Raw genomic sequence first — 131444 nt, forward strand, 5'->3', positions numbered from 1 at the left:
TCATTATCTCACTTAGGAATGTAAAAAACATGAATCCCCACCTCAACCTGTACTGTACAGCCCCTTTAAAATGACAAGTTTGTCGCAAATGTGTTGAATGTTCACCTTCCTTGACCTAGGTTTAAGTGGATGAATAGGAGAGCATGTATTTGGGGATTTAAGGACTTTAACTTGACTTCGACCCATTCATAAGTTTATGCATTGAGTAATTTTCAAGGTATGGAGAAAAAGTGCAATTTCTGTATTGAAAAGTACATTGTTACCATTTTCATCTGGCCTTTGACCCTAAAATTCATAGGATAATCACTGTCAGGCAGAACATGCATAAACATGTAGAAAGTTTCAAGATAACATGAGCCACTTGCGAGATATCGAGGAAAAAGTTAGTTCAGCACTTTCACTTGATCTTTGACCTTTTGAGGCAAAAAAAACCCAACAAACTTTCCAGAGAATCTCTATTAGGTTATACTTGCATACACCAAGTGTAAAAAAAATAATCCTGATGGCATTGCATAAACATGACGGAACATGACAATTTTGAAGTGTTGCCCTTGAACTTTGACCCCTGACCTTTGACCCCATGAACCCTAATTTGTCTAGATAATTACTGCCAGTCAGTACATGTATATATACTATGTTCCATGAAGACACCTTGAACAATTTCCAAGGTACGGAGAAAAAAAGTGAAGTTTTAATATTTTTACTTGACCCTTTGACCTTTGACCTCATGACTCCAAACTTTCACCAGAGAATTTTAATTGGGTAATACATGTATACACTAAGTTTCAAGAAAATATCTTCAGGCATTGCATAGATATGGTGGAAATAGTGAAATTTTACGTATTTGACCTTGACTTTTGACCTTTGACCTTGAGCATGTGCACCCAAAAGTTGATAGGCACAACTTCACCCCCTAATACACATTCATGCCAAGTTTCATTAGGATACCTCGAGAGGTTTTTTAGTTACGCTGTCCACAAAATTCATTACGGACGGACGGACGGACGGACAACCTGAAAACATAATGCCTCCGGCACCACTTCGTGGCGGAGGCATAAAAAAATAAATGGTTGTTATTAATGTAGTATCATATAGTATCAAAGACTCACTGCTTGGACCTTCTCCAGATTTTTCTTCTCCCGCAGAGCTGCTTCAGCAAGAGGGATGAGGACATGTGGATATCGGATACCAACAACCCGCTCCCCATCGCTCAGCTGCACCCTGACAACTTTCATACTGCTCTCAGCCTTACTGGAATGGGGAGAACAAAACAGTTACAAGATAATAAAGCAAGCCTTATATGAACAGCTGATACAAACAGAGAAGCAAACCGGGTGCACGTCACGAGACCGACACCCACGAGTCATACAGCCCACAAGTTATACAGCTCACAAGTCATACACCCCACGAGTCATACAGCTCACAAGTCATACAGCCCACCAGTTATACAGCCCACGAGTTCGACATTGAGTAAATAAAGCCCACGAGTTCGACATCTAGTAAAATAAGCCCAGGAATTATACGGCTCACGAGACCGACACTACGCACAAAAGGCTCATGAGACCGACAGTAAGCAAACAAAGCCCACGAGACAGACACTACACTTAAAAGGTCCACGAGACCGACGCTACGCATACAAGGCTCACGAGACCGACATTACGCAAAAGAGGTTCACGAGACCGACACTAAGCAAAGAAGGCCCACGAGACCGACAGGATGAACAGCGCCACCTATCGACCAATAAATTGTAAAGGGTGTCCTGATACCTGTAATAGCATAGGAAGGTATGAGAGATGGAAAAGAAGAGTTGCCATCTCTGGCAGGGTGTTACCCCATCAATTGCTCCCCCCCCCCCCCCCCCCCCCCCCCGAAATGATCAGGATCTTTAATTGTGTTTGCATGGGTGTGTGTTTGTGCAAAAAAAAATGAACAAAGTACAGTAAAAGTATGTAACAGATCTTTCTACAATAAACCTGCGAGGGTGTTGATTTAGTATCAATTAAGAATTGAAAATAACGTAATCGTCTATTAAGGTAGCGTTAGGGATTCGGAAAAAACCAGATGCATCCATGAAAACAGCTATTATATTTCACGATAAAATGTACTGTTCGGAAGAGAATAACACAAGCCACAAAATTGAGGTAAATCCCTGCGACAGACATCATAGTTACAGAGAAAATTACAAATAGATCTTACTGCAAAACGTCAAAGCAGGAGAGTAGAATATCTAAAATTGAATAAGTAACTAGTGAATCGGGAAAGAGAAGAGGTAAAATTTATATCTTGTCCATTTTCTAGCTAAAAACTGGTAAAGCCTATTAAAAATAGCACGATGGCATTATCAATGCTCTAAATTAATCCATACATCGTTATTGTCCTCTTTTAAATTAATTTGTCTTATTTGTCTTTTGGGGGGATGAAGAATACTAATTCGTCTATTTTTTCTTTTCTTGGGTGGGGGGGGGGGGGGGGGGGAGGGGAGCGGGGGCATGAAGAATACAATCCAATTTGTCTACTTGATAACAATGTCGCTCCCTGACACTCTTGCCCCCCCCAAGAAGTATGTAGAAATACATATTTGATGACGTTCATAATTATTTAGATGGTCACCATCTTTCAATTGATAGCGTTACGAAATTACACCCGCCAGTATGTTATTTTTCCGTTCATGGAACACCCTGTACAGGTGATTGACATGTAGATGGCGCTGTTTATCCTGTCGGTCTCGTGGGCTTTCTTTGCCTACTGTCGGTCTTGTGGGCTTTCTTTGTTTAGTGTCGGTCTCGTGAGCCTTTTTAGCTTATTGTCGGTCTCGTGGGCCTTTTTTGCCTACTGTCGGTCTGGTGGGCTTTCTTTGCTTAGTGTCGGTCTCATGAGCCTTTATTGCTTAGTGTCGGTCTCGTGGGCTATGTTTGCTTAGTGTCGGTCTCATGAGCCTTTTGTGCGTAGTGTCGAACTCATGGGCTGTATGACTCCTGAGTCGTATAGCTCGTGGGCTGTATGACTCATGGACCTATTATTGATGTTGGTCTCGTGGACCGTATGACTCGTGGGTGTCGGTCTCGTGGGATGCCCCCAGCAAACCTGCATATTTGGTGAATTGGTGGAGGGTGAAGGAGAGAATAATATAATAGCCATAAATGCACACTTTTTAGTACACTAGTAGGACTTTGCAACTGATTGACAAATCGCCCTACATTTCACGTAAATAAATAATCACTGCATTGATCAGTATTTTAGTGGTAGCAATGATAAAAAAATCATAGGTGTACATACTCGAGCAGGATTCGAACCTACGACCTCCTGATCTCAGGACAGGCGTCATCTCCACTACACCTCCGAGCTTTTGCCCGACAGCAAGTGTTGGTTCTAATCCTTATAGCATGCAGCGGATACTGCGTAATTATTCAAATTCATGAAATTCTTCAGTCAAGATGTTTTCATTGCAACTGACTGACAAATTGCCCTACATTGCCGTAAATATCAATTCGAACTTAGGTTCGAGTCCTGCTTGAGTACAGTGTATGTACGCCCATGATTTTTAATCATGGCTACTACTTACACACTGATCAATTCAGTGCTTATTTATTTACGTCAATGTAGGGCAATTTGTCAATCAGTTGCAATGAAAACATCTTGACGTAAGAATTTCATTTTTTAGACTTCATGTTGGGGTGTATTTGGGAATAGAGTCATGCAAATATGTAAGGGAAAGAGAGTGAACTGAACTGATGTACTAATAACAGAATCTTAAAAATACTCCTTTTTTTTCCCTACTGGCTAAGGAACAAAGAATTTGTGGATGTACAGGTAGTGCATCAAGCTGCGATGTTGCCCAGAGTGAATCGCTATGAAGAGCACTATCCTGAGCGTCTCACATCCACACAATGCCAACTGTACCTAGAGGGGGTATCTCACCAGGCTTGAAACTAGTTTGTGTCCAGTTTGCGACTCAAGATTTTGCTAGTTGAACTGTTTTTTTCTCTGTATATGCAACCAATTAGAGAAGTATTTGGCTGGGTCATGGCTAATTTCTTTTGCAATGGGAGTAGTTCCCATCAGAGATATCCAAAACACCAATGCCAGCTATTTTATCCTGTACGGGGCCCCAGACAGTAGCCCCAAAGTGCCCCACCCCCCATAGGCCCTACGTACAAACACACACAAACGTTGATTTTATTCAGCTGAAAAGAGTCACGGCTTATTTCTTTTGCAATGGAAGGAGTACCAATCAGAGATATCCAAAACACCAAAGCCAGCTATTTTATCCTGCACGGGGCCCCAGACAGTAGCCCCAAAGTGCCCCACCCCCTATAGGCCCTACGTACAAACACACACACACACACACACATTGACTTTATTCAGCTGATAAGAGTAACAGCTAATTTCTTTTGCAATGGAAGTAGTACCCATCAGAGATATCCAAAACACTAAAGCCAGCTATTTCATCCCGTACGGGGCCCCAGACGGTAGCTCCAAAGTGCCCCCCTACACACACACACACACACACACACACACACACACACACACACACACAATAGTTTCATTCAGCTGAAAAGGGTCACGGCTAATTTCTTTTGCAATGGAAGTAGTACCCATCAGAGAAATCCAAAATACCAAAGCCAGTTATTTTATCCTGCAAGGGGCCCCAGACGGTAGCCCCAAATTGCCCCCTTACCCCCTCTCCCCTCCCCCCCCCCCCACACACACATTGATTTTATTCAGCTGAAAAGGGTGGCGGCTACTTTCTTTTGCAATCGGAAGTAGTACTCATCAGAGATATCCAAAGCACTAAAGCCAGTTATTTTATCCTGTACGGGGGCCCAGACAGTAGCCCCAAAGTGCCCCCTACACAAACACACACACACACACACACATATTGGTTTCATGCAGCCGAAAAGGGTCACCGCTAATTTCTTTTGCAATGGAAGTAGTACCCATCGGATATCCAAAATACCAAAGTCAGATATTTTATCCTGCACGGGGCCCCAGACAGTAGCTCCAAAGTGTTTTGCTTTCTTCTCTTCTTTGTCTTCATCTCTTCTTCTTCTTAAATATTCGATCCCTCGTCTTCATGTTCGCGACAACGACAACATCCTTATCATCATCATCAGTTTTGCTGTTCTGGCAAACATTTTCCAGCGTTTCGGCTACGTTCGATTTTAGAGCGGCGAGAGCAGAAGACATGCGTAATTAAGTCTGGGAAAGTGTAGGAACAGCGTAGCTAAAGCGGCCAACAGCGTTATCGAAGCAGGAATGAAGCGTCGCAGGAACAGGCCTTGATTTTATACGAGAGTTGAGAGTAGAGAACTTAGTGAGAGCGTCGTTAAAGCGGGAAGGATGTGCTTTGATAAAGAAAGCGGCGCAGCAGCGGGACCACATCGGTGTCTGGTTTAGACTACTTCCCGTTCTTGTGCTGCTGTTACAGCGGTCAGAAAAACCTGGAATTGTTTAGCTCATCTCGCGGTATTTACACTGTCACTGCTCTCTCCCCGTTTGAGCTACGATTCAAAATAGGTCAATCTTGATGGGGAGATGGGGAAGAAATTTTGAACCAGTTCAAAATTTCTTCCCGATCTGTAAAATTGCCAGATCCAACCCCATCACCCAAACGCTGCTGCTACGATGCTCCCAGTCCCCGTACACTTTTGCTGCTCTCTCCCGATCTGACAGATTGAATAGATTGGGATGCAGGTCTTGATAGTGGAATTACATGTGGGGACACTTTAGGAACACTCCGTGGGGCCCCGTACAGCTATAACTAGTTTTGGTGTTTTTGATACCTCGTTGAGTACTACTTCCATTGGAAAAGAAATTATAGCAGTGATTCTTTTCACTTAGAATGAAATAATACGGGAGCACTTTCCAGCTACTGGCTAGGGGCCCCTTAAAGAATAAAAATAACTGGATGGGTTTGTGTTTTAGGTATCTCAGCTGTTAATTCCACTGCCAAGGAAAATAGGCATACATGACTCTTTTCACCTAAAAACGCTTAATTCATATGGGGTGGGAATACCTTGGGGCTATACCTGTCAAGGGCCCTGCATCTGGGCCAATTTCGCACCTCTTTTAATCCAATTCTTTAATGCTGAATTAAATTTAGCAAAAACTTCGCCTCGATAACATGGTAGTTCAATGTCATGATCTCTTCATTCAAATTCATTTTGAAACATTCACATTACCTCTAACCTTATTCTAAATAACACTTTTTCAACTGAAATCCATATATAAGACAAGCACCATTCCACTATCCGTTCATTCATAAATTCATAATGATACAGTCACCTGATCACATGCTGCGCTCGTTCATTCAAATTGATTTCTGGGCATCTAATTTAACATGTTCTGCAGTCAATTAAACAGATATATTCAGCTTCACCTCTTTCCTTATTTTCTTTCATCGTAATTATTGTTTTGTAAGCATCATAACATTTAATGTTTTTGTATTCGTTTAAGAGACTTTGACAACAGTTTTCTTTAACGTGCTTATTGAATTCGAAGAAGTAAGAAGCCACAAATTATCTGGCCGTTACGAGCGCTTTATTACGAGCGGTCGGCCAGTTCCAGGAAGTCATGGTTATGATCCTCAAATAAAAAAAAAAAAAAAAAAGAATAATTCTTTCCATGTCTTCTAGAGATATACGTCTGTATCTATTGTGCTGTCATGACTATAAAAATGAAGACAATCTGCATTACTGGTACATGTATAGGCCTATAATGACATGTATATGAAAGAGAAGGAGCGTTACAGAACAACCAAATCCAATTATACTAGATAAAAATATGATACTTTTACTGATAACAGTAATTTATAGATGAAACAAAAACACATATAGAAAGACACGTTAAAATGATCTCACCATTAAAACAAAGAAATAGCATGATGTAAATTTGAATTTGACTGTCTTTCGCGAAATTTAATGACTGAAATACCCTTTTCGGCAAGTCAAGGCGAATTTGAATGAACTAGGGTACCAGCCAATTTGAATACCCATTTTACGAATTCGAACCTTCTATCATATGAACCGACAAAAGTGTGAAATTGGCTGGGAAAACCTAACTGGCTTTGATGTTTTGGGTATCTATGATGTAAACTAAGGCCTACTTCGATTATAAAAGAAAAACAACTATGACTCTTTTCAGCTAAATGATGTCATACTGTATACGCTATATATTTTGCGGGGGTTTTATTTTCGCGAATTTCGCGAGTCGGGAGCTATTCGCCAAATTAACAACACGCGAAAATATTACCTTCCAAAATGAATCCCTTGCCTTGATGATACGAACATTTCAGTACTAGTATACCATGTCATGGCTTACCGAACAGACCATGCTGGCTAAGCTTGTTTACGTACATATAGCACGTCCACGTCTACTTACGAATACTGTAGAGAGCCAATCCATTATCCCAAGGGGACCACTCGTCAGAAATCTAGCGCGATGGACTTAACCACTTCAAAAATGTTGAATTCTAAATTACTAGTTCGCAGAGTTTGGTAAAGTATTTTTCATGCAGTGTATAACTAGTATCATTCTTATTTGCTAGTAAGTTGAAAATTCACACTTTCTTTGCCACTTCATATTTTCTCTGGTTCCCCAATCACGAATCTAACCACTCGCGAAAATGTGTGACAGCAGCAATTCGCGAAAATTTATGTACGCGAAAATTATAGCGTATACAGTAATAATTATGTGGGGGAGGGGCACTTTATGGCTACTGTACTGGGCCCAGTACAGGATGAAATGACTGGTTTTCGTATGGTCATCTCGGTTGTGCACTATACAGAAGTATGCTTCCTTTACAAATTTCTCGGGTGTTTTGCTACTGTAACCTATAGGACCCCGTATACAGGATAAGATGACTTGCTTTGGTGTTTGTAATATCTCTGTTGAGTAGGCCCTGATATTTACGTTACAAAAGAATTTGTACGACCATTTTCAGCTGATTCACAGTACATGTATAATGGATGGGACACTGTGGAGCTACTGTCTGGGGCTCCATACAGGATAAAATAACTGGCCTTGGTGTGTTGAATATCTCTGATAGGTACTTCTTCCAGTGCAAAAGAAATTACCCGTGTTTGGGGCTATACTGTCTGGGGCCCTGTACAGGATAAAGATAACTGGCTTTGGTATTTTGGATATCTCTGATGGGTACTACTTCCATTGCAAAAGAAATTAGCCATGACCCATTTCAGCTGAATGAAACTAATGTGTGTGTGTGTGTATGTGTAGAGGGGGGGGGGGGGGAGGGGGCACTTTGGGGCTGCTGTCTGGGGCCCCGTACAGGATAAAATAACTGGCTTTGGTGCTTTGGATATCTCTGATGGGTACTATACTTCCATTGCAAAAAAAATTAGCCATGACCCTTTTCGGCTGAATGAAACTAATGTGTGTGTGTGTGTGTGTAGGGGGGCACTTTGGGGCTGCTGTCTGGGGCCCCGTACAGGATAAAATAGCTGGCTTTAGTGTTTTGGATATCTCTGATGAGTATGCCTACTACTTCCGATTGCAAAAGAAAGTAGCCATGACCCTTTTCAGCTGAATAAAATCAATGTGTGTGTGGGGGGGGGGGGGAGGGGGGAAGGGAGCAATTTGGGGCTACTGTCTGGGGCCCCGTGCAGGATAAGATAACTGGCTTTGGTATTTTGGATATATCTGATGGGTACTCCTTCCATTGCAAAAGAAATTAGCCGTGACTCTTTTCAGCTGAATAAAATCAATGTTTGTGTGTGTTTGTACGTAGGGCCTATGGGGGGTTGGGCACTTTGGGGCTACTGTCTGGGGCCCCGTACAGGATAAAATAGCTGGCATTGGTGTTTCGGATATCTCTGATGGGTACTACTTCCATTGCAAAAGAAATTAGCCGTGACCCTTTCCAGCTAAATAACACCATATTTGTGGGGCCCTTTGGGGCTACTGTCTGGGGCCCCGTACAGGATAAAATAGCTGGCATTGCTGTTTTCATGATAAGTACACCCAAAGGAACAATATCCACTAACTTTTGTCCGTGGCCCCCTCGGCTGAATAAATCCATTTTTCGGTGCCCCTTTTTGTGGCCCCTAGGCTTACGGTACAGGATGTGACTTGCCAGCAATTCATTTTATTGACCCTTGGCCACATCCTTATATAGTGTGACCCTTTTCAGCTGAATAAATCTTCTGGGACCCCGGTCTATTATTAATGCTTTGATTTCTTCTCGGTTGGATTTTTGAATTCATTGTTGTGTAATCTTCCAAAAAAAGATGTCACAAAACTTCAATGGTTGCAAAATTCTGCTGCCCCACTGTTAACTTTTACTAATAAGTTTGAGTCCATGTCACCAGTTCTCCGTTCCTTACATTGGTTACCTGTAGAAACAAGGCAATCGCCAAATTGTGTCTTGCCCATTCGCGCACAAGGAATTAATATTTGTTATAACTCCCAGAAGTTAATTGACCTGCTTATGACCTTTGACCTTGTGGTGACCTTCAACACCCTAAGGGACATTTACTATCCAAGTTTGGTCACAAACGGACGAAGGGATCAAAAGTTATGAGCCATAAATGAAATGTGCCCTAAAAACTTAACATTGGGCCCTAAAAGTTCGTTGACCCCTGTCTGTAACCTTTGACCTTGTGGTTACCTTCAATTTCCCAAGAGACATCTACCATCACCCAAGTTTGATTGCCATTGTAGCAACACGTGCTGAGTTACGTGTGATAAGAGAGTCTTGCAAGTAAACTTTAACGTATGACCTCAAATGACCTTTGACCTTATCATGTGACCTCTTACGCCACTATAACATGAAGGTACCCCCAGTGCATCCATCACCCAAGTTTGATTGCCATTGTAGCAACATGTGTCGAGTTACATGTGATAAGAGAGTCTTGCAAGTAAACTTTAACGTATGACCTCAAATGACCTTTGACCTTATCCTGTGACCTCCAACGGCACCATAACATGAAGGTACCCCCAGTGCTTCTATGACCCAAGTTAGGTTGTAATCCAAGCAACTTATGTGAAGTTATTTGTCAAAAGAGAGTCTTGCAGGTAAACTTTAACATAGAAAAGAGAGTCTTGCACATACTCTTTAATATATGACCTCAAATGACCTTTGACATCATCACATGACCTCTGACAACACTATAACATGAAGATACCCCTAGTGCTTCTATCACCCAAGTGTGGCTGCCATTACTGTAACAGTTGCCAAGTTATGCATCATAAGAGAGTCTTGCAGGTAAACTTTAACATTTGTGACGGACGACGGACGGAAGACGGACGGACGACGGACGGCGGACGGACGACGGACGACGGACGGACGACGGAATTTGGATCCCTTAGTCTCGCCTTCACCTCCGGTGGGCGAGACAAAAAGGATTATTTTCAAGATTCTGTTATTAGTACATCATTCAGTTCATTCGTTTTTCCCCATATACATAAGTAATTCTGTTAAAAAATACAATCTGACACGAAGGCTACGTTAATCATCAGATACATTCTCCCTCCAAACACCCAAAGTAAAACGTGGGTATGGTGATCGTGCTTTTTCCGTTATGGGACCAAAATTGTGGAATCAGTTACCTCTTCAGTTAAGGGAACTGTCATCTACAGAGTCATTCAAATCCAAACTTAAAACTTATCTGTTCCTTTCATACTGACGACTGTAATTGCTGTATGTCATTAATGTTTGATCAATATTGCATTTTTAATTGGTACATGTTGCATTCTTTATTTGGTATATATATATTTTTGTTTACCATTTTCTTCTTTGTTGAAATGTTTGAATATGTATATGCATATAAATATATGATATCTTTTCATTTTTGAATCGCCATGAGCACTAAAAAGTGGACCTATGCGCTATACAAGTAGCCACTATTATTATTATTATCATTATTATTATTAGTTGCAGAGATGTTTCCTGGAAATTACAGAGTTTCCGAGGAGTTGTAAGAAATGTACACATGTTCAATTTTTTTTGAGACTTTCTTCCAGTCTCTGCGACGTCTCCGAGACGTCTCCATCAGTTGCTGCGACATCGTGGAGACTAATTATATCCGCGACTGCTGAGATGCCTCCGCGATGTCTCCCTGATGTCTCCAAGACGTCTCAAAGACGTTGCTGAGACCTGCTGGAGACCAGAAAAATTGGTGAGAGGTCGCAGAGACGTCTCCACAACTCTATTTGACCTATATTTGACCTATTTACGAAACCACGTGACCCATCTGCGTGCTGACATCCTGCCTAGACACTCAAGTCAGTTGATCCTGCAACGGCTCCATCATATTTGAAACTTTTTGACACCTTTTTGACACCTGCCATTACTTCTACCAACATGCCACCCAAGGCCAGTGGGGGCCGCAAGAATCAAGAATCAAGTTGTTGTAGAAACTGTGGCTGCTGAGGACGCATGCCATGCCAACATGGCCAAAGAGGCCAAACAATATCTCTGGAAAGAGGAGCATCAGCAAATGTTGATGGACTTCTGGGAGGATACATTCATTTGCGTTACAATAAATAATTTGTGCGAAATATAGTATTCTTTAAAGAAAAGTATAGTTATATGCATTCAGATTGTGTGTTACTGTATATATTTCAATAAAATGTAAATTCAACAAAATCCATTTATATAATAAGGACAATAAATGTGAGCATGCATCTCAAAACCAACCAAAAAGCGCCAGGACATAATATTTTTAGTTAATATCAAATTATAAAAGGAGATTTTTAGCTTTAAAATGTTTAGGTTCAACGAAAACGGGAAGAGAACCCAAGCTTTCTATTCGTTTCAAAGAACCCTACTGCTTGAAGCATTGTGCTGGGAGCTGGTGTGCCAAAAATAGGACATAACCTCAGAGGTCTATAGAAACCATTGTGAAGGGTTTATCAGATTAACCTGAAATTTAGTTTTTATTTGCTATTTAAACACTCTCATAATGATTATCTAAACTTTTGGGGTCATGGCTTTCTCTTTTCAAAAGCTAGTACGGTTCATAACAGGACAGTTACTAGAATCAGTCTATGTTGGCATGTTTTCCCACTCATTTAGAAAACTTACCACAGACTGAAAAATATGACTCTCGAAAATCTGCTTAAAAACTTTACTTCCCATTTGTGTTATATCCCCAAATTTTGCAATGTACAAGAAGAAATGTAATTTCTTTCTGAAAATATCAAAAACTAAAAACCAGACACGTTGATCAAAACCGCTATTTCTAGTTGTACTGCAAAACGGATGTCTTCCCAGGCCCGCTGCCTCTAGAAACTGCTTTGCAAACAAATATGGCCCATGAAACGATACTGCTTGTGTTGAGAAACTGTCAACATGCTGCTCTAGACAGAGGGTGGAGAGTGCCACCCTGTATGGCTGGCCACAGGAGGTGAGAGTCTTGCTTGCCGGCACAGAGCGATGATTATAAAGGGCCAATGCATACACACACTGCTAACCTTAGAGCGTGCTGCGACACCTTTGAAGCAAGGCACCAGGTCTCTCACCAGTTTGACCAGTACCGAGACATAAGCCAGTTTGTAAGTCCACTTTGCGCATGAGCAGGAATGGTTCATTTGTTCAAACAGGCATGTTGGGTTTCAAACTTACTTTGATAAGCATCTGAGAATACCAAATATTCAAATAATTCTTACAATTAAAATTTACAAATAAAATTCAAATGGGTTCCAAACTTATTTCTATAAGCATCTGAGAATACCAAATATTCAAATAATCCCTACAAAAAGAACTTTCCAGAACATGCCTGTACACATGACAGCAAGCCTGGTATTGAGGAAAATCAATTGGAGGCTTGTTTAATGCCTTCAATGCAAAACAACAAAGGGATGCTTCAAGAGTCCGTTGATGGACCATTCCCTTACAGAATTCTAAGCTGTAATTCTGGTCATCTGGATGCTGGAAGTTCATTCACTGTTTGAACATGCATTCCATAAATTGTCCCACAGGACAAGATTTTGCATTAATACATATATACTTAACCCGTTGATGATGAATCCCGAGTATACTCGGGCAAGTGTTTATGGGAAATGTGTGTTGTAGCGAAATCAGCCGCCATCCTCAACAGGTTAAAGGACCAGTGAAGTGCTTAACCAACTGAAACGGAGAAAAGCAATTTGTACAAAAATGCACATGAGCTACCTCAAAACTGGTGTATATGCAAGGTACAAGTGCATTTGGTGTAAATCACAAATCTCCCAGGGTCACACATTTGGTGAGCGCTTCGCTAGTGCTTTGCTAGGGACCCCTGGACTAGGGCATGCACACAGTAGCTAGACCTCAACCTTACTTCACCTGTTAAGGTGAAGAAGGGATGACCATAGGGCTTTGATCCATATTTCATGAAGGCGAGTGAGAGGGAGTAAAAGCTGGGAGGGTGTGACCGGTGCTAGGACTGGGTATGACATAGGGAAGCAAGGCTACACAAGGGGCAGAGAAGGCTATGGTATAGAGAGCCAGAGGGGCCCCAATTGTTGCCAAAGCAGACGGAGCTCGTGAAGCCTCATACTATCTAAATACATAAGACAGTCCAGTCATGAATTCCTGGAAGTCAGGGCTGGAATCCTCACTCTGTCCCCCCGCTGCCGGCTGTGATAGGGAGGGGAACCAACACCCCCCCCCCCCTTACCAACCCTTGACTCATGGGAAGAAGAATTAACGCCTTCTGAGCCAAAGGAAGATGGTAGGAGGGGACACACAGTATGGGAGGTAGTGTCACTGAATACCTACCAGATCCAGCTTGGAATGGAGAAGTTTGGTCTGATGACTTGGGTTTGCTTGTTTGTTTGTTTGGGGGGTTTTTTTGGCCATAAAAAGAAACCAAAACAAGTTATCATTATATACCTAGAGGCTCCTGAAAGGTACAATAAAATGCCACTTTTGAACGGTGTTTGAAGGTCATGATACAGTTGTAGGTTGTGGCCACTCAAAGGCAGTAGAGATGCCAAGTTTATCAATTTAGCAAAGCAACTGAAGGGGGGGGGGGGGTGCAGGGTAGGTGGAGCGAATGTGCCAACCCCCTTATTGGGCTTTTTCATTTTGGAAGTAGAAATCATGCAATTTAGCACACATTTACAATACATTAATTGTGAAATAAGTTCATAAGGCTGGTTACTGAATCAGGATGGGGGACATATCTGTCAACTGTCTGACATTTAGGACAGTGATATCACTCTTGGTGACAAATTGGTGCCAAATCATCAGTTGCCAATTAGCCATCGTTTGAGAAAGATGACAGCTCATCGTCGAAACTGTCACAGGTAAATACAACCACTTACTATTGGATGTGTTTAAAGAACTCTTTATCTGAGGGCTTATATTTGGGGTTACTCAAGATAAGAAATCCAAAACACAAGACCAAAGGCCTAATAAAAAGTGTTGAAAAAAATTATGATGGCATCAGAAACTTGTGGCTACTCAGTGGCTGTAAGAAAAGTCCCCGAAAATTGCATACACAGAAATGCATACATGGGACTATGGAGTGGTCGTGGCCTAGAAAGGCTAAAATTGTAAATTGATCTGTTGATTACACTTATAATTTGGGAGACCCAGGGTACTCTAATCTAGTTCTGGGACTATCGCTAGACCCTAGAAGATTATAAAAAGGAACAATCTCTCCGAAAACAGTGAAAGGGCTAGGAAAAGGTGAAGGTACTAAAGAGCTCTACAGAACATGTATGGAGGGACAGTGGCAAAAGGAAAAAGAGGATGCAAGACCATTTGCAGGCAGCTTTTACAGGGCAGGGTGAGATCTGGGGTGATGTAGGATGTGTCAGCAGGGCTCCTTTGCTTTATGTCTTCATTTTGCAGGACAGAGGGTAGCATAAAAGGATATGATGCACTACAAAGGCACAGCAACATTATACCATAAGAATCTCTCATGAGGCAGATCATTTCTCTGTACTTAGTTGTAATTTTTGTGCATCTGTGCATCAGCATTTCAGCTAAAATATGCCATGATAAAGCGGATTGTGATTCTAATTAAGGGGTGAAAATAACATTCACAATTTGTCACGCTGAACTGTAGCACTTAAGCGGTGTTCCCATCACAGTCCTAAAGCATATATGTAAAGTTCCAACTTCCGTTTGAAATGTGAAAGAGTTTGAGGCATGAGGTCATGAGGTGTCGTCCCACACATGAGTGGCAAGAACTGGATGTAACAATTTTAACAGGTGCATTTAGTCTAGTGGGATTGGGCACATTATCCATGGAGGATTCAGAGGTAGTTTGAGTCTCACCTCAGCTGCATCCTTGCAGCATGATACTGAAGGGTTGTCTCTAGGGAAGTCATGAGTGTCAGGGTACCCCCACAGATTAGGTCCATCTGGTAGAGACGACTGCCAACTGAGGATTATAACATATACACACAGATCACATTTACAGGCATTAAGACCAGGATGGTTCTTAAAGGGATGGTACAGTACTGGTGGAGATGAGAATTGGGCATACAACTTTTTGCGAGATTCCAAGAAAACACTTATGAAATAGTACAGAGCATACCATTTTAAGAGGAATTCAAAGTTTATTTGATGAAAACCGGGTTTGGAATGACTGAAACATGCAAAAAGAAAGTAAAACAAAGCGATCGTAATATAAGCTGGGTCCCACACTTTATAAAAATCGCTCTATTTCGGATATCTCAGCCATTTCAAAGCCAATTCATTAAATAAACGTTGAATTCCTCAAAGAATTACATGCTCTTTCATATTTTTCATAAGAGGTTTCTCATTATCTCATCAAAAAATGTTAAAGACCTGAAATTAGGTCTCAACCAAAACTATACGATCCCTTTAAAGTGTATGCATAGCGTAAAATGAAAATGTTCATGCATTTCATGTGACCAGACATTAGCTGAAAATAAGAGCACATATTTTTGCTTGCTTTATGTACCTGGGGTCCAGTCAATGTCCTGCTTTCCATGGATCAACAAGAAAAAGTAGAAATTACGCGGTGCGTAATATATGTCCCCGCCGGAAGTAGCATTTAGTAGCAAAATGTACAATATAGGTAAAAAGATCAAGGTCAAAGGTCAAAGAAGTCAAAGGTCAAAATTCTGTGTAGAAGTTTTGAAGCCGTCACCTAGTGCCATCACATAAAGCAAACGGAATCGAAATCGGGTTAGAAATGGCGAAGGAGTAGCATTTTGTAGTCAATGTACAATATAGGTAAAAAATCAAGGTCAAAGGTCAAAGAAGTCAAAGATCAAAATTCTGTGTAGAAGTTTTGAAGCCCTCACCTAGTAACATCACATAAAGCAAACGGAATCGAAATCGGGTTAGAAATGGCGAAGGAGTAGCATTTGGTAGCAAAATGTACAATACAGGTCAAAAATCAAGGTCAAAGGTCAAAGAAGTCAAAGGTCAAAATTCTGTGTAGAAGTTTTGAAGCCCTCACCTAGTGCCATCACTTCAAGCAAACGGAATTGAAATCGGGTTACAAATGGCGAAGGAGTAGCATTTTGTAGCAAAATGTACAATATAGGTAAAAAAATCAAGGTCAAAAGTCAAAGAAGTCAAAGGTCAAAATTCTGTGTAGAAGTTTTGAAGCCCTCACCTAGTGTCGTTTGCATCTAGTGCAAACGGAATCAAAATCGGGTTAGAAATGGCGAAGGAGTAGCATTTTGTAGCCAATAATGTACAATATAGGTCAAAAATCAAGGTCAAAGGTCAAAGAAGTCAAAGGTCAAAATTCTGAGTAGAAGTTTTGAAGCCCTCACATAGTGCCATCACATAAAGCAAACGGAATCAAAATCGGGTTAGAAATGGCGAAGGAGTAGCATCTTGAAGCAAAATGTACAATATAGGTCAAAGGTCAAGGTCAAAGGTCACAACTTAAATTCTGTGTAGAAGTTTCAAAGTTCCCATGTAGTGCTATCATATAAAGCAAACAGAATCAAAATTGGCTCATAAATGACAGTGAAGTAGCAAATTGAACATTTTGATCACACACGGACGCACAGACGGACGGACGGACGACCTCACGGTGATATACTTGTGTGTCTACCCCTTTGTTCTCCCTTTTGTTAAAATAGACACACAAGCAAAAATTTTAGCCAACACAAGCCTGACGGAATAAAGGCCATCTATTGTGCACTATTGTTCTCCTAGCCACACAAGCATACTCTCGTTAGCACGGACGGACAGACGGACGGACACACAGACACACACACGTACGGAGCCCGTTTCATAGTCCCCTGCTCGAACTCGTTCGGCGGGGACAAAAAACATATAAAATTCATCTTGCCCAGCAGAGCGCAAATAAGAAATTACCAGGTACTCAAACAAAAATATCTACATGTACATTTACAGTACATGAAGATGGTATCATTCTTCCTGTTCTCAACACATGCATTAATCACCTTACATATTATCTCCAACTGCAGTTTCCTCTCTGAAGCAATTCAAGTAAAAACTAACCAGTTGGGCGATAGAAAAATGGAGTCCCTCAGAGTTTGTCATGGCAAAACACTATTCAACATTTACATCAGTTATGTCCATCTACAAGCCCTTGTACCTCCTCATCAAAGTGCGCATATGCAGACAGACAACCTTGCACTCCCGCATTCAAACAGAAGTTGGCTGATGGCAAAGGAAAGGTACTGTCAATCATCAGACATGAATGTTCTTGCTGCATACCAAAGGACATGTAAACTAAAGCTGAGTACGACAAAAATCACTACAATGCCTTTTACCCTGAACACAAAGGAGGCTAATTGGCAACTTAGGGTAGAGCTTGACGGCTTTAATAGTGCTGCCTTGTATCACTACCCCAACTTTATCTTGGGGTGAAACTGGAAAGACAACTTACTTTCAAACTACACATTGATAGCACTTTGTGGCAAAGAACATCAAGGAAAGATCTTCTGCTGTGCCATCTTGCTGGTTCTTCCTGGGGAGCTCATACCAGAACCCTCCGAACAGGCAACTGCGCACCTGCTCTTTAATAGTGCCACAGAATATGCTGATCCAGCATGGAGCAGGAGCAGCCATGTTAGAAAACTGGATGCTACCCTTAAAGGCGCATAGTCCTGGTAGTGTAGAGGGCGCTGTTGATGATACTGCCGATCACCGTTAGCATTGATACAAAGATTGCCGAAGTTGAGCTGTCATCAAAGAGTTAAGCACGTAGGTGTTGCTAAGTAACGTTGCCTTCGTTGTCTTTTCTGTGCATCATGCAGTGTGTAGTATTGCCAGGGTGCATCATATGTGCTTCTTATTATGACATCACAAAAGAAGTTTGCTAAAGCTGTCATCCCCCTCAGCCGAATCATGAGCTGAACTGTGATCAGACCACTGACTACAGTGAATCGGACTTCTTCGGACTTGGGGAAATGGGTCACAGCGTAAGCGCTAAAGAGGAGTCGATAGCATAGATCTCTATAGGAAACTTGCGCCATGCGCCCGCGTACGCATTTGACTAAATCACTGGGACCATGTGCCTTTAAGGCCCTGTCACAACTCTCTAAGCAAGCAGTGTGTGTGACTTGTGGGGAACATTTTTTGCTACCTGGAGGTCCCTGCAGATGGCCTGCACCTGACAGTACCTACGTAGCACCATTTCTTACTCGTAGTTGCCTGAAGGTGTGCACGCAAGTTCAATTTATCCGCAGCCAAGTTTTGAGCATGTTCAAAACTTGTTTCGGGTGAGTCACGGGGAATTGCCCGCAGAGGTCCACATAGAAGACCAGTAGAAGGCCCGTATACGTAGTGGCTGCAAGTCACAGGCAGTTAATCTGCTTGAAGTATGTAGGTTGCCTGAGGATCTGTGGCTATGCGCAAAAAAAAAAACCCTGTGTCATCTGCAGTCATTCTATGAGCATAATACAGGTGTCTTACTGGCAAGGAACTGTGTCAATACTGCCAACAAACCTGCATAAATAACACTATGAGAATGATCGATGAATGCCTTTGCCCAACCCATGTGAAGTATCCGCCTGTTCTGTCTGAAATCATTCAACTAACACTTTGTAGGGAACATCACATGTCTGAACTGGACAAGAAGTCACTACAGGACACATCTCATCTTCTGCATGCCTGCATTGCAACAGCTCAAAACTTTGGCCGCCAATGCCTACGCTCTTGTTGGCCTTCCAGTTACCAAGCAGCATTACTCCCAAACTCCAACTTCAATCTAATGGAGCAATGAAAACATGACTGGCAAGAGACGGTAAAGCCTGCACAGTTCCCAATCCAACCTGGTACAAACACACCACCAGGAGTTGATCTCTTCTCGCAGCGAATGGGTAACTCTAAACCGCCTGTGCATTGGAGGTTGACGTTTTGGCGCCAATATACCACCAATGGGGCCTTTGTCCATCAGCAACTTGCGCATTGGAGTTTGACATTTTGGCGCCATCATACACCAATGGGGCCTTTGTTGATCAGCAGCTTGCATGTGTGGTGCTCCAGAGCAGACTGTGGACCACATCCTGTCCAGTGCACCAGGCTTGGCCCTCTTGGGGGCCCTCCCATCCACTTGACCAACCCAAAAGTGATATCCTGGACTGGTTACGGAAGCTTTGTGACGCAGTGTACGTAGCAGCAGACCTTATCCCCATGAAGAAGACACCTTGCATAAATCAAATGGGAAATATTCCTTGTGTGGAATACCAGTAATTACTCTGCCAATTATGCATAATACATGTACATGCAATTTGTACTAATAATAATGGCATGCCTCTGCCACATCGCATTATTCTCACAACAGGTCTGTAGTATGTCTTGACATGATTGGTAAAAAACTGAAATCACATGTTTGAAAGTTCGATGGCACAACCCAATGCATTCATGTATGTGGAAAGTATCTATACATTCCTTGAACCAGGTTTTATATAGATGGCTTATTTGCTTCAGAGAGCAAGTATTTGGGAACTTGAGCATTTTCACTTGATCTTTGACCGATGCCTTAACCCATGGTCAACACCTCTCTTGAAATAAATGACTAATTGTCTAATTCACTAATAACAAAACAGTAACATTTCGAAATGATTACCTAACCTTTGACCCCATAGTCTAAAACTTTACCTATGTAATTTTTTCCTAGTACATGTAAAAACTAAGTTTCACACACACACAAAAAAAATATATATATCTTCAGGCATTGCAGGGATAAGGGGAAAATAATACAATTTTAAGAGTTTGACCTTGACCTTTGACCTTGAGCGTGTGTGCCCAAAAGTTGATGGGTATACATTGTAGCTTTGTCCACTAATACATGGCTATGCCAAAATTCATTTGGATACCTCATGCGGTTCTTAAGTTACGCTGTACGCAAAATGATTACGGATGGATGGATAACCCGAAAACAAATTGCCTCCTGCGACACTTCATGGCAGAGGCAAACAAAGGGATGATTGATATACTATAGCGTTATAAACTGTAATGAACTTGCCATGTATTTACATGGAGAATGAACACATACAACATTGCATTTTACCTTTACATTTGGGAGACTGCTTACACCTTGGGCCATGGACGCAGTAGTCTTTGGACTTATCGTAATATTCTTTCCAAGAAGCCGCTGGAAAACAAGATACATCATGTAAACGAAAGGAAAGTTAAACCTGCCTTAGTGGCCACTGCCCCCGAGAGAAAAGCCATGTTAAAGTCCCTGTCTATACTGGCCACCTGTCTATAATGGCCACTTTTTGTCTGCATTGAGTAGTCATTACAGACACGTTTGCCTGTACTGTCATTTCCTAAAATATTATACCGATTTGTTAAATAACATTGAATAGTAATTGGACAAAGTTGGTTACATCAGATTAAACAAATTTTTCCATGGGAAGAATATTCTGGGATATTGCAAAAAATTTCTTAATTAAGGGGTTTGACCCTCCCCCTTGGGGCACAGGCCCCTTGGAGCCATAAGGTGGAGGAATAGTGCCCATTTGTACAAACACATTTTCAATTACCCTAGCTATAATACTTACTAAGTTTGATGAAAATTTTACTATGCGCTTTCAAGAATAAATTGAAAATGTGAAAATTGGGTCAAAATTTGGTCCCCCGAAGGGCCCATCCCAAGATCTGCCCTAAACAAACTTGATCTTGCAGTAACAAATCTACTTACTCAGAGTACTAACTTAGTTTATCACGGGGGGGGGGGGGGGGGGGGGGGGGCAGTTCCCTCGACTGGCGCAGGTAGGACAGCATCATTTACTGAACTAATATATTGAAGATGGCATATATTCTTGGAATGAAGAAATGGGAAATTTTGACCTCAATATGACTTTAAGCTCACAGGGGCCCAGAGGGGCACCCCTGGATCTACCATGAACAAACTTGAAACTACAGTCACAAATGTACTTATTCACAGCACAAACTTAGCTAGCTCTATTGCTTCTGGTTCTACAAAAGATTTTTAATAATTCTTTAAATTGAGGGGCTTCAGGGACCTCCAGGAGGGCATGGTGCCTGTTTGTATATTCTATCATACTGGCTATAATACCTGCCGTATTTGTGAAAAATGTGACCATGCATTGAGGCGGAGGGGAGACATGGCACCCATTTGTTCAAATATTATGATATTTCATTCCCGCAACGATAATGCCTGCCAAGTTTGGTGGCATAATTGATTCCGCATTTTCAAGAAGAAAATGTAAAAATTTGTTTTAGTCCGCCCTCATAGCACTAACTTTGATAGCTCTACCACTTCTAGTTTTTCTGAAGGAGATTTTTAACCCTAACTAGGCCGGGGGGGCCTCCGAGGCCTCCCCTCGACGTTCCGCGCGATGTATCGCAATCGCAAAAAGCTATCGCTGCGACATTTCATGACTTTTTTTCTTTCGAGTCTCCCGCATCTATTGACACCAAATTTGCGACGCCCAGGCACGCGGTTCTGAAGTTACACATAAATATGTACATGCATGTCAGACCAAAAATTGCTCAAAAACGTGAATTCGTGTACAATTTCAATGCAAACTGTGCTTACAGGCAAATTTCATAAAAGCATGATTATTTGGGGGTTTTATTGATTAAAATCAATGAATAACATATTTTCTTGTTCGAAGCGATGTCACGGACAAATTTCATCGAGAAAACAATGAAAAACATAAAGTCGAAAAAACAGAGAAATACACAAGAAATTTAAAAAACAATAAAATACTGAAGAATTCTTTGTGATATCACAATTTTTGTTATTACATTTGCTAAGGACACCAAAATGAATATTTACACAAAAAATGTGCCTGTTTTTAGCTTTATTTTGTGATTTATACCAATTAGTCTGATTTCATGCATCATTATGCATAACTTAGCATAATTTAGCAAAAATGATAATTTTTTGAAAAATTAACTTCATGGTATTTTAGATTACATCATAGGCAATGTGTGTGCCAATTTTTGTCGCGATCGCGCGGTCGACGGCCGAGATCTGGAGGGGGGGCCTGGGAGGCCCCCGGCTCTATCAACTACCTAAATAGCCCGGCCTAGTTAGGGTTAAAGATTCCTAAATTTTGGCTCCCTACTCCAATCAACTAGGGCATGGTACCCATCTGAGCAAATTGAGATCTTATCACCCTAGGGATGCTACCTGCCAAGTTCAGTGTCTATGTACAGCCACTGTACATGAATGGCACATGATGAATCGCATTAGCTCACCTCAAATCAAAACTCCTCTATGAGAAATCACATCCCATTTTTTCCAGCTGGCAAAAAATTTTGCACTTGTAGAGAATATGAGGAACCAATCAAAAAAATTCTAACATCCAACATTAAAAAAATTAATCTGATTTGATGAAAACCACTTGCATTGACTGGTTATAGTGAGATACTCCTACAGTTTAAATTCTGCTTTTCTACTTACTGTAAAACATAATGTTTTCGCGGCATGAAATTTTCATGAATTGGAGCTGACGGCCTCTTTCGTGGTATGAAATTTTCGCGAATTGCCTCTGACATTCAAAGCACATAGTGTAGACAAGAACTTCACATGCATTTTAATTTCGCGAATCTTGGCTCTCAATAAATTTGTGAAATCAAAATGCACACAAACATTTTTTGTTTACAATATATTTTTTGAGTGTGGATATATATTAGAATAGAGACAGCTACCTCACCTGCCTCCTCAGGCTCAACAGGAGTGTACCGCATAAGAAGATCTGAGATGTCCTCATCAAATCCAGATATACCTGTATTAGGTCTGAAGTAATAAACACAAAATTATTGAATTCATATTACTAAACAATCAACTCACAGAAATGAAGTCTTTTTAATACATATGTAACTATTCAAACAATTTGCTAATTACTACATATTGAGCATAGACACTGTTATTGCATATAAGGATATAAATGTATCCAACAATTCATAAAGTTAAGAGTAAATACTGACAATGGAAATCATGACTAAAACAACTGCATCATCCAGAACTAAGATTTGAGGGTGAAATACTGTCCACAAACACTATGTATACCTTTGACAAGAAAATATCTTTTAATTTCTGTAAAGGCAAAAACTCCTCATCTTTGGGAAAGCTTCCTGCAAATGTTAAAGAAGATTCATAAACAAATCTTGCTTGCACAAGCTTCAGACCTTGCAATCTTGTAGAGAGAAGAGTTTTGTTTCTGCGTGGCCAGGATGTACATGTGTCTTCCAAATTGGGGCCGTTTGGAGCGATAGAAACCGACATGCTTTCCACGGAAGTTCTCTGCTCGCTGCAGTGCAGCTTTCCAGCTCATGCCTCTGTCTACTTCTAGGGAGATGTGCCTTGTTGATGTCAAAAGAACAACATTTTGGTAACCATTCACTGCTCATAGAAAAAACAAAAACAAAACAGGGACAAGCACAAGCTACAGGGTGGTGGTGTCAAAAGAACAACATTTTGGTAACATCTCTGCTAAAGGGGTATCTCACTGAGCGGTACACGTTTGCAAACGTAGCAAATTCGAGATTCGCCAACTTTTCTGACGAATGTCTGCGAAAAATCAGGGTTCGCTTCTGCCATTAGCGACAGTTAGCAACTTTTAGCAATGCTTAAAAACTGTTTGCGAACTTTTTTGCCACTGTTAACGAACTTGTTGTGGTTCACTCAGCAAACTTCCAGGCTTACACGTTGTTGTAATAAAGAGATGTAGGACGAGCGTTTACCATAAAAGACCTTTGTAGCTTCCTTTATTCTCTCTTGCATATGACGTACAATACTCGATGCAATGCAACGCAATGCAGTACAGTGAGGTATGATATCGTAAAACAGGAACGTGCGGTGGTATGCGGTACATGGTACGATATGCAGTAGCAGTAGTAGCTGTAGATACTGTAGCTAGTTGTAGTATATGCAGTAGTAAAATTCAACAACTGTGTCTGTTACACCTGAAATAATGACCAAACACACATAATATAAACACAGTTAACTCAACTTTCTGTTATGTGTACAAGTTATGCCAATCAATACAACTGTATGTGCATTCACCTTTCCCTGAATGCTATAACAAATACACTTGAAGTGTATGTTTCAACTTCTATTAAATTTTGGCACCAAAATTCCTTCACATGTGCATGTGCCACCAAAGGAAGGAAGATTCACACACTCATGTTCATGTACATGTCTAAACTGTCTTGCAAGTCATGACATAATCTACAGCAGCTGTTGCTGTTATATCTTTGTGTCATATTGTCCCAAGGTATCAATGAAATATCTTTTTTGCTCATACAGGGTTTTGTTCTTTGTTTTTACATAAACAGTCCTTGCTCATCATCAATACATCACTGGTTAGAAATCTGTTGCATCCAACATACATGTATTATCCAACCTTTACTAATAGGTAAACCAGTTGCAAGTTTAACAAGTGAATGATTCTTTGATTGCATCTCACAGGACTGCCTAACTACCATGAATCAGCCACTTGAGGAGTTTGTTCATGTGAAACAGGCTGAAATAATAAACTGTGCCACTACTTTGTTTAATTATTCCCAATATAAACGTCTGCAATGACATTATACAATAACGTAAAACGGGGTGAATAGGGACAAATTTAAAGTTCTTATGATTGTATTTTTTTTCATGCAGCCCAGAGACTCAATCTTATGTGGGGATTTTATGTCCACCTAAAATACCTTTAATTTGGTATTGTGAAAAAAAAAAATATTTGGGGGAAAAGTATGTTTTTTTATAAAATGACGCTGTCCCTATTGACCCCAAATTTGGGGTCAACAGGGACAACACTATTTTTTATCCAAAAAAAAAGCTGTTTGGAGGCATTTTTTTTTCTCAATCCATCCAATGAATTGGATTAAGGGAACAACTACAGAGTTTAAAAATGATATACAAACATTTAAGAGCAATCTATTCCATTGATAAATCAATCTTTAACAAAAATTGCAAAAGCCCAACAAAATGAGCTGATATAAAAAAATGTGACCCATCAGGTCAAAGGTTAAGATTGAAAAGTAAGTCAAAACTTTACTAATCCATTGAATTGCACTCAAATATTAACCCACTTCTTCTTCTAGTGGCAAATCATGATGTACAATCTTATTCATACACTCTAAATTCAGTGTAACTTGACTCTTATGATGTCGGGGATATTTTGGGAGTTCTTACAGCAATTATAAGCTGGCACCTATAGTATGGGTCTGACCCAAACAGATGTGTTATTGGCATTAAAACATGCAGAAGACAGAGAAAAGGGTCATGAAATACAAGTGGAAAAGTCCTAGCCTGTCTTAGGCAGTGAAAAAAATTCCCAAGAGGGTGGGTGGGGCCGGGGTTCCCAGACCCTTCCTCCCCAAGTTAGGGTTAAGACAGCAAAGTTCACTCTCATCTATGTACATACGAAAGTGAAGCCACATATCCAAAGATCTTATTGCTCTCTTGTCAAGAGATTTAGAATAAAAATTCACACTTTTGGAAATAACTGGACATAACAAACATTTCAGAGCAATTTATGACATTGTAATAGTTAATCACACAAAAGATTTAAAGGGCCAATCAAACGACACCATGGTGTCCCTATTCACCCCAGTCAAACTGATTTTTTGCCCAAGAGAAGAAAAAATGTGCTGTCACAAATTCCTGTAGGAATAATTATTTCATATTTAAAGGTGTGTTGTAGGACCTAATAGGCTAGATTCATGAACATTTTCAGCAAATTTCATTAATCAATGGCCACAGGAGCAGAAAAGTTTTGACCGCCCTGATTTTTTTGTGATTTTTTGAAAACTTTTTATTTGGACCTCCTGTACCCTTTAAAAAATTTTTCACATCAGGAGGACCACTTTCTGGACACTGTTGGATGGTCCTTCCATCCTGTGATAAAAGTAAGAAAAAAAGTTTAAGCAAATATGAAACATGCACATTCAAAAAACTTTTCTCGGTTTTGTCCCTATTCACTTCGCCGTCCCTATTCACCCCGTTTTACGGTACATATGATTATTACCAAAGGGCGCCTAATTTGAGACTATGCGAAAGGCGTATCACCTTATATCTACCCCAAAATATCACTCCGCCTCTTTTATTGGCGTGAACCGGTTACCAAGGAACACCAAGCCAGCTAATTACTAATAAAATAGTTCCTGAACAGACCGAATTCACATTATTTTTACTGCAACTGCGAATTCACCTCAAACACAATTATCAATCCTTACAACTGTTCTTCAAACAATCAATAACACTCCATATCGCTTTCTCAAACCCCAATCAGACACCAAATGTCTTTTAAACTTGCACTAGTTACAGCTCGCTCAAGGGCCGTGAATCAAACTTTCAATATGCAAATGCACACAATGTCAATGTCATGAACGATCGAAGCTAAGAATGCTAACTGATCGAGCAAACCACAAATCTAACAATCACCCTTTGCACTATCAAATTGATCCACAAGGGTCACAAAACTATAGATTTTTAAGGTCTAACAATCCCACCTTCTTAACTGGCATAAATCTTACAAAAGGACACTCGGTTCTGGAAGTTGCGAATGAGTGCTTCATCTTGAATACTCGCTGTGGTGATGCATCATATGAACACGCCAGATGCACGCTAGTTTCTTCACCAGCCGTGCTTAACTATCCAAACAAATTATATGATAGCACAGTTAACACTGTATCAAGAAGTGTACAAATGGCAAGATATGGGTATAAACTTATAAGGATTGCTTCCAGTCAGCAATATCTCAAACACACCTTGCCTTTGGAGAGGCAGCTAAAATAAGTGTACAAATGTATGCCACCTTCACTATTAACATGTCATATTATGACAGAACTCTTTGCAACCCTTTACGAACTCTGGCGAATCCCATATTCTCTATGTTCACAAACGTTCGCCGCTCAGTGAGATAGCCCAATAAAAAAGGGACAAACATGAGCTATGTCTGTCACCTAGCTACATGTACATAAAAAAGCATTTACCTTGCTCATTCAACTATATTGCAATTACCTCGGGTCATTTTTTACTAGCCACTTCAAAAAGACCTGATCCTTTTTAACCCATTCCAAGCTTAATTCTGTGGTCTGCATTTATAGATTCAAATGACCCAAATTCAGCAGAGATCCTCACAGACCTACATTGTACAACTACATCATGCAGCTGTAAATGACTGCATTCCAGGAGTATCCAAACAAAAGTTGAAATTTTCCCCTTGGATTGCTAAAGAGCTGAGAAAACTTGTTCATAAGGAGTATGTGTTATTTAAGACAGATCACAGGTCAGGCCTGAAAACTGATTGGGAAACATACTGTAAAGTATGAAATGATGTCAAAAAACAATGCAGAAGTAATGGTGCATACTGGTTCTACGTAGACCACATGGTTATGTCTAATGACAATACACATAGGTCCTGGTCAGATCATGATAAGCAGTCATCTGCTCCTCATATGTTTGTTCATGATGATACTACTCTCAATGATCCTGACAGTATATCGCAAGCTTTTAATAATTACTGCACAAGTTATCCTAGATGAACCTCTAGACAGCTCGAGCCTAGTCCCTAAACTGAGTCAATTGTCTGTTTCTGCAGGTGAGATTATTCCAATGTTGCTCTCTCTTCCAGCAAATAAGTTTCACAAAAATACCTTCAGGCATTGCATAGATTCGTTGTATGGGGGAAATAGTGACATTTTAAGCATTTGACCTTGAGCATGTGCACCCAAAAGTTGATAGGCACAACTTCGCCCACTCATACATATATATGCCAAGTTTCATTAGGATTCCTCCAATGGTTTTTTAGTAACGCTGTCCACAAACTGATTTATGAAATGTTGAAGAGCATACATTCTAAGAGGACTTCAAAGTTCATTTGATGAAAATTGGTTTTAAAATGGCTGAGATACTGTAAAACGAGAAATGTTCGTGTACATTTGAATTTCACGAATTTTGCAAGCGCCATGATTCACAAAATTAAAATGCACACAAAAGTTCTTGTCTACACTAGATGCATTGAATGAAAGTGGAAATTTGCAAAAATTTCATGCCGCAAAAAAGGCCGTTGGCTCCAATACGCAAAAAAATTCATGCTGCGAACATATGTTTTACAGTATTCAAATACAAAATGATTCTAGTAAAAGGTGGGTGCCACCTTTTATTAGGATCACTTATTTGGGATAACTCAGCCATTTTAAAACCAATTTTCAAACTTTAAATTCCTCTTAGAATTATACACTTATTATCAAGTAACCCGTCACACTAATTCGGAATCAGCACGAATCAAGCAGAACCAGCCGGAATTAAGGATTTTCAAAATTCGTGCCACATTCGGGAGAAAAATTCAAATTCTAACAGCTTGGTAGGGAATGCTGTTCGAATACTTGGAATGCACTTCGAACCCTTCTCGAATCATTCTTGCACATTCTGAATGAATTAGCTCTCGAATGCTACTCGAATGTACTTGGAACGCTGTAGGAATATTCAGAATGCTGTTAGAATGCAGTCAGAATTTTTGAAAGCACTTCGAATGCCGCATGAGCGCGGTTCGATTGCTGCGCGAAGTCTGTTGGTCGGAAAGTGCCTCGAATGCAGTACAAACTCATTTTGAATGCGGTCAGAACGTTCCCGGAATGGCTACCAAATATACTTTGAATGTTCACGAATTCAAACAGAATGCAGCCCGAAAAATTAGAATACACTTAGAATGTACTTAGAATGCAACACGAATGTCCCGTGTGTGTCAAGAATGCCACCGGAATGGTCTCCGATAGCGTATAAAATGGTGATTTTCACCAGTCTCAACCCGATCATCCTTGGACCATCCTGACCATGTTGCTTTGATACAGCAAGACCTCCTTGAAAGAGAGTGTCTACGCCAATTACCCCCTGGGCAATTACCCCAGGCCCTTCCCGTGACCCTAACCCTACTCCTAATCCTGACCCTAATCCTAACCCTAACCCAAACTCTAACTCCAAACCTAACCCTAACTCTAATCTTTACTCTAACATTTTCACTAACCAGTATTTAACTGGGGGTAATTGTATGAGCATTTGAGTATTTGAGATATTTTGGCAGAATTTGAGGTGCAACACAATTCCGATTCTCCCTCAAATGAGGTCAGATTGTTTCAAATGGTGTTAGAATGCCGTAGGAACATTTAGAATGCAATCAGAGTCCAATTAGAATACCCTTCGAATGAAGATCGATATTTCTCCACTTCGAATGCTCCTCAAATGTTTTAAGCATGGGTAAAACATTCGGGCTGGCCACAAGAATGGGCCCAAATATTTGGGACGCACTCAGAATATCGTCAGAATTTCTAGAATGCACTTCGAATATGCAGGAATGCAGGAAGAATTTTCATTCTAACGGCATTCCGGCTTGTTCCGCCTCTAGTGTGACGGGGGTATAAGCAAAAAAAAAAATCATTATCAAACAAGAGACCCTGGGATTTTGCACTCACCTGAGTATTGCAGGTTCACCTTCTACGCAGTCGCTATGATATAGTCTGGTAGCTAAAGTCAGATTTTGGGCCTAACCTTGTTTTACCATCTGCATGATGTTTTTTTATAGTTTTACCCTATTTTGAGGTGCTGAATCCGAATTTGGATGATGCAACTCTTTCATCTTTGCGGGTTTTGAGATATTCAAAATGGCCACCAAAATCTGAAATTGCCTGATATTTCCTTATAAAGGGTGAAAAATTGGATGCAAAAATGCAGTCTAACCGCATTTCCAGGGTGCTGAATCCAAATCTGGATAATGCAACTATTGCATTTTTTAGGATTTTACAATATTCAAGATGGCCGCCAAAAATGGAAAAAAAGGGGAAAAATCGATGTTCTTTACCCATTTTGAGGGTGCTGCATCTGAAACTGAACAAAAAAACTCTTGCATGCCACAAGTTTTTTTGAGATATCCAAAATAGCCGCCAAAACCTGAAATTCTTTTATTAAGTATTTCATTATAAATTGTGAAAAACTGAAAATAATTTGATGGTTTTACCCCATTTCAAGGGTGCTGAATCACAATCTGGTTGATGCAACTCCTGTATCAATGAGGAATTTTTCATATCCAAGATGGCCGCCAAAAATGTAAATTCCAATTCAAATATTTTCTTATAAATGGTGAATTAATCACTACAAAAAAAATAGTATTACCCTATTTTGAGGGTGCTGAATCCGAATCTGGTTGATGCAACTCTTGAATTCTAGAAATTTTTGAAATATCAAAAAATTGTTATATTCATTTTGGCCGCTATCTTGGATATTTCAAAAACTTCAATGATGCAAGACTTGCATCAACCAGATTCGGATTCAGCACCTTCGAAATAGGGTACAATCATCGAATTATTCTCAATTTTGTACAATTTATAATGAAATACTTAATAGTAGAATTTCAATTTTTGGCGGCCATTTTGGATATCTCAAAATCGTGTGGGATGCAAGAGTTCTTTTGTCCAGATTCAGATTCAGCATCCTTGAAATAGGGTGAGAACATGACTTTTTCCAAATTTTTCACTGTTTCAAAGGATATATATTTATGGGAATTTTCATTTTAGGCGGCCATCTTGAATATTTTATAACCCTCAAGAATGCAATTATTGCATCATCCAGATTCCGATTCAACACCCTGAAAATGCGGTAAAACTGCATTTTTGTGTTCAAATTTTCACCCTTTACAAGGAAATATATTGCAATTTCAGATTTTGGCGACCATTTTGGCTGCTATTTTGAATATCTCAAAAATCTCCAGAGTCAGATACAGTTCCATCGATATAGGGTATAACCATCAAAAAACATTGGGCGGATGGGAAAACAAGGTTCAACCTCTGGCACCCAGACTACAGCACTTACAATATGAGAAAAGAAGATATGAAAAAATTCCTTAATTTGGAGGTTTGGCTGTCTCCCTCATCCAACTACTGTAAACGTGGAAATTTTCGCGGTACATTAATTTTCGCGGATTTCGCGCTACGTTCGGCTAGCGCGAATTCAAAAACGCGCGAATATATCTTTGCAATTTTCTATGCACATTTTGAATGGGCTGAATTGTGTGCGCTTCGTCGATGATACTGCTACGTAGTGCGTAGTACAGACATGTTTACGCATATATAGCAGTATCATCGCACGCACCGAGCCCACGGCCGATTGGTGTGCTACATCCCCGCGACTACAATACTAGTACTACAGTACATGTATCGAGTAAAATACATGTACAGTACGAACTATGTAGTTGAGCGCTTGTACTCGCACTCGCGCCGCTCGCTACGTCGCTTATCGTATGCTGGTAGCAAGCTGATAGCAGAGGCTCTGGATGAAAACAGCGACTGTGTATTAACCTGCTGCGGAGCGCGAATTTAAGAACCCGCGAATATGTTTTCGAGCTGCGCAGCGCGAAAAATTAATCGCGCGAAAATATTGACATTTACAGTATGGGCATTGTGCTCCAGTCCCCCCCACCCCCCAATTTGTACAAATACATATGTATATTCTATCCCTCATACGATAATACAATGTACCTGCCAAGTTTGGTGAAAATTTGGCTTTTATCCTCAGAAGAAGATGAATATACCGTACACAATTAAGACCCCAATTTAGATCCCCCCCCCCCCCCCCCCCCCCCCCCCGGCTCCATGCGAGGCATCCTTGGATCTGCCATAAAGAAATTTGAAAAAAAAATTAACAAATTTGAAACTACAATCATCAATGTACTAACTCATAGTACATAACAACTGAAGCTCTATCACTGCTGGTTCTAGAGGAGAAGATTTTTGAATATTCTTTAATTTGGGGAAGTTTGGATCCTCAGGGGGCTCTCAAGGGGGAGCATAGTGCCCATTTGAACAAACTGAGATCCTATCCCTCTAGGCATGCTACCTGCCAAGTTTGGTGAAAATCCACAATGGGGCTTTCAAGAAGAAGATGAAAATGTACAATTTAGGCCCCATTTGGACCTTCCCTGGGCATCAAGGGTGACACCCCTGGCTCTGCCATGAACAAACTTTTGGACCTTCCCATTCCTTTTCCTGTGGGTGCTAAGGGGGGCACCCCTGGATCTGCCATGAACAAACTTGAAACTACATTCATCAATGTACTCACTCATAGAATTAACTTTATAGCTGTATCACTTCTGGTTCTGGAGAAGAAGATTTTGAAAGATTCCTTAATTTTTTTTTTTTTAATTTTTTTTTTTTTTGAGGGGGGGGATTGGGCTCCTCTAGGGGGCCCCAGGTGGGGCATGGTGCCCATTTGAACAAATACTATGGGATGTTACCTGCCAAGTTTGGTGAAAATCTATCATGGGGATTTAAAGAAGATGAAAATTTAAAGACGCATAACAAAAGCCAGACAAAGAGCGATTGCAATAGAGCTCACTTGAGCTGAGCCTGGGTTGACCACTGAGAATGTTCACCTGTGTTGCTAGGGGTAACAAGAACTTTAACAACCGTACAACATTCAATTTGGAGCACCTTTTTCAAACACTTTTAAGGCTCATGTGCCATACCTGATTGGTGTACTTGTGACGGCTTCCTTGAAGATCTGCTGTGGTGTTCCTAACAACTTAATGGAGGATGCCATGATATCCACAAGACCTTCACTATATCTGTATAATGAAATAAAGGCAAAAAATGAAGAAATTTTGTTTTGCAATAGCAGCAACCTCACCCCTGTACAAAAGCAATGCAAATGATCTTTGTTCTATGAATATGCCTTTAAAAGAGTGAACAATTGCAATCATTAAGGTTTAATATAGTACACCTAAAATCTGTACTGTTTCATTTGCAAAGTTAATCGAAGTACTAAAATTGAAAATGTCAAAGTAAAACACATTGTAATCAAGGGTTGCCAATGTCACAGTATACCGGTACATTATTTTGTAGTGATGAGTGACCTGCCATCACATCACCCTAAAAAGAATTGCAAACCTTGCAAATCTTAAAATGGTAACACACTAGTAAGCTCAAAATATGACAAGACACTTAATGGGTCTAGCCCTCATCTGATTACAATATGTTCACCTCTCACATATTCTTGCAGACCTAAGAGGAAGGTATTTCTCATGCGGAACATAAACTTGGGAGACTTTAGGGGAATACTGTCCACTTCTATATTCCATTACACTAGTGATAACATCTACATGAAACAAGCTTGTGGAAAATTGTTTTTCAAAAAGAAAATCAATATATCGAAAACTAACCCCCAATTTGTTCCTGGCCCAAGGGGGCCACTACTTGATCTGCCACAAGAAAACCTGAAAGTGATTCATAGCACTGACTCATCATTTCTGATTTTTACAAAGTGATAAAACAAACTCCTCTAGTTTGAGCTTTGAGGTGCCCTGACGATCCCCTGGGGCCATGGTGTCCATTTAGTCTATCACCCACAAAGTTTGGTGAAAATTTGACCATGCATATTTACAAAGATGAATGTGTAAAAATTGGGACTGGCCCCACCAAAGTGGTCAACAATGGATCTGTCATAAACAAACCTGAAAATACACTTACTGTATTTACTTCAAGGATTTGTGCTTTTATGGAATAAGAGTTTTTAAAAGATTCTCTAATTTGGGGGTTCTGTGCCCCTCGTGACCCCCCAAGGGTCATGGTGCCCATTTGTACACATATATATCGCAAGTAGAAATTTGACAGTGTGTCTTCACGAAGAACATGAACGTGTGGAAAAAATACTGGAAAGCTTAGAGTCTGAAAACCCCCTAGATCGAGGAAGCAGTGTTTGGCAATTTAACAGGCTGTTGATGTCACTTCCTATAGAATGCTTGTGTTAAGGGAAACATCTTCTCTGGGGATAACTCTCTGAAAATGGAAGACAAAATTTGATCTGCTCAAGAGCATGTGAAACAGTTATGACTTTTAACATTTCAGCATACAAAAGATTTATAGAAGAAGGTTATATGCAGTTGTACTGAGCAGTCCTACAGAGACAGGAAACTTGTGTGTATTGTGAACACCAACTGATATTTTAAATATGGACAATGTGATGTTTACCTTCCTTCCTTTTTTGCAGCGGCAACAACTGATTGAAGACACCCTAGGAAGTATGTGAAGATCTAGAATATGACATGATAACATGTTAGAAAGGGACACAAAGGGAAAGAGTACACAAAAAGAACTTTCTACAGCTTGCAGCACAAACTGTGCATCATAAATAGAGTACACTGATGAGTGACAGGAACATTTTCACACATCAACCAATAACAAGGTGACGCAATATACATAATGTATACTGCACATCATGAGCAGTTACCATTCTAATAGTGGTGACATACTGGTCACATTTGACTGGACACAATTCTGACTACCTGGGCTTTTAAAGCACTAGTTGACTAGAATTCATGGAGTGAAATCAGATGACTACAATGTAGAAGTTGCATAATATTATATATATATATATATATATATAGTGTGAAAAGAAGAGCCAGGTGGACGTAGCTAGGTCAACGTGTCTGTTTATTGCCGCCGAGCTTTCGGTCCCAAACGGACCTTCATCAGGGCTGTAACGATACAAAAATGACTCACTCGTATGGCTACACTAATAAATATATATTCATATATGTATACTAATATTTCAGTGAAAATGATCGACCCCAAGATGAATCGGCTCTTGACCCCACGGCCTCATTAGCAGCCACCACTGAAAATGTTGACAATTCCATTGTGTCAGAGACACAACGACGGTTCCGCCCCCAAAGCAAGTGGAACCCACCTGTTCACAATGCACATTTAGAGGTCTTTTTGGAAAACGTCAAGTGTGACATCGACAATATGGTGCAGAGGTACAATAACCGCACTGACAACCTCTCCCAACCAGAGAGACAGGCACTACAAAGCCTATGCAAAAATAGGGACATTGTAATCAAACCGGCGGACAAAGGCTCATCAACTGTCATAATGTCAACCACTGACTATATCGCTGAAGGCGAACGACAACTATCAGATAACAACACCTACACACTACTAGACAAAGACCCCACACAAACTTATCTAGAACAAGTAAAGGAAGCCATTGAACCACTAGAAATTGATCCCAAGGTCAAGAGGGTACTGACCCCACCACACCCAACCTGCCCTAACATTTATTTCCTACCCAAGATTCATGAAGAGAACAACCCTGGGAGACCGATCGTATCCGGATGCGCATGCCCAACTGTAGAAATTTCCAGACTCATCGATGTACACTTACGACCGCTTGTTCAAAAATTGCCCTCTTTCATTCAAGACACAACACACTTCTTACAACACATACAGGAAATAAACACCAAGCATGCCCCATTTTCACCACGTAGCATCCTAGTATCAGCCGACGTGTGTAGTTTGTACACAAACATACCTCACAATGAGGGTATCCTAGCAACAAAACGCGCACTGGACAACCGCATCAATCCACATCCCCCGACTGACCAACTCTTGCGCCTTTTAGAGCTTGTACTTAACCTCAACTACTTTCAGTTTCAAGGCAAAGTATACAAGCAAACTCATGGGACTGCCATGGGGACCCCCTGCGCTCCTTCATATGCAAATCTGTTCATGGGTGACTTAGAGCAGAAACTGATCTTCTCGAAAACCAACACCACAAGCATCTTGTCAGGCAGTTGGAAACGCTTCATTGACGACATCCAATTCATATGGCTAGGATCACCACGCACACTGTCAAACTTTCAACTGTCCTTAAATGAAGCGCACCCCACTATCAAATTCACATTTCAGTCATCCGACACTGAAATCACCTTCCTTGACACATACCTCCTACTCTACAATGGCACCCTAAACACAGAAATCTTCACTAAACCCACGGACACACATGCATACCTTCTACCCACATCATGCCATCCCAAACACACATTCCACAGTATACCATACAGCCAGGCCCTCAGAGTGAGACGCATCTGCTCTAACCCAGAAGACGAATCGCATCATCTCGAAGAACTTCGCAGCCATTTCGTAAGACGCAAATACGACCCACAAACCGTAGATGATGCCATAACAAGAGCAAAACAAAAACCCAGACCTGAACTCCTCACCTACCACAAACGTAGAAAAACACAAAGACCAATCTTCACAGTCACGTACAACAGAGCCACGGAAAAAATTCCAGGCATCATCCAACAGCACCTCTCAACACTACAGTCGTCATCATCACTTCAGAAAACTTTCCCCGAACACCCTCTCATCTCATACCGCCGACCGAGATCACTCCGTGATATCTTAGTTAATGCAAAAGACCCGAAAACACAAACACACCACCAACACACAGACATCCACCCTCGCTCTGGCTTCTACAAATGCAAATCAAACAAATGCATCCTACACAAACACATTACAGAAACAAACTCATTCACAAGTACCACCACAAATCGCACATACCCCATCACAGACTACATCGATTGCAAATCAACCTGGGTCATCTATCTACTGACATGTACACTCTGCAAGAAGCAATACATTGGCAAAACAGAAACCACACTCTACACACGACTCAACAACACTCGCTCAGAAATACGAACATTCAACACACAATCAAAACACCTCCCATACACAAGGCACTTCAACCTCCCAGAACACAGCCTGAACTGCTTACAAATCACTGCCATTGAACTAATCAAGAAGAAGACCCGCCCTGTGATTCTAAATCGTGAATCCTACTGGATAGCCACACTAAAAACATTACAGCCAAATGGCATCAATGTTGATCCTTAACCAGCAGACCATTAACTGCACATGCGCAACAATGTGATGCGCATATGCAACCATACGCCAACCCACACATACACACACACACGAACAGACACACTCAACCCACACAGACACCGCCGCAAGCCTTTATATCCGCCATTAATAAGGTAAATCCTTTTTTTTATTATGTGAACCGTTCATATTCTGTACCTTATGTAATATTCTGTTATATGTTATAATACAACTGTATGTATTATGAATGGTTGTGGTATATCAGTATTATTTACCTCATTATACGATAGCCAGAAGATGACGCGTGGCTGTTGTACTGTATTATACAGCCACTTACGTCTTGCAATGCTGCCACATTGCTGTACTGTATTATCGTCGACAACATAAAAATGTCTAGTTTGATATTATTACAGTCGTCTGTCACACAACACATAAGATGAGGATACTGAATTGGTGTTTTTGTTATATACCTTCACCTCAATTAATAACACGAGTGTGATATGAAATGTATTCAATAATATGCAATTGATTATGTATATGATTATTGGAATATGTTATATACAGCTGTAATTACGGATTGATTGATTACACAGTCATTACAGACTCACGCCAGTTAGATTTATATTAGTATACATATATGAATATATATTTATTAGTGTAGCCATACGAGTGAGTCATTTTTGTATCGTTACAGCCCTGATGAAGGTCCGTTTGGGACCGAAAGCTCGGCGGCAATAAACAGACACGTTGACCTAGCTACGTCCACCTGGCTCTTCTTTTCACACTGAATGCAAATAATGAAGGCCACACACTGGTACTGTAAATGGTCGATACCCCTTCTCACACTCTATATATATATATATATATATATATACCGGGTGTCCCCAAAAAAGCGGAACGGTGGATTTTCAGTACCTTGCGTTCTAAAAATGATATATATTTTGACATCATTAGAAAGAGCATCTTCCGCAAAAGACAATGACACCGTAATCATTAAATTTGGTTCAGTACTTTTTATTCTATGCCAATTTCTGTAAATGCAGTCATTTTCTTATTTCGCTGGATTTTTGTGACGTATGAGATAACAATTTGAGTGCGACACGCGTTCCATATGGTGACTTGTGTAAGCTCAATGATCCATGTCAACAAAAGATACAGCTTTCACATTTGGCGAGCGCACACACAGACACAAAGACACACAGACACACACACACTTTTTTTTTTCCTGGCCCGCGCCCAATGTGAAAGCTGTATCTTTTGTTGATAAGGATCACTGAGCTTACACAATATTCACCGTATGGATCGCGTGTAGCACCCAAATTATTATCTCATAAGTCTCAAAAATCCGGCGAAATTTTAAAATGACTGCATTTACAGAAGTTGAGGTGAAATAAAAAGTACTGAACCAAATTTAATGATTATGGTATCATTGTCTACTACGGAAGATGCTCTTTCTAATGATGTCAAGAATCACTTTTATCACTTTTAGAATGCAAGGTACTGAAAATCCACTGTTATGCTTTTTTTGGGACACCCAGTATATATATACAATTTAACACAGTTTCCAAACTTTACATGTTTACTCTAAAATACACACAAATTGTAAGAGGTGAAGATGTCATCACCTCACAATTATCCCATTGGTTTGTACATTAGATTACAATTAACATTTTGGGTTGATTATTACCTCCGCCAAGGAAGGAGGAGGTTATGTGCTCTTTGGCATCGGTTTGTATGTTTGCAAAATAACTCAAAACGTTGTGCACGGATCAAAATGAAACTTGCATAAAAAGTCAATACTGACACAAGGAACACCTCATTCAGTTTTGGTAGTGATCCAGGAATTTTCATGGATTTTTGAAGGATTTTTAATCTTTTGGCATATAAGTTCAACAAACTTGGGGTTCAAGCTGCGCATACTGGAGGTTTACATATGTGCACTAAAGCGCATGCTCTGCTTGGGCAAGGCGCCATGCAATGGCTATTCCCTCTATATCAAAACTAGTAAAAGTACACTACAATTTATGCAAAGGAAATATTGACTTGTTGACATAATGAATAATAACCATGCTAAGCACACCCATAATCAAAACCAGAACTTGGTCTCTCTTTTTTTTTCTTATTTTGTCCTTTGCCATCAATGATCGCTCATGGCTGCAACCCACGAATTACTGTAAAACATGATATTTTTGCGGCATGAAATTTTCCCAAATTGGAGTCGACGGCCTTATTTCGGCCGTAATCTGGCAGAATTGCAAATCTCCTTTAACCCATTATTATGCCAGAAATCGGGTTTAAAGATTCAATGTTACACCTTTCTAAACTGGGATACAATGAGTTGCATTTTTCTTCTTTTCTTGGTCATAATTGGTGTAAAGAATTCATTTCCAGCAAAAAAATGACAGTTTGACCTTTTTAAGTAGTAATAATCACCAATTTAAAAAACTTACGCAGTTCTGCCAGATTAATCGTCGCCAAATTTTTGCTATCGTAATCTGGCAGAACTGCGTATCTCTGGTCACGTGCCCTGGTTGATCAGCCAGAACTGCGTAAGTCTTTGGCCATGCCGGGGGGTTTTCAGGCGGAACTGCGTATCTCTAGGAGATACGCAGTTCTGCCTGATAAGCACGTGTTTCATCAGGCAGAACTACGTACATTTATCTCTTTTCGTCGTTAACCACCTGCTTATCAGCCAGAACTGCGTATCTCCTAGAGATACGCAGTTCTGGCTGATAAACACATGGTTTATCAGCGAGAACTACATGTACGTATCTCGGTTTGTTTTCTACGGGTTGTCTATCGGATTTTACCATCCACCCCCCTTACTATTCAGCGGATGCAGTGTCATAACAATGAATATTTTAGATTGAGTACAAATTTTTAAAATATTTGTTCACATTGTATAAAGTCATCATTATTGATTCACATTCAATTTCATTTTATCCATTAATTCGTATGTGGAAAATAACTTGCTTTCCCCAAATGTTGTCAGTCTGAGTTCATGTTTCAGTATTATTTAACGGCACGAGAAGTACTGCTACATCAAAAGCCTGGATGCTGCTTGGGTTATTGTCGATCTCATGAAGCAATGCATTTGGATTAGGAATAATATTAGACTAGATGATAAGCTATATGTTCATCAAGACTACAGGTACTCTACATTGTAGACCGTCTAGACCGTAGTCTATTCAGGCCTATTCACTCTTTATGTGCCACGTTCGCATGTCCGGCTCAGTCGACGGCGTGCCAACTTCGCACATTTTGCTCAACAAACAAAGCCACCAAAACCGATCAATAAATCGCTAATCCCGCGGTACAATCAAAGCGTCTCTTGCGCTTTTGTTCCTCTCACATACGGCTTGCATTCTATGTGGTGATTGACTATCAAGCGGTGTTCCCAATTAGATTTGCGTGTACATTCTAAGTTTCTGTTACTATTTTATGTGTAAAAGTCGTGCCTTTACAGTAATGTAGCAACTGGTAATTCAAAAGAAAAATTGAAAATAGAATTGTTATACATTGTATATAGAAGCAAAGTTTGGCATTCCTCTTTAACTTTGCTCCCTATTATGTCCAGCTTAACAGAAATTTGTAGAAGTTATACAAATTGGAAAAACAGAATTCTTTCTCAAAGCATGACTACCTTCGTGTCTCAGAATAACGTGGCACACAGGGGGTTTCCACCATGGCACATAAAGAGTTAATAGACATCTAGAGACTAGTAGAGCAGTACTTAGGGATCTGCATACGATAAGCCTACTGATCTCATCATTCCTACTCTATGCCCAAAGTAAGAGTATGCCTAGACCCTTTTGACTGAAGGCCTAAACTCTAAGAAGAATAGAAAGAATACTAGGAGCTAGGCCTGACTAAAAGTTTATTTACAGCTTTATTAGAAATAGAAAATAGACCCTAGGTCTTGTTTGTACCGACTCCTACAGTACTACAGTAGTGCCTACGTTGTACTAGGGTAGTAGTGTTCTAACCGTTACTGTCTACGCAGGCCTAAAACGTACTAGAACTCTCGAACTCTTTCTACTCGATCGTCTAGGTCTATGTAGCATCCAGACGTCTATTTTGGGGCGTCATTAACAGACTAGTAGTATCAGTGAAAATTGAGTATATGAATATAAGAACGACCCAAGTCCAATTTTTGGCCAAATTCAGTTTTTCATGGGAAATTGTAGCTTATGCATGGACTCATCTTGTGTGTAAATGATAAATCCTAATTACCCCCGGAAGTGCCTGAAATGAATGAGTTAAATCTTATATTAATGTAAGAATGAAGGACTTGGGTCATTCTTACATTCATATAATAGCGCCCTCTCTCATCCTTCTCCCATCTCTATAGCAGAATATCATGTATATGAATCAAAGAACGACCCGAGTCCATATGAATCAAAGAACGACCCAAGTCCACCACAAAAAATGGCCTCTCCACAATTAATGTAAATGTTAATTGTCATAATAATATATGTTCTAGTTTGTATATACAATGTTGCCTTCCCATCACAGTTAAATAGAATATTATTGGACAAATAAAAAATATATGAAGTTTTTTTTAGTTTACTCGAAATGATCCTCCATGGACTTGGGTCGTTCTTATATTCATATACTCAATTAGTTTCTAGTCTAGACTCTAGATCTAGACTCTATATCCAGGTAGGGGCTAAATCTAGAGCTAGACTGTCTATTGGGGATCTAGTACTAATGTTACTACTGTTAGGCCCTATAGTAGATCTAAGAACAGTGTAAAGCCTAACCTGCCTATCTAATGACTAACGTTACGTCTCTATAAAATCTATAGCCTATAATGTCTAACGTTAGTAGGCCTAATAGTAGTATAGATCACAGATCTAGACTTAAGTTTCAAAACTATTTCTAGGGCTGAATGGTTATAATTTAGCTTTTAACCTGTAGATTTTAGATTCTTCATATTACAGACTTAAAGAATGTCTATGCCGAATCAAATCTAGAAAAATAGAAAAATGAGTAAAGACAGAATAACCGGCGATTCGACCTATAAAGTTAAGTAACGGTAGTACTGTACATCTCTACCGGGAGTAGGCTACCAGTACGGTACCGGTATTAAAAAGTAAACTTGTAAAAGTGTTAGTATTGGCCAATTTCTGACGTCTGTAGGATTGGATCGAAAATGCCATCGTTATGGACGGGATCCTAGATATTCATTAAACTTCTCAAGATCAATCCCATAGATCCAAGCCAACTAACCGCTTATTACAATGAAAAATAAGATAAGAAGCTATGATGAATTACAGATATTGTTGTTCACGTGACCTAGGCCTACCGCACAGTACATTGATTTCACGTACACTACAATGGACAAGTGCTGCAGTACCAAGTAGACCCTAGGCCTAAAGTTGACTGGAGCGTGATGTCAGACAAGATGCAAACTATACGTTTGTTAGATCTAGAAATGCTCTAGGCTTAAAAGACCCTAGATTGTAGCAAAACTTAATAGTAAGGCATACCGCATATTGACCTGTTTTGAAGCCAGCCAGTCTATGAAGAGAAAGAAAGTGGCAATTTCCCTCAAGAGTTGAGGGTCATTGCTTTTGGATCCATTGCTTTAGCGTGACTGTCGTCGTGCGTGTGAACTCCGTAGCTAGTCATACAACGTGTCTAGCTAGGCACTGCTAGCTTGAACGCCCAGCGCGTTCGTCACTACCAAGGCCGCACACGCGCGTGTTAAGATATACCATGTCCGTGCGGGATGCAGGAACACCTTGGTCCAAGCGTTGTCGTAAGTCGACTTACGCAGTTCTGCCTGATTAACATCGGAACATTCATTTCATATCTCGCCTTACGCAGTTCTGCCCGATTAATCGCCCTCTCTCCTCAGGAATTTTGCCAAAATTACTTTCTGAAAATAACTTTCTGTACCGAATCACAACTTATTTTTTTGCCCACTCGAAAGAGCATGAGAAAAAACACACAAAACACTCAAAACCTGAAAATTGACCAAAATCGACTTAGGGAATTCTGCCAGATAACGGCCGATTTGCGGCATGAAATTTTCGCGAGTTGCTTCTAAGATTTGATGCATGCCGTGCAGACAAGATCTTCAGCATGTATTTAATTTCACAAAAGTTTGCTCTCATGAAATTTGCAAAATTAAAATGCACATGAACATTTGTTTTAAAGTACCCTAGAGAAATATTGTAAAGCTATTAAAGCCAAGGCAATAAATTTGGCAGAATTTTGAACGTTTTCCGGGTCTGCTACATGTACATATGGCTGGGCTGTGATGTTGAGATTGAGTGAAGGATATGAATTAATGATCCCGAGATGAGACTGAGTCATGAGTGATATTACACAATTGTGTCTCGCATATATTTCAGCTCAACAGCCGAAATAATGACATGGGCTGGTATTCTGATAGCACAGACTTACATGTAGTCTGAGACTAAAAGTCCAGATTAGTGGTGGATTATTTGCAAAATTTAGGTGAGGCCTTACTTTTGGTATTCCGATACCAGTTTTCACCTGGACCCCCAACGAAAGTGTGAACTAAATCATACATTTCTTAGTCTCCCGCAGGGGGCAGTTTCAAGTCTGAACTAACTCAACAGCACGTACCGTACCGTTCGTACAGCATTGTTTGTACCATGGCTTGACTAATGGCTCATCTATTGAGACAGCTTGCCATGCGATGGTGACTAGAAAAATCTGCCCTAGTTTCACAGATTTGAACAGTGTGAACTGTGTACACATTTACACCAGCGTACAAATCTTTGAAATGCAATTGTCAACGTCAAATAATACTCTGATGACAGTAGGATGTGGTAAATTTTCCCTAGAGAATCTTTATCTGGTAATACATATATACCCTATTAAGAAGTTTAATGAAAATACAATGTAGGCATTATAATCATATGGGGGAAACAGGAAAAATTCAGCATTAGACCTTGACTTATGACCCTTGACCTTGATCGCATGCACCCAAAAATTGGTAAGCACAGCTTCATCCACTAAGACATGCATACAAAAAGTTTAACTTGGATGTCTCAAACAGTTCACCGCCCTTAAGTTATGCTATCCACAAAATTGATTACGGACAGCCAGAAGTAGTGTATGAATTAACAGACAGCCCCAAGAAACATAATTCCTCTGCGACACTTTGTGGTGGAGGCATGAAAAGATATTCATATGACACAAAACATGTGGAAAGATTATATTTACAATGCTGCACAGTCAGATTGATGTTGAGGCATTTACAATGTGCACAGGACATTGGCAAGACTTTTACAAATACCAAATTACACAGATTACCATGTTTGTATCATGCAAAACTAGTATCATTATAGTATCTGTCAATATTAATAGAAAAAATGACTCATGTCCATCTAAAAGATATACATTTTCCAGGTAAGGATACCTGTATTATGAGAACAGTACTGCTATTCATCGCTCACCATGTTTTGTTGTTCAACAGTAAGGCCCAGGATCCTGTTGAGGAATTTCCCCACCTCACCCTGGTCCTTTTCACCAATCACCAGACTGTCATCTACCAACGAGGCCACACCCATCTGGACCAAGCAGTCCTGTCATAAGGAAAGTAAAAGAGATGCACTAGCCTACACACAAAGATATGAAGTGTCATGCACTAGCAAATATTTTTAATGAAGCACTAAGAGTTTTATCCACATATAAGAAGAAGCATGTGAAACGAGAAATGTCACTTTTTGGTTATACAATACACAATAATATTTTGAGCCATTTTCAAAATAGGGGAAAAACTGTGAAATTACAGAATTTTCACTTGACTTTGATCCCAAGGCCCAAATCTTCCTCTACGGAATCATTGTGCAGTAACTCAAGTATATGTATATACTAAGTAATTGCCAATAAAAGTATAATCATATTGAGATCAACCTATAATACAAAACAAAAATAGATAATGTATTACAACTACAATATCTAATATCACTATTCTCAATAATTATTGAAAAATAAATTGAGTTAATGTTAAATGTGTATGCTGGTCATTTATACTTATTAATACAGATGTGTTACACAGCTCAACTCAACACATTTACACAGCAAAAATAATCAGTTTGATTCAAAAAATATGTTCTCACAATCTTCTCTTCCTAAACATGAACTCTCATACCAAAATACATTCAATCTACACACAGCACATTAGATCAAATCAATTCAAATCAAATCAATAAATAGATAAATACTATATTCAAATTATTATAATACATGTATATATGAAAATAGTGTATGATATTTGCACATCTTTCTCCTTCTCTCCCTATCTTATACGTGTACTCTTCTAACTCTCATTCCACTAATACACATACTCTCTCATATATCTAACCAGCAAATATGTGACCCTGCATCACATAACCAACAAAAAGTCGCCAGACATGGATTTTTAGTTAAGGGCAGAGTCTGAAAGAGCAGACTCTAAGCTTCAAATTATGTAAAACTCAATTCAAATGGACTTCCCTAACCTATCTCAATACTGGAAAGAAAGCACACACTCTGAAAAAGTGTGAACTGAGAAAAGAGGCTCTGAAGTACAGGGTCTATTCAAGCACTTAATCTTTACCAAGCCGTGCTAGCAGTGAGATGAGAGGGACAAAACACAGGATGTAAACAACCGGAGCAACAACAATGAAGAGATTATCAGATTAAGCTGAAATTAAGCATGCTCTATTAACACATTCTGTCCATAATTAATGCCAACTTTCAAATTAGTAGCATCATCCTTTTAAAAGTTAGTAGACTTGAAAGTGAAGAGTATGCAAAGGATTTCAAGAAATGAAAGGGGGCCTCTAAGATATAGCTGATCATTCTACTCTCCCCCTAAAAAAGGTTGTAGAAAAAACTGCTCAAAACACACTTTCCCATTCATTTTATGACCCCAAACTTAAGAATAACGGAGAAAAAAGATAGCTCTTTTAGAAAATATGAAAAGCTCAAGATTGACTCGGTTGACCCATTTCACATTTTTTTGAGTCCTCATGTAAAATCAAGGGGTGCGACTTTTTGTTCGTTTTGTGATGCAGGGTCACATATACACTATTGTATCTAACCCACACTCTGTGTTATATTATTGCAAATTTTTGCACCAAAATTTAATCTCACATAACAAACAACAATAAAACGCTGAAACGTAACATTATGAAATACTTTGAAACGTTTCGAAGAATAATGATATAAGGAAAACACAATTATACTATTTCAACTGGTCGTTAAACCCTTGACCCTGTGGTCCACGACCTTTCCTATAATGATAATAGACTCTCTGGCAACGCATACTGTGCACACCATAGTTTAAAAAAAAAAATACTTGCAGGCATTACATCTTCACTATGTATATGAGGGAAATAGTGAATGCTCTGTGGCACTTAATCGAGGAGGCATAAAACAACTAGAAATGGCGCTATGGCGACTGGTATGCCTCCGCCATAATGCATGATTCTCCTAATAGGTCTAAATAGTACATGTGGACAATGTGTGATTACATTTTCACAAAATTGGCAAAATACTAAAATGACAAGTTTGTCACAAATGTGTTGAATGTTCACCTTCCTTGACCTAGGTTTAATTGGATGAATAGGAGAGCATGTACTTGTGATTTACGGACTTTAACTTGACTTTGACCCATTCATACGTTTATGCATTGAGTAATTTTCAAGGTATGGGGAAAAAGTGCAATTTCTGTATTGAGTAGTAAATTGTTACCATTTTCATCTGGCCTTTGACCCTAAAATTCATAAGATAATCACTGTCAGGCAGAACATGCGTAACGTATACGTTTCAAGATAACTTGAGCCACTTCTGAGATATGGAGGAAAAACTTATTTCAGCACTTTCACTTGATCTTTGACCTTTGAGGCAAAAACAAAAGAAAAAAAAACTTTCCAGAGAATCTCTATTAGGTTATACATGCATATACCTAGTGTAACAAAAAAAAATAATAATCGTGCTGGCATTGCATAAACATGAAGGAAATAGTAAAATTTTGAAGTGTTGCCCTTGACCTTTGACCCCTGACCTTTGACCCCATGAACCCTAAATTGTCTAGATAATCACTACCAGTCAGTTCATGTATATACTATGTTCCATGGAGATACCTTGAACAATTTCCAAGGTACAGAGAAAAAAGGTGAAGTTTTGATATTCTTACTTGACCTTTTGACCTTTGACCTTTGACCTCATGACCCAAACTTTCACCAGAGAATCTTAATCGGGTATTACATCTATACACTAAGTTTCTAGAAAATATCTTCTGGCATTGCATAGATATGATGGAAATAGTGAAATTTTATGTATTTGACCTTGACCTTTTGACCTTTGACCTCGAGCATGTGCACCCAAAAGTTGATAGGCACAACTTCACCCCCTAATACACATACATGCCAAGTTTCATTAGGATACCTCAAAAGGTTTTGATAGTTACCCTGTCCACAAAATTTATTACGGACGGACGGAAGGACGGACAGAAGGACGGACGGACGGACGGACGGAAGGGCGGACGGACGGAAGGACGTGCTAACGAGAGTATGCTTGTGTGGCTAGGAGAACAATAGTGCACAATAGATGGCCTTTATTCCGTCAGGCTTGTGTGGCTAAAATTTTTGCTTGTGTGTCTATTTTAACAAAAGGGAGAACAAAGGGGTAGACACACAAGTATATCACCGTAAGGTCGTCCGGACGGAAGGACGGACGGACGGACGGACAACCCGAAAACATAATGCCTCCAGCACCACTTCGTGGCGGAGGCATAAAAAACAAACAAACAAAACTATGCTATTCATTTCATAAGTGTATGAGATAGGGAAGGGCACTACTTTGAAACCGTTTTGTTTTGCAGTTAATGTCTTTTACGTAGACTGCAGTTGACATTTTGGGTAGTAAGAAGCCAATCACTACACAATGGGTTTCTGGCCATTTTAGTGGCAAAATTCAGGCAAAGCTTGTTTCGCCTGTTTCTGAGGGTATCCAAGGAACAGATTTCAAGTGCTTCATTATACATGGTATAATTATCGCCTAGAGGCCTAGTATTATCCTGCAAGACCGTTTTTGAATGGCTTCAAAGAGATCACTACCTTCTTTTGTTAAGCTGCCACTGAAAACAGGTGCTCCATACTCAAGTAAGGTTGGACGTGTCCACAATAGATTGTGATCATGTCATGCAATGGCAATCTGTGTCTTTTTTCAGACACCTCAGTATGTAAAGTTTTTTGTTACATTGTTTCAGTAGGTCAGATACATGGGAATCCCAATTCAGGTTTGATTGAATGGTGATGCCCAATATTTTGGTTTTGTAAACTGTATTGAGAATCTTGTCGCCTATTGAAAGAGGGATTGCAATTGCCTGGTTTTTGGAATGACACATTGTCATAACTTCACATATTTAGTAAAATATTAGTATTCATCCTGGCCTTTGACCCTTGACCTGTGACCTTAAAGTTCCAAAGAGAATCACTGTCAGGTTAAAGTAGAACATGCATAAATATGCAATAAGTTTCCTGATGATACCTTGAGTTACTTTCGAGATATGGAGGAAGATGTGAAATTTAGCACTTTCACTTGACCTTTGGGCAAGAAACTTCCCACAGAATATCTATTGGGTAATACATGTATACATCAAGTTTAAAGGAAAAACCTGCAGGCATTGCGTAAATATGAGGGAAGTATGTAGTGACATTTTGAGGAGGTGACTTTGACCTTCAACCCCCTGACCTTTGACCCATGACCCCCAAATTCCCTCAATAATCACTGCCAGTCAGTACATGAATATATACTAAGTTCAATGAAGATACCTTGAACCATTTGCGAGATTTGGAGAAAAACATTAAATTTCAACATTTTGACTTGACGTTTGACCCTTGGCCCTCTCTCTGGAGAATCTTTATTTGGTACAAATTTGTAGTACATACATACACCAAGTTTCAAGAAAATACCTTCAGGCATTGCATATGTATGGGGGAAATTGTGAAATTTTGAGCATTTGACCTTTACCTTTTGATCTTGACCTTTTGACCTTTGACCTTGAGCATGTGCACCTACAGGTTGATAGGCACAACTTCACCCACTCATACATATACATGGAAGGTGTCATTTGGACACCTCAAATGGTTTTTTAGTTACGCTGTCCACAAAATTGATTACGGACAGACGGATGGACAACCCGATAACATTATACCACTTCGTGGCGGAGGCATAAAAATATTATGAGAATTCTGATAAAATTAGATTTTTTTTTTAACATGAAAAGTACAAATTCTCTGGATATGCTAAGAGTAATATCATGTCTGCCTTCTGAAGGAGATAGTAAGTAACAAGCTCTTTCATTATGCTGGAAAAGTGAAATTATGAGGAATTCTCATGTTTTGAACCAATATAATACAGTCAAACCTGCCTTAGCGGCCACCTGTCTATAGCGACCACCTGTTTACAGCGGCCACTGAAAAATCCCCCCAAGAGAAAAGCCCTGTTAAAGACCCTGTGTATAGCGGCCACCTGTCTAACGCGGCCAGCGGCCACAAATTTTGTTTCCCGCGGTGGATTTTAACCCGTCTATAGCGGCCAAAAACCCAAAGGAGCCGTAGCCGAGCCGATAATTCAGCGTGTTTTTCTGCTTTGTAGCCGTGCGGGCAACGTTTGGTAATCGCCAACGCGGCATTCATCCCTCATTAAGTCATAATAATGCACTTGTGTTAAGCTTTCTTCATGACAATACACATACTATACTGTGCAATAAATGCATGAAACACACGGTGTGTGCATACGTACACACATACACGTACATGTAAGGATACAACGATGATACATGTACATGTAAGCAATGCACACAAAGTTGGATTACCTGTCTATAGCGGCCACCTGTCTATAACGGCCACTTTTTCCGTCTCCATTGGGTGGTCGCTATAGACAGGTTTGACTGTACGTAGTTGGGATAAATTCCCCATTAACAGCATAAAAATTCTGCCCTACAGAAATGAAGGATCGCATGGCAACATCTGTAAGCATGATTCATATTTTCAAATCAACCAACCCTCATGTGACTGTTGAATGTTGCAAAGTCCATCGACCCCTTGGTCATGTCAGTCAGTACCACCCCTGAGACCAGCTGCCTCTGGTAGATTTAAAAAAAATAAAAGAAACACACGATGAGTCGAGGTAAAATTATATGACAACTAACAACTATAGTGATGAATAAAAGAACAACAGATATATCACAATACCAGTTTGAAAGATTGACTTATGACAAACTTGTCAAGTACGTACATGTTGCATGAAATAAAGTTAGCTGGAGAATGTATAAAGTGGATATGCAACAATGAAACTGGTCAATACAATGAGAATATGAACAAATATGGGCTTGTTTGTCTGTTTGTTTTTTTCTTTTGTAATGGATGACAAACGTTCACAGCACTCAACAGAACAAAAATACCCAGCATTAAAAGAAAGACTAGAAATGTCACTACACTATGGCCACTGATATGCCTTTGTTACATCACATTATTCTTCCAATAGGTCTACACTTGCACTATCTTGCATTATTCTTTTGGAGAGACCTTGAAATCGAGAAATGTTGCTTTACAATGCAATCAAGTTGACTTTGAAATGATCCTATCCCCATCAGACAAAGCACAGTAATCTTGCCTCTTATTAACTGAATTTTATCTCTTCCTTCCTCTTACAGCCAATATCTGTTACCACATCACCAGACGATAGTGGCATGTCACATGTCCGGTAATGCCTACGCATCAGAGGCCTTTTGCATGCAGCTTCCAAAATCATCATCCGGTCATGGAGAGAGTCAACTCAGAAGTGCTACAATTCAGCCTTTAGGAGATAGCAATGTTTCTGTTGTAAGTGGAAAAGCGATCCACTTTGCTCAGGTGCAAGCAATGTTCACATTTTTTCAGTGGAGTTTCAAGCCAGAGCAGCATACAGCACCCTGAATAGTTTATGCAACTCATCACTACCTTCATTCCTACTCCTGTGCGACGGCCACCAAGTTGGATCACACCCACTCGTAATACAATTCATGAGACGAGTTTTCAACTCTAGACTGCCGCGACCTTGATACACCTCTATCTGGAAAGTCACTGAGGTTTTGAACTACCTTTGTACGCTCAGTCCCAATGCCAAGATCTTGCTGGAACAGTTGTCTCACAAACTCGTCATGCTTATTGCCCTCGTCTCCAGTCAGAGGGCCCATTTATTGTCAGTATTACATTTACATAGTTCCACACAATTCACTGGTGTCAAAGTCATCAGTTACCTTCTCGCTCTACGACATCACAAAAACTAGCAAGCCCGGGAAACTTGCTACAGCAATTCAACTGTCAGCATACCCAGATGATGGCCAAATTTGTGTCCTTCAAATGCTATGCGAATATCTTTGCAGGGCGGTAAGCTTTTGAAGCGGGAAATGGTACCTCATCCTTTACGTTAATTGCCCTTGTCGCAACATTTCCCACAAATGATCAGGAGATGGCTTAAAAGTAATCTCCAGGTATCTGGTATCAACACAGCTATATGTACAAAGTGCACATTACTTGTACAGCCTCTACATCATACTTTCTACAGCGGGACGGGGCTCCCCTAGGACTTTCCCAACATTTTATCAGAAGCCTATATTGAACTGAAGAAAAAGTCACTTGACATTTCATCGCTCGAGCGAGCATAACATTACTTTTGCTTTTCTCGATTTTGTGAGTCATAAGAAGGGCAGTGCAGCCCTTCCATGAACAAAGTTTGATCATGCCCAAACAAATTACTTCGCATTTCTAGTCTCATTCAACCAACTGTCTTCAAAATCCCAGAGATGATTCTGAATAAATCAAGCTATACGAGGTAGAATTAACAGATCAAATGAGATTCAAATGATATTCAACATTAAAGTTTAACCACAATTCTACAAAGCCTAGTATGAGGAATCATGTCCCATCTGACAGCACATCCTGTCTCTCGATGGAAATAAGTGTACATTTATTTAAAGCGAATTTGATTTGAGTCATGTATGTGATGGATGATTTCATGCCCGCCCTTAGCGTGGTTGAATGAGTCTGGCTTTCAATACTGACATGTATGGATGTGAGCAGGCTACTTATACATTGCCAGAGCAGGTACACATTTGCATCTGAATGAAGGACATTATACTTTAAATGTGTGGCAATTTTCGATCGGTGGCAGATGTGCAACCCAGACATGATTCCTTATATTAGGCTTTATAGTACTTCGCAGAATTGTGATTAAACTTCAATGTTAAATTTCAATTTAGATCTTTAATTCAAATTTGAATTTCATTTAAATTTCATTTAAATCTCATTTAATCTGTTAATTAGTACCAAAAGATTTGTTGCATATGAGTTCGTTCTCGGATATCGACGTACAGAACTGTATATGCTGCGACATTAATTACGACAAATTGGATGCGTGTTTTTGGACATTACCAAGACCTACGATGTGTTATCTCAGCCGGCGCTACATTACCAAGACCACTTTTGCATTGTGACATCAAACAACTTGATATTATAGGTTTATTTCTGAATGTTTATGGCTTTTTTTTTTGGGTGGGGGGGAAATGAAACATCAAAACTGTCCAAATTCATTACACAAGTGGCAGTTGTTGTTTTTTTTGTGGAAAAAAAAATGAATATGCTAATATCCAATGTCTGGTACTACCGTAGTTAGTGGGACAGATATGTGAAAAAGATGCTCACATCCGGCGGAAAGTATGAAATTTTGCATATTGGGGTATTTTGGGGCGCTGATTAAAAAAAAAAAGAAATCTGGCCACGGGGGTCGGCTGTCATTTTGAATTCCAATATGGCCGCCGTCAAAAATCCCTATCTTCAGTTCTGAATGACATAAGCCATTGAAATTTGATACATAAAAGCGTGGTGATATGATGACTTCAATAACAGACTTATTTGATATGTCTGACAAGCTGCGAGGCAGCCAATTTGAATTTTCCTACATAGTTACCATGTTGGAGTTTACCGTGTCGGGTTTGTAAATTAGGCTACCTGATTGAGCATGCGTTTGTAACTGATTGAGTGTGCGCTGCTGTATTTACATTGTGACGTCAGTCAAAGGTGCAATATGCTTCATTTTTGCTGCACTTTTTGGCATGCCCGTGAATGTTAGTCGTGATGTTTGTCTTCGCAGCCATATTGGAATTCAAAATAGCGGGCATTGCGTTTGTCAGACACATCACATTAGTCCATTTTTTAACTCAGTATGTTAAAATACTTGTTTGCACCTAATTTCAGCGCAACTCACCACTTAGAACTCGAGATAGGGATTTTGAACATTTCGTTGAAGCAGCCATATTTGGATTCAAAATGGCGGCCATTCGATGTTTGTCAGACACTTCAAATTGATCTGTCATCATATTCAATATGTCAGAACGCTCTTGTGTACCAAATTTTGGTGCCACAATTCATTCAGAACTGAAGATAGGCATCTTTAAAGGGTGTGTACAGTTCTGCTTGAGGTGAGGATTTAGCTTCTAACGTTTGGTTAGATATTCAGAAACCACTTTATGAGATGTCAAAGAGCATGCAATTCTAAGGGGTATCAAAAGTTTATTTGATGAAAATCGGTTTTGAAGTGGCCGAAATATCAAAAAACAAGGTGAAACAAAGAGATCCTAATAAGGTTGTGGTCTGTAGTCTTTTATTATTATCACTTTTTTGAATATCTCAGCCATTTCAAAATCAATTTTCATCAAATAAACGTTGAATCCTTCTTAAAATTACACATGTACATGCTCTTTCATATTTCGTAAGAGGTTTCTCATTATCTCACTTAGGAATGTGAAAAACATGAATCCCCACCTCAACCAGTACTGTACAGCCCCTTTAAATTTGTTTTTTGATGACGGCCATATTGGAATTCAAAATGGCGGCCGACCCCATGGTCAGATCTCTTGGATCCGGCAATTTTTGAAATCAGCACCCCAAAATACCCCTATATGCAAAATTATACTTTCCGCCGGATGTGAGCATCTCGACCAATTTTTGCTACATATCTGCCCTACTAAATCTCTTCATGAGCTCTACATTAGGACTACATTCATACCTTGCTGATTGCAAAGTACATGATGCGCAAGGCTGAACGTCCATAAGGTGTGTCCAGGTTGAACTGAGTGAGGTCAGCCCCAGTAGCTGCCCGCCTATCCCCTTGGGTGAGGGCACCTGGTCAACAGTACCAAATAAAATGACATCTGACAACAATAGCGCTATGTTTCAAAGATATCTTATCATCATATTTGACTAGAAGGTAATTCCTTTGGATATAGTTGATATATATTGCCGACTTTGGTATTACAAAAAGCTAAAATACTTTATGAAATGAAGCTACTCATTTACCATAAAGACTGGTTTATGGAACTGATTAGATATTAATGAAAGTGAAAGGCTCACATTTCCAGGTTCTTGGGGCAGAGCAAAGTGGCACATATGATATGACAGAAATCCATCTCATCATGATACTAAACATGTTGACTTAAAGTCAACATGTAAAGTATCAAGATAGGATGGATTTACACAATTTGTATGGGGAATACCTAGTGACTGTAGTCTTCTTGCCACAGCAGATGCAAACCTCCTCTCTCCACCCAGGTTGGTTGTCAAGAGTTTGTACAGTGGGCCACTGAAATGAAATACACAAAAAGCATGTGTTAAGGCAGAATACAGGCAGTGCTAGCTCATTCATGTTTGAGACAAGTGGGTGCAAAGGTTGCTAACTGGCTAGCAGGTACATGGTAAACAAATGTGCTGTAAAATAGCCAGGATCAATGGATTACAGGAATATAGTGTATGTCCCTGGAGTTGACATCAGTAACTTACAGCTTATAAGCCAAGTAGTTTGAGCCACTTGACTAAAATGTCATGGTCCATGAAGAAAATGAAAAAACAAAAACAAAACTAAGCTATGTTTACGTGCTACTTAACTATGCAATACTACACACCAAATGGACAAAGAATCCTGTAAAAGTGAAAACAATTTAACACTTTCAGGAACTGTTTGACACATGTTTAAGAATAAGGTTTCAGAATTTCATCTTCCACATGGCAATATCTAGATTTAGTTATGGTAAATTAACAACAAAAACTATTTTAATTTCTTAATACAATCAAACCATGGGAGGCGAAAAGTGGCTTTCATAAGACATTTGGCCATTACAGACAAGTTCTCAGTTTGTGTGTATCACTTATATGTACATGTTTTAACCCGTTGAGGACGAGTCCCGAGTATACTCTGGCAGGTGTCTATGGGAAATGTGTGTTGTAGCAAAATCAAACCGTCCTCAACGGGTTAACATTTATACATGTATAAGAGCTTACATGTACATGTATATGACTGTATATTAAAGGGACTGTACAGTACTGGTTGAGGTGGGGATTCAGGTATATAACATGCCTAAGTGAGATAGGGAGAAACCTCTTATGAAATATGAAAGAGCATGTAATTTTAAGAAGGATTCAACATTTATTTGATGAAAATTGGTTTTCAAATGGCTGAGATATCCAAAAAAGTGATAACAATAAAAGGCGACAGGCCACGTCTTTTAATAGGATCTCTTCGTTTCACCTTGTTTTTGGATATCTCAGCCATTTCAAAACCGATTTTCATCACACAAAATTTTGATGCCACTTAGAATTGCATGCTCTTTGACATCTCATACAGTGGTTTCTGAATATCTTGTAAAACGTTAAAAGCTAAATCCTCACCTCAACCAGAAGTGTACACACCCTTTAAGTATCTACAATGTATGTGTTTCATACATTGAACACTGCTATCATTCATAGCATTGCTGCACACTACCATTCATACAGCCAGCAAGCTTTTCTTGAGTGCATTACTATGCCTGAACAGTGGCTAAATGCAATAATGGCTGCAAAGCAGAAAAAAACAACAACTTATTATCGGCTCAACTGCGGCTCTGTATGAGTCTGTGGCAGTTACATGCAGTTGAAAATCTGAGGGATAAAAATTGGTGGCTGCTGTCTTCATTAGACATGCCACCGCAAAGCACAGGCCCTTTAAAATGGGGAGGGGTTCTTAGAATAATGACATCTGAGTACTGCAAGTTTACCTTCCATGCATTCTTGAAGACTCTTACCTGAGAACATTGGAAAGAAACTTGGAGCGGAAAGTTGAACTATGCAGTTTTGAAAAAAAAAAGACTTAAAGCTCTATCAATTCTGATTCTAGAGAAGAATATCATTGAATCTTCCTTATTTTAGGAGGTTTGGGCCCCAAGGGGCCCAAAGGAAAACATGGTGTCCATTCAAATCCTATCTCCCTAGGGATGCTACCTGCCAAGTTTGGTGAAAATTCATTATGGGGTTTTCAAGAACAAGATGAAAATGTAAAAAGTTTATGCACAACAGACAACCCACGACTGACGTCAGATGAAGAGCGATTGCAATAACTCACTTGAGCCTTCGGCTCAGGTGAGCTAACAGACTTGAGTGGATAATTTGCTCCGTCACCCAGTTTTCATATTTCATGGGAAAATCTTCACAGCAGAGAGTGCATTTCAAATTACCTCTGTGTGTTATAAACACTTCCAATAAAAACATACTTTTTCTCCACTGTACTGATTACATCACACCTGCTTTGATTTGACCGGTGAGACCTTCCCATCTGCTGGACAGCCTTGTCAGCTGACCAGGGCAATTCAACAGTCAAGTGGACACGGCGTCGCTGATTGCACACCCTGTTGTCTGCATGAAGTGAAATCCCAGTACTGGCTGCATCAGATATAATGGCAACCAGCTTGCTGCCACGCATGAATTGATTGCGCTGCAATAAACAATTGTTAAAGATCTTTACGTCAATGAGACATTGGTCTTTTTTATTCTACTAGGTAGTAGTCATTATTTGCAGTGTTTTGAGCATGATTTAAATGAAAACCTAGGTAGCCTGGAACGATTACTTATTTCTAAATATATGTGACCCTGCACTACAATATCAACAAAATGTCGCCAGACATGGATTTTTAGTAACGGGCAGATTCTGAAAGGGGAGACTCTAAGCTGTAAAATGATGTGTAACTCTACACAAATGGACTTTCCTAACTCATCTATACAATGGACAGAGAGTGCACACTCTGGAAAAGTGTGTACTGAGAAAAGAGGCCCTGAAGTACAGGATCTATTCAAGCACTTAAATCTGTCAATACAAAGCCCAGCTCTGTGCAATGAACTGGACAAAAAACAGGATGTAAAACTACAGGGCAACAATGAAGGGATTATCAGATTTAGCTGCTACTGACCATGCTCGATTAGCACATTCTATACATGACTACTACCAACTTTCAAAGCAGTGGCATCATTCTCCCAAAAGCTGTGAGAGTTTAAAGTGAAGAGTGTGCAAAGGGTTTTTAAGAAAAGGGGCCTCTAAGACATACCTAATCACACTATTGTATTCTAGAAGAAAGTGTTCTAGAAAAACTGCTAAAAACACAATTTCCCATTCGCTTTGTGATCCCAAACTTTAGAATGACAGAAGAATTGCTCTAAAGTACAGAAAATAAGAAAAACTCAAAAGATTGACTAGGTTTGCCTGTCTCACCTATTTCGAGTCCTCATCAATCATATAAAATCAGGACATGTGACTTTTTGTTGGATTTGTGATGCACAGTCACATACCGGTATACTCAAAGGGAATCATGTTCAGCTATTGAACTTTATTTGAGAGAAGGTCATCTGATGTCAATGGTATCTGAAAAGATTATGAGATATCTGGTATCCTTGAATAAAAACTGACACAACTACAATACCATCTCAATCCACTGACAGCTTTGGCTATACCAATAATTGTTAGTATTATCAATGAGCATTGAATTTGATTTAACGATTCTGAATACGAACAGTTACAATTAGACATTTTACATGCCCTCTTTTGATGACTTAATGGACAGATCTGCAACAACATACAAAAACTAGAAATGTTACTATGGCAACTGGTATGCTTTCACTAAAATGCATTGTTCTCCCAATAGGTCTAGAGTACATGTATGTCTTGATAATGTGAGATGACAGTTTCACATTACTGGCAAAAAATCATAATGACATGTTTGTCACAAATGCGTTGAGTGTTTACTCTCCTTGAAATAGGTTTCATTTATTGACATTTGACGTCATGGTCCAAAACTTTCCCTGGAAAATTTTTATTGGGTAATACATGAATATACTAAATTTCAAAAAAATATATTCAGGAATTGCATAGATATGGGCGAAATAGAAAAATTTTGAGAATTTGACCTTGACCATTGCCCTTTCATCTTGAGCATGTGCACCCAAAAGTTGACAGGCACAAACTTCGTCCACTCATACATACATATGCCAAGCTTCATTAGGTTACCTCAGACGGATTTTATGTTATGCAGTCCACAAAATTGATTACGGATGGACAGATCACTGGTTAACCCCAAAATATAATGCCTAGCTGACACTTTGTGGCAGACGCATAAAAAATGACATGGAATGTCATCAGGATGATGCTGTGTCTCTGATTTAAAGTAGAAATTCAAAGAGCACGAAACACAAAATTGATAAGAAAATATTGAATTTGAACATCTGTCCTAGGTGTACACAAAATATGGAGAGAAAAAAACAATCCCAACTATTTTTTATTAATTATTGAAATCGGGCGAAAAAGTAAACCCGAAATGCCCCGATGAACGGTCTGCCGATACCCCTTCCAGATGACGTCACGCACTGGATTCGTACTCTGAAAGTACACGTTCATTCCATAGACTACTACCGTGAACTGTTTTCAGTGTTGTGTTTAGGAGCCTAGCAAGTCCAATTATTTAGTTTATTAGCAGTTTTCTTGCATGTCTCCTTGTAGTTCAGAGTTTTTCCTTACATTTCATCCTCATAAAGTATGAAATTTGTGAATGCTAGCGGCGCATAAAAGAGATTTCTTTCAGACGTTTTTGTCCGCATTTCGGTTCCTTGCCTTCAAAAAGTAGATCCGGTCACAGCAAGCTGGATGGTACGTCTCGCTCTCAGCTGGTCTCAGCCGTTCATGCACTGTGCTGGCGTGTGGTTCGCACTGCGTTGTGTGTGTTTGCGTGTGTGTGAATATATTAGTGTTCGTGCTGTGATTTGTTCCTCGGTCTAGTGAGAGCTGTGCGTAAACACGTGTGTGTATGGGAACATGTACTTTTGTACGTACTTCGAACATGTGCGCCAGCTCCATGCCCCCTCGACGTTCTACGCAAGACACCCTGATCACTCGCTCTCTATGCATGTTTTTGTTTGTAACAATAATGGATGAACAAATACTCAATACTGTACGAGTAATGTTCGCCACACGTAATCTGTGTATTTCGTATACTGTTCTACGAAGCGAATTGCTACTGACAGGGTGGAAGAATGAGCCGTGAGGAAGTACAAATGATCTCTTCTTTTTCCACATTTTTTTTTTTGTCTAAACCGCCGCCGTCATTAATCGTACATCGAGACTCTAAATCGTACGGAGCCGAATATTATACTACTTTTTCATTTTTTTTTTTAACGTCAAGGCAGACATCAGACATTTACTTTACCATCAAACGCAGCTGAATGTTACTGTTATTCATTTCGAAATGTTATAGCAAATATCCGACATTTATTTTAACATCATATGGAGCAGAAGGTTGCTACTATTCACTTCCAAACGTAAAAGCTATCATCTGACATTTATTTTGGCATCTTCTGGAGCCGAATGTTATTCCTATTTACTTTCGAAAGTTAAAGCAAACATCCGACATTTATTTAATCATCGTATGGAGTTGAAAATTATTGTTATTCATTTTCGAACGTCAAAGGGATCATTCGACATTTATTTTAGCATCTTCCGGAGCTGAATGTTATTGCTATTTACTTTCGAATGTAAAAGCAAAATTCCGGAATTTATTTTATCATTGTACGGAGTTGAATACTATTGTTATTCATTTCCAAACGTCAAGGCAAACATCAAACATTAATAACTATTTTACCATCGAACGCAGCTAAATATTACTGTTATTCATTTCGAAATCTTAAAGCAATAAACATCCGACAGTTATTTCAGCATCGTATGGAGCAGAATATTACTGCTATTCACTTCCGAACGTAAAAGCAATAATCTAACATTTATTTTAGCATCTTCCGGAGCCGAATGTTATTGCTATTTACTTTCGAAAGTAAAGACAAACATCCGACATTTATCTAATCATCGTACGGAGTTGAATATTATTGTTATTCAATTCCGAACGTTACAAGGGATCATTCGACATTTACTTTAGCATCTTCCTGAGCCGAATGTTATCCTTATTCATTTCCGAACGCAAAATCAAATATCTGACATTCATTTTAGCACCGTACGGGGCTGAATCTTACCGTTATTCATTTCCAATTATTTTAGCATCTTACGGAGCCGATTGTTACCGCTGTTCATTTCCAACAGTAAAGGCAAACATCCGACTTTTTTGGTGGCCCGATCGGGACACCAAAATCTTCATTTCTGAAATATTGTCGGCCCGACGTGCGTTTTTTGGTGAACTCGGGCCACCGGGCCACAGTTAGTGTCGAGCCCTGCCTAATGAATATAGATGATCGCAAGTGTAAAAATGAAATATGATTCGTCCCCCCCCAGAAAAAAAAAAAAAAAAAAAAAAAAAAAACCCAAAAAAACATGCAAGAATTTTTGTGCCTAGCTGCGTTTATCCGGACATGAATCTAAAAAAGGAATTACAAAACCTCTTTATTATTATCATTATTATTATTAACGAACCATCAGAAAATCAAAGCTAATCTTACGTCCAGATTAACATCTTTTTTTTCTTTTTTCATTGTCGAATTAGCAAACCTTCAGAGTATCGACTCTCGAGCTAGCTTGTTTCATTTTCGGATAAACGAACTTTCACAGTAACGTGCAAACATTATTTTTTTTTAGTCGGGCATTAGGAAATGTTCAGAAAACGTGTATAGACGGGTGGTAAAAAAAGGAGAAAATGATAGGTTTGAATTTTAGTTTGGCATCGCGTATCTCTTTGCATGGTGCTCGTTATTCCGAAAAAGAATAAGATTCACTATCCTGATGGGTAGTTATTTCGAAACACGCATATTGCATGTGCGGATGTTTGTTAATCTGACAAATTTAATTATGGTTTGTTTAACTTGATTTGTGGTTCGAAAAAAATCGTTTATCTGAAATTGAATTACGCGGCAAGAAATTACTTATTTCGTTTTCGGATAAACGAACATTCAAGAATATGGAACGTTTTGAGCGAACAGGACTTCGAAATAACGAAACTTAATTTTAATCTTTTTCTCTTTTCGATTTACGAACCCTTTTTTTTTCAGTTTTTGGATAATTGAACCCTCGGGAGAGACGATCTTTTACAGTAACGACCAGTAACTTTTTTTCCCCTCTCTCTCTCTCTCTCATAAGTTTATGTCGTAGTTTGACATCTTTAATTTTTTGTTTGTCCGGTATTCATTATTCCTAAAATAATGAAAAAAGAAGAAGACATGATATATATTTGTACGTATTCTATGATAATTCGTAATTTCAAATCTGAAACACGCAAAATCCCTGTGCCAATGTTTTTCTTCCGAAAATATAAGAGGGTTTGTTAATCCAAACATTTGTAGCATTATTCTGAAGTTTGGGTAATGTGAAAATGGGGAAAAGGCTTGTTAATCTTAAAACGAATTGAATTTGTTCCCAGATTAAATTTCTTATTTCTTAAGTTTTAGATTAGCGAACCTTCGGAATAAACAACTTTTAGAGTAACAATCAGCAACATGTTTTCTCTTCTTTTTTTCATAAATCAGAATAGAAATAATGTACAAAATGGAGAAGTATTTTAAAGCAGGAAAATAAGGCATTTCAAGTTTATCACTGTTTATTTTATTTTTCTATATCAGTAAGCACAAATAATTCTTACAAGAAATAGAAAAGGAAAGAGAGAGAAAGAGAGAGAGAGAGAGAGATAGCCCTATTTTAGGCAAATTAAATGAGAGACTCGAAATAAAGAATCATTACGTTTATAATCCTGGCTGGGTCTTCGACTTGTCAAACATTTTCCCTGTTCATTCCTCCAGGCCCCAGACTGTTCATGACCGCCAAGAATGCGCCAGTACGCGCGGTTTCTTTTTTGTCAAATGGTCTTTCTCCTCTACCCCCCCCCCCACCCCCCCCCCTCCCCATCCCAAAGTCAGGCACCTTGCCATCGTGGAATTTTTATTGTTTCTTGGTAAACTTGGTGTTCACGTTTGACCGCGCGTTATTGATTTGTGTTATTTGTATATTGAATCACGCACTGTGCTCGGTATCCACATGGAGCACGCACAACCAGTGACTACCCGACTCACCTGTAGGTAGCTAACGGCGAGCAGAAAATGGCACAGTTTTTCTGCTACCGCTATTTTTTACTTCCAAAATAGGCTAATACATCGTATTGGAATAAAAACGAACTTTGTTCGATATCGATGAGCGTTGATGTGGCATCGCAATGCAATACCCGGGCTTCTTCAAGTAAGTCAGTGTTCGACAGTTGTTGAAATCGTGACATCGTGAAACAGTTGTTAGTTTTGGGCTTGCATGTGCATGATTTCATGGGTTTGTTGAAGGGAAAATGTGGAGAAAGAAGGTGGCTTCAAAATTATTTGTCTGCCCGATTCGGGCAAGCATTTTTGTCCTTGTTCAGAACACTTTTACGACTTTGATTTTCACTTGCCCGAGCAATCGGGAAGTGCTTATGTCCGCCCTGCTATTAGACCTTACCATAGTCACAGCATTCAAAGCTATGTACCTCCTTGGTCTGACCGGTTTGAGGTCAGCAACTAGGCAGGCGCAGTGGCGTGATAGCTATCTTAGCAGATGTCATTTACGGAAGTTTTACGAGCGAGTGCACACTGGTGAAGCAGTGAAATAATTACTTGCGAAAACACCGAATCTTGTCGATGTCGAAGATTCCACCACTCCTTCTCTTCCCACCTCCCTGGTTAGACCCTATCGGGCGCAAACGTAAACAAACACATGTGGTTATGCAAAGCATGGCAAGTACGAGTAGTTCACGTCTAAATTCCTACGCCAGTGAAAGTACTTCCATGACTTGGCTAATCACGTAACAGGCCAGGCACGCAGGCAGTGAGGATGGTGGTGCGGCGAGCGGCTACCAATGCGGGTCGCAGCAGTAGAGCCACTTCACCGCGGATTAATACAAATAGAGTATTGCATGCGAGCGATCGCGAGCTACGAGACTGGGCTGCACACGTTATCTCGACCCTCGTTTTAAAATCTCTCCTATTTAGATATTTTGCCATTTTTCGTAAGTCTGCTTGCTATTGTCAACATCACCATGTCTTAGATTATCAACCCTGTCACGGACATCCTCATGATTTCCAATTAAACGCTTTATATGACCAGCGAAACTTGAACGCGGTAACATTACAAACGTAAGAAAAATAAGATTACCTAAGTAGCTTGAATTCCTGAATATTGACGAAAATATCTGTAAGAATTACAAAAAAATCGAGAGAGAAATGTTTCTTCATTACTATTAAACCATGAAAAGTTATATTTCATTCAATTCGACTTTTACATAAGGAAATAAAATGCAAAGGAATCAGGTTGTACCTCCGTTAACATTGTACACACATTCACCGGGCAGAGTCCGCAAATCCAGTGCGTGACGTCAGGCGAAACGGGCATCTTTCCTGACGAATTGGCCCTTCTCAGGCTCCAGAAAACCGCAGTTTTTCGTGAGCGTTTACTTCTTTCTAGCAACGCGAAAGCGAGGTAACAAAATTCCATTGCCTTCTATGTCTTCTGAGCTTTCTAATGATGCCTAAATTGCAGAATTTAATGATCTCTTTGAATGTCTACTTTAAACATTCACAAATCAAACGTGGGTTGTTACAACAGAGGGCTGTATGTGTGAGACTCAGAAAGTCTTTCATACATTCCCATGTGTTCCTTGCATGTAAGAGTCACAACCAATGTACACTGTAGCAATACAATCCTTCCTAATTTCCTGCTATGTACCTATATGAGCAAGGTAAAAAATGAATAGTATGGAAAGGTTTACCTTGACACACAATGCATATGGATGAGTGAATCCACTCCTTGTAAGTTAAGCTGTACAAAGCCACTAGCAATACATGGGACACTGGGACAGGTACAATATGTGTATATATTATGATGTACAAAGAAATGTATATAGTATTCATTGCCACTCATTGATTTGGAAATTCCATAGACATTGTGTCATACGTTGTAGTACCTCTTGGACGTTAAGACTGTCTACATCTCCCGAGTCTCCCACTCTCAACTGGTACTGAACAGCATCCTGACCTTGTCTGACTCTAATGACACGACCTCTCCTGCCAGTCATTTCAGCAACGCTACTGGACCCACCCAGCTGATCAATGATATCATCAATGGGACTGGAATGAAAAAAAAAAATGCAGTTTTGAAAAATTTTGTCATTATAAACTTGGGCACAGGCTTCATATGTGTAATGACTTTTATGACTTTCAGTCAGTCATTACATTGGGGTCAGTTCAACTTCCATACATTCTTGCAGACTATTACCTAAAGAACATAGCAAACTTGGGGGTGAAGGCAGCTTTGAGGGCATATGGGGGGGGGGCATGGAGTACATTTGTACATGCTACCACACTTGCAAAAACACCTGCTGTCTGCTGGGTATGTAGAAAGGACCTTGAAAGGACATTCATGAATGAATTTACTCAAAATATTTCTGGTTTTGCAGAATTGTTTATGATCTGCTATGAACAAATTTGAAACTGCAGTCACTGATCTTACAATACACCTATACACTAACTTCATAGCTCCTCACTTCAGGTTCAACACAAGATTTGTATTAAAGATTCCATAATTTAGTTTTGTCCCCCCTCCCCCCCCCCCCACACACACACACACAGGTAACTGTGTGCTCCAGGGGGTCTCCAAGTGTGACATAAATGTAGTGCCCATTTGCACAAATTTGTATTGTATAACTAGTGATAATACTTAAATCTATTCAATACTATAATCTAACTACACCTTTTCAAGGAGAAGATGAAAATGTGAAAATTGGGTCCTACTTTGGTTCCCTAGGCATATCCCCCGATCTGTTATGACCAAACTCTAAACTAGAGGACCTCCACAAAGCAGCCATGATTAAAATATCGGCATTTCATTGGCAGTATCTTCAACACAAACATAAGAGAATAGGATCATCTACACAATATATTTGGTGAAAATTTGATCATGCACTGTTGAGTCGGCAGATTAACCCGTTCCTTTTGCAATTCTCTGAGTGCCTTTAATACCCCCAAACGAGATTCTTTTTGCCCGTCGACAGAGAGGTAGACAGGTTGGTAATCCACCTGTGTGAAGGCAGTAAAGCGGTACATTGTATCCCCCTTTCCCACAGTCAACTACATGTGCCAGTGAACAATGGAAATATCGATTGGGTGCGAGGTATGAAGAGCGTGCGCCGATGAGCTCACAGAATCTTTTGTTCTACACAAAACCAGGCACCTGACTAGGATGACTGGGGTCAGCGAACGCAGAAATCTAAACTGATCTCAGCCTTGATCGCTATGTACATGTTCCTACGAGTTTACAGCAGAACAAGCGAAAACTAAATCAGGAAAAAGGTAGATAAGACTGTGAAATACACATTTTTCAAACAGGAGAACAAATGCTGATAGCATAAACTCTGATCTTTTTATCAAACTCACTTTTATTGGCACTTTAACACAAAGAAACATGAATTTAGGCCACGAAAGCAGGCACTCTTGTCTTCATTTTGGGAACCTGGTATACCAGGTTCCCGTAAGGAACGGGTTAAGCTAAATTTCAATCTATGTCCTTTATGACCCCTACAGTATGACTTTTGACCTCATTACTCCCAAACTGAATTGTTTCTTTCTTACTTCATCATTAACACACCCTGCAAGTTTGGTGCAAATCTGATCATCTGTTCATGAGTTACTGGGAGATTAAGCTTATCTTATGCCCTTTATGACCCCCCTTTGACCTCATGACTCCCAAAATGAAATAATTTCTTTCTTACTCAGTACTTTGTTATAAACACATCCTGCAAGTTTGGTGAAAATCTTATCATCCTTTGTTGAGTTATTGGAGATTAAGCTTATTTTATGTCTCTACGACCCATATGACATTTGACCTTTGACTTAATGACCCTCAAATTTAACTCTTTCTTTCTTTCCTCGTTATGAACACACCCTGTTCATCTGTTCTGGAGTTATCTTATGTACAACAGATAAATAGGCAGATTGACAGACAGACAAATATACAAAAGTCTGAAGTAGAACCGAAAACATAACCTCTGCTGGCAGTAGGTAAAAATAGATGGGATGACTGCATATACTGTACGTTGTACGCTCTGCATGTGCCTGCTGAATTACCAGAAGTGCACAATTAAGCACTGAAAATGTGACCCTGCTTGTCCTTCTGCATTTTGTCTGTCGGTTTATAAGATCACCTCCTTCCCTTTTACATAGCATATGGCCAGTGTACGGACCCGACCGCTGGCAACGAAAGGCTTACATTTATATGTGATAGGGAGAATTTGAGTGCGTGACGGTGAATAGATTGCTTCGCTCCATGGCCCACATCAGGGCGTGATTCTTAGTTTTTCAACTTTTTCCTTCCCTCTCGCATTTGTGGAATATCTTGACAAAAACTCATAAGAAACAATAAGGCATTCCTATAATTCATCTTGCAGAAAGTTTGTGTCTTGTAGGAGGTGTTTTACATGGCAGATCAGTACTTTAATGTAAGTTTAGTTAAAGGTAAATTGTATTTCTGGCATAAGACGGCTGAAAGTATCTCAACACATACATGCAACTTTATGAATAGGATCAAGGTTCTATCTCCCTTACCTGTTGGGCAAATCTATCTTATTGGTAAATCCCATCAGGAGCTCCTTGGCCTGCATACACCACTCATCCTCCTCTTGGTCCAGGCCAGTCTGACAGAGAGCAAAGACAGTAAATCTAAATTACAAAGCTATAAATCTCAACTTAAGAGGTCACAGTCATACAATTGCTAGTTGGACTACAGTGCATACATGTATTTCTGTCAAACAAGTCAGTCATGAGTTTTTCATAATTTAAGTTTGGGATCATAGAATGAATGGGAAAGTGTGGTTTCAGCAGTTTTTTCTAAACCCCCCCTTTTTTTAAGTAATGAGATCAGATATGTCTTTGCTATAGGGGACTCTTTTTATTTTTTGAAAATCCTTTGCATGCTCTTCACTTTCACCTCTGATAACTTTTAAAAGGAAAATGCCACTGCTATGAAAGTTGGTATCAATCATGGACAGAATGTGTTAAAAGCGCATGCTCAATATCAGTTTTAGTTGATAATCCCTTGATTGTTGTTCCCTGTGGCTTACATCCTGTTTTTTGTTTTTGTCCCATTCATTGCACAGCTAGCAGAGTTTGGTAAAGATTAAGCGGCTGAATAGACTGTACTTCAGAGCCTCTTATCTCAGATCACACTTTTCCAGAGTGTGTGCTTTCTTTCCAATATTTAGATAGGTCAGGAGAGTCCATTTGATTTGAGTTATACATCATCTTAAAGTTTATAGTCTGCTCCTTTAGAATCTGCCCTTAACTAAAAATCCATGTCTGGTGACTTTTTGTTGGTCTTGTGATGTCGGGTCACAAATGATGGATGTCTTTCCTCTCACTTTTAAAACAAATATGGAAATAAAAATCCAAACATATCACATGCACATCACCGAGCAATGATTCAGTAGCATCTACCATCATGCATTGCAATGTGGGCTGGGTTACTGTCTCACCAGTTTGTGTTCATTGCAACAAGCTGTGAGAAACAAGGAACACAGATTACCGATATTCGAAAGCATGTAAAACCAAATAGCTGTGACTAACAGTTAAACACTGCAAGGTTGCTTCTTCTCCATTGACAACAGAAATTTAGAAACTTGTTAATGCCGTGGTTACCGGATGAATGATCTTTGTTGGAAAATGCTGCTGGATGAAGCGAGACAAAATTTCTCTGGCCACTGAGACAAAGTTTGGGAGGTTGGCTCCATTCCTTGTCATTTCCCAGTCAAGGCTGGCCTATAGTGAGAGGGACAATAGTATCCGTGTTGTTAAAACACATTCCTAACATTGCACAAACAGATATTAATGTAACAAAAGTTAAGCAAGTACAGGTAGGTAGATGTACGGGTAAACCTTACACAAGTCAGCAGATATTAGTGTACTGTAACAAAAATTAAGCAAGTACACATATGTGTAGGTATACGTATGGGAAACCTTACACAAGTTTGCATAATTTGAACAAGGATTATGAAATGGGTTAAAGGATGTAGCCAACCAGAAGTGCTGAAATGAGTAATGTGTGTGCTCTTTAATTTTTTACTAACATGCAAGGGCGTGCAGAAAGTGTGCATGCCCTTGTGTGAAGGTTTGCATGGTGAAGTAAATGAGGGAGAGAGGTTTGCAGTAACACCATGTGTACATAGTCCTTGCTTTGCAGAAGAAGAGCCTACATAGAAAGATGAGTGTTGAGGAGGGAAGCGACAAAGGCAAATAGTGACAATTCTTGGTATCACCAATACAGTTAAACTCGCCTAAGTCGACATCGCATATGTCGAATAATCGCGCAAGTCGATGATTTTAAAAAGTCCCGATTTTTCCCCAATGACTTACGTGTATTAATTCACTCACAAGTCGAATTTTGTAAGTCGAATACTCGCCTAAGTCGATGAAATTCCAAGAACACTTTCACGGAAAAACCATTAAATTCACTGTGCCTAAGTCGAATAAGATTTTATTGTGCAATAAATCACTGTCAAAATCACGAGACGCCAGTTTTTGTTTACATAAGGACTAGCCCGACCAGACAGGTGACCAAAAAAAAATGATCTAAAGTATCAAAATTCAAAGCGATCGCATGCGATTGTTGAACTCTCTTCGTGTTTGGAGGTCCGCTGGTACAGCCCTGTCGCGCTACGTACGTACAGCGACTGGGCTGTGTGTAGTTGTGCGTACAGCGACTGGGCTGTGTGTATAGTCTGTGTATGTTTGCAGTCTGCGCTGTGCAGTGGATGGATGAAGCTGCTGAGTTTTCAAAGCGGAAAGTAGGGGGAAAGTTACGGGCACGGGTAAATCAGAATTACACCTCTACACGCATTTCAAGCCACGGTATGGTAACCTGGAATCAATCACTGCTCAAATATCGTTCATATTCACCTCCCCAAGGTTTAACAAGGATGTAAAGTAATCGGACCTGTGCCAATACTAATGCACTGTCCATGCAAAGTTACATGTAGCCGCGGCCCTGCCGGGCGACCCGTGCTGCGGCACACCTCTCCAGCTCTCGGCTCCAGAGTAGACAACATACATGTACATACATAATGTACGTGCGGTGTAACTGTTGTTAAATCGATTTTTTTTCGATTTACGCACAAGTCGAAAATCGCCTAAGTCGATGTGTTTTGCTCAGTCCCGAGAAGATCGACTTATGTGAGTTTAACTGTACTTGGGTGCCGTGTGGCAAGCAGCTTTAGATGCATTATGGGATAACTCAGGGGACAAACTTGCATTCGGTTTTTGCTGCATATTCACTCAAGTCACATTCTGTCTTTATCCAGGGGAATTAAATAAAAAAGAGAAGAAAAGATTTCTTTGCTCAGCCCAAGATCAGTCTCAATATGGTAGGCAGTGGCAATATTTGTTTTTTCTTCAAATCTTCACTTAAATTTTTTACTTTACCCTACAGCTGCAAATGTACCTGGATGTCTGACCATGAGAATTATTGCCGGCAATTCCATTCAGATATACATGTGTAGAGCAAGGCTGCCAACTCTCATGCAATTAGCATGAGACTCACACAATTCACTAAATTTCAACTGTCTCACTCTGATAAAAAAATTCTCATGCTGAACTCCAAAAACAGAAAGCCAAAGAAGAAGAGGAAAGATTTCTTTGCCTTTCATCATGTGACCAGCACAATGAAGCCTTGCAGTCATGAACCGTGACTCTAGAGACTACAAATCAGTAAAATTTAGAAGTTATAAACTTTTTTTTTAAAGCTTAATTCTAACCAAAGAAAAAGCAGCAAGTAAGGAAAATCAGATGAATATTGCTTTGAATTGCACAGGAACTGAGAAACGTGCAAGACAACAGGAAGCGACAATGCTCCCGAGGAATCGTACAGTGCATCTGTAATGGGGCTCTGCAGCATGTGCAGATGTTTTTAGCGCATTGGTGATACAAAAATTGTGGGGCAGCAGTTAGCTGGAAGTTGAAGTTGCTCTAGTGGACAAAAGGAGACAGAGAGAATTGTAAGGAATAGAATGAAAATCCGCTGAAAGGTTTTTTGGAAAATGTTGGGAGTAGAAAGATGAGACAGAAAGGAGGGGAAAGAGGGAGAAGCCGAAGGTTGGAAAATCATGGAGATAAGAGAGAGAAGTGAAGTTTGACAAAAGCATGGGAGAGAAACAAAGCTGGTGAAGACGTGGACTATGGAATGCGGAATCAATGAAAAAAAAAATGCAAATATCAAATAACATTTACTTGTATCTATCAGAAATGTTTATATGAACCATATCTGACAGTTTCATGGAATTTCAAAGCCAATCATGGAAGGAAAGTAGATAATTTCATCTAAAAAATATGCTGATCATGGGTTGGTTTTACTCCAACATCCACATATGCACTTGGAGGTCTGACCATGAGAATTATTGCTGCCAATTCCATTCAGATATACATGTGTAGAGCAAGGCTGCCAATTCTCATTCATATAGCACGAGACTCACACAATTCACTAAATTTCAACTGTCTCACTCTGATGAAAGAATTCTCATGCGGAACCAAAAAAAAAGAAAGAAGAAAAAAGCAGAAGGTAAAAAAAAAGAAAGAAGAAGAAGAAGAAGAAGAAATGTCCCCCAAATCCCTGATAATCTGGACATTCAATATGCCCAAGCCCAAACTTTCAAGATTTCCCACAGGCACATCTCTCTACGCATATGTTGAAACCTTTACAGACGTATGCAACAGAGTGCACCATTTCAAATGTAAAATTGTCAAAGCTCCCTCTAGTGGAAAGGGGGCTGGGGGTGGGTGTGGAGACATTCCCTTCCGCATCATCCCCAACACCCCCTCCACCATTGTCATTTCGATTGATCAGGTTTGGTCACTTGCTCCCCAACAGTGTCTCACTCCAAACTCTCACTTGAGGTTGGCAGTCCAGTATAGACACATGTAGGATATGTAGAGTAGCAATTTCATTCATCAATGTATGTACACGTTGTATATTATACTTCTATATTTTTACCTGTTCTTACCACCAGTATGTATATACATTCTATGTACTAGTTGTAGTTCAAAAACTATATATCAGATAACACTGACATTGATATGAGCAATAGTTGAATAGTGTACAATTTGTTGGATGTAATTTGAAAATGATAGCATAAATCAGCTTCATTAGATTTGAGATTCATTTTTAAGTCAGGTTTCAGATCTTGCCGTTTTCAACGCTCTGTACAAAATTTTAATTTTGCACAATGGTTAATTGATGTTTATGGGAGTGTGTGTGTAGTTAACACCCTGACAATGGTCCTGAACAATGGCCATATATACGGCCTAATATTCATGAGAAATTCCCCTATCACAGCTAGTCTTGTTTACTCTTTATTCATTCTGAAATGCAGTGTATGCAAGCACATGAAAACATAAGCTTATTTTCTTTTTCATGTGCAATTTACCTTTTACCATGAATTCAGACTAGCAGTGCCCAGGGCAATCCATCATGACATATTAATAAAGCATTCATGTGCCTTGCAGCAAGAGTCCAGAAGCCTAGTCAGCAGAGCTCTAAAAAGGTGATATTCGTGGTATTCATGTCTATTGTTCAGGGTCATTGTAAGCACACACTCACATACATATCATTGGTTCTAGTGTAAAGTTCAATTTCGTATAGTGGGTTCAAATTTGACCAAAATCTGGAACTTAACTTATAATCAATCATGGATTTAACGAAACTGATTCATGCTCTCATATTCAAAGCACCTCCAACTAAATTGTACACTATTCAGCTACTACTCATATCAATGACAGTGTTATCTGATGTATAGTTTTCAAACTTTTAAGGATCAAAAGTGGGATTTATGTTGTTGTAATATCTAGTATGTATGTCTGTTGTTATGTATGTGTGTATGTATGTACATACATATGTATGTAAGAGACTTTCACTCTATTTACTCTTCTATTCAGCCATGAATGTATCAATCCATCAATAAATTCTTTTTATAGACATGAAGTGTGTGGTCTCAAATAACTTTTTGCACATCTGCCACACATAACTTCCGACACAAGTAGGGAGTACTCTATTATGACCATCTGATCTGAGGTACAACAATCATGTGTACTCTACAGTGCTCAATGATTTCAGTATATCTATTAGGTCAAATTGATCAAATTGCGTTTCAGGATTCATTTGTCAATAGGCCATCATTTCATACCTACAGCTATTATGGTCATTCTGACCATATTGGCTCACCTCTCCAGTGCTCTGTAGACCAATTACAACACACTTCCCTTCTGCCAGTGATGCCTGAGCCTCTTTCACAATGCTGGGAACTTTGACACCAAGACTGCAAGAATGATCACAAGCATTAATCAATAGTTACAAGTCTGTATATTTGTGCTCCATTAAAGGGATCGTATAGTTTTGGTTGAGACCTAATTTCAGGTTTCTGACATTTTTTGGCGAGATAATGAGAAACCTCTTATGAAATATGAAAGAGCATGAAATTCCATGAGGAATTCAACATTTAATTGATGAAAATTGGTTTTGAAATGGCTGAGATATCCAAAACAGAGCAATTCTAATAAAGTGTGGGACCCACACTTTTATTACGATTGCTTTGTTTTACTTTGTTTTTGGATGTTTCTGTTATTCCAAACCCGATTTTCATCAAATAAAGTTTGAATTCCTCTAAAAATGGTATGCTCTGTACTATTTCATAAGTGTTTTCTTGGTATCTCACAAAAAGTTAAAAGCCTAATTCTCATCTCCACCAATACTGTACCATCCCTTTAACATTACAGAGAAATAAAAGCAGTTAACAGAAGCATTCAGGTACAGCAGATGAACACACACCATACATGACCAGTCATGGTCAACAGGAGCCACAAGCTGCTGGCATAATTACCAAAAATAATAATGTGAAATTTTGATTTTTGGCTCCTGGGAATCTTTAAACTTTTGTCTATTATTAGCTGAAATTTCAAGATGGAGTATTTACTGAAAGAGTATAACACACAATCAAAAAAGCATTTTTTGACATGTTCATCTTGACTACAGCCTGAACGAGGGCTTTGCATTTTGAGTTCAAAATCCTTACCCCATTGCAACTGCTTGAAGCTGATTCATTGTTGATGATGTACACATACATGTACAGAAATATATTACTATCCAAGTCAAAGATATGATGGCTCCTATGCTTAAATGATAAATCTTTCTATTGAAACAATTCATGGATTTAAGCACTGGTTGACTTTAACACTAAATAACAGCCGTCATGGTGGCTGGCCAAATGTAATCTCTATACAACAGTTGGGAATGTGTAATGGCACAATACATACTCTTACTAACAGCTAAACGACCTTCAATATTCATAGAGTAATAGGCATTGCGTCACATTCATAATAGATCTTTCTTGCTCATTTCAAGTCAAGATCAATGTTACATCTTTTTTCCTCCTTAATTTGTACGAACGGCATTTAAAATATGGAAAACCTTGCACTTATCATGTTTGCATAATACCCACCATAAGCCTAGTACTTTGTTGTTGTTGAAAGAGTAATCTTTCTATTATCTAAATCCACATTTTTTTTTTTTTTTTTGGGGGGGGGGGGGGGTGGGCCCCCTGGGGCCAACAGGGGGAGCATTGTGCTTATTTGAACAAATTGAAATCTAATACCCCTGGGAATCTAATACCCCTGGGGATGCTAGCTGCCAAGATTGGAGAAAATCCATGAAAGAAGTGAAGTGAGTGAAGCGCTTAAGCAGCTCCTCTGTCACCTGTGTGTCAAAATCTGTGATTTTTAGTGTCTTATTGAAATGTGATTTTCTACTATGGCAATAGGATGAAATACATAACCCATGGATTACAGATCATGGGTTTTCAAGAAGAAGATGAAAATGCACAAATTAGGCCACCATTCCCCTCCCCCCTCCCATGGCACCAAAGGGGGGGGGGGGCACCCCTTGATCTGCCATAAACAAACATGAAACAAACTCTCAATGTACTATCTCATAGTATTAACTTAGTCTTATCACTTATGGTTCTAGAGAAGATTCTTAATTTATTTATTTATTTTTTTTTGGGGGGGGGGGTGGGTCCCCGAGGGTTCCCCTTAGGGTGAGCATGGTGCCCATTTGAATGATTATGGATTAAAAGAGCTTAATCATTTTTTACATCCATTGTATATAATTATTTACTCACCAAAGTTGCTTAAAGAAGCGTTGATGGCAGGACCAAAAGGTGGACCAGATGCGACCTGTTGATGTGTTTGTGCGGCCAAGGGCAATATTCAAAGACCTCTGAAGCTCTTTCCTTGATACAACAATGAAAAGAAAATACTTTTGACATATACAATATCACCTGTGCACTTCTGATGTAATGGAGTACATGGAGGTATAAGAACTTTTCAATTTTTCAGGAGGTAGAGTCTTATACTCATGTATATGCATCAACAGTCCAAGTATAGCATGAAAATGTATACTGTACCTGGAAAAGTAGAGTTATCTTTAACTAGAAATGTCGCTATGGCTACTGGTACGCCTCTGCCATAATACATGGTTCTCCTACTAGGTCTAAATACAATGTCTTGACAATGTGTGATGACAGTTTCACATGATTGGCATAATATTAAAATTACAGGTTGGTCACAAATGTGTTGAATGTTCACTTTCTTTGAATGAATGGCTATACAGTCTAAGAGTGCAGGTATTTGAGGATTTTGACTTGACTTTTGACCCTTTTATAAGTTTAAGCATTGAGCAATTTTCAAGGTATGGAGAAAAAATATCATTTCAGTATTACACAGTAAAGTTTCAGCATTTCAACCCAGCCTTTGACCCTTGATCTTTGACCCTATGACACTGAAATTCCCAAGAGGATCACTGTCACAGGTTGAACATGCATAAATATGTACTAAGTTTTATCATGGCGCCTTGAGTCACTTTTGATAGAGATATGGAGGAAGGAAGAAGGGAAATTTAGTACTTTCACTTGACCTTTGACCTTTTAACCTTTGATCTTTTGCCAAGAAACTTCTAAGAGAATCTCCATTGGGTGATACATGTATACATGTATAAAGTTTCAAGAAAAATCCTGCAGGCATTGCATAAATATGAGGGAAATAGTGAAAATTTGAGAGGTTGACCTTGACCTTTGACCCCATGACCTTTGGCCCATAACACCCCCCCCCCCCCTCCAAAAAACAAAAAAAAAAAAAAAAAAAAATTCCCTGGAAAATCACTGCCAGTTAGGACATGTGGGGAGCTGCAGCCCCCCTGGTTCTGCGGTCACTGTATCTTACAGTCCATAACTTTATAATATCTTTGACGTTAACACATGTACCTCTTTCTTTCCTTTTTCTATTTCTACTTTCCAAACAACTCATGCCTTCCCAGTGGTTAACAGGGACCGATTTTGAAGTTTTTCTCTCACATTTCTGGACTACATTTTGTATTCTATTAGCTTCTCTTCAACATTCCTTCATTTATAGAAGGCCTAAGCTTTTCAGGACTACACTTTTAATTATCATTTGTTCTCTCCCACAGCTCTTTCCCATTGGAGTCTTTTTTTTTAATGATCCAATTCCCCCTTCCTTTTTCTTAAATTTTTTATTTTTGATTTCGCATTCCAGTCTCCATTCTCAAGTGCTACTGCTATTGTTTTCTCTTGCTTTTTGTTAACCATCTTTTGGAAGTTCTTATCTTCGTCACTTCTCTCTCTCCATGATTATCTGACCTCCTTCCCCTCCTCCTCCCTCTCTGGTTCATTTTCCTCCTCCCACTGACTTCTGAACCCTTACCTGATTCAAATTGTCACTCTATTCTTCCTTACAACCTTCCCTGTCTCCATTAGAGGAACCTTAACTTCAGGCTCAATGCTGCCCTTTGCCTTCCTTACACTCTCCTTATGTCGCATCCCATCATCAATCTCCTCTTTCGTGGGTCTTTTGCTAAATAAACAGTGCATTGTATGTTCAAGGGCTACATACACATGGTGACACCACGAACCTCTTTTCCTTATCTACATCCATGCAAACTTTTAAAACACACATTATTGGAGTCTGCCATCAAAATCTGTGACACTCACCAAATGTGAGTGGCAGTGTCATACATTTTGACTTGGTCTGGAGTCAACGTGGCCTCTACGGTGATGAACTTGGCCTGTTGAAAGCTGAGTGCACGAGAGACATACATGCCAGATGCTTTCATCTCCATTGCAAGCATTTCAGCAGCACCTGCAGCAGGAAAGATAATGTACAACTCAATTTTGTAGGCATCCATGGCATTAGCAATACAATGTTTTAACCTGAAAATATGGGGGGGGGGGGCTTTTAGGCCCCCTTCATATAAATTGCGATCACATTGTAATACAAAAAATGTTACACTACTGTTTCATGACTTGCCCCCTCCACATAAACTTTGATCATGCTGTATTAAATGCAAAAACAGTTTATACTGCTGTTTCATGACTTTTTCATATCAGGCCAAGTAAAACTAGAACTATCACTCAATGTGATTAATACGCCCCCCCCCCTCCCCCCCCAACACGGAGGGAGTTACATGTACCTCAACTAGCAATGAATACTTTGTATGCTTTTTATTGAAAAAAACAAACAATTACCATGACAATGTATTGTTCAACATTGAATTAATAAATTTTGCTCACTGATAGTCACATGTGCCATATCTCAAGTCAAATGCTCAAAACCTAACTGAGTAAAGTAAATAAATCAGCAATTTCTATGATTTTCATAAAAATATGCTGTTACCAAGGTAACACAATGTTTGGCATTAAGAAAAAAAATGAAGTTTGCACAACTATGTATCATAGGCATAGCTTGTCACATGTGCCAAATTTCAAGTCAAATGCTCAAAAGTTGAGGGAGTTGGCTGAATTCATATTATCGCATAATTTTCATTCAAAATATGCTTTTACCATGGCAACACATTTTTCAACAACGACGAAAGATAAATTTTGCACATCTAGGTAATACGGTGGTCACATGTGCCAAATTTGAAGCCAAATGCTCGAAAACTGATAGAGTTAGTGGAACCAAAATTTTTGAATGATTTTCATTCAAACTAGAACTATCACTCAATGTGATTAATACCCCCACCTTACACTAAGGGAGTTAGCTCAACCAGGAAATACTGAAATTATTGAAAAAAGATGTTGTTAGCATGGCAAAGTATTGTTCAACAATGAATAAATGTATATTTTGCTCACTGATAGTCACATGTGCCACATCTTAAGTCAAGTGCTCAAAACCTGAGTGAGTAAGATAAATAAATGGGCAATTTCTATGATTGCTACTAAAATATGCTATAACCATGGCAACACAATGTCTGACATTAACAAGAAATGAAGTTTGCGCAACTATATATCATAGCTGTCACATGTCCCAAACTTCAAGCCAAATGTTCAAAGACTGAGGGAGAGTTAACTAAATTCACAGTATTTTTGTATGATTTTCATTCAAAATATGCTGTTACCATGGCAATGCATTGTTCAACAATGACATAAGAATAAATTTACACATGTATGTTCTATGGCAGTCACATGTGCCAAATTGCAAGCCAAATGCTCAAAGACTCAGGGAGTGTTAAATCCACTGTTTTTTGTATGATTTTTCATTCAAAATATGCTGCTACCATGGCAATGCATTGTTCAACAATGATGACTGATTAAGTTTGCATATCTACATACCATAGCGGTCACATGTGCCAAATTTCAAGCCAAATGCTCAGACTGAGGGAGTCAGCTGAATCCACAATATTTTTGTATGATTTTTTATTCAAAATATGCTGTTACCATGGCAACCATCCACTACCAACAACCGACAAATGCAAACTACAATCAACGCTATCATGTCAAGATCTTTTTTTTTTTTCCTTTGGAGGACAGACTGATGTCAAAACTCCCCTTTCCTCACTTTTCTTCCTCCAGTATCACTTTCTGCAGTGGCAGCAAGAAAGGGAAACAAAAACAAAAACATTAAGGATGGGATTTTCCACACTTGCATTCACATATGGATGGGCTGTGCAAGGGAAATTTTAAAAAATGAAAAAAATGCACAAGGACCTTCCTTTCTGAATATTTTCATACCCTATCAGAGCAATTTTGACAAGATTATTTTTTTGAAAAAAAAAGGGTTTGAGTGTACATCATGAGATTCATGTATGACACCACCCAATCAGGGCATCCCTGCGATATTCCCGACTACATTGTCTTGCGATGACTTCTGTACCATGGGGGCGCTGCTAGCACAAAAATGAGCACACCAAAACATGTATATGTACTACTTTAACCCTAATCAGGCTGGGGGGGGGGGGCAGAATCCGCCCCCCCTCGACGTTTCGCGCAATATCTTCGCAGCGCGATAAGCTCCTGCCGCGATGTTTCATGACTTTTTTCTTTCAAGTATCGCGCAACTCTTGAGACCAAAATTGTTGCGCCCGCGCGTACCGTTTTGACGTGACGCCCGTTCGAAAAAAATTTGTCAACCCCAAAATTGCTCCAAAACGTGATTTTGTGTACAAATCCAATGCAAATTGTGTTTTTTCAATTAATTCACATAAAAATTCATATCTTGACTTAGAATGGACGAAATTAATTTATTTTAGCATAATAAAGCGTCGAAAAATGTCTGTGACAAATTTTGGCCAAAGAACAAACAAAAACAAAAGGTCAAAAAACAAACAAAAACAAAAGGTCGAAAAACAAAGAAATACATAAGAAATTCAAAAAAACAATCAAATACATAAGAAATTAATTTCGATACAGATTTTTTTTTTATCCTATGTCTCAGGAGAATGATACAAGAAACATTTTTAAAAAGAAATTAGCTTAATTAGAGCATTAATAAGTGATTTAGAGCCAAAAACTGATTTTATGCATAAATTACAATAATTAATTAATATAAGATATAAGAAAAATTTTTCGGAGAAAGCAACCAAAGATTTTGATAGTATACGTCGCGGGCGTCGCGTGTGCCGATTTTCTGCGCGATCACGCGTTCCATAGGTGAGATCTGAAGGGGGGGCGGAATCCGCCCCCCCAGATATAGCATAGCCAAAAAAGCCCAGCCTGATTAGGGTTAAAGCTTCATGATGATATCTTGAGCCAATTCTGAGATATGATGGAAAAAGGGTAATCTTAGCATTTTTACTTAACCTTTGACCTCATGCCCCCCTCCCCCCCCCCCCAAAAAAAAAAAAAGAAGAAAAAAGCTGGAGAACATCTTCAGGCATAGATGTGAGGGGGGGGGGGGGGAGGAGTGAAATTTTGAGAAATTGACCTACACATGACTACATGACCCAAAAAGTCCCAAATAGAATCAGTCAGGCAGTACATGCTCCTGTACTAAGTTTCATGAAGATATTTTCAACCACTTTAGAGATATGGGAAAAAAGTGCAAGTTTTTAATTTTACTTGACCTTTGACCCCACGGCCCAAAATTTTCCCTAGAGAACCTTTATCTGGTATAAAAACATATGTATACACCAAGTTTTAAGAAAATCCGTTCAGGCTTTGCATATGTATGGTGGAAATATAGTAAAATTTTGAAAATTTGACCATGACCTTTGACCTTGAGCATGTGCACCCAAAAGTTAATAGGCACAACTTTGTCCACTCTCTTTTCACTGAAGAAAAGAATCCACTCAAGAAGTAAAAAAAAAAAATAATGTTTTTTTTTTAATTTCAGTATGCACCTGCCTTAAAGTTTAAACACTAATTATAGAGCACCTTTAAATTGACAAAATATAAGAGTAAAACTTTGTAATATTTGCAATATCTAAATAACTAATAACATCTCACACCATACCTAGACCTCGCTTGGTGATTGTGTCCAGGAAGTGCTCAAATGTCCTGAAGGTTGCACCATCACCCCACAGGCCTAGTCTCTCCATAAAGGCCTACAAAGCAGAAGTCAAAGATACAGTATAAACTGATATTCCACAATGCTTTTCTTCATGGCACTCTCGTATCACACAACACTATGATATGGAAGAAGCTGCATTAAACACCAATATCATCTATTTATGAGCAAGATTTGTCGAACAATGTAGCACATCAAAAAGATGACAAAAACAAAAATTTTGGTTGTATATGAGAACGTTAGTCACTCACTACTGATTACATATAATTGTAGCTCATAAGACAACATGTAACAGATTGAGGAGTTAGAATGCACACATAAAAAGCTGGACTACATTCTGAGTTCTGGCAAGGATTCCTTGAGCTGCTTTGTCAATACAATGGCATACTCTCCCTATTCTCTCTGACCTCTCTCTCTCAGCTTACATTAATGTTGTGATCTCTTTCGAGTCAAAATATACCTGTCACAATATACATAAAATAATGTAAGAATCAAAGCTGACTGACTAGATTAACTTTAAAAGCTTACAACTACTTTGCATGCACCTAATTGTCAATCAAGATACAATATCATGCCTGTCTTACCATATTTTTCACATCAGTCACTCCAGTTGCACTGCAATAAACCACCCTTGCAAGTGGCAGCATTCTACCAAGATAAGAATGATGTACAATCATAGATACATTGTACTGATGCTTCATGTATGCTTTGATATGAAAAAAGAGATTCAATTTTATACTGCTTAGGTGTGTTAGAGTAGTCCTGCACACGCATCTGAATAAGCACATAATGTTTGATTATGCATGAGAACTATGTAATTTTTATCTAATTTTCCAAGAGAAAGTCACATGCATGAAATTATAGTGTGAACAAGGAAGTAGCAGTTCAATATACCATTAACATGATACACGTAGTATGCAATCTTTCATTGCTGGAAAGAGTCCATTTTGCTTGGCAAAGTGAATACCTAAGGACATCACTATTTCTGTGCAAGCCTTTCATTATATTACACTATACAACTTGGCTGTGAGATGATAAAACAATGTATCTATTTGGTGCTTCTTTTCCAGTAGATTGAGTTTAAAATTTTGCAAAAGTATAGCTCATTTTGTGTTTTGCTTTGACATTTTATATCTTGCCTTAAAAGGACCAACATTATCAATAATTCCTGACTGCAAATTGATTTTCACTAGGCCTTTATTTTTGGAATAAAATCAAATTGTATGTTGTTTTACCGCATGAAATAAAATGGGATCACCTTTCATTTGACATATCACGGTGGCTTCATTTTTGGGGTAAGACAGATAGGATTTGGACAGGACATTACTTAAATGATTATGTCATAATTTATAAAAGAACTAATTTTCACCAAAATGTGAGATACACGATCATGTCACCCCATGGACGATATGGTAAATCAACGTACTGCATGTATATGTGTTGTTTTGGCAAATTTATGACGGACTAGTGTCCAGAAGGGGGGCTAGCATATTGCTGCTCACATTTGCTTTGCAAACAAAATTCTGGCATTCCCATTGGGTGAAGGTATCGTAGCTCAGGAACTGGGTGTATTCTGATTTCAAGATTTGATAAAGTGTTAGATTACACTAAAACATATTGAAATTTGTGCTTATTTCAATTTTCCAAACCTATCAACATAATTTGTTTTGCCATCTAAAGGTTGAACTTGAAAAAGAGTAACAGCATAATATATGACTTGCAATCCAAACAATGGTTAAAACAATTACCTTTGTATAGATGTCACTGCCATTGCTACTTTGGTGCTGTTTTTCTCTTTCCCCTATGAAATACAAGTGTTTTGAAATCATTAACAATCTTGTCATGTATATTTGTTAGACTGCGATTTACAAGCAGTTTCATAGCATTGCATGATTTTCTTCTCTTTAACAAAACCTCTAACTGTCCCCTTGGAAGATGTGTCGATCACGGACGATTATCATGATTTCTCGTTCACGTATAAGCTTATGTTCCACACTCTTGGTTCGAGGACACCTATTGCTACAACTACTACATGGTTAAAGGCGCAGTCTCTTTCGCCGGAGCCATACGTTTGGACGGTAAAGTTTTGAAGCCCACAAGATGCAAAACAAAAATAGTTCTTCTTTTAATTGTTTTCTTCAATTGAGGTAATGCCACTTTCGTTCAGGTATAAATCACATTGTCATGTAAACACACACACACACGCTATTTTCCTTTGTTTTGTATTGCACTCTTCATTGCTTTTACTGCTGGAAAATTTTACAGTCTTGTAGCTGTAGGAGCTCTCCCAACTGATCATGTTATCTAATGACAACAAGATTAGACATAGCAATCTTGGTTATGCAAATAAGGGTCAAAGTTTATATTTGAAAAAGCCAATATCAAAGTCAAGATGATCTTTAAAACACTTTATTGTCATGTTTCAATGTGTCAAGGACCACTTGGTAAATACAGTGTATACTCAGAAAGCCTCAGGCTGTTAATCGACTTAGGCCTACTCGCACATGCAGACACATGCACAAGATCTCCAAATGGTTTGCATGATAGAAACATATTTGATCTAAATTATGAAGGTACGAAAAAGAATTCGACTTCACAAACATCATCTCAATATAACTTCAAGTCGCTATATCACATTGTTTTCGTTGTCGATCATGGGTGACCAATATCTCCCAGGCATATTACCTACAAACTCATCTACGTGATGAGTTTCATATCTCTTATTTTTATGGCAAGTCAGGTGCTATTCACAAATTCAAAGACACACAAAAATATTGACTCTGATCATAACATGAACGTGATGCTCATGTAAATATTTCTCCATTTAGTAATGTGCTCCAAGATCATGAATTTAACCACTCGCAAAATCGTCGAGAAGTCCTGATTCACGAAAAATTAGACTTGCTAAATATATGGCATATATAGTAGCTTAAATTCGTTTCTCCCCTTCTTTTTTTTTTTCCTTTGGGTTTTTTTTCCTTTGGTTTTTTTATTTTCCTTTGGATTTTTTTTTCCGCTTGTGATATTTTTATTGTTATGCTAAGATGTTATGAATCTTGAAAATCAATAAAAAACATAAATAGATAACAAAACTTAATGCACTTGAGTAATTTTCAAGGTATGGATAAAACAAAAAATGTAATTTCATCATGAAGCAACAAGAATATTAGAATTTTTTGCCTAACCTTAGACCCTTGACTTTTGATCCAAATCAGTACAAGCATTATATATAAACTATAAAGTTTCATGAAGATAACTTGAGCCATTTCTGAGATATGGAAAAAGTGAAATTTTAGCATTTTTCCTTGACCTTTTTATCTATGATTTTTGATCCCATGACCCAAAACATTTCCTCGTGAATCTCTACATGGTAATACATGTATACACTATTAAAGTTTAATGAAAATAAATTCAGGCATTACAGAGACATGGGGAAATATTGACAATTTAAGAACTTGAATTTGACCTTTGACCTTGAGTGTGTACACCCGAAAGTTGATAGGCATAGCTTCATCCACTCATACATACGCCTAGTTGCATTTGGATACCTCTGCGTTTAAGTTATGCTATCCACAAAATCAATTACAGATAAAAGGATGAACAGACAACCTGAAAACATAAGGCCTATGGCAACAGTCCGTAGTGGAGGCATAAACTGAAACGCAAAGAGATTTCATCTTGAATTACTTAAACCTGTACTGAGAGTAAAACGATAGGAATAAGGTTAAAAGAAAGATATTATTCAGAGGGGTGAAGGTTCAGGTGCGAGTTTCTTCACTATGGAATAGAGAATAAGGTTGTCCTAAAAAATGCTACAAGGTTATAAGCAAAGACTGTTATGCCCTGAATTCATGTGTTGCTATGGCGACTGGAATGCCTCCGCCATATTGCAGGGTTCTCCCAGTAGGTCTAGTAAGAGTACATCATTTGTAGAGGGAGACAAAGTGAAGAAACTCGCACCTGAACCTTAACCCCTCTAAATAATACATTTCTATCATTTAATATGCCTTGTCCGCCTTGGACTACTTAACATAACAATGTCAGAATTTCGGAGCTTGAGTATTTGTTCCATGTTAATCGTGTCACTGTCGGCAACCAGGGACAGCCCAGTGGTAGTGTCGCTGCCCAGAAAGTAGTAGATGACAGGTTCGAGTCCCACTGGTTCCTTTTTTTTTGACATGTTTGTTCATTTACAGATCAGCAGTCGCAATCTCAACAAATTTCATTTGTAGAGGGAGACAAAGTGAAGAAACTCGCACCTGAACCTCAACCCCTCTGAATAATATCTTTCTTTCATTTGGTATTCCTTGTCCGCCTTGGACTACTTAACATAACAATGTCAGAATTTCGGAGCTTGGGTATTTGTTCCATGTTAATTGTGTCACTGCCGCCAACCAGGGACAGCCTGGTAGTAGTGTCGCTGCCCAGAAAGCAGTAGATGACAGGTTCGAGTCCCACTGGTTCCTTTTTTTCCCCAACATGTTTGTTAATTTACAGATCAGCAGTTGTGATCTTAACAAATTTCATTTGTAGAGGGAGACAAAGTGAAGAAACTCGCATCTGAACCTTCACCCCTCTGAATAATATCTTTCTTTCAAGAGTACATCTTGACAATGCTAGATACAATTTCAAGTAATTGGCAAAAACTTGAAATGCCACGTTTGTCATGACTCTGTAGAGGATTACTTTCCTTGACTAGCTTTCATTTAGATGGATTCAGACCAAATTGTTTAAGAGAGCAAGTTTGGGAATTTGAGCATTTTTACCTGACCTTTGACCCTTGCCCTTTGACCCCATGGCACACAATTCTTCAAGGATAATCACTAACTGGTTACATTGATTCTCATGACAATGCTTAGAGCTATTTTCGAAATAACAGAAAAAATTGAGACATTTAAACGTTTTCACTTGACCTTTTACCCCATGCCAAAATCTTTCCAAACAGAATCATTGTGCAGAAATGCATGTATTACCTAGTTTGATTAAGTTTATGCATTGAGTAATCTCCAAGGTATGGCAAAAAAGTTTAATTTCAGTATTAGATAGTATTATTTTAACATTTTGATCTGACCTTTGACCCTTTACCTTTGACTCTAAAATTCTTGAGAGAATCATTGTCAGGCAGTACATGCATATGTACCGAGTTTCATGAAGAAACCTTGAGCATTTTCAAGGTATGAAAAATGAGTAAAATTTTAGCATTTTCACTCGATCTAAGACCTTTGATCCCATGGCCCAGAACTATCCCTACAGAACTTTTTCTAGAGAAATTCCCTTTCAGGACCAAGGTTTAATACAACATGTAGATTTCAAGTTATCTTGAGATATATTTGTATGGCCAAGTTCTACATGTATATAGATGCACATCATTTTTGAGCACATTTGCCGAAACAGTTCCCGAGATTAAACCAAGGGAAAATTGTGTGTGCGAGTGTGTGAGTGTTTGTTGGTGTAGCAAGATCACTTGCTGTATAATTAAAGAGACGACTTTGACAAGAGCAAAATCAAACCATGGGAACTAGGTGTCTTAAGAGCCATCTTTACCTTTATATTTTAGTTTGTATAATATCAACTTTGAAACAAATTCGCAATATCAAGATGGCCATGTCTCAGCTTGCTGTTATTATGAATATGTGATTAGTTGGTATATAAATACTGACTGCTTGTAAGGATGGTGGTGGAAATTATCACTCCCAAGGTGCTTTTCATACCGACCCTTCCATCATTCTGAGGCCTTGGCCAAGAGGTGATAGAAGGGGCAGTATGAAAACATCAAGGGAGTGATAATTTCCACCATTATCTGAATACAGAGCAGTCTATATTGGTTTTAAAAACCTCATTGTAATTGACTACATCTAATAAGCTATCTATACCTCTAGGAGTAGACTCTAGATCTAGTACAAGTAGAACTAAACCTTACAGGAAATGAGATTAAGAGAAAAGCGAATTGTGTAGGCTGCGGACGCCGCCCACAAGTATATTGTGCACAAATGTTGCGGAGAGGTTACGTATTCTATCGGATGGTTTTGACTTTCTTTGATTTGACCTTAGGTCAAGTTATAGAAATTTAAAACCCTGAGGCAATGGTAGGGAGAAATTTGCCATGTCACATGATATAATTTTGACAAATCAGAGATACGAATCTTCATATGAGGTCGACACAATGTCATTCTGAGGAATGCTATGTCAGATACACAATATGCTGATAGTAAATCACTGAAAAGAGTTCCAAAGGGCATATGGTCTCTTCTGAAGTCAGGTTAAACTCAATCTATAAAGCAATACTCACAGGTATGAAATGCTTGGCTTTGTGGCATTCATCAAAGATCAGACATCCATCAAATCTGTCTCCACCACACCAATCAATCAGCTGCTGTAAGCGACTCTGACGTCCACCAACTACAAAGACACATATCATAATACTTTGCTCTGTGTGATAGTTTTCTTTCTTAAAGACCTAGTCATGAAATATCAGCATGTCAAAATACAAAACAAAATGCCAAGTGGGTCTAATTCTCACATGAGAAATTGAGAAGAACATAGCAAACTTTGTAGGCTTTGAGGGCCACCAGAAGGCATCAGGTCCATTTGTATGCATTTTCCAAAAAAAAAAAAAAAATAAATAAATAAATGTAAAAACTAGCCTCTGCTTTGATCCCAGCCCACCCATGGATCTGCCATAAACAAACTTGAAAGTACACTCACAATGTACTCAAAGAATTTCTGGATGTTTGCAGAAGATTTTTGAAAATTTCTCTAATTTTGGGCTCTGGGCCTCCTTGGGCATGGTGCACAAATGTGCTTATTCAATCATCCTAGCAATAATACTGTACCTTGAAAGTTTGGTGAGAAATTTTATCACATGTTTTAAGAAGAAGATGAAAATGTGTAAATTGGCCCCCACTTGGGTCCCTCTGACGTAAACAAACTGGAAACTGCACCCACAAACATACTTACAGCACTTTAGGGGTTCGCGTGCCAACTAGGGGCCTTAAAAGTCGGTGATGCATGATGCCCATTTGTGGCACAAATGTAACAAAAAGCCACAAGCCCTCATATCATGTGTGGACTGAAATGAGTTCCACTCACAGGGTCCTCAACTTGAAGCCTTTTGGGCACTGCTGTCTTTGAATGTAGCTAGCTAAAAGCCAGTCAACAGCTGATTGCTTCCTTTACACATGGCCAGAAACAGAATTTGAGTAAAAGTGCTTTACTGATATCTTACAAAACTGTTCTGATTTGTGAGAAACCTTCACTTCCATATGATCAATGAAGAAAGGCAAAGCATCCTCTGATTTGACTTACCTCCTTTTTGCACTGAGGACACCAGAGTTGCATATGTGCTGAAAACTATTCCATCTTTCATGCTGGATGAAAGTCCAAATGCCCTACAACAAAGGCAATGCAAAATGGCACAGGCTCATTTAAGTCCAATCTGTAATTCAATTTTTGTCAACAGTGTCTGGTCATCTTATGTAGACATTACCTATTCCTGACATTTTACAATGTAATAAGTTTATCACCTCACCTGTCAGCCAAACATTGGTGTGTACAGATCTGGAGTCTAGCATCAGTAGTTTCAGCTTTTTACAGAAAAATACGACAGTACAAACGCATTTACACTCAACAAAAATGAGAGCAATCTACGGGAGCAATCTACAAACAACGTTTAGCTTTACAACTAACCAAATATACGTAATATTCTGTATCTGCATAATGTACATGTACATATATGATAGGAACTACGACAATAGAAAATGTGAAGGCACCATCGTTCAAAATCATAATAGTTCAGTGCACTTCATGAACAATATATCAAAATGTACAATGACTCATTTCTAACAGATATATTTCTGTGGAAGAAATCAAAAGGCACTCTTGCCTGCATTTTGCACATATTATGTAAAACTTTAAGAGAACTTGATGCCATGAATGCTCTTTTCAGATACTACATGTAGTTCCTTTTCACTTTTTTGTTTTAATACTTTGTACACATTTCTAGGTGTCAAATATGGACACACCTGCTAAACAAAATAAATAAAAGAAACAAACCAAACACCTTATCGGTCATCATGAAACTGATCTGAAGACCATCCTCCTTCCTCTCTCTTACAGCAAAGAAAAAGACATGCACGCACACACAGCTTATAATTTTTTTTCCTTTTTACATGAAGTACCTGGTACTAAATATCAAGATGATCATGTCTTTTGTTATAATAATGAGTATCTTCATTTGGGAGTCCTTATAGTACAACTCCCAGTAAGTATTTTTTTGTTTTTGTTTTTTAAAGGAAGTAAGTTGAATTACTGCTACAATTGTGCAAAGCTATGGTGAAGGTCTAACGATGCATAAAAAAGGATTACTTACCTGGTTTCCTTGTCCAAGTGTTGACAACCTTCAATAACTTTGATGTGACAGCCAAGATCATTCACATCTCTACATAAAGAAAGATTTTATTCTGTTTTATTTTTGGTGAAAAACACAAAGAATAATGTCATCAAACTCAAATATACAGAAAGAAAATGAATTAGTTTCAAAGTTGCTGCTGTACTGGTCTACCTACATGTATACATAGCAAAACATCACATTAAAGGGCCTATTAAATTTTGAGCACATGTATCCTAACATTTTCATTACATTTAACTTGAGATAGTTTTATCTAAGGGAAGCCATTTTGTTTACATACTGTATCTCCAACCTAAAAAAACCAACAATTGTTCTTTCTAACTATGAGTTCGACAGATACATTTCAGAACCGACTGTCATAATATAATCACTCTAAAAAAGCTGATATTCAACATTACCTCTGAGCATCAACCTTCAGGTCAGCAGAGATACTGAACCACACATGCTTTGTGCGTCCTCTCACAAAATTGTCCAGCACAATACCAGAAATCTAGCAAACAGAATACCAAAAATCAGTATATGTCAGCAAAACAAAATTTGGGGAGGTGTCGCTGTCAGACATAAGTGCAACCCCCCAGCCTCCAATCAAATTTGCACGGCTTAATGGCGTTACACCTGCAAAACATACAATAACAATGAAGTGTTCTGTACTTTTAGAAACCCTTTTGTACTGAACAAGCAAAGACATTCATGTGGCATGCAGTCCGTGTCTTGAGTTTAGAACAATCCAGAAAAGTGATAACTGAGGTCAGACTTTACTACAGATCTGTATTAAAAACAAAAGAGGCTAGCGCATGGAGTATGAAATTTCTGAAAAGAAAAGAATCCATCAAAATTGCTTTGAGTGCAGCAAAGGAGAGCCATTCTTAGCACAGAATTAAGACACAGCATTAGACCCTCTCCCACAATGAACCAACAACAAGCAACAACAACAACATAACACTTTCTAGCTTCAAGCCGATGTGAAAGCAAACAAACCATATTTTGTATAGACTTTAAATACAGTCAACTTCGGATACCTCGACGTTGGATAAGCCGAATATCACTTACCTCGGGGGCAAAATGAAAGTCCCGATTGTTCCTATGGAGTTTCCGTGTATTAAAATCCGCGTAGCTCGAAGAAAATAACTCGAAGTTCGGTTACCTCGAAGTGAAATCTACTGTCCCGATCTTAATTAACTTATTGTTTTTCCCAGCATGTAGATCGAATCGAAATTGCAAGCACCACTCAGCATCTTCGATTAAGCGCGCGTGGACAGTGAAGAAGACATGTCACAAATCTTTTCACACTCGACTGTAAATATTCCTGATCAGAACAATCGCGCGCCCAAAGAAATACCCGGTACACAGCTGACAAGAAAAATCCCCAACACCTACCTACATACGCACATGGTACGCACATAGCACCCTTGCCAATGGAGTGCTTACGATAGCACTACGCTCTGCCCCATCATCTTCTTTTCTTCAACCACTGTGTTTTAATTCTTGATCATGATAGTCATACCGTGCGCGTAGATTTCTTAACCGTCATGGCGCACCTGCGTAGGTGTTCACAGTTATATCTTTGGCATTAATCATGGTCCACTGTCCAAACATCAATCTCCTGCGTAGTGCCTTTTTTCAACTTTTTTTTTTTTTTTGCCTTTCACAAAGTATGTTTCATTTATTCTTCCCCGAGAACGCAAGCACTGATTTTTTTTTTTTTCAGCAATGCGATTATGAAAATATTGTGGAATATGAAGTGGAAGTATAGGCCAAGCATAATAAAGAAAAGAATAGACAGGGCTCCACACTAACTTTTATCGGGCCACCAGTATCACTGATTTCTATTTTTGATGGTCGAATTTACTCGAAATTAAAATCTGGCGACACAAAAAAAATGGAGAAAAACATTAGAAAAACTAAACCGGTCCTACTAAACATAGAAAAATGAATATTAAGCATTATCAAAGTGATACAGATGCCCATGTCTAAAACAAATGAATAGAAAATCCAGTCATCTTATTCTGTGTTTTAAGATTTAGCAAATAGGCGTATACTTGTAGATTATTATAAAAGCTGATGCCTATATATTTAGGAGGTCAAAACCTACGTTTGAAATGAAAACGTGGGAGCATTTGCAGACATTTGTTAGCATCCAACATTTGTTTTAGCATTGTAAAGAGCCGAAAGTTACTGTTATTCATTTCTTATTGTAAAAGAAATCATCCAACATTTATTAGTCTGTTAGCACCTTACGGAGCCGAATATTACCGTTAATCATTTTTAAATGTAAAAGCAAACAACCAACATTCATTTTAGCATCTTACGGAGCTGAATGCTATATTTATCCATTTCCAAACGTGAAAGCAAACATCAGCTATTTGTTTCAGCATCTAACTGAGCGGATTAATACCGTTAATCATTTCTAATGTAAAAGCAACAATCTGTCATTTATTTTTGCATCGTACGAAGCAGAATATTACCGTTATTCATATCAAACATACGACATTTATTTTATCATCGTACGGAGCCGAATGTGACTGCTGTCCACTTCCGAAAGTGAAATGAATCATCTGACAATTTTTTTTATCATCGTACGGAGCCGAATGTTACTGTTTTTCATTTTTGAACGTCGAAGCTGACATCAGACGTTTATTTTACCATCAAACGTAGCTGAATGTTTCTGTTATTCATTTCGAAATGTAATAGCAAATATCCAATATTTTTTTTTAGCATCATATGGGGCAGAATGTTACTGCTATTCACTTCCAAACATGCCAAATGTAAAAGCAATCATTCGAGATGTATTTTAGCATCTTCTGGAGCTGAATGTTATTGCCATTTACTTTCGAACGTAAAAGCAAACATCCAGCATTTATTTTATCATTGTAAGGAGTTGAATGTTATTGTTACTCATTTCCGAACGTCAAAGCAAACATCAAACATTAATTTTACCATTGAACGCAGCTGAATGTTACTGTTATTCATTTCGAAATTTAAAAGCAAACATCAGACAGTTATTTTAGCATCGTATGGAGCAGAATATTACTGCAACTTCCGAACATAAAAGCGATCATCTGACATTTATTTTAGCATCTTCCGGAGCCGAATGTTATTGCTATTTCCTTTCGAAAGTATAAGGAAACATCCGACACTTATCTAACCATCATACGGAGTTGAATATTGTTTTTCATTTCCGAACGTCAAAGCAAATATTCGACATATATTTCAGCGTCTTCCGGAGCCAAATGTTATCCTTATTCATTTCCGTACGCAAAATCAAATATCTGACATTAGTTTTAGCATCATGCGGAGCTGAATCTTATCGTTTTTCATTTCCAAAAGTATGAGCAAACATCCGACAATCATTTTGGTATCTTACGGAGCCGATTGTTACCGCTGTTCATTTTCAAAAGTAAAGGCAAACATCCGACTTTTTTTGGTGGCGCGATAGGGCCACCAAAATCTTCATTTCTGATATTTTGATTTCAATTCCAATTTTCATTCAATTCATTCATATAAAAGTCGATTCAATTCCAATTGCCAAGGATGCAAACAATCGGTAGGCACTATAACAGATACCATGTTGAACATCGATAAACGTCGGATAAGTCGAAGAAAATTCGACGTATGTACGCGTACCTCGAACCATTTTCTTCAGTCCCGACGAATTCGAGGTATCCGAAGTTGACTGTCGACTTTTCTTACCCTAGAAAGGATTGTGTATAGTGTACAAAATGTATATACAGCAAATTATAGAAGAAATAAAGTAAAACAAATCCTTCATACTGCAAAAATACATACTGAGCATTTGTTGAAGTTTTACAATGTATGCAATAGGTTTTATTAGAATAGAAATTGTTTATTAGTGCAGAGTTACCATATACATAATGCCAAAAAATCACATTGTTGAGGTAATTGTGGAATTTTTGCACTTCTCGTGTCACTCATGTTTTGGATGTTGTGTGACTCACGGCATGTAGGGGTGAACCATTTACCAGAGAGAAAGAGTGATTGATTGTGACTACCATATAATATGTGAGATAGGTAATTTGTACACTATTTACAAACATGTGCTAGTACTAATGATACTCTTGGGATGCATTCAAGCGCTCTCCTAAAGTGAACCATACCGTACCATACCCACGCCAGAGGAGCACTCGAATGCCCCTAAAGTGTACCGTATCGTACTGCACTGAGCCAAAAGTGGACCACTTCCTGATGCTTGACCTCTTCTAAAAGTAGCTCATGAGGTATGCTTTCTCAACAGAGTGCTTGAACGCTCCAAAACTGGCATGATACGGTATGGTACGCTTTAGTTCAGTTCGCTTTGGTTCGCTTTAGAGCGCTGGAATGCACCCTTGGAGAACTACTTTGGCACGAATCCAGTTGTAACTGTTAATGGTCAGAAACCCATGTCCAAAATTTGTCGTGTCAGTCACTCACCATTTTTTAATCATAATTTACTTGTTAATTGTAGAATTCAAATCCAACTGGTAATGGTACATGCCAGTCCTACACATGGTAGTCATGATCCATTCATAACCTCCAGGTGGGAAAATATGTGCACATCTCAGATTGTCGTGTCACTCACGTTTGAAAATGACCACATGCACTTATCTGCACCACATACACAGTATGTATGCTATGTCACTACAGCCATGGCATGTCTGAAGTCACATAATATATCCTTTCAGAAACTCTATTAATTTCTCTCTAAATGTTTCAAGGAAAACAGCAAATAACCAAACAGAATTATTATGCTTTACTGTACATTGCTGAAGTTCTGTAAAGGATACCGATAAATGGGTAAAGGTGCCGAGGCACTGGTTGCATGAGTGCAGACTTGGACAAGCCATATTAACAGGACAATGTAAAAAATAACTTGAAATCGTAAACTTTGCATGCAGCCGGTAATCATGCTGTCCCCATAATGGTGTTCATAAGTTCACTTTTTCACAAACATTTTGAAGAAAGGCTAGAGTGTCAGTGGAGCTGGCCTTTTCTTTTTTAATTTTTTTTATTGAGAGCTGGCTAGACACATCTAGTGATTAGTGTGTCATTGTGTGTGTAGTTAGGGTAGAGGGTGTGGGGCTGTGTGTGGTGTCATGGTTTGTACACAGCACATATAAAGGCATGTACATTGTACACGTGGTGATGTGGCGATTTGATCATTCACTTTGACATTTTAATATGTTAAAACGTTAAACCATAGCGCTCTATTGCTTCTCAGCACCTCACAATTTCTTCAGAATTACATACATTTCAAAGACTTTCTGCAGGAAACAATGAGAATAGATGAGGCTTGTCTGGAAAATTCATACCTGCATGTTTAACCAAAATGGCTACCTGATTATCCGGTAAATATAACATGCATCGGCTCTGTCTTTTCACTTTAATGTCAATTAAGCGGAGTACCCAATTAAAGCCCAAACAAAGTTCTGGTACGCCTGCAAAAGTTGTCAAATTTCGCACCAAAATGTGAACGTATGCCTAGGAAATGTGCGGAATAACGCTGTAATAACAAGATATTTGATGGGTAACAACGAAAATGCGAAATATCAACCAAAAAGGTTCAGTCTCAGAACTTACCCGAACGGGGTCAGGCTAGACTCGGACTCGGGGATAACTCGGCCTCGCTTTGCTTGACGGCGGGATGAGTTGTATTGGTTGTCCCTCTGGATTGTACAGTGTTGTACTATGGGAGCGGCCTGTATAAACTACATTGTAGCGTTCTGGCTACTCGCAGTAATGGTCCGAGTTGTTACAACGCGCGCATCAAAAACCTCTTTGGCGCGCATGCAAAATTAGTGTGCGCCTCTCAAGCACCTCTAAAAACAATCAAAGACGCTCTATAAACAACAACAAAAACTTCAAAGACCGCGCGTCTCAGCAACTGAGGTGATGTGCATATATACTAGTAGGCTTGAGCACCGCGCGCTGTCCATTTGTTTTGTACAGGATTAGCACGCACTTTCCTGTCTGCTCAGTAAGGCCTCGTTTGGTACCCGTAGTATTATAGAGTAGAATATGGCGATCACGAACTGTGTGTAAATTGTCTGAAATAGGGTCGAGTTTTCCCTGAGACCAAGTTAGTCTGGAGCCTTCTGGAATAAAAATTGGTTTTCCTACTTTTATTATTTTCTCAAAATACTCCAAAACGACTCATCATTCCGGCAAACCGCGTCAGCCAGGTAAGTTTCTTTGTAGACTCTTTCGATATATTGCAAGCAAATACGAAATGGTGCCAGACTGGTTCTCAAGCCCTTACCAGAACTTTGTTTTCACTTTAAGCACTACCTGATTTTGCGGAGACTACTGTACTTGTATTACATTGATTCACCATCAGCCAGCTGGGCATGCACCATGTGAATATTACACGTATGTGACATTTTTAACCAGTAAGAAGCAAGTGAAGTTGTCTATTTACTTGTCTACAATAAGTGCACTTAAAGCGTGCATGAACATATGACACACTATTCATACCCACGCACAAAAGGACATGTGCAACATCCGATGTATACAACAGGGGAAAACTTTTTTGGTGGAAATCCACTTTTTGATCCCGCAACCTGATAGCAAATCTACTGGATCCAGCTAGCCAATAGGTGTCTCTCTACAGTGAGTGCATGAACACTTGCTTAGTGGGCAAACTCTTGCTACAAGTTTGCTGTAATTATTTGAATTTAACAAGAGACCAGGGGGTCTCGTGCTCACCTGAGTATCGCAAGTTCACTTTCCACACAGTCACTTATCTAAATTGCACATAGCATTAATGTAGCTTATCACTTACATCAATTTGGGAGAAGATTTGAAAATAGTCCTAAATTTGGGGATTTTGTCTGAATTCCCCATCACCCCCCCCCCCCCCCCCACTTTGGTGGGGATTTTTCCCCATTTATACAAATGTATATTCTATCATACAAGCAATATCTGCCAAGTTAGGTGAAAATTTGACCATGCATTCTCAAGAAGATGAAAATGTACAATTCAGGTCCCCAAAGGGTAAGCATGTTGCAAATTTGAACAAAGTGAGATCATGGGGTTCTCAAGAAAAAGATGAAAATACACAATTTGGGCTCCCATTTGGACCCCCACCCCTGGGCACCAAGAGGGGCACCCCAGACTACACCATGAGCAAACTTGGAACTACAGTCATAAATGCACTAACTCTTAGTACGAACTTATCACATCTGGTTCTAGAGAAGAAGATTTTAAAATATTCGCTTTATTTATTCATTCATTCATTCATTCATTCATTCATTATCTTTTTTTTTTTTTTTGGGGGGGGGGGGGGGGGGGGGTTGGCCCCCGGGGGCTCTCCATGAAGGAGCATGGTGCCCATTTGAACAAACTGAGATCCCATCCCCTAGGGATGCTACCTGCAAAGTTTGGTGAAAATCCATCATGGAGTTTTCAAGAAGATGAAAATGTAAAAAGTTTATGCAAGACAGACGACACACAACAAATGTGGGTTGCTAAATGCTGGACGAAAAGCGATCGCAATAGCTCACTAACCCTCGGCTTGGTGAGCTACAAACTGGAAATGAAATCACTTGTTATGATGTTTCACCAATTATCAATTTGCCCACTGATGGAACAGCCCTTACACTATATACTGCGAGATTGTGCAGAGCCAGCAAACAAAAGACAGCCAATGGCCTGGTCCCACGTGTGTCCCAAATTGAAGCAAAGGCCTCCTTTCTTGTTGAGTGGAGGTCTGTCCACATGTTCCCTGATGGCTTCTGTAATGCCCTTTTTAAAACCATTTGGATTCTTTGTCCAAGATGATCACATCCTTAGTGTTAAACAAATATTTGTATAAGTATATGCATGTTATCACACAAGTGGGACAGGGCCATTCACAGGATTGGAAGCCATCTTTCAGCTTTCAATGTGCGCTGGCTCTGCACAATCTCGAAGTACATAATGGCTGTGCCATCAATGGAAGCTTCACTAGCCAGAAGAAGCTAATTGATAACTGTGAAATGTCGCTACAAGTGAGTTCATTTCCAGTTGTTTCACTCATATAATTATAATGATCTATGTCCTTGGAGGGGATAAATGAGAAGAATTTCTATCAGTCTCTCACTACATGCGAGCGACAACATGTTTACAGTCACTGTGGCTATCGTCAGTGAGGCAACATGCAGCCAGTATATATCAATACACAGCTCTTGACCAGCGAGACTGCAAAATTTTCAGACCTGTTCCATAATTGATACATATTCCTTTACAAATCTTTGTATGAAACCATGATCAAAAGCTCAACTTGGAGTGATGTCTCACCTGTCTCCCCTTTCCTACCCCAGCAGCATCACCAATGAAGAACCCTGCCCTGCAGCCATTAGGCAGAATCTGTTGGTGCCGCTGACACTATATGAAGTTAAGTAAAAAAAAAAAAAGCAAAACAATACATGAACAGTAATTCAAAAGGGAATGAACAGTCAAGATATTGTTTAGTAACATTCCATGAGCATTGAACAACCATTATAATCTGAACCGAGCATTTTGTCAATAGACTAGAGTAACACTGCATTTCAATAGAATGAGATAGGCCTGTACAGATGTATCTATTGCCAAGCAAGAATGTATCTACCAGGTTGTTCAGACCATAGGGGTTAAAGGGGAATGGGACAAAATGAGACCCAAAAAAAGATATTTTCTAAGATTTCTTAATGGAGGGGGGGGGGGGGGGGGGGCTCCCCTGGGGGCCCCCAGAAGGAATTTGGTGCCCATTTGAAAAATTTGAGATCTTATCCCCCTATATATTTGCGGCATGAAATTTTCACGAATTGCCACTGGCATTCAATGTTCTAGTGTAGACAAGACCTTTTGTGTTCATCTTAATTTTGTGAGTCTTGGCTCTCGCGAAATTGGCAAAATTAAAATGCACATGAACATTCCTCGTTTTTAAAGTATATTGGAAGTGAGGACATTCCATCCATATTTGATGCCCCTGTCGAGAGCTTAGGGTTCACCAAAGAGCTGTCTGACAGAGAGCCAGGTGAGAGAGGTATGCTTGATGGTGAAGGATGGTTTAAGCATGGTGACAGATGTATCCTCCCTTGTAAACTGGAGCTGTGGGGTTGGCAGTTTGGGCTACTGCCAAGGATCATGCTTTATGAAATAGCAATGACACATTTTGAAAGGATGGAACAAAGAATTTCTGAACATAATTGAAAGTGACTTGGCATTCCTCCATGTACAACAAATATCAGCTTCTAAGCCTACCCCTGAGTGTACTCACAGAGGAGTTCAAAGTGAAGAAGGTGCATTCATGTTCTTGACTATTAGGGGTTGATGAGTGACTGCAATGCTTAACTTGCTGAGTTAAAAAGGCTTTACAGAAAGTGAAGTCGATGCACTTTTATTGCTTGTATGAACTCTTTAATAGAGATGAGAACAATATAAGGAAAATATGGAACCATCTTACAGAAATATCAGATAAAGATCGTGGCAACAAAGATACAATGCATAACAATATTCTTTCTCGAGTATGTATGTGGTCCTGAAAAGGGTCTACCCACTCCCGACGTTTTGGCAAAGCATGTTCTTGTTGTTTTCAAGAGAATGTTCGATTCATTTTCATTCTCTTGAGAATGACAAGAACATGCTTGCCAAAACTTCAGGAGTGGGTAGGCTTTTTTAGGGCTACATATACTGCACATACACACCCAAGAGAGAATATGTGGTGCATCATCAAGCCTTTTATCAGCCAATGTTCCAAAAGAAAGCTTCGCAGATTTCAAGATACACGGTATGTGAAGAAACTTCAGGTGAATCAGAATGATGTTAGTATGGAATTTTAAACATCCTGAGAAATAAGTGAAGTGTGCAATAATGCTTTGTTTCTTTTTGTTTGGTTCAAACTGAAGCAGTTTGTATGGCAAAAAAAGGAGAAAATAGTACATATGATTCTGACACATTTATGAAACAGGAAGTTGATAAATCAGTTTAGATGCTTCCTGTAACAGTTGTTGAAGTGGAAAGGATTATTCTCTTTTTGAATGCAATGAAGTGATGTGGTTGAATTAATATCCCAGTAAGAGTTTTTATTGATCTAATAATCATCTTCCGGTATATTTGTTGATGCTCTTAAGATTGCGAAAGTCATACACTACTTATAAAAAAGGAGTTATTTTCTTTCAAACCAATAGTTCAGTAAAGTAGTTGAATAACTTGTAAACAGCTGTTTGATTAAATTGTCCCCCCCCCCCCCCCCCAGATGGGACATGATGCCCATTTGATGGAAATGAGATCTATCCCCCTAGGGATACTACCTGCCAAGTTTGGTGAAAATTCATCATGGGGTTTTCAAGAAAAAGAGGGAAAGTTACAACTTAGGCCCCAATTTAGGTCCCCTGGGGCCCCCAGGTGGGCACGGTGCCCACTTGATGGGAATGAGATTCAATCCCCCTAGGGATGCTACATATACATATACCTGCCAAGTATGGTGAAAATTCATCTTGGCATTTTCAAGAAAAAAATGAAAATGTATAATTTGGGCCCCATAAGGACCCCTCCCCTGGGTCCCAAGGGGGGCACCCCTGATCCTGCCATGAACAAACTTGAAACTACAGTTATCAATGTACTAACTCATAGTATTAACTTAGCTCTATCACTTCTGGTTCTAGAGAAGAAGATTTCTTAAGATTCCTTAAATTATTTAATTATTTTATTTTATTTTATTATTATTATTATTATTATTATTATTATTATTATTATTTTTTTTTTTTTTTTTTTTTTTGGGGGGGGGGGGGGGGGGGGTTTGGGCCCCTGTGGGGCATGGTTCCCATTTGAACAAATGGAGATTCTATCCCCCTAGGGATGCTACCTGCCAAGTTTGGTAAAAATCAGTCATGGGGTTCTCAAGAAGAAGATGAAAATGTAAAAAGTTTACGCACAACGCACAACGGACGCCGGACGCCGGACGAAGAGCGATCGCAATAGCTCACTTGAGCCTTCGGGCTCAGGTGAGCTAAAAACCCAAAGGTATATTCTACCTCTTTCACATTGTATGCATGCACAGCCAATGCACAAGGGAGACCAAGGGAAATACAAAGAATATATCCTTTCTGTTCCTACTGCTAATGAAAACTACGGCAATAAAGTTTGGATGTCTTGGTAAGACATGGCAAGACATGTGCTTTACTGTTGTAAAGTTATGAATATGACTGTAAGGTCAAAGTGATAATTTGCCATTTACATTTACTCTTCTTGCCATTTACATTTACTCTTCTTGCCATTTACATTTACTCTTCTTTGTATATACCACATGTCATTTTTTCACTATATCACTTGAAAGGATATTGTAGAAAGAAACACTATCTTTGCATATGACAAGCAACCGATTGGAATGGCACAGGAAGGACAAGTGTTGTACAGTTTGAATGGCATTTCATCAACAATTCCTTGATGAGAATCAAAGTGCTTATAGACACCACATGCTTTTATCCAATTCTCATTATATCTAACAGTAACAGCATTCTTCAGGAATATCTATAAATGGGATTGAGGTAAATTTGCCCATGATCAGGAACTTACTGCATACATAATTCCTTCCAGCTGTAGGTCGCTCAGTTTACCTCCCTGGATGATGGTGTCTGGGACAGATGCTGCCAAATTGTAAGTTGCCTTGGGGAGGGGAACAGCCTACACGTAATTATCACAGAGACAGCATAGAAAATGTTAACTAGAAATGTCGCTATGGTGACTGGTATGCCTCCGCCATAATGCATGATTCTCCTTATAGGTCTATAATACATGTGGACAATGTGTGATTACATTTTCACAAAATTGGCAAAATATTAAAATGACATTTTGGTCACAAATGTATTGAATGTTCACCTTCCTTGGCCTATGTTTAATTGGATGAATAGGAGAGCATGAATTTGGGGATTTAAGAACTTTAACTTGACTTTGACCTTTTCATAAGTTTATGCACTGAGTAATTTTCAAGGTATGGAGAAAATGTGCAATTTCTGAATTGAACAGTAAATTGTTATCATTTTCATCTGGCCTTTGATTTATAAGAGAATCACTGTCAGGCAGAACATTCATAAATATGTACTAAGTTTCAATAACTTGAGCCACTTCCGAGATATGGAGAAAGAAGTAAGTTCAGCACTTTCACTTGATCTTTGACCTTTGACCTTCTTGGCAAAAAAAAAAAATCCCAGAGAATCTCTATTGGGTTATACATGCATACATCAAGTTTAAAAAAAATAATCCTGCTGGCATTGCATAAATATAAGGAAAATAGTAAAATTTTGAAGTATTGCCCTTGACCTTTGACCCCATGAACCCCAAATTCCCTAGATAACCACTGCCAGTCAGTACATGCATATATACCATGTTCCATGAAGATATCTTGAACAATTTCCAAGATACAGAGAAAAAAGTAAAATTCCAACATTTTACTTGACCTTTTGACCTTTGACCTTTTGACCTCATGACCCCAAACTTTCACCAGAGAATCTTGATTGGGTAATACATGTATACACTAAGTTTCAAGAAAAAATCTTCAGGCATTGCATAGATATGGGGGAAATAGTGAAATTTTAAGCATTTGACCTTGACCTTTTGACCTTTGACCTTGAGCATATGCACCCAAAAGTTGATAGGCACAACTTCACCCCCTAATACACATACATGCCAAGTTTCATTACGATACCTCAAAAGGTTTTTTAGTTATGCTGTCCACAAAATTCGTTACGGACGGACGGACGGACGGACAGATGGACGTACGGACGGACAGACGGAAGGACGGACGGACGGACGGACAACCCGAAAACATAATGCCTCCGGCACCACTTCGTGGCGGAGGCATAAAAATACATGTCCCCATCTTTGGCATTTATGTATTTCTTGCCTTCATTTTAAACATTTTAATGGTAGTAAAAGTCCTCTAATTTATTAATATGACCAAGGAGGTCCTACCTCCTTGATATGACCATACTTGTAGGTCGCACATACCAACTTTTCCAAAGCACGGTTACAAAGGAAACAAATTGTATTTTATATTCACAATTCATGATGATGATGATACACTTTTAACTATGACAAAGTTGACATTTGTACTGGAATTACATTATCACAATGTCATGATTTTTCACCTTCTGTTTTCACAATCCATTCTATTTTTTTTTTTTTTCTGTTGAGGGAGAGGGAGTGTAAGAAAGGAAGTCTCGTGAAATACAGTGGCATAATGCTGATCTATGTGTACTGCAGGCTTTTGTCATCTTGAGAACGGATCAACAGGCATGATAAGGGATGCTGGAGCCTGGAGGATGTCGGATTTGTATGGATGCACCTCCATACACAGTCCGACCTCTCCTTTCAGGCCTCCCTTTGCCTGGATCTCACTACTATCTGGATGCAATCTTCTGTGATATATTTTAATCTGATAATTGTGGTGAAAAGGAGGCTTTGAAACTAAAACAAAATGCCATTGGAGGATCAGACTATCTGAAAATAAAATGTGGAAAACATGAAAATAAAAAACAATGACAATTACTTACAGAGAGTGTGGCTGCTTCCACAATGTCTCCAGGGTGCTTGATAACGCCAGGAATGAGAGTTGTTGCCTTGTACAGAGAAAACACCTCTTCACTGTCAGAAGATACAACCAAAAATCAGTCGATACTGGTATTGGCACTGTAATTCTCTTTAAAGCATTTGCCATTATCCTGTTATGATACTTCCTGGAATTTTACGGCATACATGTCGTTTTCTTGCACAAGTCTATCACTTTACCTCAACTTTAGAATTTGAAGGCTGACTGCTGTCCTGGTAAATAATAGAAAAATACAAGTATTTGTCATTTTGTTATCTTAATGTCATCTGATTATGAATTATTCAATGCTAAACTTTCATAGGTATGTATTCAAGTTCTGGACACTGCAACTCCGTAAAGACAATTTCAATAATGAAATCACCGACAAAATACATTTGCTGTAGCAAAAACAAAAAGCAAAAAAAAAAAAAAAACAGGAAAAGAAAATGCATGTATCATTTTGCATTCAATGCAATTTTTGAATAGATTTTATTGAAAATGACAGATTGAAGAGTGCAAAGATTAAAAAACTCACTCTGGTAAAATTTACACATACATTGCTTAATCAAAATGCTACAATATTTTAAACAACAATAAACATAATTATAGCTAAAAAAAAATCAGCACCTGTACTAATTTCCTTAGAATAGAATATAAAACGAGTCCAATACATCCATACATGAGGGCACCATGTTTATAAACCTCAGCCTCATAGCAGATTTGACATTTGCACTTTGATGTTGTGTCATGATTACACTCTTAAATGTCACTAGCTCTTCACATGGTTAAGTTTATTAATGGGGCCATCCATACAACTGCTATGAAAACCATGTTCTTTCTTCTCTGCATGTACAGACTGTATCTATGGACAATATACTACAAGAGTGCTTTGCTTGATATGGAGTACATCTAATCTAACATCACCAATTTGTCATCTTTGGGGCAGTACAGTGGCCAATGAACAATTCAAATACTGTTTTAAATTTGTCATACAGTGAAACCCCGTTATAACGAGATCTGAAGGACCGCCGATACTACCTTGTTATAACCGGTACCTCGTTATAACCGTACGCATTAAAAACAAAGAAAAACACAAGCACGAAGCCATATATACCAATCAATCAAACTTAAGAGCAGTCTTTGTCTTGTTATTATACCAGTATGGATCATTATTCTTGAGAAAGAGAATAAAAAGGAATTATTTGTGAATTGATGCAAAAAAAGAGGGAAAAAAGTGGGGGTTGAAATGCGTTCTTTGTTTTTCTTCCAAAACTCTCTTGTACGTCTCATATGTACATCGTACGAGCAATCGAGAAGTTCTTGGCAGGCAACAGTTGGCATGCAGGGTGATATTTGTGATGCTTTCTACACCTATATATCTCACTGCCTAGGATCTCTTCCTCGTGTATCAAACTACTCTGAAAGAATGAAATTTTTTGTTTGTATGATACAGCGTAAAATGACAATGAACAAAATCATGTTGTATAAAATGTGTTAGTTAAGGTTTTTCTAAACACCGGTGCAAGTAGTGTAACATGCATGCATTGTTTACCGTGTTGCTGGGTAATTATGCCAAGCAAGACTGCGATGCCACGCATTAATACTCCTTCATTGCTAGGGGCGGAGTCTATCTGCGGCACTAAATCCAAATCTTCTGACACATTTCTGTTCCGTTTGAAGGCAGAAAATCATGGCTCAGAAAAAAGCTAATTTCTTGCCTATTCTTCTTCATTTAACTTCAAAATTTCAGCACATGGTAAATGAAACATCAGACTACAAAATTAAATTAACTCGTCACATTGAGGACGAGTTAGGTGATACGCTTGTGGTCATCAGATGACAGTCATCTGTGATCGACAAAGAAAAGAATGTGATATAGGCACCTTGAAGTTATATTGAGCGTGCATGCGAAACCGTTTCTGTAACCACTCGGCCACGGGTCATCCACGGAAATGGTAAGACAAAAAAAAATAATGTATATATATAACAGGGGGAAAGTCAATGCCCACTCAACTAACGTGGCCGTGTGAACATCTATTGCATTGCTAGACGGAAAAGCGGCCTTGTAACGACTGAGGTCGCTATGCCATTTCTGGCAACTTGGGAAAAAAATACGTCCCGCAGACATAAAACCTATAATCGGCTGGTTTTCATACCTTGCCTTTAATCACAATTTTCAGTGTAATGACGTCATCAAATTACAAAACGATGACATCGTCTTGAAAGACAATTGTTCAAAGTACAACACCTCAGTCGTCGTCATTACATACTATGATCGGTTTGACAAAGTCAACCTGCAAAATGTTGCTGCAGTCGAAGCAATGTGGTCTCCAACACACAAAAAGAGGGATATGGCGTGTGTGTGTGTCTGTGTGTGTGTATAGGTGCGTTTATATACGAACGTGATTTCTACATGGACGAATATAGAATACAAATTGAAGAAAAAAAAGTAAAATAAAAAAAATTGTTTCGAGATCTTGTGGGGTTCGAACCCGCAATCTCACGTCTCTGAGACGGCGCCTTTAACCACTCGGCCATACGTCTCGACGAGAAAATATGGGGAACGTAAACTTATGTATGTGAAAGATACATGTGAAATCGTTTTGTCTACATTCCATTTTCATTTTCAGTTTTGAACTGCAAAATTGTCAATCAGATGAGGAGATTTCAAAGAATAAAATGCATGATTACTGCAGCTTATTGTCTCAGCTACAACATACTAAAGTTTCAGAGGAAATGAAGCAAAATCAGCTGAGATAAAGGTGCTTAAACGTTGTTAAGTCAATGCATGGTTTAAAAAAAAATCACCTCCCATAGACAATACACGTAAACTTGTCCGATTTTGCGTCTTTACCTTTAATCACAATTTAAGGTATGATGACGTCATCAAATATCAAAAGCATGACATGGACTTAAAAGGCAAATGTTCAAAGTACAACATATCTGAATTTGGGATAATATTGAGCTTAAACAACAGAGATACGAGCAAATGAATGTCAGAAACAGTACCTTAACAAAATTAATTCCACTTTTTTGATTTCAGATGACGATATGATGACGTCATAATGTAATTATGGAAATAATGATACTTGAAACGTTATGTCCAATTTATATGCTTTTGTAATATGCAATAAAAACATAGGGTAACCTGACGTTTTAAAGAGCTATGGCGAAATAAACAAAGACATGTTTTTTCACTATATTTGCACATAGACGCGCAGGCGAAATTTGAACTTTGACGCAAGTGCATTCCTTTGTTATTTGTCAGAATCGATCAGAAATCAATGGATATTGTTACTCAAAGTATCAGGAATCCAAATCAGTCAAAAAAAGTGCATTTTCATGTTACTGACGCGCTGTGCGCGCGAAAACGCGCGGACGGACGCGCACGCGCAAAATCGTTTGAAACGCTTAAAATTGTCTGAAACTTCGAGATTTCCCATTGGAAAGTTGTTTTGAGCCTTTTAAAAGTTTGACGCGCGCTTACGTGTCCTAGATGACGTCCTAGGTAATTAGCATCAGAGAAAGAAAGATAGAGCGTGACCTGAACTTTATGTCCACAAAAAATGATACAGAAATGACCTTTAGTTATGAAGTTATGATCGATCATGTAACATGGTCCGAAAATCACAAAATGGCGCCTAGATGACGTCATAGAGACGTTAATGTCATGAAAACCTTATTGTGGCTAGATATTGTTATGAGACATGTTCCCTGAAAATGTCATGTTATTCCGTAATGTCATTCTTGAGATATTGATGACACAAAATTGTCCAGAAAGAAAGAAGAATAAAAAGAAATAAAGAGAGATTTTGACAATCACAATAGGTGATACGCTGATAGCGTATCACCTAAAAAGACATTTGAGGGTTTTGACCAATTTTGATGATCTGACTTTAAACTCCATTTCTTCAGCTCAGCCGTCAGTGACTTTCGGATCCTTTTGTTGTGGTGGATCTCAAATTGTTTCTAGAATAAACTGTCTACAGTTATGGTTTATTGAGGAAAATATTATCTTCTGATATTTTAGGCTTTATAATCTTTTATATGGTAGGATGTTTTGTGATACAACTAGACCTACACATATGCATCAAATGTGATAATTCGAACATTTTTTGAAATCACTGCTCCAATACCTTGAACAGATAATGTCATGAGTAGATGCATTCATGCATATCATTTGGTACAAACCCTTGCACCAGCACGTCACACACCACCACCGAGCTACAGTATACACACACAGTGACACACTTATCACTCTCAGTGTCTACCACAAACTCCCATAAAAGCAGACTTTGACTGCAACATAGGACAGTATGCCAAGCACAGAAGTCCAGCTTTAAATGACACACATTTAGTAGTATGCAAGTGGCTTAATGAAGGTTTTGTTTACGAGATGTTGGGGCTACATGCTGATTGATAACAAAATTATGCTGCAGGCACGAACTATTGCACATGGATTAGACAGAAAAAGAAAGACCATGGGAGAGATGAAAAATCTTATTGACAAGTCATATAACTATTTCCCGCTGCATAACAACCCAACTTGCGCTCATCCACCCAGCAAATCATTTTCTCATGCTTCTCAGGAGGTTGGGTAGAAGATACCTACATGGCTGTTCCTTTCACATATTACATGTATTCATAACAGTGATTATGTGAACAATCCAGAGGGTCCTTAAAACTTTATCTACTATTAAGCCATGTTAGCTATACATGCTACAAATGAAGACTCATATTCACTATTGATGAAAATTTGAGAAAAAAAATGCTCAAAATGTCTTTCAGAATAATCTTAAAACAGATGAAAATATTCATTGCACTATTATTAATTCCTACAATGGGAGGGTGACATGCCCTCTTGCATTTCTTCTCCCCTGCTCGTTTTGAACTCTTGCAGTTACTCACTCCCTGCCAGTTGAGAAACTTGGCATTTCTGTATGGTGTAGGGTGCATTATATGTGGTAGCTATGACATTTGAAATGAAACATGCTTTATGGTTAATCAGAAACTATGCTTACTTGCATAACAAATGCATTGTCAGACATTACTTGATCCAAGCAGAGACTAATGTACACCTCTGTCACAAACAACTATATCTTCACTTTGAGAGCTTCTAAATGTGTGACTTGGTTGTACAAGTACACTGTACTTCTACCAACTGTACTTCTGGATTTGGAAAGACAGAGTATTGAAATTCACTCACTCTTCAAATATGCATTTTGGGGCTACCTGAATCACATGCATAACTTTGCATACCCTAGTCCTAAAAAATATTTCATTAAAGTCTGGTTAATTCATACCATTGGCTAGTTTTAAGGCAAGATTTCTATGGATTAGTTGTACGATGCACAGCAAACAAGGATTAACAGTGCACTCCCATTATAACGAAAAACGGTTAAAATTCTGATTACAGCAAAGTAAAAATTCAGGCCGCAATATTATCCACTCTATTTTTTTCATTGTTTATTTGTTTGGTTTTAACAAAATTTCGATATAACGAAAGAAAACTGCCGGTCCAAAAGGACTTTGTTACAACGGGAGTCCACTGTACGCACATGACATGACACGATTGACAGTGAATGAACAAAGTCTTGGCTAAGGTGAGCTAAAAGCAAAAGTGATAAAGGCACAACAAATCACTTAATGAATCAAAGATTTATTTGTTGGAAGTCATCATACAGAGCATTATAATAATTAGGGAAGAGAATCAAACTGTTTAATCAGTAACTTGCTGGAAAAGATCCCACTTTACAAATTTTCAGTAGACATCTACTTTCATATGCTATAGACTTTATTGTATTTAATATTCCAAACAATTAGTCCATAACACTGTCCAAAATTAAACTGTGGGCCACATAGTAGATACCTATGCTTTTGCAGCAGTCAAATTTTGGCGTGGGAGGCCAAATGTTAGTGCAGGCTTTTACCTTACTAATTCTTGGACAGTTTCTTCTGACAAACGTTTCATTTCATCGTCAGCACCATCTGAATGTTTTCCAGGCATGACACTGGGATTGCTGAACTCCGCCATGGTGGTGACTGTCTCATTTCTGTACAATGAATGAATAAATTCAATTAATGAAATAGGCTATGCATGGCAATACTTCCATAGGTCCCCCTTTATCATGCGTAGACATACTGCACCACTTGCAAAATGTGCGTGTGTGTAAAAATACATCAGTGCGTAGCAGGGTGCAAGATGTACACTGGCTGAGTCAAGTGGGGTGGATTGTGGTGTAAGCTACACTGTATACAAATTGTAGATCTAGATCTAAATGTAGATCTAGACAAGAACAACTAGATTTCTACATTGAAGTAAACAGGGGTAGAGTACTGATAACAAAATATTGCAAAATACAGTATAAGTGAGAAGTAGAGTCTTTCCCTTCAGGACGTCTCGAGGAATTGTGAAAAATATGAACACTTCAGGTGCTAAATGTACTGTCGTATCAACGTATCCATTTTAAGTAGACATAAGCCCTAACATGATCTAGTTTTTTAGCCTACATAGATAGACCTATTCCCCAAGTGGTCCATCACATATGGTATAGAGATATGATATTACCGGATGGCACAGTGACTGTAATTCAAGACATGCACATATCTGCGCAATAAAGACATTCACTACGCGCTCGACTTCGTAGACTAGCCTTACAGAGCATTTTATGTGCCAAAATCACCAAAAACGTGACACAAAAATGTAGAAATGCTAAGAAATTCACATTTCACCTCAGATTTTATAGCAGAAGGTGTTGATTATCACAAGATTTTATTGCGCAAATTGTTTGAAATGTTCATTTTAGACCTGGGAATTTTTTTTTTTTTTTGTCCTACCTAGTATTCACACAAATAAAATGCAGATGGCAAAACAATATATATTATCAACTTGCACTCTAGATGGACTAGACCTAGATCTATAAAGATCTAATCAAAATCACAAGATACAAATTTAGTGCTATACTATATAGCTCCAGTCGCTAAAGAAAACTCAAACCAAATCGTTGAAAGAGAAACTTGTGTTTATATCAATGGTGCAGTGCAGGTGTACTTTAACTCTTTATGTGCCATGGTGGAAACCTCCTTTGTGCCACATTATTCTGAGACACTAACGATTTCATGCCTCGAGAAAACATTCTGTTTTAAGTCTATGTAACTTCCATAGATTTCTGTTGATCTGGTCAAATAGTGAGTAAAGATGTAGAAAAAATGCCAAACTTTGCTTTGATGTATTATTGTACGACAGATCTATGATTCTTTTTCTTTCACATGACCAGTAGCTACATTACTGCAAAGGCATGACTTTTGCACACAAAACAGTGACAGAAACTTTGAAATTACTCGTAAATCCAGCACAGAACACCTCTTGATATATTAATGATCAATCACTACATGAAATGCAAGCTATATGTGAGAGGAACGGAAGCGTGAGAAACGCTTCTATTGTACTGCAGCATTTGGCAATTTATGGATTGGATTGGGTGGATTGGTGCGTTTGAGCAGAATATGCGAAGTTGGCACGCCATCAACCGAGTTGGACGTGCGAACGTAGCACATAGAGAGTTAGTAGGCCTATGTAGTGATTCTTGCAGCTCTAACATTACAGAGTCCAACATGATCGAGTGATGATTGCTAGTCCTACCTACCTCATCATATGATGATTGTATGGCTTGACATTTATGTGTAGAGTGTACTGTACATGGTGTAGATTACAGTGTCTAACCCCCAAGTAACTAGACCCTTTGACCGAAGGATCGGTTTGTATCTTGTCTTCGGGGATATGTTCCGTGGAGACTACGTCTGGAATCCCTTCCAACAGTGCTGGGGAGAGGTGTAAAAGTAAAAAATGTAAAAATAATAAAAGCTCCTCCAGACGGACATATTTTTCTGTTCAACATTAGAATCTACCTGTTAGATTGTCTTAGCCAGCTCTGACACATCGAGCAAGCAGCGTGCGAGCAAGTATCTACCTAACTGCGACCACCCCGAGTGCGAAGCATGGCATAATAAAAGGAAACAAAAACCCACATATAAATGTGGATTGAGTGAAAGCAGCAATATTAGTTGAACATATCAGTGAGAGTTTGAGGAAAATTAAACATCTGTTCACAAGCTATGAATTTTTAAAGTTTCGGTGCTGCTATTGCTGGACAAGGAGACTAAACTACAGTTCATGACATCAGTATGGACAACAATATATTGTAGCAACTATAAAATAAACAAACAAGAACTATCACTCAAAGTGATTATACCCCCACCAAACACTGAGGGAGATAGCTCAACCAGCAATAACTGTGTATGCATTTTATTGGGGAAAAAAAAGAAACCGTGGCAATGTATTGTTCAACATCAAATAAATGTATATTTTGCTCGCTGATAGTCACATGTGCCATATCTCAAGTCACGTGCTCAAAACCTGAGAGAGTAAGATAAGTAAATCAGCAATTCTATGATTTTCATTAAAAAAAAATGTTGTTACCATGGCAACACAAAGCTTGAAATAAAACTAGAAATGTCGCTATGGTGACTGGTATGCCACCGCCATAATGCATGAATCTCCTAATAATAGGTCTAGAAAGTACATGTGGACAATGTGTGATTACATTTTCACAAAAATTGGCAAAATATTAAAATGACAAGTTTGTCACAAATGTGTTGAATGTTCACCTTCCTTGACCTAGGTTTAATTGGATGAATAGGAGAGCATGTATTTGGGATTTAAGGACTTTAACTTGACTTTGACCCATTCATAAGTTTATGCATTGAGTAATTTTCAATTACAAGGTATGGAGAAAAAGTGCAATTTCTGTATTGAATAGTAAATTGTTACCATTTTCATCTGGCCTTTCACCCTAAAATTCATAAGATAATCACTGTCAGGCAGAACATGCATAAATATGTAGTACGTTTCAAGCTAACCTGAGCCACTTCAGAGATATGGAGGAAAAACTTAGTTCAGTACTTTCACTTGATCTTTGACCTTTTGACCTTTGAGGCAAAAACCAAAGGAAAAAAAAAAACTTTCCAGAGAATCTCTATTAGGTTATACATGCATACACCAAGTATTAAAACAATAATCCTGCTGGCATTGCATAAACATGAGGGAAATAGTAAAATTTTGAAGTATTGCCCTTGACCTTTGACCCCTGACCTTTGACCCCATGAACCCTAAATTCTCTAGATAATCACTGCCAGTCAGTACATGTATATATACTATGTTCCATGAAGATACCTTGAACAATTTCCAAGGTACAGAAAAAAAAGGTGAAGTTTTAATATTTTTACTTGACCTTTTGACCTTTGACCTTTGACCTCATGACCCAAACTTTCCCCAGAGAATCTTAATCGGGTTGTATACACTAAGTTTCAAGAAAACATCTTCAGGCATTGCATAGATATGATGGAAATAGTAAAATTTTATGTATTTGATCTTGACCTTTTGACCTTTGACCTTGAGCATGTGCACCCAAAAGTTGATAGGCACAACTTCACCCCCTAATACACATACATGCCAAGTTTCATTGGGATAACTCAAAAGGTTTTGATAGTCACCCTGTCCATAAAATCCATCACGGACGGACGCAAGGACGGACGGATGCAAGAACAACCCGAAAACATAATGCCTCCGCCACCACTTTGTGGCGGAGGCATAAAAAAAAATGTTTGCAGAAGTGTATCTCACAGCCTTCACATGCGCCAAATTTCAAGTCAAATGCTCAAAAGTTGAGGGAGTAAGCTGAAGTCATATCATGGCATAATTTCATTCAAAATACGCTGTTGCCATGGCGACACATTGTTAAACAATGATAAAATATTAAGTTTGCACATCTTCATACTATAATGGTCACATGTGCCAAATTTCAAGCCAAATGCTCTAAGACTGAGGGAGTTAATTGATTCCACACTATTTTTTTAATGATTTTCATTCAAAATATGCTGTTACCATGACAACATATTGTTCAACAATGCACATCTATGTACCATTGTGGTCACATGTGCCAAAATTCAAGATAAATGCTCTAAGACTGAGGGAGTTAACTGAATCCACATTTTTTTTCTGTTTTCATTCAAAATACACCAAAAACATGTATGCTGTTACCATGACAACGTTTTGTTCAACAATGACGAAAGATTAAGTTTGCACATCTATGTACCATTGTGGTCACATGTGCCAAAATTCAAGGTAAATGCTAAACTAGAAATATCACTTAAGGTGATTAATACCCCCGCCCCGTGACGACAGTCTTACCCAAGGAATGATCTTTCCTTGATCTTCTGCCATTTAAATGACGTTACCATGGCAACACAGCTTCCGACACGTCCGAAAAATATGTCTTGCACATCTTCCCACCAAGACTATTGTGTGTGCCACATTTCATAAGCTTTTGTCAAAAACTGAGGAAGTAGTTCAATCCACAAGATCTTTCCTTGATCTTCCGCCATTAATATGCCGTTACCATGGCAACGCAGCTTCCGACACGTCCAAAAAATATGTCTTGCACATCTTCCCACCAAGACTATTGTGTGTGCCACATTTCATAAGCTTTTGTCAAAAACTGAGGAAGTAGTTCAATCCACAAGATCTTTCCTTGATCTTCCGCCATTAATATGCCGTTACCATGGCAACGCAGCTTCCGACACATCCAAAAAATATGTCTTGCACATCTTCCCACCAAGACCAATGTGTGTGCCACATTTCATGAGCTTCAGTCAAATACAGAGGAAGTAGTTTAATCCGCAAGATCTTTCCTTGATCTTCTGCCATTTATATGTCGTTACCATGGCAACGCAGCTTCCGACACGTCCGAAAAATATGTCTTCCACATCTTCCCACCAAGATCAAGGTGTGTGCCACATTTCATAAGCTTTGGTCAAAAAACTGAGGAAGTAGTTAAATCCGCAAGATCTTTCCTTGATCTTCTGCCATTTATATGCCGTTACCATGGCAACGCAGCTTCCGACATGTCCAAAAAATGTCTTGCACATCTTCCCACCAAGACCAATGTGTGTGCCACATTTCATGAGCTTCAGTCAAATACAGAGGAAGTAGTTCAATCCGCAAGATCTTTCCTTGATCTTCTGCCATTTATATGCCGTTACCATGGCAACGCAGCTTCCGACACGTCCGAAAAATATGTCTTCCACATCTTCCCACCCAGATCAAGGTGTGTGCCACATTTCATAAGCTTTGGTCAAAAAACTGAGGAAGTAGTTAAATCCGCAAGATCTTTCCTTGATCTTCTGCCATTAATATGCCGTTACCATGGCAACGTACTTTCGGGTACTGTCGAAAAATGCGTCTTGCACATCTACAACCAAAGGCACACATCTGTACCAAGTTTCATAGAAATTGGGCAAAAACTGAGGAAGTAGTTTGCAACACAAAAATTTTCCATCATTTTGGCTCATAATATGTGAGCTGTTACCCATGTGGCAACATACTTTTTGTCACTGTCAAGAAATGTGTCATGCTGACCTATATCCTAAGACAAACATTCAATATGAATTCCATGAGAATTGGAAGAACACTGATGAAGCAGTTTTGCCATGAAGCATTTTGCCCTATATTTTATCAATAACATGCCGTTACCATGGCAACGCACTTTTTGCCACTGCGGAAATATGTGTCTTGCACATTAACATATTCAGATGAACATCTGTACCTAATTTCATAAAAATTGATCAAAAACTGTGGGAGGAGTTCGCGACGCAAGATTTGTACCCATTTTTGCCCATAATATGCCGTTACCATGGCAATATACTTTTGGGTACTGTCAAAAAATACGTCTTGCACATCTACAACCCAAGGCACACATCTGTGCCAAGTTTTATGGGAATCGGTTTGAAAACTGAGGAAGTAGTTCGCGACGCAAGATTTGCAACGGACCGACCGCCCCGCCCGACCGCCTGACCGCCCGACCGCCCGACCATCCGCTCATTCCTATATACCCCCTTCAAACTTCGTTTGGCGGGGGTATAAAAGACTGAGGGAATAAGCTGAATCCACAATATTTTTGTATGCTTTTTAGTGAAAAAACACATTGTTCAACATTGACAAAAAATTAGTTTGCAAATCTACGTACAATAGCGGCCACATGTACCAAATTTCAAACCAAGTGCCCAAAGGATGAGGGAGATAACTTAATCCACACTATTTTTGTACAATTTTCATTCAGGATATGCAGTTACCTTGGCAGCGTATTGTTCAACATTGACAAAAGTTTAAATTTGCCATGATCTACGTACCATAGCCGTCACATGTGCCAAATTTCAAGCAATACCTCAAAGACCTGCTCAGGGAATTAACTGAATCCACAATATATTTGTTTTCTTTTAGTGAGAAAAAAAATGTTGTTTCCCATGGCAATGCATCGTTCAACAATGACGTAAGATTAAGTTTGCTTTGTTTTACTTTGTTTTTGGATGTTTCAGTCTTTCCAAACCCGATTTTCATCAAATAAACTTTGAATTCCTCTTAAAATGGTATGTTCTGTACTATATTATAAGTGTTTTGTTGGTATCTCGCAAAAAGTCCAATTCTCATCTCTACCAATACTTTACCATCCCTTCAAGTTTGCACATCTACGTACTATAGTGGTCACATGTACCAAATTTCGAGCCAAGTGCTCAAAGACTGAGGGAAATAACTGCATCCACAATATTTTTATATGATTTTCATTCAGACTATGCTGTTACCATGGCAATGCATTATTCAACAATGACAAAAGATTTTAAGTTTGCACATCTACATTTACCTATCATAGTGGTCACTGTGCCAAATTTCAAGTGATATGTTCAAAGACTGAGGGAGTTAGCTGAAATCCACAATACTCTTGCATTCTTTTTAGTGAAAAAATGCTGTTACCATGGCACCGTATTGTTCAACATCGACAAAAGATGTGTTCTGCACATCTACATACTGTAGTAGTCACATGTGCCAAAATTCAAGTCGAATACTCAAAATCTCAGGGAGTTACAGACTGTAGGTCAATCTACATATTTCTGTATGACTGGAATGAAAAAACTGCTGTTGCCATGGCAACAGATTTATTCACAAACAAAAAAGGTGTCTTGCACAACTACACATTACGTTGATCATATATCCCAAATTTCAACTGAATTGCTATAAAACTGACAGGATAGTTCGATCAACATCATTTTGTAAGATTTCTTTAAAAAATTTGCCATTGCCATGGCAATGCCATGTGACTGTGCACCTCAAAACGAACATAAAGTCGCACACACTGATTTTGCGTGAGGACTGAAAATAAGTGAAATGGGTCAACCTAGCCAAACTTGACTTTTTCATATTTTCTGAAAGAGCGGGTCTTCTTTTACATTATGCTGAAATTTGGTATCATAAAACGGACAGGAAAGTGTGTTTCTTTTAGCAGTTTATCTCGAACATTTTTGGTAGAATAGTGTGATTAGGTGTGTCTTTAGAATCCTTTTTTCATTTCTGAAAAACCTTGTCCACGCTCTTCACTTTCGACTCTAATAACTTTTGAAAGAATAGTGCTACTGCTTGAAAGTTAGCATTAATTATGGACAGAATGTGTTAATGAGGCATGCTTAATTTCAGTTTAATCTGATAATCCCTTCATTGTTGTTACTCTGGTGGTTTACTTCCTGTTTTTTGTCCCATTCATCGCACAGCCAGCACGGTTTGGTAAAGATTAAGTGCTTGAATAGACACTGTATTTCAGAGCCTCATTTCTCGGCGCCAGGTAAAAATGGCAGGGGTAAAAATGGCAGGGGTAAAAATGGCAGAGGTAAAAATGGCAGAGGTAAAAATGGCAGAGGTAAAAATGGCAGGGGTAAAAATGGCAGGGGTAAAAATGGCAGAGGTAAAAATGGCAGAGGTAAAAATGGCAGGGGTAAAAATGGCAGGGGTAAAAATGGCAGGGGTAAAAATGGCAGGGGTAAAAATGGCAGGGGTAAAAATGGCAGAGGTAAAAATGGCAGGGGTAAAAATGGCAGAGGTAAAAATGGCAGAGGTAAAATGGCAGAGGTAAAATGTCAGAAGTAATGAGAGCGATTTCGTCAGATATAAACGTATGAAGAGGTCTTGAATGATATCCTAGTCAGAGCAAAATGTATTTCTCGAATTAACAAGTCCAAATTGCAGATTTGAAGAATATTGATTTAATTATGTTTTAAAAAGATTAGAGCACTCTCATTATTCTGAGTTTGATTCAAGTGCAGTGGCGTAATCTGTCTGTGTGCAGAGAAATAATAAACCAGCTAAGAGCCTAGTAGGCCTATGGGAAATTATTTTCATTATTCAGTAATATTGTTATTATTATTGTTATTATCATTATTATTATTATTATTATTATTATTATCATTTATCATTATAAGGGCGTTCCAACAATGATGCAAAACCCTTAAACAGTATAATCCTACGTTGTTTCGCCCAATGAAGTTATCACACACACACACACACACACACACACACACACACGAACCCACTTTTGGTATAAACATATACGCAGATATACATACTCTCACATACACACTCTTACACAAACGAATTCCGCTCACGTCCAGGCTAGTATATTGTCATTACTTTTCATTTTTTGAACTGTTTAGTGTAAAGAAGTGAAGGAGACATAGTTGAAGCAAACCACTAATTTTTCACCTATCTTCTCACATTCAGGTTTCGTAGGAGCCTGTTTATCTCACAAGGCCTGATCACGACATAATGTAGAAGTAAAAATACAAAACGCAAAAAATAAACTACAGCAGATGTATCGGCAGACATAAGTAAACTCTTGCAAAATATTCTATTACATTGTTCAAGTATCACATGGCGCAAAAATAAATAAGCTCTTGCAAAATATTTTATTACATTGTTCAAGCATCACATGGCGCAAAAACAAATATCTCGAAGTTTAATGAACACTTTGTAGTCACTTTACAAACTTATGCCTATTAAAACTGGAGACGAACTTTAGCAATAAACTGTTCTAGTGAGAGTAAAAACTGATAGTTTGCCACGGGATTTCTTTCAATCATTGTTGAATGAATCCGCAGGCGAAAAAAATGTAAATGTTTGATGCCTTTCAAACTTAGCTGTTGCTCCAAAGTCAGATTCCATTATGTTATCAACATGGTGTGTTGCTAAAGATTGGTAGATTCAGCCACCGAAAATGACGTTGTTCCCTCCTTATGCAACAACAGTAAGAAAATCCAATCCAACCCCATCCAGGTAAAGATTGAAATCACCGCCTATGACACTATGATCGCGATTCAATTTACACAGGCATCGCTGAAGCTCTGCAAGACTCTCTTTACATGTGCCGCGGGGAGAAATGTAACACTGCCCTTTTAAATTTCTCCCAGTGGTAACAGAAACAGTAAAAGATCCCTGCCAATTTTTCATACCTGCATGTCTGTTATCAAGCAATTTTATTTTCAGAAGTTTGCACACTTTTTAAAATACTTATTAACCTAGTATAGGACCTACCAGATCTAAAGTAAGTTTGATATTTTACGGACAAGATACCTATAGAGCTGTATAATATTTTAATATGTCCATTTTAGGTGTATACCGAGGCTCATCTTTTACTGATATAATTGGATTGTTGCCTGGCCGAGCATTTTTCAAGTTACATGAGTGTCCCATATTTCTCCCCGTGTCCCATTTCTCCCCGGTATCCCTGTGCTTTATTTCAGAAGGCACGAAAAGCGCGTATTGCGAGAAAGGTGTCAGAAACATGAAGAAAAAAAAATTCTCTGTCACTTTTACCTCGTCCTCTTGCATTTCAACGACTAAATTTTTATCAATGGCATGTTTTATCTCTAGCATTTTGACCACTGACATTTCGACCACTGACAACTCTACCTCTGACATTTTTACCACATAATTATTTACCTCTGCCATTTTTACCGCTGCCATTTTTACCTCTGCCATTTTTACCTCTGCCATTTTTACCTCTGCCATTTTTACCCCTGCCATTTTTACCCCTGCCATTTTTACCCCTGCCATTTTTACCTCTGCCATTTTTACCTCTGCCATTTTTACCTCTGCCATTTTTACCCCTGCCATTTTTACCCCTGCCATTTTTACCTCTGCCATTTTTACCTCTGCCATTTTTACCCCTGCCATTTTTACCCCTGCCATTTTTACCTCTGCCATTTTTACACCGAACCCATTTCTCAGTTCACACTTTTCCTGAGTTTGTGCTTTCTTTCCAGTATTTAGATAGGTTAGGAGAGTTCATTTGATTTGAGTTATACATCATTTTAAAACTTAAAGTCTGCTCTTTCAGAATATGGTCTTAACTAAAAATTCTACTTTTTGTTTGTTTTGAGGTGCAGGGTCACATATGCAATACTAACAAAAAGGTGTCTTCCACATCTTCATTTGATAGTGGTTACACATGCAAAATTTGGGGTTAATTGCTCAAAAAATGAGAGAGTAGTTTGATCCACAAGTGTTTGTGAAAATATGCCATTGCCATGGCAACTCATTATGTGATAACAAAAAAGTTGTCTTGCACATCTACCTTTGATAGCAGTCACATATGCCAAATCCAGGGTCAATTGCTGAAAAAATGAGAGTAGTTTGATCTACAACATTTTGCAAGATTTCAAAAAAATTTGCCTTTGCCATGGCAACGCATCATGCAACACAAAGATGTTTTGCCCATGTTCCTTTGATAGTGGTCACACATGCCAAATTTGTGGATAATTGCTCAAAAAATGAAAGAGTAGTTTGATCCACAAGTTTTAAGAAAATATGCCATTGCCATGGCAACCCATTAGGCAATTCTAACAAAAAAGGTGTCTTGCACATCTACCTCTGATAGTGGTCACATGCCAAATTTGGGTCTATTACTCAATAAAAGAGAGAGTAGTTTGATCCACAACATTTTGCAAGATTCTTTTAAAATTTGCCGTTGCCATGGCAATGCATTATGCAATACTAACAAAAAAGGTGTCTTGCACATCTTCCTTTGATAGCGGTCACACATATGCCAAATTTGGGATTAATTACTCAAAAAATGGGAGATTAATTCAATCCACAATTTTTATGAAAGTATGCTGTTACCTTGGCAACGCAGTATGCGATTACTAAACAAAACAGGTGTCTTGCACATATACATTTTAGTGGTCACACATGCCAAATATGGGGTCAATTGCTCAAAAAATGAGGAGTTTGCTCCACAAGGTTTTGCAACGGACTGACTGACCGACTGACCGACTGACCGGCCATCCCATCTCAGAGTGATTCTTAATACTCCCATACACACTATGTGTGGGTGGGGGTAAAAACATATTTTCACTTTTCAAGCATTATGAAATAGCACTTTGCTTACCTCTTTCAGAAAGCAGAGGGAATGATATTAGCTTTAACATGTGTCTGTAGTATGTTGATGGAATGTGTACTTTTCATGAAAAATTTTGTGAATTTCTCCATACATTTTCTTTATATTGTTGTACAGAATGTCATGTTGTTGTTGTTGTTGTTTTGGTATCGGTGGCATGCATCACTCAGGGGTGACTAACTACGCCAGGTTCCTTTTAAAGGCACATGGTCCCGGTGGTTTATTCGAATACGTACAAGGGCGCACGGCGCAAGTTTCCTATAGAGAACTACGCTATCGACTCCTCTTTAGCGCTTACGCTTTGGCCCATTTCCCCGACTCCGAAGAAGTCCGATCCACTGTAGTCAGTGTTCAGATCACAGTTCGGCTCATGATTCGGCTGAGGGGGATGACAGCTTTAGCAAACTTCTTTTGTGATGTCATACTAAGAAGCACATATTATGCACACACCCTGGCATTACTACAGACTGCATGATGCGCAGAGAAGACAACGAAGGCAACGTTACTTAGCAACACCTACGCACTTTACTCCTGATGACGGTTCAACTTCGGCAATCTTCGTATCAATGCGAACTGTGATTGGCACTTTCATTCAACAGCGCCCTCTACACTACCAGTACTATGCTGCTTTCATTTCTTTTTAAATTATTTTTTCATCTTTTGGTCGAATTGGAGTGTTTCCTCACTTCCCTCATAAAATTTAATAAAGATTTGATGGCCTTTGTTTGGTCGGCTATTTGGTCCCTTGATTGCTTGCTGACAAGATACCTTCTGGCCAGACCGGCTCAGTACATCGAGCTGTCTTCTCAGCAGAAAACTAGAAATATCACTGAAGGTGATTAATACCCCCGCCCCATGACGACAGTCTTACCCAAGGAAATTACAGCACTTGGTGAAAACATGCATTGAAGACAGTTTATGACATGGCATAACACACACTGAGATAACTTATTTCAAAAACAGAATACATGCAATAACAGAGGTTAATGTGTATTGGTAGCCTGCTACGCAAGATTTTTCCAAGATTTACTGCAATAATTTGATGTCACGATGGAAGTAGTTCAATCTGCAAGGGTTTTTCCAGATTTATTGCTATTAAAATGTTGTCACCATTGCAACACAGTTTCTGACATGTCGAAAAATATGCGTTGCATTTCTTCGCTCCAAGACCAATGTGTGTGCCACATTTCATGAGCTTCAGTTGAATACAGAGGAAGTAGTTCAATCCGCAAGATCTTTCCCTGATCTTCTGCCATTTAAATGCCGTTATCATGGCAACGCAGCTTCCGACACGTCCAAAAAATATGTCTTGCACATCTTCCCACCAAGACTATTGTGTGTGCCACATTTCATAAGCTTTTGTCAAAAACTGAGGAAGTAGTTCAATCCACAAGATCTTTCCTTGATCTTCTGCCATTTATATGCCGTTACCATGGCAACGCAGCTTCCGACATGTCCAAAAAATATGTCTTGCACATCTTCCCACCAAGACTATTGTGTGTGCCACATTTCATAAGCTTTTGTCAAAAACTGAGGAAGTAGTTCAATCCACAAGATCTTTCCTTGATCTTCCGCCATTAATATGCCGTTACCATGGCAACGCAGCTTCCGACACGTCCAAAAAATATGTCTTGCACATCTTCCCACCAAGACCAATGTGTGTGCCACATTTCATGAGCTTCAGTCAAATACAGAGGAAGTAGTTCAATCCACAAGATCTTTCCTTGATCTTCTGCCATTTATATGCCGTTACCATGGCAACGCAGCTTCCGACACGTCCGAAAAATATGTCTTGCACATCTTCCCACCAAGATCAAGGTGTGTGCCACATTTCATAAGCTTTGGTCAAAAAACTGAGGAAGTAGTTAAATCCGCAAGATCTTTCCTTGATCTTCTGCCATTAATATGCCGTTACCATGGCAACGTACTTTCGGGTACTGTCGAAAAATGCGTCTTGCACATCTACAACCAAAGGCACACTTCTGTACCAAGTTTCATGGAAATTGGGCAAAATCTGAGGAAGTAGTTTGCAACACAAAATTTTCCATCATTTTGGCTCATAATATGTGAGCTGTTACCATGGCAACATACTTTTTGTCACTGTCAAGAAATGTGTCATGCTGACCTATATCCTAAGACAAACATTCAATATGAATTCCATTAGAATTGGAAGAACACTGATGAAGCAGTTTTGCCATGAAGCATTTTGCCCTATATTTTACCAATAACATGCCGTTACCATGGCAACGCACTTTTTGCCACTGCGGAAATATGTGTCTTGCACATTAACATATTCAGATGAACATCTGTACCTAATTTCATAAAAATTGATCAAAAACTGTGGGAGGAGTTCGCGATGCAAGATTTGTACCCATTTTTGCCCATAATATGCCGTTACCATGGCAACGTACTTTTGGGTACTGTCAAAAAATATGCCTTGCACATCTACAACCCAAGGCACACATCTGTGCCAAGTTTTATGGGAATCGGTTGAAAACTGAGGAAGTAGTTCGCGACGCAAGATTTGCAACGGACCGACCGCCCGACCAACCGCCCGACCGTCCGCCGATTCCTATATACCCCCTTCAAACTTCGTTTGGCGGGGGTATAAAAAAAGAGAAAAGACTTGCCTACCCCCCCCCCCCTCCAAAATAAAATTTGTAAAATATACAAAGACATGTTAACATGGAAACTTTCTGGGCTATTAACCATGCTCGTTATAGGAAAAGTTGTAAAGTGGTACCGTAAAACGGGGTGAATAGGGACGGCGAGGTGAATAGGGACAAAACCGAGAAAAATTTTTTGAATGTGCATGTTTCATATTTGCTTAAACTTTTTTTCTTACTTTTATCACAGGATGGAAGGACCATCCAACAGTGTCCAGAAAGTGGTCCTCCTGATGTGAAAAATTTTTAAAAGGGTACAGGAGGTCCAAATAAAAAGTTTTCAAAAAATCACAAAAAAATCAGGGCGGTCAAAACTTTTCTGCTCCTGTGGCCATTGATTAATGAAATTTGCTGAAAATGTTCATGAATCCAGCCTATTAGGTCCTACAACACACCTTTAAATATGAAATAATTATTCCTACAGGAATTTGTGACAGCACATTTTTTCTTCTCTTGGGCAAAAAATCAGTTTGACTGGGGTGAATAGGGACACCATGGTGTCGTTTGATTGGCCCTTTAAATTTTTTGTGTGATTAGCTATTACAATGTCATAAATTGCTCTGAAATGTTTGTTATGTCCAGTTATTTCCAAAAGTGTGAATTTTTATTCTAAATCTCTTGACAAGAGAGCAATAAGATCTTTGGATATGTGGCTTCACTTTCGTATGTACATAGATGAGAGTGAACTTTGCTGTCTTAACCCTAACTTGGGGAGGAAGGGTCTGGGAACCCCGGCCCCACCCACCCTCTTGGGAATTTTTTTCACTGCCTAAGACAGGCTAGGACTTTTCCACTTGTATTTCATGACCCTTTTCTCTGTCTTCTGCATGTTTTAATGCCAATAACACATCTGTTTGGGTCAGACCCATACTATAGGTGCCAGCTTATAATTGCTGTAAGAACTCCCAAAATATCCCCGACATCATAAGAGTCAAGTTACACTGAATTTAGAGTGTATGAATAAGATTGTACATCATGATTTGCCACTAGAAGAAGAAGTGGGTGAATATTTGAGTGCAATTCAATGGATTAGTAAAGTTTTGACTTACTTCTCAATCTTAACCTTTGACCTGATTGGTCACATTTTTTTATATCAGCTCATTTTGTTGGGCTGTTGCAATTTTTGTTAAAGATTGATTTATCAATGGAATAGATTGCTCTTAAATGTTTGTATATCATTTTTAAACTCTGTAGTTGTTCCCTTAATCCAATTCATTGGATGGATTGGAAGAAAAAAATGCCTCCAAACAGCTTTTTTTGGATAAAAAATAGTGTTGTCCCTGTTGACCTCAAATTTGGGGTCAATAGGGACAGCGTCATTTTATAAAAAAACATACTTTTCCCCCAAATATTTATTTTTTTTCACAATACCAAATTAAAGGTATTTTAGGTGGACATAAAATCCCCACATAAGATTGAGTCTCTGGGCTGCATGAAAAAAAATACAATCATAAGAACTTTAAATTTGTCCCTATTCACCCCGTTTTACGGTACCGGTAGTGTGCATAAGAACTTTAGTTTCATATCACACTTCTTTCATACATGATGTATTCCTGAGTCTTGGGTTGTAGGCATGTACGGAAACAGACAGAAACACACAAACACACACACATACATACACACACACACTCACGTTCAAAGGGTGCAAAAATCTTTGTGATCTTATGACAAAATTCACCAGTCGGGTACTTTTTGTTGAGATGGATCTGTTGACTTCAAGGTAAAACATAGTTTTTGGTACACCTGCAGAACAGTCAAATTTCACTCCAAAATGTACACATATGCCTAAGAAATATGTGGAATAATGCTGCAAAAACAAGATATTCCTTCAAAGGTAACGATGAAAATGCGAAATATTTACCAAAAAGGTTTTTTTGGAGCCACAATCTCAGAACGGAGTCAGGCTAACTCAGACCTGGGAACAACTTGGCCTCGCTTTGATGGTACAATTTATTGTAGCTGTGCATTGTTGTACTATGGGAGCGCTCTGCGTTCTGGCTGTTGGCATTTATAGGTTGACTTGATACAACTAGCGCATCAAAGAACCTCCTTGGCGCGCATACAACGTGAACGTGCGCCTATGAATAGAATAAGGTGATCACGAACTGCATGTAAGTTGTCTGAAACAGGGCCAAGTTGTCCCTGTGAGAGAGAGAGAGTTAGCCTGGATCTTTCTTGAATAAAAGTTGGTATACTGACTACTATTTTTAATCTCAAAGTACTCCAAAACAACTCATCATCCCAGCAACTCGAGTCAGCCATGTAAGTTTCTTGGTAGATTCTTTTGATACATTGCAAGCAAATATGAAATGGTGCAAGACGGGTTCTTCAGAACTACGTTTTCACTTTCAGAAGGCATAAATGAAGACGTATATCAAATGAACTGTAAATAATAATGGTCTTCTCATCCAGCAGTGCACGTGATTGTACTGAAACTTTAAAAATTCATAACTTCTAATGAATCGACTGTCCAATTTTCCTCCAAAATTCCAATGATACATATTCCAACTTTATTACTACTACGACTTTCATTCAATCCCTGTCACTGTACACAAGTGTTGCACTGGCGCACAGAGATGCTATGCGAAGCACAGCGTCTGGTCAAGCTAGGTTTCCTTCAACTAATTGTATACTGTAGGCCTACTCGCGCCACCGATAAGGCCGCACAATTTTGAACAAAAATAAAGCAATAAAGTCGGGGTGAGGCCTATACGCCAGCACAAGCAAAAATAAAATCGCTACTGTAGGTCTATTGTCTTTCCAACTCAAGACACTCACCTGCCTAACCAACACACATAATCATGTATGGGACTATGCAATGTGCCAATAGTTATTGTTATCGTTATCATTATATAGGAAATGTGTGGAAACGTGTAGGAATAACAAAGTTTCTCTTTTCAAAAAGATAACGTAGAAAAGTAGAATCAGTCATTCTAAACAAAACAAAAATACTGCATTGCTGTAGTCTATCTAAATCTTCCAGGTATTCTAAGTACAGGTATTCTCTGTCTATCAAAGAGTCTCACAATGTTACAGGTGGTAAAGAAAGTGGGAAGGGCTGAGGGGAGAGGGGTTGAAAGTAAGAGAGAGAGGGGTAGTCAGGTCGCTTAATTAATGTCAAAATTTGGGCTTACCGTTACAGGGTGGATAAAAGCACCAAATTTGCAGAGGTGATTCCCTAGGACCTACTCATTGATATTAGAGTAGGAGCCCTCTGAACTTTTTTTTTTTAATTTTTAGGGTGAAAATGCTGAATTTTAATATTTCTCTATGCTTATGATAAGGGAATATGATAACATACAGGTTCATATCTGTTGTGAATTGATTTATTTTTCATGGACTGAAAATGTAAACCTAAACATGAGACCATGATTAACATCAAAACATTTGAAACATGGAGTTAATGGAATTAATTACCAATCAAATATAATATACACGTACAAATATACATTGTATTAAATGCCGATCAAATATATGTACCATATACAGTTTAAATAGACAGAAAATAGTTTCCGAAATAAGCGGTTTTCCTACTAAGTGGCGGATCCAGGTGGGGGCGCACCGGGGTGCGCCCCCTTCTATTTTTTGTTAAAACAAAAGAAATAAAAAGAAAACTAGAAATGTCGCTTTGGCGACTGGTATGCCTCCGCCATAATGCATGATTTTCCCAATAGGTCTAGATAGTACATGTGGACAATGTGTGATTACATTTTCACAAAATTGGCAAAATATTGAAATAACAAATTTGTCACAAATGTGTTGAATGTTCACCTTCCTTGACCTAGGTTTAATTGGATGAATAAGAGAGCATGTATCTAGGGATTTAATGACTTTAACTTGACTTTGACCCATTCATACATTTAGGCATTGAGTAATTTTCAAGGTACAGGTGTGGAGAATTGGTGTGAATTTCTGAATTGAATAGTAAATTGTTACCATTTTCATCTGGCCCTTGACCCTAAAATTCATAAGATAATCACTTTCAGGTAGAACATGCATAATATGTACTAAGTTTCAAGATAACTTGAGCCACTTCCGAGATATGGAGGAAAAAGTTAGTTCAGCACTTTCACTTGATCTTTGACCTTTTGACCTTTGAGGCAAAAAAAGAAGAAAAAAAAAACTTTCCAGAGAATTTCTATTAGGTTACACATGCATACACCAAGTGAAAAAAAAAATAACCCTGCTGGCATTGCATAAATATGAGGGAAATAGTAAAATTTTGAAGTGTTGTACTTGACCTTTGACCCCTGACCTTTGACCCCATGAACCCTACATTCTCTAGATAATCAATTCCAGTCAGTACATGTATATACTATGTTCCATGAAGATACCTTGAACAATTTTCCAAGGTACGGAGAAAAAAAAGAAGTTTTTATATTTTTACTTGACCTTTTGACCTTTGACCTTTGACCTCATGACCCAAACTTTCACCAGAGAATCTTAATTGGGTAATACATGTATACACTAAGTTTCAAGAAAATATCTTGAGGCATTCAATAGATATGGTGGAAATAGTGAAATTTTATGTATTTGACCCTGACCTTTTGACCTTTGACCTTTGACCTCATGACCCAAACTTTCACCAGAGAATCTTAATTGGGTAATACATGTAAACACTAAGTTTCAAGAAAATATCTTCAGGCATTCAATAGATATGGTGGAAATAGTGAAATTTTATGTATTTGACCTTGACCTTTTGACCTTTGACCTTGAGCATGTGCACCCAAAAGTTGATAGGCACAACTTCACCCCCTAATACACATACATGCCAAGTTTCATTAGGATACCTCAACAGCTTTTGATAGTTACCTTGTCCACAAAATTCATTACGGACGGACAACCCGAAAACATAATGCCTCCGGCACGGACTTCGTGACGGACGGCATAAAAATAGACGGGGGAGTGCGGACCCCGGACCCTTTAATTCTGGATCTGCCCCTGCTTCTCCCATGCTCTGAGACTCATTTTACACTTAAATTATTCTGCAGTGCAGTAAAATTTGTTTGTGGATACAGTGCACCCCTGTTTTAACGAACGCAGTAATCATTTTCGTTACAACGAAGTAAAAAACAAAACAAAACAAGGCATAAAAACAGGTCCCAAAGCTATCATCTACACCTTTCTATAACTTCAGTTATAATGAAATTTCGATATAACGGGAGAAAACAAAAAATGCCGGTCTGGACAATGTTTGTTATGATTGGGGTGCATTGTACTGTAGTCTTTTGGAAACATTATTTTGACTCCCATCATAAATCTAGCAAGTTCTACAATTCCATGAAATTGGATTTCTTCGAATAATTACTTCAACCACTAACAACTTCCTGATGTGGTATGGAAAGTCAGACTAAGATAAGCTATGTTCCTCCAGAAACAGACACATTGTAAAGACAGACATCTAAGAAACCTCTGGTGAGGATGTTACACTACATTCAGCTACTGCTTTCTTTCCAAAGTCTGTTTGGTCCCCAAAGTCTGTTTTCTCCTATCTTAGGCCGTGTTTATGCTTCCCTTTTTCGGGCCAGAATCAGCATTTTGAAACGTGATTAGTGCAAAACGCTGTTGCGTTCATGCTTACTTCGACAGAAACGCTGATTCAAAACGCCGATCCAAAACGCACAAAAAGGTGCATTTACGATCAGCGTTTCTGACTAATCACATTTGACGGGGAAGCATAAACGCAACAGCGTTTCTAAACGCGTTAAGAGTGACACCATCTAAACGCCTTTCCAGTTCACGTGAAAAAGCGCGCGCCTGGCCAGCCAGCTACCCTGGCCTTTGCAGTTTTCCCATGTACTGTGAACGCATGTCTTTCCCAGCTGCTCTCTCAGGCCAGGCCACCGATCGCAGCGCGCGCCCCAATTTGACCTGCCTCTGCTGAGGTCAGCGAAGCAATCGCAAACGCTCTTTCCAAGGCTCGAAGAAAGTGAGCATAAACAGTGCTCCCGTGAACGGCGTTTTGAATCAGCGTTTTGAATCAGCGTTTCAAAATGCTGATTCTGCCTTCGCAAATTGAACACACCCTTACTTAAGATACAATTGAGTATCGGCGGTTTGATTGACATCAAGGAGGAGACTGCCCCCGGTAGTGGATACATGTTGCCTCTATGCTTTAAGCAATATGCAATATGTGATACGAGGGGGAGACCGACTTGTGAGTTGACGGGTAATAACGTCCTGGTTTACCTTCCTGCGGTGGGGACTGTTGGGTCTGCTGGCTATACCAGTAGGAGACAAACAAACCAGGGCGACAAACTTCAAACTTCACGAGGTGATGACCCTTCTTCAGCCTTACTAATCAACCGAAAGAGGTTCGGCAGCAGGCCAACGACCTGCTCTGGGAAAACTTCTATCTTTGCTACTAAAACGGATCACCATATTTCGGCGGATCCTCGGCGGCTAGGCCTACAGTCGTCCCCAACAGTGGGCTCCATGACGGGTAGCAGTGAAAGCCTCTCATCGGAGGAAGCTGCTGGGCTTGAAGACTCGAATCCTGACTGCAAAGAGTGCGACCCGCATCGGCTACTGGAATGTTAGATCTCTCTATGAGTCTACAAAATTAGATGAACTATGTGAAGAAATGGACAATTATGAAATAAGTATCCTTGGCCTAAGTGAGGTATGTTGGTTAAATTCCGGGGAATTGAAACATGAGAATAAGACAATACTTTTCTCAGGACGGCACGATGGCATTCATCGTGACGGAGTTGCCATTCTCCTGAACAAGGCAAGCAAGGCTGCTCTAGCTGAGTGGGAACCAGTTAATGAACGTCTGATGAGAGCACGTTTTGTCACCCAACATGCAAGAGTCTCAATTATACAATGCTATGCCTCTACAAACCAACATGAAGAGGACAAGAAGGACAAATTTTACCTTCAATTACAAGACTTGGTTAACAAGATACCGCGCCATGACATCAAGATCATCATGGGTAACTTAAATGCCCAGATAGAGGGCGTCAGGACAGGCTTTGAAACTATACTAGGACCCCATGCCCTGGGCAGAAGAAGTGATAATGGCGACCGTTTCATAGAATTCTGTTCCATGAATGATATGAAAATTGGATCTACTATGTTTGAACATTAAGACATCCACAAGATTACTTGGATTTCTAATGACCATGTGACAAAAAATCAGATTGATCATTTTGCTTTAGGACCATCTTGGAGAGCAAAATGCATTCATGATGTGCACTGCTACAGAGGAGCTGATATAGGCAGTGACCACATTCTTGCAATTGCCAAGTTGAAGATAAAACTGAAAAAAGCAAAAGAAATCAAAGACATCTAAGAAATTTGATGTTACTAAGCTTAAATATGTTAATGTAAGGGACCCATTCGAATTATCTCTTCAGAATCGATTCAATGCCCTTGCTGAACCCTAACCTGGCTCAGAGGAGTGGTGGGATACAAAGTAGCTTGAAGGATGCCATGGATTCAGCAGGCAAGGAGATCCTACGCTATCGAAAATCACTGAAGGAAGACTGGATAAGCAATAATACCTGGAATCTAATTGAAGAAAGGAAACAGATCCACCTAAGACATCTAAGCCGGGCGCAACAGAATAACACTGACCCAGCTCGAGAGGATTACTGGCGAAAAGACAGGGAGGTGAAAAGAAGAGCTCAACGTGACAAGAGAGTATGGCTGGATGCTCAAGCTGATGCAGCTGAGGCAGCAGCGAGAAATGACATGAGAACAGTGTATCGCATAGCAAAGAAGATAACTCACACAGATTCTTCTACTTCGAGAGCTGGCCCAATTGAAGCAAAAGATGGAACACTTCTTTCTGAAGGGGAAGAGAAACTTGAAAGATGGGCTGAACATTTCAAAGATGTACTCAATAGACCTGCACCACAATCACCTGCTGAGCCAGTTCAACCTAATGAGACCTTACCAATTAACACTGATGACTTCACCCGTGCAGAAATTAGAGCAGCCATCAAGAAGATGAAAAACAAGAAGGCACCAGGTATGGATGCGATCTCAGCAGAGATGCTAAAGGCTGGTGGAGAGACTGTCGTTGCATGGCTACTTGAAATTTGCAACAGTGCATGGAATGGTGGGAAGGTGCCCCAGGACTAGAAATATGGGGCTGTTGTCTGCATTCCAAAGAAAGGAAATTTAGCCGATTGTGACAACTGGAGAGGAGTAGCTCTTTTATCCATCCCTGGAAAAGTGTACTGTCAGATGATTCTGAACAGATTGAGAGAGGTGGTTGATGGGAAACTTTGCCAACAACAGGCTGGCTTCAGACCCAAGCGCTCCTGTTCAGAGCAGATTTTCACTCTCAGGCGTATCATTGAAAGAGCTATGAGTATCAAGTCCCATTGGCAGTCAGTTTCATAGACTTTAGTAAGGCTTTTGACAGTATTCATAGACCATCGTTATGGAAGGTTCTTCTTTTGTATGGAATCCCAATAAAAGTTGTTGATGCAATTCAGCAGATCTACCAAGATTCTAGATGCTGTATTAGAACAGATGATGGGATCAGTGACTGGTTTCAAGTCCTCACTGGTGTCAGACAAGGATGTATTTTATCACCAATCCTGTTTGCAATTTAGCAATTGACTGGGTGATGAAACAAGCAACAGTAGGGCGGGGGATTACTTGGATGGAGGACCAAGTCCTATCTGATCTTGACTTTGCTGATGATATAGCAGCCATAGCTGACAACCCATCTGACCTTCAACAGCTAGTCAGAAGTATAAGTGATGAAGCAGGGAAACTGGGCCTGGTCATTAGCACCAAAAAGACAAAAAACATGTTATCAGGCGACCACCAACCTCCACTTGATGTCTTTATTGGCCAAGAAAAGATTAACATTGTGGATGACTTCACATATCTTGGGAGTTCTATAAACAAGGAGGGTGTGACTGCAAAGGAACTTTAATAACTGTCGTATTGGGAAGGCTTCTGCTGCCTTCAAGAAGCTGAACACAATCTGGTCAAGCAAGAAATTTTGCCTGAAAAACAAACTTCGATTCTACAACTCAAATGTCCTATCAACACTCCTTTATGGTTGTGAAACTTGGAACTTGAAAACATCTGAAGAATCCAAGCTTGATGGATTTGACTCAAAATACCTCCGAAGAATACTGCACATTAAGTGGAATGACTTCATTACCAACAAGGAAGTCAGAGAGAGAACTAATCAACTTCCAGTATCCTCCATCATTTGTAAAAGGCGGCTTAAGTGGCTTGGGCATGCTGCACGACTTCCACCTGATCGTATACTGTAG

At 39.0% G+C, this 131444-nt stretch overlaps 1 protein-coding gene across 1 annotated transcript; it reads right to left on the reverse strand.

The window, feature by feature from the left end:
* Positions 1 to 1028: 1028 nt before the first annotated feature.
* On the reverse strand, positions 1029 to 108897 carry LOC139735357 (uncharacterized). Its single transcript, XM_071646106.1, has 29 exons — positions 108131 to 108897; positions 102166 to 102256; positions 100190 to 100297; positions 96932 to 97018; positions 89059 to 89150; positions 88622 to 88690; positions 87559 to 87641; positions 86543 to 86652; positions 82002 to 82054; positions 80838 to 80901; positions 80200 to 80290; positions 76461 to 76608; positions 74577 to 74687; positions 72626 to 72719; positions 68056 to 68175; positions 66967 to 67055; positions 64332 to 64494; positions 56679 to 56869; positions 54624 to 54709; positions 54137 to 54252; positions 50094 to 50174; positions 44491 to 44619; positions 34358 to 34419; positions 32857 to 32955; positions 23525 to 23698; positions 23050 to 23132; positions 20427 to 20510; positions 15230 to 15335; positions 1029 to 1251 (listed from the first exon to the last, which is right to left on the reverse strand). The coding sequence occupies exons 1-29, from the start codon at positions 108232 to 108234 to the stop codon at positions 1098 to 1100; spliced, it is 3042 nt and encodes a 1013-aa protein (XP_071502207.1). The 5' UTR covers positions 108235 to 108897; the 3' UTR covers positions 1029 to 1097.
* Positions 108898 to 131444: the final 22547 nt, after the last annotated feature.

The sequence above is a fragment of the Diadema antillarum genome, unplaced genomic scaffold (genome assembly GCF_040938485.1).
Source record: "Diadema antillarum isolate AM-2024a unplaced genomic scaffold, OU_Dant_1.0 scf00000027, whole genome shotgun sequence".
NCBI classification, from domain to species: Eukaryota; Metazoa; Echinodermata; class Echinoidea; order Diadematoida; family Diadematidae; genus Diadema; species Diadema antillarum.

What these genes read in the sequence shown, in the direction of transcription:
- LOC139735357 (XM_071646106.1), bottom strand. Translation starts at nt 108,234, where the DNA reads ATGGCGGAGTTCAGCAATCCCAGTGTCATGCCTGGAAAACATTCAGAT. An exon ending in AAGAAGACTACAGTCACTAG is followed by an intron (nt 54,253 to 54,623) that starts GTATTCCCCATA and finishes ACTGTTGACCAG; the next exon opens with GTGCCCTCACCCAAGGGGAT. An exon ending in TCTCTCTACAAGATTGCAAG is followed by an intron (nt 23,133 to 23,524) that starts GTCTGAAGCTTG and finishes TTATTACTTCAG; the next exon opens with ACCTAATACAGGTATATCTG.